Raw genomic sequence first — 144179 nt, 5'->3', positions numbered from 1 at the left:
TAAGACTAGTCCTGAGTATAGTCACTAGTCTGTCAAGTAAGACTAGTCCTGAGTATAGTCACTAGTCTGTCAAGTAAGACTAGTCCTGAGTATAGTCACTAGTCTGTCAAGTAAGACTAGTTCTGAGTATAGTCACTAGTCTGTCAAGTAGGATTAGTTCTGAGTATAGTCACTAGTCTGTCAAGTAAGACTAGTCCTGAGTATAGTCACTCGTCTGTCAAGTAAGACTAGTTCTGAGTATAGTCACTAGTCTGTCAAGTAAGACTAGTCCTGAGTATAGTCACTAGTCTGTCAAGTAAGACTAGTCCTGAGTATAGTCACTAGTCTGTCAAGTGAGACTAGTTCTGAGTATAGTCACTAGTCTGTCAAGTAAGACTAGTTCTGAGTATAGTCACTAGTCTGTCAAGTAAGACTAGTTCTGAGTATAGTCACTAGTCTGTCAAGTAAGACTAGTCCTGAGTATAGTCACTAGTCTGTCAAGTGAGATGAAAAAGTCAATTTGACTTGTTGTACACTTTGCTTCTTCTAATAGTGGTAATCTTTGAACATAGTATACATATAGATGTGTACAGTACAATTGATGGTTTCGTCATGTCATTTATTAGCTCCGCTGTCAGCGAAAGCTGAAAGCGTAGCTTTAGGTATAGGTGGGTATTGAGGTATAGAGAGTAGAGTGAATCATAGGTGTCCGTCAAACTTTTATATTTTCACTATTTTCTCTGAAAGTAACAGCCAGAATACTTCGATATTTGGTGTGCATGTTCCCTGGGGGGAGGCTATTCAGATTTGTTCATGCCAAGTTGATCTGTGCCATTTTCAATTTTTTATGATTTTTTTTCCAAAAATGACATTTTCATCAACTCCTCATAAAGTTCAAGTCAGATTGCTTTGATATCTGGTGTGTTGATGCACAGGGGGTAGCTTACTTAGATTTGTTAATTTCAAGTCAGCATGTCTTCTCTTCTATTTTTTATGATTTTTTTTTTTGAAATTTGAAAAAAAAATGAATATGTTAATGAGCATAATGACCGACGCCATATTGGAAATCAGTCCGCGAGACTTTAGGTAAAGTGCAACTTTTCAAAAGACACTATTGACGTCAAACAAGCAATGTAATATGTGCTATAGTCTTAATTCTACGCATTGTGCGCCCAAATGACAAATATTTGTTCGAAAAAGGTTTGTAAACTTCAAATCCAATTCACACACCACCCCTCCTACAGAATGGTTCATTCCAGTATATAATCATTGTGAGAAGTCTTCCATGCCTGAACTGAAGTGTTTTTGACAGAGTCAGTCGTCAATAAAAACGATAATACTCTTTCTAAAATTACCACATTTTGAAAGGGAAAGTACTTTGTAGTTCATTTATGGAGTTTTGTTTTTGTACGATCAATATTGGTGGCAAAATTACAGCGTCAAAATTGCCGATGTGGTAATAATGCACGACAATCCCAAGTACCCGGATGCACGAGGGACTAACCCAGAAGCAAGTCGTTGTCAGCCATACGTTACAGTGCAGTGGTAACATCGTCCGAGAAATCGCTGCGTTCAGTGTCATTATTCACAGAATTGTTGTTTTCGAGTGAAACCCCGTCTTGAATTGTATAACTCTAACAAATGAAGACATGTCAAGTTATATTTTGAAAGTTGTATCGCTAGTTTGAGACGATTTTCTCACGTACTATCGGGGCTTACTTGGACTTGGACCTTACTCCAGTTCATCGGGAAGTTTAGCCAGCCCGATAATTCTTTCTGGTTTAGTTTACAACACTTTTGATTGCGCAGATTTTGTTGTTGTGATGAAAAGAAATTAAAAAAAAGATCACTTCAACCATTTCGTTGTGTTTTCTTTATGAAAGGTAATCGAACATGAACGAGTGTTACCACTGTAACCAGGAGGGTCTATGCTGTAACGTATGGCAAGGGTTCGACATACACGCTGGTCCGCTATCCCGCGAGTCTAGTAACTTTCTGTAAGGACCATGTACCAGTAAAGGTTACTAAATAAAATGCCCATTGCAGGTAGTCCGACGGGATAGTGACTTTTCGATAGGTATATCAGGGAGCTCAGAATTCAAACCACCGGCTATATGATGAATTCACGGTCATAGTAAAATTCATTTGATTTTTAATTTGCTATTTTGACCAACTCCGGTTGTCTATTCGCGATAAAATTACGATTAGTTTGGAAACGGGGTAGATTTTCTATGATTCCGTGTCATAAAAGCATGTCTTGTGTTGTTTTCGAAAAGCACACCCGGTGGGAAAGTCGCCCAACAGACGATCTCGCGCCATTGCTGTACTCAGGCACTTTATTCTGGCGGAATGTCTCTTGAAAACGGGAATAGCGAACGATGAGCCAATCAAGTGAGACCTTTCAAATGTAGCTAATATTATAGCCAATAAAATTAGTTGTACGATGATATGTGTATAATAAGTCCTCTACACTGTAACAAGTAAATAGTAAAGTTGAAATCTTTGTCGCATGAATTCGTATTTATGTTCGGATGCGTAGTCTTTCTGAACAGTAATTCTTAGATCAGTTAGTATTTAAACTACGTTTTTGAGTTAATTATTCGGTAGGTTATTGACGAGCTCCCTTTGTAAAAACGCTGTACAAATTGGATGTCGGCGTTCGCCCGGCCACGTTCAACGGAACTAGTGAAGCTCAATCATAACAATGGTGGCTGTCAAAATCGAAGACGCAATTTGACCGTGTTGTTATTTCAGTGAGTTTATTCAGCAAGAAAACAACGTGTTCTATGTTTTTGTACTTCCTACATGATATGATGATCGTTTTTTTTTACCGGTACAACTTACAGCCTACAATGAAACTGCTAACTTACTTAGTAACACGATTCCGTGTTCCGTGTTCCGTGTTCATGTTTTGGTATTCAGTTTGAAAAATTAAAATCCTGAACTTTATTTTGCGAACGGTTTTGTCATTTCTTAGTAATTATAGGGCCGACTGTATCACGTTTAACGTTTATGTCAACCCGGAAGTACATAGACACGAAAATAGACGAAGTGACTTGTACATGTAATTAGTAACAAAATTTTGCTGTAACTGCTGGTAACCTTCAAATTTATTTATTTTTATGTTGTAAATACATTCTAATATGCACTAAGGACAACACTATAAAGACTTGCTCTATGGGAAGGTAATTTTTTGTCTTTTAAAAATGCAATAGTTAGATCAATGTGTACCAGAAATGTTATGTAGTATTTAAGCTAGAAATAAGACCACATAACATCTTATTACTCTCCCCCCCCCCCAATTAAGACAAACTACTCACAGAAAGCAACAAAAAAAAGAGAAGAAGCTCCAAAACATAAAAAAGAGAATAAAATTACAGTAAGGAGTTGATGATGCACAAACAACTACAACGAAATAGACAGTTCAATTACAACAGTGTTTGAAATAAATATGGGGTTTGGAAAAGTGAATTAGAAGTAGAGCAAAAACGAAGAGAGATGAAGAGCCTAAGTGAACAAGCGAAAGCACTTAAAGATAGGACCACCAAATTTTTTGCAGGACTACTACGTTATCAATTTTACTAGTCCTGTGGGATAGTGACTTTTACTCCAGTGTCGAACCCTGTTGGCTGAGAATGACTCTCTTTCGGGTACTTGGGGATTGTCGCCATACGGAAACTAAGATGGCGATTAATACATTTCTTCCCTATATATATCTACTACAACTAGTACAAGTTGAATGTTGTTGACTTGGTAAATTTGTTAGAAAATTGAAATTCAAATTGCCTCAAAATTATTTTAGATCCCTAGTTTATTTCATTCATCATTAAAATTTTCCAGGGTTAAAGCTGTAAGACACTGGAATTATTTATAGCCAACCTCAAAATCCTCTTTTTTTCTTTTTTTCTTGTGTGCATTTCCCAGTCATTTTTTCCCTGAGATTTTGTGCAATTTTTCATAACAGTAGATTTTTGTTATAAAATGGTGACTATGGTATAAAAGTACAATACATTACCAACTTCTGTGTAAAATGTGTTTTATAGTGAGACATCATATGAAACCACTAACCACTTTATTGCATCGCTAAAACAAAACTGCATAGTAAAGAGCTGAAGAACTGAACCACTTCTACATGTCACCAAAATAAAAAAAATAAAAAAAAAAAACAGCGGAGCTATTCTGACCGATAGGTCGCTTGTTATTGTAGGACCAGGAATTTGAAAACAGGAAAGAACAAAGTTTTGGTTCAGTGAATAAAGTGAAAGATTCCTATAAACCAAGACGACATTATCGCAGATCACATGGTTTAAAGACTGCAGATGAAGTACTGAGAATTCATTCTACTCTACTGGAATATGGAAGGTAGGAGTATTTTCATTTAGTATGATAGCTAATATGGAAGGTAGGAGTATTTTCATCTAGTATGATAGCTAATATGGAAGGTAGGAGTATTTTCATCTAGTATGATAGCAAATATGGAAGGTAGGAGTATTTTCATTCAGTATGATAGCTAATATGGAAGGTAGGAGTATTTCCATTCAGTATGATAGCAAATATGGAAGGTAGGAGTATTTTCATTTAGTATGATAGCTAATATGGAAGGTAGGAGTATTTCCATTCAGTATGATAGCTAATATGGAAGGTAGGAGTATTTTCATCTAGTATGATAGCTAATATGGAAGGTAGGAGTATTTCCATTCAGTATGATAGCAAATATGGAAGGTAGGAGTATTTTCATTCAGTATGATAGCTAATATGGAAGGTAGGAGTATTTTCATCTAGTATGATAGCAAATATGGAAGGTAGGAGTATTTTCATCTAGTATGATAGCAAATATGGAAGGTAGGAGTATTTTCATTTAGTATGATAGCTAATATGGAAGGTAGGAGTATTTTCATCTAGTATTATAGCAAATATGGAAGGTAGGAGTATTTTCATTTAGTATGATAGCTAATATGGAAGGTAGGAGTATTTTCATTTAGTATGATAGCTAATATGGAAGGTAGGAGTATTTTCATTCAGTATGATAGCTAATATAGAAGGTAGGAGTATTTTCATTTAGTATGATAGCTAATATGGAAGGTAGGAGTATTTCCATTCACTATGATAGCTAATATGGAAGGTAGGAGTATTTTCATTTAGTATGATAGCAAATATAGAAGGTAGGAGTATTTTCATCTAGTATGATAGCAAATATGGAAGGTAGGAGTATTTTCATTCAGTATGATAGCTAATATGGAAGGTAGGAGTATTTTCATTTAGTATGATAGCAAATATGGAAGGTAGGAGTATTTTCATTTAGTATGATAGCTAATATGGAAGGTAGGAGTATTTTCATCTAGTATGATAGCAAATATGGAAGGTAGGAGTATTTTCATTCAGTATGATAGCTAATATGGAAGGTAGGAGTATTTTCATTTAGTATGATAGCAAATATGGAAGGTAGAAGTATTTTCATTCAGTATGATAGCTAATATGGAAGGTAGGAGTATTTTCATTCAGTATGATAGCTAATATGGAAGGTAGGAGTATTTTCATTTAGTATGATAGCTAATATGGAAGGTAGGAGTATTTTCATTCAGTATGATAGCTAATATAGAAGGTAGGAGTATTTTCATTTAGTATGATAGCTAATATGGAAGGTAGGAGTATTTTCATTTAGTATGATAGCTAATATGGAAGGTAGGAGTATTTTCATTTAGTATGATAGCTAATATGGAAGGTAGGAGTATTTTCATTTAGTATGATAGCTAATATGGAAGGTAGGAGTATTTTCATTTAGTATGATAGCTAATATGGAAGGTAGGAGTATTTTCATTTAGTATGATAGCTAATATGGAAGGTAGGAGTATTTTCATTTAGTATGATAGCTAATATGGAAGGTAGGAGTATTTTCATTTAGTATGATAGCTAATATGGAAGGTAGGAGTATTTTCATTTAGTATGATAGCTAATATGGAAGGTGGGAGTATTTTCATTTAGTATTGCTGATAATATGTCTGAATACTTGATTTGAATTTTGCCAACACAGCTTATATAAAACAACTTATGTTATGTTAGAATTTATGGAAAGTTTTTCACAATTGATGTTAAGTAATGTTGCTTCAATAAGCTCAATACTACAGGTATGCATCAAAAGTAACTCCCTCCCCCTCCCCCAAATAATAAAATGACAAGAAAAGTTAAACATTTATAAACTTGGCCTAAGCATGCTATGTAATATACATTAATTTGCAGGAAATTTGGTGTTTCACAGCCTACTAAAGGGAAAGATGATGACAGTAAGAAGAGAGTTGTAGCTAGTGTGATTGGGGGAGGGGGACAAGAAGACGAACCTGGAAACTTTGTTGAAGAAAAGAAAATCAAGGACTTGATGAAAGGATTATCAATTACAGAGGAGGTTAGTACATTTATATTGTTTTGTTTTAAATGTTTGCAGCATGTGGCCATGTCTACCTTGTATTTAACACTGTTACCAGAAGTAAATAACACTGTTACCAGAAGTAAATAACACTGTTACCAGAAGTAAATAACACTGTTACCAGAAGTAAATAACACTGTTACCAGAAGTAAATAACATTGACATTGCTACAATAGGACAGCTTATTTTAGATTTATAGCAGACTTCTTAACAACCATGACCAAGTCCTTGTGCCCACTTTGTATCATGTTGTGACCCAATCAGATCCCTCCTTGTGTAGTATGCCATGACCCAGTCAGATTCTCTTCTTATGTAATGTCACGTGACCCAATCAGATTCTCTCCTTGTGTAGTGTGGCATGACCCAGTCAGATTCTCTCCTTGTGTAGTGTCACATGACCAAGTCAGATTCTGTGTTTTTTGCATTAAATGAAAACAGTGTTTTGCTTTGGTTTGATAAATACATTGTACTTTGTGTATAATGATATCAATTGTTTTCATTTTCCTTTAGAGTCAGATTACTGCCTCTACTGTGGGTTCTATTGTTGGTTTGCAGTCTGAAGAAATTCAGCAAATAGCATCACATTATGCTGACAAGGTAATGATAGTAAATAGCATCACATTATGCTGACAAGGTAATGATAGTAAATAGCATCACATTATGCTGACAAGGTAATGATAGTAAATAGCATCACATTATGCTGACAAGGTAATGATAGTAAATAGCATCACATTATGCTGACAAGGTAATGATAGCAAATAGCATCACATTATGCTGACATGGTAATGATAGTAAATAGCATCACATTATGCTGACAAGGTAATGATAGCAAATAGCATCACATTATGCTGACAAGGTAATGATAGTAAATAGCATCACATTATGCTGACAAGGTAATGATAGTAAATAGCATCACATTATGCTGACATGGTAATGATAGTAAATAGCATCACATTATGCTGACAAGGTAATGATAGCAAATAGCATCACATTATGCTGACAAGGTAATGATAGTAAATAGCATCACATTATGCTGACATGGTAATGATAGTAAATAGCATCACATTATGCTGACAAGGTAATGATAGTAAATAGCATCACATTATGCTGACAAGGTAATGATAGTAAATAGCATCACATTATGCTGACAAGGTAATGATAGTAAATAGCATCACATTATGCTGACATGGTAATGATAGTAAATAGCATCACATTATGCTGACAAGGTAATGATAGTAAATAGCATCACATTATGCTGACAAGGTAATGATAGTAAATAGCATCACATTATGCTGACAAGGTAATGATAGTAAATAGCATCACATTATGCTGACAAGGTAATGATAGTAAATAGCATCACATTATGCTGACAAGGTAATGATAGTAAATAGCATCACATTATGCTGACAAGGTAATGATAGTAAATAGCATCACATTATGCTGACAAGGTAATGATAGTAAATAGCATCACATTATGCTGACAAGGTAATGATAGTAAATAGCATCACATTATGCTGACATGGTAATGATAGTAAATAGCATCACATTATGCTGACAAGGTAATGATAGTAAATAGCATCACATTATGCTGACAAGGTAATGATAGTAAATAGCATCACATTATGCTGACAAGGTAATGATAGCAAATAGCATCACATTATGCTGACATGGTAATGATAGTAAATAGCATCACATTATGCTGACATGGTAATGATAGCAAATAGCATCACATTATGCTGACATGGTAGTGATAGCAAATAGCATCACATTATGCTGACATGGTAGTGATAGTAAATAGCATCACATTATGCTGACATGGTAGTGATAGTAAATAGCATCACATTATGCTGACATGGTAATATAAGAGATGATAGTACTTGCATTGCAACCATTCTTAGTTTCTGTAATGTGATGTTAGTTTTGGACTGAAGAAAGTCTTATGAGTCAGAGGAGGCTGGAAGGGTCTAACTTGACACCCTTGTGACCGTTGCACAATAGAGGTTAATGAACTTTAGGTGAGTACCTCATGTCTTATCCGTTTTCTTAACATTTGCGTCATTTACATGCGTAGTCTTTCATTCAGATGATCAATATTTTTAACATGACTATTATAAGTGTAATGCAACAAGGTGTTTTCAGTTTTTATAGTGTGTCTAAAACGAACACAAACTTTGGTACTCCACAAGTCGATGTTATCGATATCTACATTTCCAGGTTTTTAGTCCCTGCTGGATGAAGTCCGGGACGGGTACTTATGGATTGGGTTCCTTCTGTCCGTGTGTCCGTCTGTCCGTCCATCCATCCTTCCAGAGCCGTTTCTTGGAGATGCCTGGACCGATGTTTTTTCAAACTTGGTACAGGGGTAACATAAAATGGCATACATATGCACGTCAATTTGTTTTTATGCTACGATCCAATATGGCCGCCCAGCAGCCATTTTGTTTGCAAATTTTCCATGTCCAAAGCCATAACTCAGACATGCTTGAACAGGTCGCCCCCCCCCCCCCCCATACCCGACCCATCCTTTATTGTTGAATGGTATATTCCATCACATCATCTTGGAGAGTAGGCATGTCACATGTCCAACGAGCAGACACAACATATCTAAGTCTGTTTGATTTAGGTTCACAAGTGTTGTTGCGTGATCAGAGTAGTGATATCAAGAAAATGACAACATAAACTGCCAATCTTTGAAACCCAATCATAGCGGGGAATATGTCATTCCCAATGACTTGTTCATGTCAGTCGTTTTAACACAAAATAATGTTTCTGTGTATGCTTTTCTTACTGTTCTATTAACTATTGTTATGAATTTCATGGTTCTGCATTGATCTCCCGAATACCCCGCTTTATAATGTGGATAAATTGTCACTACTTTTTGTAGAATTTTGATGTTTTCAAGATGGCAACCCATTGTGCATGCATATATTACACACAAAGTCGCTTGACTGTTGACGGCTGCTGTCCTACTCATGCTAGCCAAATGTATTTATTGACACTCTTGTGTCATGCAGTAATCGTTAACACCAACTATCAGTATTTCCTCTTGTATACTTCAAATTTTGGCCTTTTCACTGGTTATGGAGACATTTTTCTGTTTATTTTCAGATTCGTTGCAAGACTACAAAGATCTGTGAAGTACGCTAGTCAATTTGCTGTGCCAAATCTGGAATTTCTTCAAGTTACATTTTGTCTCGAATAAAATCACCTCTGTGTTGACTTCTATAAATTTGTCTTGTGTGAGAAAAAGATGTGAATGTAATTTAAAGTAAACCCCTTCTGTTCTGTCTGAGGATAGCTATATGACTGATGTTGCCACATGGAAAAGACATTAACGAAATAATAGCTTACATCTTACAAACTTGTTGAAAAAATTACGTTGTGTATTACAAATTTGTAAGATATAAAATTACGTTGTGTATTACAAATTTGTATGATATAAAATTACGTTGTGTATTACAAATTTGTATGATAGAAAATTACGTTGTGTATTACAAATTTGTATGATAGAAAATTACGTTGTGTATTACAAATTTGTATGATAGAAAATTACGTTGTGTATTACAAATTTGTATGATAGAAAATTACGTTGTGTATTACAAATTTGTATGATAGAAAATTACGTTGTGTATTACAAATTTGTATGATATAAAATTGAAACCTACGAGGCCTATTTTATGTCTAAGAAAACATTCAATACTAGCTTATATTTTGGGATTGTCATATTACGGATTGATGTAGTGAATATTTTCCCCTTCACATGCCATTCATGCCAGTCACTCAAAATATCAAAAATGATATATGATGGCATCTACAAATATTTACATATATTATATTATATTATATTAGTAGCAGATGACATTGGCCCTGTTTGTAAAAGATTTTTCTTTCGTACATCGTAATATTTCACAATACATACATTATATTAACCAAACATTCCTCAACATATGTTACCTTAATATACGTATCCTGAACACATTTTGTTATGTCGCCAGACAAGAGCAAAACCCCGTCGGATTAAAATATGCAAAACGAAGGGACTCACACAATTTGTTGCAAAAGATAACTTAAAGGCTGAAGTCTAGTTGTAGTTGTATTTAATTTTTATTGAGCAAATGTTTGTATTTTGGAAGGTAGACGTCTTTAAACATCTACCATTTTAGTCAGCTAGACTAAGTGAGACTAAGTTGAGGCGGTTTGACCATATTCGCTGAACTCATGATGCTGCACTGAAAAATACGACCTGATTATGTTAGTTGCCTTCATTCTGTTGTCACTAGTACTATTACACACAATTGCAGAGTAATATCGAATTTACAAGTTACTTGAAAATATCTCAAACGTGTGAAATTGGATATGAACAGTGATTTAATAATTGAGAAAGTTGTGAGAAGCTCACTTGTTTACCTTGTCACATCACTTGTCAAACGAGATCACCTTCCACTTGGGTCAAATCACCCCCTTTTGCCAAAAATCTGAAATGGCCCTTGTGTTTTTCTCACTATAACCATTTAAAGCACACAAGAATCCATGTATTTTGCACAGTTTGTAAATTTTGGGTGAAACAACAAATGGATGATAAATCGCACCAAAATTTATGACCTCAGGGTCAAGTATTCTTCATGATATCGTCAAAAATTCAGTATTCCTATCAATAATTCCGAAATTGATTCTTGTGGCACGGAGGGAGAAATACAGTCAAGATTTTTGCTTTTATAGTATCTAAAATGATGAATTGTTGTGAAAAATATGGCGAGTTGAAAATGCCCCAAAATATGGCTGGTGAGCACTGAGCCAGCCACCATTGTAAACGTACCACACGATTGATGTGTACACAATGGAGGCTCACAGAGTATAATGAGCTATCACAGTTGTTTACCCATCATGCTCTGCATCCCTTCCAGCCTCCTCTGATTGAAGTGTACACAAAGGAGGCTCACAGGGTATGAAATGAGCTAATATCATAACCAGGCAAAGCCCATAAGCTCGTGCAAGGTAGAAATTTATTTTATTGAATGACATCTAATTCTCTGACATGGACGAGAAGTAAAGAAAGTCAACACTCTATGCAGTTGTTGGTTTCAAAAACCATCATAGCCATCAGATTAATATTGTTCCTTTTCAATCAGCCAACTTATCATAGACCCTCCACCAACGTATATTGGTCTTTGGATAAATGTTTTGTTGACATGTTGCTGAACATCACAATTTCTCAATTCAACTCGATGATTTAGGAATGTTACTGTACCAACAAACATAGGAAAGTAGTTATTCTTTTTAGAACATGTAAAAAAAATCAGTTATTGACAATATCAATGTCAAAACCACACTTCCACAAACTAGAAATTAAACTGCATTATAATATACCTAGTGATAATGCTGTGCCATGATTCGCTAGAATCAGTCACGTGATAGGAAAATAGAATGACTATTTCCCTAGGGAAATAATTCCATCAACTTTTACATGGTCACGTGCCCACCGCACATTCACAGCAGGTCAAAATGGCAGCTTCTGACGATGTCGTCTGCCACCGCGAGTTCACAGCATGAGGTATATTATAAAACACATATTGCCTGGCCATGCATGAGGGCTATAGCACCCGTTTATTACACCCGAGGGACTGTGAGTTACCAGAATCACATGCTATTTCCTCGGCCTTTGGGCTCGGGAAATAGCATGTGATTCTGGTAACTCACAGTCCCTCGGGTGTAATAAACGGGTGCTATAGCCCTCATGCATGGCCAGGCAATATGTGTTCACTATGTCATCAGTGGTCCGTGTCACGTACTGCCATGTGTCAAACTTCCAAATAGTGTAACAATTTCTCTTTGAGGTACAGTGATGCCTCGATACTCGCTACAATGTTACGATAATCATGCCAACAGGCCTACTGTTACAATATTTTAATGCATGGTGATGTTATGTCGCCTATACTTTATGACAATACAGTAGCGTGTGGAGAGTGCACGTAGTATATGGAAGGCGCATGCGTAGTCACTGCGTGCCGCAATGCATCCCTGGGAGAACCACCAATTTTTTTCGCATAGTATATACGACGCGCATGTGTACTAGTCATTGAGCCACTACGCAGCGCGAGCTATCACAGTTGTTGTTTACCAATCAGCCTCCTCTGATTGAAGTGTACATGTACACAAAGGAGACTGACAGGGTAATGAGATATCACGGTTGTTTTTGCCCATCATGCTCTCTGCCCCTTCCTGCCTCCTCTCTTATGAGCAAATGACATAGTGAAAATTTTGTAGAGTTCACTAACTTTTCTCAATTTTTCAATTTTTCAATTTTATAGATGTAATTAATATTTGTTGATTTTTCAATTTTATTGATGTAATTAACACTTCAATTTTATAGATGAACTTAACATTTGTCAATTTTTCGGGAGGTTTAGCATGACAGTTAACTTGATTAAAAATACCCTTTATGTTCCCACATGACTTAAATGAAGTTGTTGTAAAACTGATTGTAAGTGTTTTTATGTCACATAATGTGCACCATGTTTATTGTTACTAATAGCAACAAGAATTGAATAGTGAAGAGAGAAGTGAAAGATTGACCGGTGCTCAGCAACAGAAAAGATTGGTGACATCTTTAAACAAACAGATAACAGTTCAGGAGAAGAAGTTTGAAGAAGTAAGAATATATTATGTATGATATCTTTTGATGGCCAGAATAACAGAAATTGTCAGGGTTTATATCATGTTTGTTTGTTTGTTTATTTATTTATTTATTTTATTTATTTATCTGTCTTTCATATACAGAGAATCAGTTCTTCCAATGATCCCCATTATGCAAGATGTACAAACAAACAAACAATAAAAGAAAAAATGTTAAAAGTTGAGAAAATCTACAACAACAAATAACATGCAATCAAGTGTAATATCTAAATAGATGACAAATTCTTTCTAAAATTCTTTATTAAAAACAGAAAGTAGTTGAAGACCTGATTTGAAAGATGTTTGAAAGCAATATTATTGACTATGTATAATTATTCAATTCATGTTTTGGGGTCAAATTGAATCAGATATGTATAAATATTTACTTCATGTTTTGGGGCCAAATTCACAGATATGTAAAACGTATGCCGAAATACAATGTGTACATCATTGCTTTACACAAACATATCAGTACTGTTAATATGCTTATAATACACAAACCACCACACTGCTGTCATCTGATCCAATACAGTCCTGTAGTTACCACCACACTGCTGTCATCTGACCCAATACAGTCCTGTAGTTACCACCACACTGCTGTCATCTGATCCAATACAGTCCTGTAGTTACCACCACACTGCTGTCATCTGATCCAATACAGACCTGTAGTTACCACCACACTACTGTCATCTGACCCAATACAGTCCTGTAGTTACCACCACACTACTGTCATCTGATCCAATACAGTCCTGTAGTTACCACCACACTGCTGTCATCTGATCCAATACAGTCCTGTAGTTACCACCACACTGCTGTCATCTGACCCAATACAGTCCTGTAGTTACCACCACACTGCTGTCATATGATCCAATACTGTCCTGTAGTTACCACCACACTGCTGTCATATGATCCAATACAGACCTGTAGTTACCACCACACTGCTGTCATCTGACCCAATACAGTCCTGTAGTTACCACCACACTGCTGTCATCTGATCCAATACCGTCCTGTAGTTACCACCACACTGCTGTCATCTGATCCAATACAGTCCTGTAGTTACCACCACACTGCTGTCATCTGATCCAATACAGTCCTGTAGTTACCACCACACTGCTGTCATCTGATCCAATACAGACCTGTAGTTACCACTACACTGCTGTCATCTGACCCAATACAGTCCTGTAGTTACCACCACACTGCTGTCATCTGATCCAATACAGACCTGTAGTTACCACCACACTGCTGTCATCTGACCCAATACAGTCCTGTAGTTACCACCACACTGCTGTCATCTGATCAAACACCGTCCTGTAGTTACCACCACACTGCTGTCATCTGATCCAATACAGTCCTGTAGTTACCACCACACTGCTGTCATTTGATCCAATACAGTCCTGTAGTTACCACCACACTGCTGTCATTTGATCCAATAGTCCTGTAGTTACCACCACACTGTTGAAATATGATCCAATACAGACCTGTAGTTACCACCACACTGCTGTCATCTGATCCAATACAGTCCTGTAGTTACCACCACACTGCTGTCATCTGATCCAATACAGACCTGTAGTTACCACCACACTGCTGTCATCTGATTCAATACAGACCTGTAGTTACCACCACACTGCTGTCATCTGATCCAATACAGACCTGTAGTTACCACCACACTACTGTCATCTGATCCAATACAGTCCTGTGTGTACCACCACACTGCTGTCATCTGAATCAATACAGTCATGTAGTTACCACCACACTGCTGTCATCTGATCCAATACCGTCCTGTAGTTACCACCACACTGCTGTCATCTGATCCAATACAGACCAGTAGTTACCACCACATTGCTGTCATCTGAATCAATACAGTCCTGTAGTTACCACCACACTGCTGTCATCTGATCCAATACAGACCTGTAGTTACCACCACACTGCTGTCATATGATCCAATACAGTCCTGTAGTTACCACCACACTGCTGTCATCTGATCCAATACAGACCTGTAGTTACCACCACACTGCTGTCATCTGAATCAATACTGTCCTGTAGTTACCACCACACTACTGTCATCTGATCCAATACAGTCCTGTAGTTACCACCACACTGCTGTCATCTGATCCAATACAGTCCTGTAGTACCACCACACTGCTGTCATCTGATCCAATACAGACCTGTAGTTACCACCACACTGCTGTCATCTGATCCAATACAGTCCTGAAGTTGCCACCACACTGCTGTCATCTGATCCAATACAGTCCTGTAGTTACCACCACACTGCTGTCATCTGAATCAATACTGTCCTGTAGTTACCACCACACTACTGTCATCTGATCCAATACAGTCCTGTAGTTACCACCACACTGCTGTCATCTGATCCAATACAGACCTGTAGTTACCACCACACTGCTGTCATCTGATCCAATACAGTCCTGTAGTTACCACCACACTGCTGTCATCTGAATCAATACAGTCATGTAGTTACCACCACACTGCTGTCATCTGATCCAATACAGACCTGTAGTTACCACTACACTGCTGTCATCTGAATCAATACAGTCCTGTAGTTACCACCACACTGCTGTTATCTGATCCAATACCGTCCTCTAGTTACCACCACACTACTGTCATCTGATCCAATACAGACCTGTAGTTACCACCACACTGCTGTCATCTGATCCAATACCGTCCTGTAGTTACCACCACACTGCTGTCATCTGATCCAATACAGACCTGTAGTTACCACTACACTGCTGTTATCTGAATCAATACAGACCTGTAGTTACCACCACTCTGCTGTCATCTGATCCAATACAGACCTGTAGTTACCACCACACTGCTGTCATCTGATCCAATACAGTCCTGTAGTTACCACCACACTGCTGTCATATGATCCAATACAGACCTGTAGTTACCACCACACTGCTGTCATCTGATCCAATACAGACCTGTAGTTACCACCACACTGCTGTCATCTGATCCAATGGAGACCTGTAGTTACCACTACACTGCTGTCATCTGACCCAATACAGACCTGTAGTTACCACCAAACTGCTGTCATCTGAATCAATACAGTCATGTAGTTACCACCACACTGCTGTCATCTGATCCAATACAGACCTGTAGTTACCACTACACTGCTGTTATCTGAATCAATACCGTCCTGTAGTTACCACCACACTGCTGTCATCTGATCCAATACAGACCTGTAGTTACCACCACACTACTGTCATATGATCCAATACAGACCTGTAGTTACCACCACACTACTGTCATATGATCCAATACCGTCCTGTAGTTACCACCACACTACTGTCATCTGATCCAATACAGACCTGTAGTTACCACCACACTGCTGTCATATGATCCAATACAGACCTGTAGTTACCACCAAACTGCTGTCATATGATCTAATACACGGGGACTTATGGATTGGGTTCCGTCTGTCCGTCCGTCCAAAGCCATAACTCAGACATGCTTGAACAGATCTCATTCCAAGTTGGTATTGGGACAGTGTTCTATGACATACATGTGCATATCCATTTTCATTGTGATACAATCCCCCATACCCGACCCATCCTTTATTGTTGTAGGCATGTTCCATGTCCAACAAGCAGACACAACATATCTAAGTCTGTTTGATTTAGGTTCACAAGTGTTGTTGCGTGATCAGAGTAGTGATAATTCCTTAAAACCCAATCATAGCGGGGACTATGTCATTCTCAATGACTTATTACTATTATGTTAGTCATAGTGAGCCCTGAATATTACTTGTTTCATTTCACAGATGACACAAAGACATGGCAAACTTCAAGAAGAGTATGTAGAGACAAAAAATAAAATGAATAAGGTATGATTGATGATTTAGTTTATAGCTTTCAGAGGTTCATATACAAAAGAAGTGTTATTTGGTTACATTTACAGACATTCCATGTCAAGATCTCATTTGCCATGATCAATGATCAACACAGCGTAATGTTTGCTTTAGCTTTCAATTGCTCAATCATAAGGATGTGTTCTTGCATAACCAACTTTAGAGTCAAATTAGTAGAAAATGATCCAATAGTTTTCTATGCAGCAATTGATATTTTGAATTTGACCAATTTAATATGATTTGCATGTTTGCTAGATCAACGAGACCTGTTCCAAAATTGATAAAGAAATGACAAAGTTAGAAGAGTTGGAGACTGGAGCAAACAAAGAGTAAGTATGGGTAGTGTGGAGTTAATATAGAAACTAGTATAACATACACAATATCATTGAAGGTATCAAATTACATGATTATCAAACAGGGATAGTTCAATGGTGAATAGACAAAATATTGTAGTACTGCTAAAAGTCAATGGGGGTATTTCTAGAAGCAAACATAGTCCTGTTGTTGAAACTAAGACTGGTCTTTGTAACAAATCCAATTATAAATGGTTAAAGGGCTTTAAAAACTCAAAAACTGTCAATGCCTTGATATGTGGAAGTAAAACCCTGTTCACAGCCAGATGTGTAAATAAAATACATGAATCTTACTATGAATTCAATTGCTTACCGAGCCCCTTCCCCTCATAGTTAGATCTTTACAGTACTGACCTAGGCCCCTTCCCCTCATAGTTAGATCTTTACAGTATGACCTAGGCCCCTTCCCCTCATAGTTAGATCTTTACAGTATGACCTAGGCCCCTTCCCCTCATAGTTAGATCTTTACAGTACTGACCTAGGCCCCTTTCCCTCAATGTTAGATCTTTACAGTACTGACCTAGCCCCTTCCCCTCATAGTTAGATCTTTACAGTACTGACCTAGCCCCTTCCCCTCATAGTTAGATCTTTACAGTACTGACCTAGCCCCTTCCCCTCATAGTTAGATCTTTACAGTACTGACCTAGCCCCTTCCCCTCATAGTTAGATCTTTACAGTACTGACCTAGCCCCCTTCCCCTCATAGTTAGATCTTTACAGTACTGACTGAGCCCCTTTCCCTCAATGTTAGATCTTTACAGTACTGACCTAGCCCCTTCCCCTCATAGTTAGATCTTTACAGTACTGACCTAGCCCCTTCCCCTCATAGTTAGATCTTTACAGTACTGACCTAGCCCCTTCCCCTCATAGTTAGATCTTTACAGTACTGACCTAGGCCCTTCCCCTCATAGTTAGATCTTTACAGTACTGACCTAGGCCCCTTCCCCTCATAGTTAGATCTTTACAGTACTGACTGAGCCCCTTTCCCTCATAGTTAGATATTTACAGTACTGACTGAGCCCCTTCCCCTCATAGTTAGATCTTTACAGTACTGACCTAGGCCCCTTTCCCTCATAGTTAGATCTTTACAGTACTGACCTAGCCCCTTTCCCTCATAGTTAGATATTTACAGTACTGACCTAGCCCCTTTCCCTCATAGTTAGATCTTTACAGTACTGACCTAGGCCCCTTCCCCTCATAGTTAGATCTTTACAGTACTGACCTAGCCCCTTCCCCTCATAGTTAGATCTTTACAGTACTGACCTAGCCCCTTCCCCTCATAGTTAGATCTTTACAGTACTGACCTAGGCCCCTTTCCCTCAATGTTAGATCTTTACAATACTGACTGAGCCCCTTCCCCTCATAGTTAGATCTTTACAATACTGACCTAGGCCCCTTCCCCTCATAGTTAGATCTTTACAATACTGACCTAGGCCCTTCCCCTCATAGTTAGATCTTTACAGTACTAACCCCCCACCCCCTCATAAGTTAGATCTTTACAGTACTGACCTAGTCCCCCTCCCTCCTTCGTGAAGTTAGAGCTTTATTTCATACTCATATTTCATATTTCATACTCTAATTGGATGATTTTTATGTTTCTAGAATTTTACAGACTCTAAGATCTTTGGTTGCAATGAATGAGAAATTGAAGAAGCAAGAGCAGGAATTCCGTGCAGAGTGTAAGGTTGGTACATTTTGTACACTGTCATGCAGAGTGTAAGGTTGGTACATTTTGTACACTGTCACGTAGAGTGTAAGGTTGGTACATTTTGTACACTGTCATGCAGAGTGTAAGGTTGGTACATTTTGTACACACTCACATAGAGTATAAGGTGTGTACATTTTGTACACTGTCATGCAGAATGTAAGGTTGGTACATTTTGTACACTGTCATGCAGAGTGTAAGGTTGGTACATTTTGTACACTGTCAAACAGAGTGTAAGGTTGGTACATTTTGTACACTATCATACAGAGTATAAGGTTGGTACATTTTGTACACTCATGCAGAGTGTAAGGTTGGTACATTTTGTACACTGTCATGTAGAGTGTAAGGTTGGTACATTTTGTACACTGTCATACAGAGTGTAAGGTTGGTACATTTTGTACACTATCATAGAGAGTGTAAGGTTGGTACATTTTGTACACTCATGCAGAGTGTAAGGTTGGTACATTTTGTACACTGTCATGCAGAGTATAAGGTTGGTACATTGTGTACACTGTCATGCAGAGTGTAAGGTTGGTACATTTTGTACACTGTCATGCAGAGTATAAGGTTGGTACATTTTGTACACTGTCATGCAGAGTGTAAGGTTGGTACATTTTGTACACTGTCATACAGAGTGTAAGGTTGGTACATTTTGTACACTGTCATACAGAGTGTAAGGTTGGTACATTTTGTACACTGCCATGTAGAGTGTAAGATTGGTACATTTTGTACACTGTCATGTAGAGTGTAAGATTGGTACATTTTGTACACTGTCATGCAGAGTATAAGGTTGGTACATTTTGTACACTGTCATGCAGAGTGTAAGGTTGGTACATTTTGTACACTGTCATGTAGAGTGTAAGGTTGGTACATTTTGTACACTGTCATGTAGAGTGTAAGGTTGGTACATTTTGTACACTGTCATGCAGAGTGTAAGGTTGGTACATTTTGTACACTGTCATACAGAGTGTAAGGTTGGTACATTTTGTACACTGTCATGCAGAGTGTAAGGTTGGTACATTTGGTACACTGTCATGCAGAGTGTAAGGTTGGTACATTTTGTACACTGTCATGTAGAGTGTAAGGTTGGTACATTTTGTACACTGTCATGCAGAGTGTAAGGTTGGTACATTTTGTACACTGTCATACAGAGTGTAAGGTTGGTACATTTTGTACACTGTCATGCAGAGTGTAAGGTTGGTACATTTTGTACACTGTCATGCAGAGTGTAAGGTTGGTACATTTTGTACACTGTCATGCAGAGTGTAAGGTTGGTACATTTTGTACACTGTCATGCAGAGTGTAAGGTTGGTACATTTTGTACACTGTCATGCAGAGTGTAAGATTGGTACATTTTGTACACTCATGCAGAGTGTAAGATTGGTACATTTTGTACACTCATGCAGAGTGTAAGGTTGGTACATTTTGTACACTGTCATGCAGAGTGTAAGGTTGGTACATTTTGTACACTCATGCAGAGTGTACAAATTGTATTTAACATCATCTCAAAATCAGAAATGACTATTATATTGGAGGTCAAACAATTACTGCTGAATTTAAAAACATTGTACTTTGTTTTTAATACAGGAAAAACTTGCCAAACTTCAGGAACAAATCACTGAACTTAAAGAAGGTGTTGGAGAAGATGAGGAGGAAGATGAACGGAGTCAGTTGATAGCTAAACAATATCAGGCTGATAAAGAAAAATTACAGAAAATCAAACTACTTCTTGTACGTAGTCATTGCCTTTGAATTGATATTACAGAATATACTAGTAGATATATGTCTATAAATCTATATGTGATATATTGGGTAAATTGCTCTATTACAGAATATACTAGTAGATATATGTCTATAAATCTATATGTGATATATTGGGTAAATTGCTCTATTACAGAATATACTAGTAGATATATGTCTATAAATCTATATGTGATATATTGGGTAAATTGCTCTATTACAGAATATACTAGTAGATATATGTCTATAAATCTATATGTGATATATTGGGTAAATTGCTCTATCATAGAATATACTAGTAGACATATGTCTATAAATCTATATGTGATATATTGGGTAAATTGCTCTATTACAGAATATACTAGTAGATATATGTCTATAAATCTATGTGTGATATATTGGGTAAATTGCTCTATTACAGAATATACTAGTAGACATGTCTATAAATCTATATGTGATATATTGGGTAAATTGCTCTATTATAGAATATACTAGTAGACATGTCTATAAATCTATATGTGATATATTGGGTAAATTGCTCTATTATAGAATATACTAGTAGATATATGTCTATAAATCTATATGTGATATATTGGGTAAATTGCTCTATTATAGAATATACTTGTCTAGTAGACATGTCTATAAATCTTTATGTGATATATTGGGTAAATTGCTCTATTATAGAATATACTAGTAGACATGTCTATAAATCTATATGTGATATATTGGGTAAATTGCTCTATTATAGAATATACTAGTAGACATGTCTATAAATCTATATGTGATATATTGGGTAAATTGCTCTATTACAGAATATACTAGTAGACATGTCTATAAATCTATATGTGATATATTGGGTAAATTGCTCTATTATAGAATATACTAGTAGACATGTCTATAAATCTATATGTGATATATTGGGTAAATTGCTCTATTATAGAATATACTAGTAGACATGTCTATAAATCTATATGTTATATATTAGGTAAATTTCTCTGTCACATTATAAACTAGTCTGTCTACAAATCAGTATGTGATATTTATATAAAATCCCACAAAATCAATGTTAGTTTTACGTCTTAGCCGCCAGGCGAGAATTTGTAGCCCGTGAAATCATACGAGGAGCATTATGACGTAAAACTAACATTGATTTCATGGGATTATATATTTATCACATAAATTATCAGATTTTCCACATATTTTGCTACAATTTTGAATCAAATTTATGAATACTGCATCGTTTCATTGCACATTATTTTTCATCACGCATCAAAAAATGCTGTCCAACAGCTATACAGATTACGTAATTGCATGACCTGTTGCAAGGTCAAGCTTACCTACACGGTATAGTCATACTGTGCAGTGGTTTCCCAACCAAAATTATTGGTTATAACCTTGCAATGTACATGTAATATCAATTTTAGTTTTAAAACGTAAGTAAAATTTGTCTGAATGCGACTTTTGTTCTGTCATTTCAATCATATTTGCTCGAGATGTTCGGAGCTCTGAGCTTGACAGAAAATCGAAAGTAACTTCACTTGCCACCTGCTGTACATTGATATCAATGATAATCTACATGATATTTATAGATAGAATAAAATTTATTAAATAAAAATAAAAGTACCTGTATGTATCGGACTCGTGCCCCCCAAGGATATATGTAATGTAATGTGTGCATTAAATTTTACATTTTGAAAGCACATAATTATTATGATAACTTGATTGTAGCATAGGATTGGCATGAACACTCTAACAGTTGAGGGAAAAAATAGTTCGGTAGAACAGGGGAGATATGGGTTTTTGATTTGCCCTGTTTGACGTCACACAGGTGAAGATTTGCATGTATTTATGTGATAAATTGGGTAAATTGCTCTGTTACAGAATATCAATCTCTCTTCTAATGTACTGAAGTAACATTGTGTATTGATAACAGTTAATTATATTGATACTAACTTTAGTGTTGTATAACATTGTTAATGTAGGCACGTAAGAACCGTGAGATCTCAGCTTTGCAGAGAAAAATAGATGAAGTGCCATCAAGAGCTGAACTCAGTCAATATCAGAGGAGATTTGTGGAGTTATACAATCAAGGTAAAAACAAAGGTTGATCTTAATTCTATGTGTCCATATTAAAATCCAAACTACAGTATGTTACTAACTATATGTGTCCACAAGTGCTTGCAGTGTTGTATGCGGCCATACTATCATCAGCACAGCAGTGTTGTATGTGGCCGTACTATCATCAGCATGGCAGTGTTGTATGTGGCCATACTATCATCGGCATGGTAGTGTTGTATGCAGCCGTACTATCATCAGCATGGTAGTGTTGTATGCGGCTGTACTATCATCAGCATGGCAGTGTTGTATGCGGCCGTACTATCATCAGCACGGCAGTGTTGTATGCGGCTGTACTATCATCAGCATGGCAGTGTTGTATGCAGCCGTACTATCATCAGCATGGCAGTGTTGTATGTGGCCGTACTATCATCAGCATGGCAGCGTTGTATGCAGCCGTACTATCATCAGCATGGCAGTGTTGTATGCGGCTGTACTATCATCAGCATGGCAGTGTTGCATGCGGCCATACTATCATCAGCACGGCAGTGTTGTATGCGGTTGTACTATCATCAGCATGGCAGTGTTGTATGCAGCCGTACTATCATCAGCATGGCAGTGTTGTATGCGGCCGTACTATCATCAGCATGGCAGTGTTGTATGCGGCCGTACTATCATCAGCATGGTAGTGTTGTATGCGGCCGTACTATCATCAGCATGGCAGTGTTGTATGCGGTTGTACTATCATCAGCATGGCAGTGTTGTATGCGGCCGTACTATCATCAGCATGGCAGTGTTGTATGCGGCCGTACTATCTCAGCATGGTAGTGTTGTATGCGGTTGTACTATCATCAGCATGGCAGTGTTGTATGCGGCCGTACTATCATCAGCATGGTAGTGTTGTATGCGGCCGTACTATCATCGGCATGGCAGTGTTGTATGCAGCCGTACTATCATCGGCATGGCAAATTAAAATGCAGCAGAAACACAGCAAGCATGAGTGCAAATACCCATGAGTACCCACACTGGAACTCTCACGGAATGGGGTTCTCTTATTATTTCACATATTTATTAAAAACAGCAAATTTCCATAAACAATGACACTGTGTGAGCATGCACTTTCATCGTTAATGAACGACTGTGCTTCATTTGCATATCATTTGCATGCAGGTATGCAATAATGTTTTTGATATTGCATTGCAGTGCAAATACCACTAGTAGTAGTATGCATGTGTAATCACTGGTAACACAACATTTTACACACACTCAGACAACTTCTAATGCAAAAGAAACAATACATACGTGCCAAACACAGTGGGGATGTAGAAGTAATCAAGACCAGTTGATATGTTGATTACCAGTTAGAAAATAAACAATTGAAGCTATTAAAATCATCAAGTTCATGTGTAATGTTTACAACAGGAGTCTCTACTGAGCTATAAAAGAATAGCAGTGCTTAGCACTGTTCAGTGTGATTGGGCCAAGGATCCTGCAGCAGCTGTGTTTGTTGTGTTTCTGCTATTGTTTATATAATAGTCAAGAGTTGAAATATGTCTATGCTTGTGTCAAAAATTGTAATGTCCCATGAGTGAAACATGAAACCAGCATCATTTTAGCTGCAAGTCACAATGCTATATTAGTTATAATATATCAACCATGTCACAAGGAAGATGTGATGAATGTTTATTGGTTTTGTGTGCTCTTATTCCTTACAGTGGCTTCCACTCATACAGAAACAAAACAGTTTTACACTTTATACAACACTTTAGATGATACCAAATTATATTTAGGAAAAGAAGTCAACCTCCTCAACTCTATACATGATAATTTTACACAGTAAGTGCCATTAAGTTTATATAGATTTTATATAAAGGACTATGTACACCTTGTCATGTATGTCATACTACAGCTCATTTTGTGGTGATGACTTGAATTGCATTCCCATTGATGTTGTCAGGGGCAACAGGATATTGTCTAGTGAGGACAGTTCATTGTAGCCGTAGGTGCAGTGTAAATGAAGTCAGGTTTTGTGAGGATAGTGCATATGATCTGCAGTTCTATCTTGTGTTATGCCATCTCTTTACTACATGATCAATAACTGTATAGTTACTGTGGGTATATCAATATATCCAGGCAACAGTTACTGTGAGTATATCAATATATCCAGGCAACAGTTACTGTGGGTATATCAATATATCCAGGCAACAGTTACTGTGGGTATATCAATATATCCAGGCAACAGTTACTGTGGGTATATCAATATATCCAGGCAACAGTTACTGTGGGTATATCAATATATCCAGGCAACAGTTACTGTGGGTATATCAATATATCCAGGCAACAGTTACTGTGGGTATATCAATATATCCAGGCAACAGTAAACATTATTGAGGATACTTCCCTTTTCCACTTTGCTTCATACTTATGCCATGTTTATTTATTGTACATTTTCAGAGCAATGTCATCATCTGCAACTAAAGAACAGTTCTTGAAGCAGTTTGAGCAAATAGTGGAAGGAATAATGGCCAATAAGGCTAAGGTAGGGGAACTTTGTGTAATGTCAAAAAATATCACATTTAATGTCTACCAGAGAGACTGTTCACTTTTTGTAAAGGTGACTAGAGTCAAGTGAAGTATTTGTCTTTCAATTGTAACTTTAAATTCATTAAAATGTTTGAGGCTGTGTAAATAGTTAGTTAGCTGTGTAGTGATAGGTTTACTGTGTGTAAATAGTTAGATCAGCCTGGGTATAGGTTTACCCTGTGTAAATAGTTAGTTAACTGTGTAGTGATAGGTTTACCCTGTGTAAATAGTTAGTTAACTGTGTAGTGATAGATTGACCCTGTGTAAATAGTTAGCTGTGTAGTGATAGGTTTACCCTGTGTAAATAGTTAGTTAACTGTGTAGTGATAGGTTTACCCTGTGTAAATAGTTAGTTAACTGTGTAGTGATAGATTGACCCTGTGTAAATAGTTAGCTGTGTAGTGATAGATTTACCCTGTGTAAATAGCTAGTTACCTGTGTAGTGATAGGTTTACCCTGTGTAAATAGTTAGTTACCTGTGTAGTGATAGATTACCCTGTGTAAATAGTTAGTTAGCTGTGTAGTGATAGGTTTACCCTGTGTAAATAGTTAGTTAGCTGTGTAGTGATAGGTTTACCCTGTGTAAATAGTTAGTTAGCTGTGTAGTGATAGATTTACCCTGTGTAAATAGTTAGTTAGCTGTGTAGTGATAGATTACCCTGTGTAAATAGTTAGTTAACTGTGTAGTGATAGGTTTACCCTGTGTAAATAGTTAGCTGTGTAGTGATAGATTTACCCTGTGTAAATAGTTAGTTACCTGTGTAGTGATAGATTTACCCTGTGTAAATAGTTAGCTGTGTAGTGATAGATTGACCCTGTGTAAATAGTTAGCTGTGTAGTGATAGGTTTACCCTGTGTAAATAGTTAGTTAGCTGTGTAGTGATAGATTGACACTGTGTAAATAGTTAGTTAACTGTGTAGTGATAGGTTTACCCTGTGTAAATAGTTAACTGTGTTGTGATAGGTTTACTGTGTGTAAATATATAGTTAGTAGTTAGCTGTGTAGTGATAGGTTTACCATGTGTAAATAGTTAGTTAGCTGTGTAGTGATAGGTTTACCATGTGTAAATAGTTAGTTAGCTGTGTAGTGATAGGTTTACCATGTGTAAATAGTTAGTTAGCTGTGTAGTGATAGGTTTACCCTGTGTAAATAGTTAGTTAGCTGTGTAGTGATAGGTTTACCATGTGTAAATAGTTAGTTAGCTGTGTAGTGATAGGTTTACCCTGTGTAAATAGTTAGTTAGCTGTGTAGTGATAGGTTTACCCTGTGTAAATAGTTAGTTAGCTGTGTAGTGATAGGTTTACCCTGTGTAAATAGTTAACTGTGTAGTGATAGGTTTACCCTGTGTAAATAGTTAGTTAGCTTGGTAGTGATAGGTTTACCCTGTGTAAATAGTTAGTTAGCTGTGTAGTGATAGGTTTACCCTGTGTAGATAGTTAGTTAGCTGTGTAGTGATAGGTTTACCCTGTGTAAATAGTTAGTTACCTGTGTAGTGATAGATTACCCTGTGTAAATAGTTAGTTAGCTGTGTAGTGATAGGTTTACCCTGTGTAAGTAGTTAGTTAGCTGTGTAGTGATAGATTGACCCTGTGTAAATAGTTAGTTAACTGTGTAGTGATAGGTTTACCCTGTGTAAATAGTTAACTGTGTTGTGATAGGTTTACTGTGTGTAAATATATAGTTAGTAGTTAGCTGTGTAGTGATAGGTTTACCATGTGTAAATAGTTAGCTAATCTAGTTACAAATGAAATTTGTTGATAGTGTAATATACAAACATTGATGTTGACACATTTATTAGGTTGAAAAGAAGAAACAAGAGGAGAAAATGAGAAGAGACCATTTAAATGATACTTACCTAGATCTGATAGATAAACAAAGACTGTATTTCAAAACTGTCAAAGATTTCAAAGAGGTAAGTGACTGTGTTACCTAATACCCCTAGCACAGACCTATAGTGGTACAACTAATACTTGTACCCCTAGTACAGACCTATAGTGGTACAACTAATACTTGTACCCCCTAGCACAGACCTATAGTGCTACAACTAATACTTGTATCCCTAGTACAGACCTATAGTGCTACAACTAATACTTGTACCCCTGCCACAGACCTATAGTGACACAACTAATACTTGTACCGCTAGCACAGACCTATAGTGCTACGACTAATACGTGTATCCCTAGCACAGACCTATAGTGCTACAACTAATACTTGTACCCCTAGCACAGACCTATAGTGGTACAACTAATACTTGTATCCCTAGCACAGACCTATAGTGGTACAACTAATACTTGTACCCCCTAGAACAGACCTATAGTGGTACAACTAATACTTGTACCCCCTAGAACAGACCTATAGTGCTACAGTATGGTTACAAGTACCAAGTTCTAAAAAAACTACCATATTTTGATTCTACTTCATCAACTAAACAGCATTCAAACATATATTACAAAAGTCAGGATAGCTGTTGACAGTCTATGTGTGTATATATATCTATTGACAACACTAATCAAGTTTGACCATATCAATATATATGTTTACAAAGCTATTTATTTGGTTTTTCTCTTTCAGGAATGCAGGAAAAATGAAATTCTTCTCAGCAAACTTCAAAAATCGTAATATGCTTGCAAACCATTGAAAATTGCTATTAATCAGTTACTATAGAAACTGAAACAAATATAGGTATTATAATTAAGTCTTAGTTGATAATTTGACTACTATTGTAAGCAATGATGTGTTATTGACCTGTACAAGCTACCAACACACAGCTAGTTTTTATCTCACATCCAAATTGGATGTTCCTCTATCCCTTAGGACCAACAACAAAACTACATGTATTTGTCTGTCATTTGAGAACACACTGCTAAGTAATCAGTTTGAAATGAAAGACACATTAGTCAATGGTTGATATGTGTCACTATAAAAACAGAATGCCTGATAAGATAGTACAAGATAGTTGGAATGAATGTACACTTTGATGGCATACATTATATCGGAGGGTGTACAATTTATTTGTCAAGTCATAATTATGTATAGTTTTGTTGAGATTCACTATGTATGCCTGGTTATTTCATGAGAATTGAATCAACTTAGATAACCAGATTCAAACTGAATGCCTTCCTTAAGGACAAAATCTTTAGATTTTCGTTCTACACACAATTATTATTGGAATGTAACAGAACATATGTGATTAGGTAAGTTTGAAGTATGTACCAAATTGAATTGAATTTGAAGAGTGCGTTTTTAGCACAACTGATCTTCTTAGGTTCGGTAAAGCTATAGTCATGACAAAGTGTCTATCTGTCTGTCTGTCTGTCTATGTGGATGTGTGGGTATGTGTATGTAAACAACGTAAAGTCAAAAACCAATTGCCATGATATTTGGTAGGTATATTACCTTGGGACATTGTTCAAATCAAAATGTTCTTACACCGGTGTTTGATTTGGGTAAAAAAATGTGATTTTTGCTGCTTTGCAGATTGGTCTTAAATTTGATGGCAATGGACTTAGAGGTGTTTAGATTAAGAATTGTTCATGACATGTGATCCAGTCAGCGATATGCAAATTAGGTATAAAAATGTGTATTTTTGGTTTTAAAAACCTTTAATTCCAAAACTACTGCGCAAATTCAGCTGGAAATTTGGTTGGAAAGTTCTTCAGGGTGTTTATATTAAGAATTGTTGATGAAGATCCCATCTGTGATATTAAAATTAGGTCTAAAAATGTGTCTTTTTTGTCACAAATTAATAATTCCAAAACTACCAAGCCGATTGTGCTGGGGTTGCATCTGGGCATGTGTAGATGAAGCTGTATTCACAATTAATCACAATGTGATGATACCATCAGCAATATGCAAATTAGGTCTTAAAATATCAATTTTGGACAAATACTTATATCTTGAAACTGCATGGTGAATAGGGTTGAAACTTGGTGGGGTTGTTTCGGGAGGTGTTATTCTGCAGTTATTGTTGAAAACATTATGACACAATTGGCCCTAGCAACCATGCCCACAACCTTAGCAATAATGAAATGATGATGGATATTACAAAGATAACAACAGGGATGGGTAGGTGAATACAGATTCAAAATATGTTTGCAAATATGCCTAGCAACAGGACCATGCCCATAGGAACAGCTAAGTGATGGTTTGTATTGCAAAGATGAAAAGTGGGAAGGGCAGGTAAATTAATAAAGATTCAAAAAAAATGTTTGCAAATATGCCTAGCAACAAGACCATGTCCATACCAACAGCTAAACACAGTTGTGCTACAATGCCATTGGCACTATTTTTAAGATTGCCTAATCACTGAAGATCGTTAATTGTGCAAATGAATCATTAAAACTGAAAGCTACATCAATAAGTTTTTCATAACATGTGCTTTCTTTGAGTATGTCCCAGATTATATTTAATTTGAAGCATACATATTTAAGATATAGCCTAATTACTGAAAATCATTAAATATGCAAATGAGTCATTAAAAGTACAACAAGCTATATCATCAAAATTTATATGACACATGCATGTTTTTATCATCAATGTATGTACCACATTATACTGAATTTAAAGTGTGCATTCTTAAGATATAACCTAATTACCAAAAACTAATTATCAAATTGATCATAAAGATTCATGGAATATCAAAACCAGTTCTAGCGATTACCCTAAAGAATATGTGCACCGAATTTTCTTTGAATTGAGCCAGCCGTTTTTTGAGAAACCGATGCCACAGACATGCACACACAGACTTTTCATCCCTAATATATAATATTCCTTACGGAAGGTAAAAATGAATGAAGCAATCAGGTACACTGGACATGACATTGACAATTAAGTTGCTTTGTTCTTAGCATTGTTTAGTACTAGTACAACTGAATAAAGCATTCAATAGTGAAATATCAGATTATGAATTATGCCATGGTATGGTTGTGTGTGTGTGTGTGTGTGTGTATGTATGTATGTATGTATGTATGTATGTATGTATGTATGTATGTATGTATGTATGTATGTATGTATGTATGTATGTATGTATGTATGTATGTGTCTGTGTATGTATGTATGTATGTATGTATGTATGTATGTATGCATGTATGTATGTGTCTGTGTGTGTATGTATGTATGTATGTATGTATGTATGTATGTATGTATGTATGTATGTATGTGATAAAAAGATAGTCTTAGATAAAAATCAAGAAAAAAGACAACATTGAGATAAAAATGGAGACTCAGACCACTATAGTGTTCAGAGGTTGATATCACTTCTACTTGTAGACTCAGACCACTATAGTGTTCAGAGGTTGATATCACTTCTACTCGTAGACTCAGACCACTATAGTGTTCAGAGGTTGATATCACTTCTACTCGTAGACTCAGACCACTATAGTGTTCAGAGGTTGATATCACTTCTACTCGTAGACTCAGACCACTATAGTGTTCAGAGGTTGATATCACTTCTACTCGTAGACTCAGACCACTATAGTGTTCAGAGGTTGATATCACTTCTACTCGTAGACTCAGACCACTATAGTGTTCAGAGGTTGATATCACTTCTACTTGTAGACTCAGACCACTATAGTGTTCAGAGGTTGATATCACTTCTACTCGTAGACTCAGACCACTATAGTGTTCAGAGGTTGATATCACTTCTACTCGTAGACTCAGACCACTATAGTGTTCAGAGGTTGATATCACTTCTACTCGTAGACTCAGACCACTATAGTGTTCAGAGGTTGATATCACTTCTACTCGTAGACTCAGACCACTATAGTGTTCAGAGGTTGATATCACTTCTACTCGTAGACTCAGACCACTATAGTGTTCAGAGGTTGATATCACTTCTACTTGTAGACTCAGACCACTATAGTGTTCAGAGGTTGATATCACTTCTACTCGTAGACTCAGACCACTATAGTGTTCAGAGGTTGATATCACTTCTACTCATAGACTCAGACCACTATAGTGTTCAGAGGTTGATATCACTTCTACTTGTAGACTCAGACCACTATAGTGTTCAGAGGTTGATATCACTTCTACTCGTAGGATATAACCATGTCTACAACTCAGACCACTATAGGGAATTCTTTTAGTGGTCTGAGTATCAACACTGCAAGACAGCTGTTATGACAAGGTTATAATCCTACAAGTAGAAGTGATATCAACACAGTAAGATAGCTAGCTATACAGTGTTGACATCACTTCTATTTGTAATTGTTCAGTATTCATTTACCACAAAGTACAGCTATACATACACAATGATGTCCTCTATCATATTGATTTTAATGAAGACTACTTCTCTTCTTGACACATACTTTGTATGGCTGAGGATGGTTGGCAAATATACTGAAGAATCCATCTAATCGATGTGATGCTTTCCCAGGTGTTGCCACAATTGTGAAGTGTTGAAACAAAGAAACAAATAGTAGAAATAGTTGTGCCTTGGCCATACACTCTCCTAAACAGACACGGCGACCTGCTCCAAATGGCATGTAACTAACTGGCTTGGCTTTTAATCGCCTTGTCTCACTGTCAAAGAACCTGTCTGTATAAAAAAGATACAACTTACACACTTTTATATATTAACACAGATATTATTTTTAACTACAGTGTTAATTTTACTTGTTGGTCCCAGCTAAGTACCCTGATGACAGCCCATGAAATATCATTAATATTAATCAGTTAATATTTGCTTGATTCATTCATTAATTTAAGAATAATATGTCCATGCAATAAACACCATATTGTCCTGTCAATGACAGTAATATTTACCTAGTAAATATTACAATAGCGTAACTGATGTGAAAATAACCAAAAAGCACAAAGTTGACAAAACTATTTGACCCTTTGTTACCTGGTCTGAATTCCCTTGGTTCACTCCACTGGCGTTCATCATTATGCAATGCCCACAGGTTAATAATAACACTTGTACCCTGGGGCACTTTGTATCCACCTACAAGTACATTATCAAAATGAAACATAGTGAGTAAAATTGTTTATTTTATGGAGTATTAGAGAGTAAGGAAGGGGGAGGGGTCGTGTCAGGAGAAATCAAACATTGTTAGTCTGACCCATCATACATTAGGGGGAACCTTCCCATCATACATTAGAGGGAACCTTCCCGTCATACATTAGGGGGAACCTTCCCATCATACATTAGGGGGAACCTTCCCATCATACATTAGGGGGAACCTTCCCATCATACATTAGGGAGAACTTTCCCATCATACATTAGGGGGAACCTTCCCATCATACATTAGGGGGAACTTTCCCATCATACATTAGGGGGAACCTTCCCATCATACATTAGGGGGAACCTTCCAATCATACATTAGGGGGAACCTTCCCATCATACATTAGGGGGAACCTTCCCATCATACATTAGGGGGAACCTTCCCATCATACATTAGGGGGAACCTTCCCACCATACATTAGGGTGAACCTTCCCATCATACATTAGGGGGAACCTTCCCATCATACATTAGGGGGAACCTTCCCATCATACATTAGGGGGAACCTTCCCATCATACATTAGGGGGAACTTTCCCACCATACATTAGGGGGAACCTTCCCACCATACATTAGGGGGAACCTTCCCATCATACATTAGGGGGAACCTTCCCACCATACATTAGGGGGAACCTTCCCATCATACATTAGGGTGAACCTTCCCATCATACATTAGGGGGAACCTTCGAATCATACATTAGGGGGAACCTTCCCATCATACATTAGGGGGAACCTTCCCATCATACATTAGGGGGAACTTTCCCATCATACATTAGGGGAACCTTCCCATCATACATTAAGGGGAACCTTCCCATCATACATTAGGGGGAACCTTCCCATCATACATTAGGGGGAACCTTCCCATCATACATTAGGGGGAACCTTCCCATCATACATTAGGGGAACCATCATACGTTAGGGGGAACTTTCCCATCATACGTTAGGGGGAACCTTCCCATCATACGTTAGGGGGAACCTTCCCATCATACATTAGGGGGAACCTTCCCATCATACATTAGGGGAAACCTTCCCATCATACGTTAGGGGGAACCTTCCCATCATACATTAGGGGGAACCTTCCCATCATACATTAGGGTGAACCTTCCCATCATACATTAGGGGGAACTTTCCCATCATACATTAGGGGGAACCTTCCCATCATACATTAGGGGGAACCTTCGAATCATTATTATTATTATTATTATTATTATTTAATTCTTAAAGAACGCACTACACATACGTCTCAGTGCATTGTATGTACACAACAAAGTAAAACATCATACATTAGGTGGAACCTTCCCATCATACATTAGGGTGAACCTTCCCATCATACATTAGGGGGAACCTTCCCATCATACATTAGGGTGAACCTTCCCATCATACATTAGGGGGAACCTTCCCATCATACATTAGGGGGAACCTTCCCATCATACATTAGGGGGAACTTTCCCATCATACATTAGGGGGAACCTTCCCATCATACATTAGGGGGAACCTTCCCATCATACATTAGGGGAAACCTTCGAATCATACATTAGGGGGGACCTTCCCATCATACATTAGGGGGAACCTTCCCATCATACATTAGGGGGAACTTTCCCATCATACATTAGGGGGAACCTTCCCATCATACATTAGGGGGAACCTTCCCATCATACATTAGGGGGAACCTTCCCATCATACATTAGGGGGAACCTTCCCATCATACATTAGGGGGAACCTTCCCATCATACGTTAGGGGGAACTTTCCCATCTTACGTTAGGGGGAACCTTCCCATCATACGTTAGGGGGAACCTTCCCATCATACATTAGGAGGAACCTTCCCATCATACATTAGGGGGAACCTTCCCATCATATATTAGGGGGAACTTTCCCATATTCCATTCTCTAAACAGTGCATTGCCTTCCCTCAATTTCTGTTCTCTTCAACATAATCCTCCCCATGGCCAACTATTTCAATAACTAATTCATTACTGTAACACCTTTAGACATTGTAACCGCATTATAATGTCTTCATTATGATCAGATTTGGTTGTAACATTGATGTCTGACATGTCAGAAAACAATGTCAACTGTGTATGTATGTATGTATGTATGTATGTATGTATGTATGTATGTATGTATGTAACGCATGCACTGTGTGGAATGGAGGTTACGTATGTACCAATAGTAGAAGTAATGCATGCACTGTGTGGAATAGAAGTTACGTTTGCACCAATAGTAGAAGTAATGCATGCACTATGTGGAATGTAGGTTACATAAGTAGCAATAGTAGAAGTAAGGCATGCACTGTGTGGAATGGAGGTTACATACGTACCAATAGTAGAAGTACTGCATGCACTGTGTGGAATGGAAGTTACGTATGTAGCCAATAGTAGAAGTAACGCATGCACTGTGTGGAATGGAAGTTACGTATGTACCAATAGTAGAAGTAATGCATGCACTGTGTGGAATGGAAGTTACGTATGTACCAATAGTAGAAGTAATGCATGCACTGTGTGGAATGGAAGTTACGTATGTAACCAATAGTAGAAGTAATGCATGCACTGTGTGGAATGGAAGTTATGTATGTAACCAATAGTAGAAGTAACGCATGCACTGTGTGGAATGGAAGTTACGTATGTACCAATAGTAGAAGTAATGCATGTACTGTGTGGAATGGAAGTTACGTATGTAACCAATAGTAGAAGTAACGCATGCACTGTGTGGAATGGAAGTTACGTATGTACCAATAGTAGAAGTACTGCATGCACTGTGTGGAATGGAAGTTATGTATGTAACCAATAGTAGAAGTAACGCATGCACTGTGTGGAATGGAAGTTACGTATGTACCAATAGTAGAAGTAATGCATGCACTGTGTGGAATGGAAGTTACGTATGTACCAATAGTAGAAGTAATGCATGCACTGTGTGGAATGGAAGTTACGTATGTAACCAATAGTAGAAGTAATGCATGCACTGTGTGGAATGGAGGTTACGTATATACCAATAGTAGAAGTAATGCATGCACTGTGTGGAATGGAGGTCATGTACGTACCAATAGTAGAAGTAACACGTGCACTGTGTGGAATGGCTAATGGTGCTACCGTCTGTATTCTCATAACTTCATGGATCACTGCTTCACAATAGGGCAGGCTCCCCCGATCACTTAGTTTAGGAGGACGGTCTTGACTGATTACAGCATCAATTTCATTAGCCACATTATCCTGAATATGTGGGTATTCAGCCATATATATTACACACCAATTTAGTGCAATTAGTGATGTATCAATGCCGCCTGTATATAAATAATGAGACGTGAAATGATTAAATACTTTGGAGTTTTGATTTGTTAAAAGAGGTAAAGTAGTTGAAATAATTGCCAATCAAATGTGTCAATAAAGATGCAATATAGCGTAAAACGACCCCTGAGCTGACTATAGAAAGTGTTTTATATTGTAAAAGTGTTTTATATTGTCAAAATGTTAGTAGAGTAAAATAATAGTTACTTTGGAATTTACTGAAATCATATCAATGCCATGTTTCGGTCCGTCTATTTGACCTTGATCACGTAAATTGATAGGTTGTATCTCAGTGGTCTGAGAAAGGATAGGTTGGTTTCCAATTTATTATTCCAAAGTAATTCTATTTTACTGCCCCTTAATTCTACATCATCATTATAGTTCATACCACTGAGATGAATACGATGAAGATAGTACCCAGTATACCTCATACAAACTAGATTTGTTATTTTAGTGACAAGAGGATGGCATTCATGTGATTGCGACCAATGAAGCACAATGATGGCTGATGAATAACTTACATGTAAAAACTATCATTTTCTTTGACAACTGCATCACTGAGTGTCAATTTATTTTATATTTCTTGGTGGTAATTATCCTTCATCATATATCTGTGACTTATACTCTTACAAATTAAATTGTAACACTCTACTATGGCAAGAATCTAAGCATCGTTTGACACTGACAAACTTAAGTCACTACCGACTGAATATTGTAATATCAACCTCCAACTGACACAGTGGACAAGATAAGACTTCTAAAGCCTAGAGTATCAAAAACATCACCACATATAACAATATATCTTGCAGGTAAATACAATATATATATTTTCATTGCAATTAACATGTTTACTGTTTTTCAATCAATGTGTAATCCCGTTCACAATAACGTTATCATACCTCCAAACATATCTGCCAGTGTTTGAACGATATGGGTGTCTGTCACGGAGTCCAATTTACCACCTCTTTTATCTTCAACATCCATTTGGGCATAGAGTAAATGATCCGTTAAATCTTTCAGATTGTCTAGTCAACATAGCAATGAGAAAGAAAAAGAAGACAAATAAAATTATACACACAACTCTCTTGTCCTACAGACATAGTGGAGTTGATAGATTTGCTAAAAAGACTTTGAAACCATGGTGTTGCAACATGTGTTCCTAATTTATTGGTAATCCAAAACTTATTACAGGGGACAAGTAAGTTTGTTTGGCCTGAGTTAGGTCATTACATTTTTTCATCAGTGCCACAAAATGTCTCTGACACGTCCTGTAAAAAAAAAACTATCCCCACCCCACACCCACCACTGATTTTTAGCACTACTGAACCTTCAGTTCAGTCGTGCTATAGGCATGGCAAACCGTCTGTCTGTGTGTGCGTGTGTGTAAACAACTTAAAGTCAAAAACTGCTGGAACGATTGCTTTGATATTTGGTGGTCATGTTACTTCTGGTGTCTAGTTGGGAAATTGTTCAAACGAAAATGATTGCACCATAGATGGTTTTGGGTAAAAAAAAAGGCATTTTTGGTCAAAAACCTTAAACTCCAAAACTACAGGGCAGATTGGCATGAAATTTAGTTTGAACATTCTTAGATGTGAGTAGATTAAGATTTGTTCATGATATGATGATTCCCTTAGTAATATGCAAATTAGGGCTAAAAATGTGACTTTTTGGTCAAAAACCTATAATTCCAAAACTACTGAGCAGATTGGGCTGAAATTTAAGTGGGATGCATCTGTGAGTGTATAGATAAAGAAATATTAAGCATATAATGATCTCATCAGTGATATGCAAATTAGGTGTACAAATGTGAATTTTGGTCAAACATTTATTTCAAAAAGTACTTGGTCAATGAGACTGAAACTTGGTGAGATGTTTCTAGAAGTGTTATTCTGCAGATTTTCTTCAAAATATTTTGACACAATTGGCCCTAGCAACCATGACCACGCCCTTAGCAACAACCGAAGGCAGTATATTTTACTCAAATAACAACATCATCTGGTAGGCAAGTGAGTAAACATTCAAAAATATATGCAAATATCCCTAGCAACCATGACCACGCCCATAGCAACAGCCAAACGATCGGGTATTTCACAAAGATAACAGGGATTAATAGACAATTGAACAAACATTCAAAAAAAGTATTCAAATGTGCCTAGCAACAAGACCGCACCCATAGCAACAGCCCAAATGATCACATATATTGCGAAGATAACAACAGGCATTAATAGACAATTGAATAAACATTACAAAAATGTATGTAAATTTGCCTAGCATCAAGACCACGCCCATAGCAACAGTCAAATAATAACGTATATTGTAAAGATAACAGGAATTTAAATACAAATGAATAAACATTCAATAAATGTATGCAAATGTGGCTAGCAACAAGACCACGCCCATAGCAACAGCCAAATGATCGCGTATATCACAAAGATAGCAACATGGTTGGATAGGCAACTGGATAGTCATTCAGCAAATGAACATCTATTGTTAGCATGGACTAGCATACGGATAAACATTTTTTAAAACTGTACAGTTGTGCTACAACGCTATTGGCAGTATTTTTTCACATGCGGGGTAAATTATCCTGATTCAGATGGTAGATCAAAATCTCGCATGTATAAGATACCTTAAGCCTTAACCATTAGGGATCTTTCAGTAATTAGGAGGTGGGTCACTTTCTTTCAGTAATTAGGTGTGTGTGTGTGTGTGTGTGTGTGTGTGTGTGTGTGTGTGTGTGTGTGTGTGTGTGTGTGTGTGTGTGTGTGTGTGTGTGTGTGTGTGTGTGTGTGTGTGTGTGTGTGTGGATGACTTCACTGCCAGACCGATTGACTTGGTATTTGGTGTGGACATTACTTTTGGTGCTTAGTTGGGAACTTGTTCAAAGCAAAATGTATGTGTCAAAAATGTCATTTTTGGTCAAAACTTAAACTCAGAAACTGCTGGGCAGATTGGTCTGAAATTTGGTGGGAACATTCTTAAGGGTGTGTAAAGTACGATCTCTTCATGACGTAATGATTCCATCAGTAATATGTAAATTAGGGCTAAAAATGTGTCTTTTTGGTCAAAAATCTTTAACTCCAAACTACTGAGCAGATTGGGCTGAAATTTAAGCAGGATACATCCGTGGGTGTATAGATACAGAAATATTAAGCTTATAATGATCTCATCCGTGAAATGCAAATTAGGTGTAAAAATTTGAATTTAGGTCAAAAACTTATATCTCAAAAAGTGCTAGGTCAGTGAAACTGAAATTTGGTGAGATGTTTCTAGAAGTGATATTCTGCAGATTTTGAAAACGTTTGACACAATAACCCTAGGAACCATGACCACGCCAAAATAACAACATCATCTAGTAGGTATACCGGTAAGTGAGTAAACATTAACAAATGTATGTAAATATCCCTAACAACCATGACCACGCCCATAGCAACAACCAAACAATTGTGTATAACACAAAGATAACAACAGGGATTCCTAGCAAGTTAACAAACATTCAAAAAGTGTATGCAAATGTGCCTAGCAACAAGACCACGCCCATTGCAACAGCCAATTTATCGCATATATTGCAAAGATAACAGGCATTAAGAGACAATCAAATAAACATTACAAAAGTATGCAAATGTGGCCAGCAACACGATCACGCCCATAGCAACAGCCATATGATGATGTATATCACAAAATTAACATCAGGTATTCGTATACAAATGAATGACCATTCAAAAAATGTATGCAAATATGTCAAGCAACATGACCACGCCCATAGCAACAGCCAAATGATTGCATATATTGCAAAGATAACAACAGGATAATCATTCAGCAAATGAACACCTATACCTAGTATGGATCAGCAGGTGGATAAATAATTTTAAAAACTGTACAGTTGGGCTACAACACCATTGGCACTATTTTTACAAATCGGTTCTCAGGGAAAGCTATTTTTAAAAATGGGGTAATGGGAGAGTCAACTTTTACTTTGACTCATTGCATTGTGTAACTTTATTTTAGCATCCCACCGCAGCCACCAGTTCTACGTATACATCCCTCTGCTGGCACATTCATTAGGTTATGTACCGTAATAGCAGACTATGTTAATCAAATCGCCGTTGACAACCATGTTGTGAAGCATCAATTGTAATGTGAGGAAAGAAGTGGGTTTCACAGAAGTATTAAAAAGGAAACAGTTTGGTAAGATAGTAGGAATAATGTCGTGGACATGTTGACCATGGTCCCAACCATGTTGGGAATATACTCATCTATAGTCTGGTATTTCTGGCCTTCAACTCAGCCAATGAGATCCATACAATTGATTTCTGTAGTGCCTTCACACAAATTCACTCAGTGGTGGGATGGAAATAACCAATGCCCTCTTAAAAGTTTTAATATTGGTGGCAGCGGTAGGATTCTGGAGCACGCATCCATTTTCATGTCGACAGCATTTCAACCCATGTTTTGAAATATTTCAATGGGGGGGGGGGGTCATCGCAGGGTTGAATCGGGAGAGGATTACTTTTATCCAACAGTCGGACCTGAATTTTCCCAACCATCATCCCATTGTAATTACCAAAAGCTTCCTTAGGTTAATCTCTATATACTAACAACATATAAGATAGGGTTGAAACAGTATCGTAAAGGTATCATGTATCGTGACAGTATAAACAACATCATTACAGCATAAACAGTATCAATAATAATGATAATAATAATAATAATAATAATAATAATAATAATAATAATAATAATAATAATAATAATAATAATAATAATATATGTATTGCCATTGTGCATCATTTAAAAAGAATACACTAGGAAAATGTTGCGATGTCGCTCAGAACAAACAATCTACAATCCATACAAGACAACACCAAAACTACCGACATGAGACAAGAGTAAAACTGTTAAAACTGTTAAAACTGTTAAAACTATGCAGGTTAATTAAAAGATTATCATGACAGTGACTGAACTGCGCGTGGGAAGAAACTGTTGCTAAAACGTACCGACCTGACTTTTAAGGATCGATAGCGGCGGCCAGAAGGGAGCAACTGAAAAAGGTCATTTGCGGGATGCGAACTGTCAGTAGCAATAAGAGAGGCTCTGCGGACAATTCGTTGGTGTTAGAGATTTTCAAGACATGGCAAAACTGTGCCAATTATTTTCGATGCAGTGACCATGATCTTGTTCAGCTTCAATTTATCACTTTTGGATGCGGCTCCAAACCAAACTGTTATCGAAAAAGTTAGTAAACTTTCAATAACTACTCTATAGAATTGAACCATTATACTTTTGTTGATTCCGAACTTTTTTAATTTTTATATCAACACAGTGTAAACATTACCATGACAGTATAAACATTACCATGACAGTATAAACAATACATCATGATAGTATAATGACAGTATAAAAAGTATCATGACAGTATAAACATTACCATGACAGTATAAACATTACCATGACAGTATAAACAGTATCATGATAGTATACCGGTAAACAGTACCGTGACAGTATAATGACAGTATAAACAATATATCATGATAGTATAATGACAGTATAAAAAGTATCATGACAGTATAAACAATATCATGACAGTATAAACAATATATCATGATAGTATAATGACAGTATAAACAATATCATGACAGTGTAAACATTACCATGACAGTATAAACAATATATCGTGACAATGTATAAACATCTAGGCTATGTTTCAATAGTGGCTCATCACATTAGTGTCATCTTAAGAAGTATTACATGAGATTGTTCTTTCTTTTGGTCCATATTTTTATCTCCTATAGCTGTATTTAGTATCTGTCAAACAATCGGTTTTCACACCTAGAAGTTAAGCACCTATGAAAAGTAATTTATAAGTACAGGAGTGCTAACATTTAATGCATAATATGAGCCTCCCGCAAGAACAGGTTTGTAGAATGTGACCAACTCCGATCCCCGATTCCTCCGGCCCTACCCCTGTAAATACTGAAGCCTCCCTTCAAGCATGCAATGGCCAATGTAATCGATAAAGTGGTAACCCCCTCCTTCCCCCAATCTGGGGGGGGGGGGGGTTTATGGGCCCTTTCAATAGCTTTGAACATGTGTACTAGTTTAAAATTTGCCATAATACAGTACATATTTACAAACTGTTTATTTGTTTGTCTGTTTGTTTGTCTGTCTGTCTGTTTGTTTGTCTGTCTGTCTGTCTGTCTGTCTGTCTGTCTGTCTGTCTGTCTGTCTGTCTGTCTGTCTGTCTGTCTGTCTGTCTGTTTGTTTGTTTGTTTGTTTGTTTGTTTGTTTGTTTGTTTGTTTGATTATAAGTCTGTGCCGTACGTCAATCAACTTTTGATTGTTTTTCATTGTTTGTGTTTTTAATTATAAAAGTGAAATATCACCTGGGTCAAAGTTCTCTCTGTGATGATCAAGTTGTCGACGAAGAAATCCAGTGAATTGGTCTGTTAGTTGTTGAATGGTAGCTGGTCCAGGCGTAGGCAGATATTTAGCCCAATGAATGAAATCAGCTAAAAGTCCATTACCCACACCATGCACCATGGCATTTGTTAATTTGATCATGTCTAAGAAATCTTGATCATCCATGGAATATCTGAAGTAACAGTTAAACAGTTAGAATGGCATTACACAAAATAGCATTCAGTGAAACAGTATAGTGTGGAGCATGGGATAAAATCATTAAAAAGGTATATCACTGTGAATCTGCTCAAGAAGGGAGTGCACACTTTTAACTTCCGGGTGGGGTGGGGGAAGGGGGGGGGAGGAGGAAGGATTTTCGAGTGAAAAATAGGGGACATCCAAAATATTCAAGTATTCAAGTTTCATAGCATGCATAGGGGATGCATTAAAGTAATTGATAAAATAATCAGCTCTTTTATGATTAGATTTTTCATCGAAATCAGATGAGTCGCAATTGTGACGGGGTGGGGGGGGGGGAAACAAGAAGTCTTAGTGTGTGGCTAAGTCATAAATACATTTTTAGCACAACTGAACTGATAAGGTTCAGTAGTGCTGTGGATGTGTGTGTGTGTGTGCGTGTGTGTGTGTGTGTGGATGTGTGTGTGTGGATGCGTGTGTGTGTGTGGATGTGTGTGTGTGTGTGGATGTGTGTGTGGATGTGTGTGTGTGTGTGTGTGGATGTGTGTGTGTGGATGCGTGTGTGTGTGTGTGTGTGTGTGTGTGTGACTGATTGCTTTGATATTTGGAAGTCATGTTACTTTGGGTGCCTAGTTTCGAAATTGTTCAAAATGAAAATGATCGCATGAGAGATGTGCCTTTTGGGTCAAAAAATGTGATTTTTGGTCAAAAAACTTAAACTCAAAAACTACTGGGCAGATTTGGCTGAAATTTGGGTGTTTTTACTATGAATTGTTCATGATATGGTGGTCCCATCAGTGATATGCAAATTAGGGCTAAAAATGTGTCTTTTTGGTCAAAAGTCTATAATTCCAAAACCACTGAGCAGATTGGGCTGAAATTTAATGGGGATGCATCTAGGGATGTATGGGGATGCATCTACGAAGAAATATTAAGCATACAATGATTCCATGAGTGATATGCAAATTAGATGTAAAAATGTTCATTTTTGGTCAAAAACTTATATCTCATGAAGTACTTGGTCAATGAGTCTGAAACTTGGTGAAATGTTTCTGAAAGTGTTATTTTGCAGATTTTCTTCAAACATTTTGACAAAATTGGCCCTGGCAACCATGACCACGCCCTTAGCAACAACCAAATGGCAGTATATTTTGGTTAAATAACATCTTCTGGTAGGCAAGTGAGTAAACATTTTTAAAATGTATGCAAATATCTCTAACAACCCTGACAACACCCATAGTAACAGCCAAACTGACGTGTATTTCACAAAGATAACAACAGGGATGAATAGACAATTGAATAAACATTCAAAAAATGTATGTAAATCTGCCTAGACCACGCCCACAGCAACAGCCAAATGATCACGAGAAGGTAAGAACAGGAATTGAAAGACAAATGAATAAACATTCAAAAAATGTATGCAAATGTGCCTAGCAACATGACCACGACCATAGCAACAGCCAAATGATTGCATATATCGCAAAGATAGCAACATGGTTGGATAGGTAACTGGATTCAGCAAATGAACACCTATTGTTAGCATGAACTAGCATATGGATAAACATTTTTAAAAACTGTAAAGTTGTGCTATAACGCCATTGGTGGTATTTTTTTAGAAAGGGGTTACCAAAAAATATGTGCCTTTGGTGAAAATCATCCTCATCTTCAGAAGTTAAAGATGTGCACTCCCTTAAATGAATGTAGTGTAATGTAATGTAGTGTAATGTAATATAATGTAATGTGATGTAATGTAATGTAATGTAATGCAAAGTAATGTAATGTAATGTAATGTGATGCAATGTAATGCAATGTAATGTAATGTAATGCAAAATAATGTAATGTAATGTAATGAATTGTGATGTAAACCATGTAATGTAATGTGATGTAATGTAATATAATGTAATGTAATGTAATGCAAAGTAATGTAATGCAAAGTAATGTAGTGAAATGTAATGTTATGTAATGTAATGTAATGTAATGCAATGTTATGTAATGCAATGTAGTGTAATGTAATGTAATGTAATGTAATGTAATGTAATGTAATGTAATGTAATGTAATGTAATGTGATATAATGTAATGTAATGTAGTGAAATGTAATGTAATGTAATGTACTGAAATATAAGCATACAATAACTAATTTTGATATCCATAGGTAGAGTATCTATTCGGACAGGATCCAATGATACACCTTTACATGCTTCAAGTTTAGTTCTCACTTTTAAGATACATGCTACATTGACAACTTGTTGTCAAATTTGTAGATTTACACAAACTGAACTCACCTGCAATTAAAACACACAGTTGCCATAATGTTACAGATAACCAACATTAACATTGGCTGAATGTCAAAGGCATCGTCACCTTTCATCTCAACGAGTTGTTGAAATTTTGGAAACACGTCTTCTGTGATAAGATTTTCCAATGTCTCACCACTTGCATATGACCTAATTATAAAGAACATGTAATACTATATGTAAAGATTGTTTAAATCAACTAAAAACAGGCTGATTATATATTTTATTGAATATTAATTAAATCTAATAACTGGTAAATAATGGTTGAAACCGATAACAAACCGTCGTTGTAGTAGTAGTAGTAGTAGTAGTAGTAGTAGTAGCAGTAGTAGTGGTGGTGGTAGTAGTAGTAGTAGCAGTAGTAGTAGTAGTAGTAGTAGTAGTAGCAGTAGTAGTAGTAGTAGTAGCAGTAGTAGTGGTGGTAGTAGTAGTAGTAGTAGCAGCAGTAGTAGTAGTAGTAGTAGTAGTAGTAGTAGTAGTAGCAGTAGTAGTGGTGGTGGTAGTAGTAGTAGTAGCAGTAGTAGTAGTAGTAGTAGTAGTAGTAGTAGTAGTAGTAGCAGTAGTAGCAGTAGTAGTGGTGGTAGTAGTAGTAGTAGTAGTAGTAGTAGTAGTAGTAGTAGTAGTAGTAGTAGTAGTAGTAGTTGATGTTGTTGTTGTTGTTGTTGTTGTTGTTGTTGTTGTTGTTGTTGTTGTTGTTGTTGTTGTTGCCCTTTGTGGGAAATTGCTTCGACCCAAAGATGAGAATCTCGTCGATCACGATACTTCTATGATAGTTTCATGAAGTGTAAAGGAATTAAATGAACACAATATGCTGGCTGTACTCTTACAGTCTGAAAGTTAAGATTTTGCTGGAATGTGATTTTGTTAATTTTTGACCAAACTTACTTTGGAAAGAAAACTGACGTGGAAATAGGTACTGACAGAATATGTAATATCTTTCCGTAAACACATCTGAAGAGACTCGCCCCTTTACACAAGCAATATTATAGCAAACTGTTGAACAATTTCATAAAGAAATCGAAAATACCATTTTTAAATCAAAAGTACAAAGAATGATGGAAACAAAACGACACATTACAATTCTCTCCGATGCTAAAGTATGACCAATTGAGAACTTCCCAACCTCGAAAATCCGAGGTTAGTTAATATGCTAAGCTGGTAGAAATGTGTTAATTGGCCTCATCATCTATATCAACAGAAATAAAGAAGTGTCGGGTATTTGCATAATCTTCTTTTCCATCTTTTCATTGTATGCATGGTGCGCTCAGACCACTATAGAAAGTTGTCTTGCTGCTAGACGTTCGGGCTTTCTCCCGACGAAGTTCGCTGTGATGGCGAACGCCCATCCTTGTCGTATTGTAAATTCGGAATACAGTGTTAACACCTGAGGTCTAGCAGCTAGACTAGGACATGAGTAGCTGTGGCCAGATTCATAGCAAGTATTTATAGTAGGAGCACATAAACTTCAAAGGCTTATTTATTCTTTATTGTTTAGTATAATGTCGTAGCGTTATTTTACAAATTGTGACGCGAACTTGGCCGCTTTATAATGAACACGCAGGACAATAGTCACCTTAGCTCTGAAATATGATTTGAGAACTATCTGTCAGCAGTTGTGTCGCAGTTCTCTGAGTACACATTTCCAAACTTTGACCCGTCTTTTTTACACCTGACCCCATGAAGACGCGACATTACACAAATATCCATTATCGGATAAAATCTAATTTTAGACTCTAGGTTAGATGCTTGCTCTGATTCACTTTTTATGATATTATCCTATAAAAAGAAGTCTGTACGTGCGAAGAGTAATATTAGAGTCAAAAGTTCGATTTTGTTGGCGTCTGTCAAATCGCTACCTAGTCTTGCTGCTAGATGTTCGTGCTTTCTTTCGATACTATAGCGAACGAAGTTCGCAGTGAGGGCTTGCCTTGAATGTTCCATCCTCGATAGCGATGTTCGGTCGTGTGTCGTATTGTATCGGAAGAACGCCATGAAAAGAGGCCAATGGTTTGCGTGATGTTGAAAATAAAACGTCCATATGATTATTATATTGAAACGGCTTAGTGAATACACATAACTAGCACTATAAACGGAGATGTGTTCCAACTCAGACTCAGACCACTAATGAATATTTTCAGTGATCTGAGGTTACACAGACAAGGAACACAAAATTGCAGTCCCGTGCTTTTATAATGTTTTGCACTCGCAAATCCGTGATCAAAGAATGTACACTTGCTATTGAATCCAGGATGAATAAAGTTTAAACGTTGTAAACCTTTCTCGAATATATTCTGACAGTGATGTTGAATTTGAGGGAAAATTCTGTTTGACAATAGAATAGACTAGCCAAGATTACTGACTACATAGCTCTTCAATGTAAGTGTGAGCAGTGAAATGAAAACAGCTAGTGTACTTCCCGTTTCTCGGACAAGGCAACATTATATTGCCCTTCACATGCTATTGTTTGTAATCGATAAAACAAAAGGCGTTCTATAGAATATCATATCCCTTCGTCGCTAAAATTAACAGACACGAGAAAATGACGGAAATACAAGTTATCGAACATTCAGGACAAACACCTTTTTCAGTTAGAAAAACTTCCCTTTTTGAAATGGAGATTAGTCCCCAGCATCATTTTCACAAACCTGCGAAGAGGCCTTGATTGACACAACATTGTACAGTCATGGACACAGTCTATCTGAGAGACATTCCTTGCTGTTCACAAATACAGACATTTCTACTAGGCTACATCCATTTCGTAGGGTCTATGATCCATCTCAGACCGGTTGACCACTAGTGGTCTGAGGGTCCATGTCGCCCTTCTTGCATACGGAGTAAGTCGCCTACAAAGAGACAGTTGTGAAACCTGGGCTTACCTGAAATGCTAGTAACTAAAGATTTAACGCATCTGTGTTCAAATATCAGCAATAAATCGACTATTTAGTAATTTTACCTCGCCTTGGCTACAAAAGTACTAGTCCCAGTCCGGAGGACCAGAAATCCCGAAATCACAAGTTCAATCGTAAAATTTATGCCCAAGTGGACGCCCGATCAAATGTGGCGGAGTTTGTAAGGCGGGACTTTGAAATCAGTCGGAACTGGAAAAGTTCCGATTTCGACACTTTTTGTGATCGTACCAGCGACTACTATCGTCAAAAAGATTTAAAATGAGTTCATATTCGACCGATTGCTAATATTTGATAGCTTTATTTAAAAAAAATTATATGTAATTATTTTGTTATTGGTGCGAAAGTATTTTGTTTTCGCACTCGCTATAGGACGGTTACTTTTCGTAGGACGGTGTTGAGCGAAACGCGTGCACCGTCTGCAAGCAGGACTGTGAGCCATGGTACAACATCTGAGCACAGACAAGGAACACAGTTTCTTGTCTGTGATCTGAGGTACAACTACTGACCATTATCGGATTGAGAGGTGTCAACGAGTTCCAGCAAGATGCTTAGTTTAGACAAACAGGTTTTATTTACACATAGCCCCAAAGCATAGGCTGGTGGCGTTATTCACCATATGGGTACAGGTGTAAGAAGGTGCTAAAAGGTGTTACTTTTAGCATCAGCAGAATTGTAATGGATATCGCCTTCCCGTAATATAAAACTGAATATTCTCGGCCTTAGGAAAAACACAGTACCTGTGAAAAGTGACTGATGTGAAGCAGGTTCAGTTAACAGGCAGATTTGTGGTTTTCATGTTATTTCAGACCAAAACGATGTTTTAATAGAATGTCCCCCCAAAAAATTGTGGGGAGGGTGTTCAGCTGCAGTGTGTTATTATGTGCCCCCCCCCACTGGTGGTGAAGGATTTCTGCCCTCCCTCCCACTGAGTTTCAACTTGCCCGCCAGCCCACTAATCACCCAGCATTGTGAATGATTTACCCATGTACGCCCACCAGGAAAACTTTAGTGCTTTCTACTATAGCAACAATTCAGTTACGTAACGGTACACAATGTGCACCCCTCCCCAACATTTCCATAATCCTCTCATGACTTTCAAGCTGCAATTCTTCCTCGTATGCTCCCCTCCCGCTGCCGATCGAAAAATTTGCCCACCCACTAAAGAAATTGCGTAAGAACAGCTTGGTTGATTGTACCTGATGATGTGTGATATCATTAAACAAAGACCAAAATGTGGAAATCACATACTAGTATGTGTATCAACTTACTTGTACAAATCTTACACTATACTAGTTCAAAGTTATTTAAATTGGTACTTATAGCTACGTACGTGCACTACTCCAATTTCATTTTAGATGACCACGAAGATTGCCAATACAGATTGACACGTGATGGATATGACTATACCTTTGATGTAATTTATGTAACTTTCCCCATCATCTCACTTGTAGATATCAATCTCCATACAGCACAACAGTATTGGATCGAGCCTTGATCTTTACCATTTTTGTATATATCTTAGTATTTTGTGTACATAGGACAAATACGCATTAAAGTTCCTTTCAAAGATGATGATGATGATGATGATGATGATGATGATGATGATGGTGGTGGTGGTGGTGGTGGTGGTGGTGGTGGTGGTGGTGGTGGTGGTGGTGATGGTGGTGGTGGTGGTGGTGGTGGTGGTGATGATGATGATGATGATGATGATGATGATGATGATGATGATGATGATGATGATGATGATGATGATGATTTAGTTTTGAATGTAACAGAGAACACGGACAGTGGTACAAGTAGTGAGTCAGATTAGAGTGACACTGATAATGGCAATACTGAAGGTGATGATGATGATGATGATGATGATGATGATGATGACAATGATATCAGGGAATTTTTTTAAGTAACCACATCAGACAGAGTATACACAACATGGAAAGCACGTTTTAGATACTAACTAGATTGTGTATGATTATAAGAGATAGGTCACTAGCCAGTCTTTTACTGTTTGTCACTTTATATGTAGACATATTGCTTTCTAATACAGAGTCAAAATCATTTAATTTGTATGTATACATATAATGGGAATATTGATTAACGTTCAGTATATGCAATTATCATGGGGAGGGTCATGTTTTACAAAATGGGACAAAGGGGAGGGTTACTTTTTACAAATGGAGAATGGGGGAGGGTCACGTTTTACTTAACAGACCATGTGTGATTTCCTCCGCCCCTCCCCCTTCCATAAATATCGAAGGCTCCCTAAGGTCGGTTGGGTTACCAGAAAAAAACCACACCTTTTCCTTAAATCTGGCCTTACCTCATTGCAGAATGACTTATTTTTCTGTGTAATTTCCAGGTTGGTCCAAAGTCGCCAAAAATAATATCTTTGCCACCTTGAGTAAATATATCAACTGAAAAAGTTGAAGACCTCAGAATTAAAATGTAGAAATTGGATGAAGAATGGGTAGAACGTTGTTCACAAAAAAGCACGATGGCGTCAAACATATGTATACTTCTTTGGCATTTTGTTTGTTTGTTTCATTATTTGGGTTGTGTTTATTATCTAATTTATTTATTTATTTGTATATTTATTTGCGTATCATCTTCACTGTGTTCCTAAACACTATAATGCCAGTGAGATTTTAACACATAATGCAAATTGAAGTAATCATCAACTCCTTTCGTCAGAGTATTCTTGTAACAACTTACTGGAATACATATATGGCCTTCCCATAAAGTCATTTTCTTTCTTCAGAAGTGCTTCTTTTACCAATTCTATACTGTTAAGCACTACAATATTATGACTCCCTAGCTTAATGGAGAAAATGTCGCCGTATTTCTTCGCTAGATTCACAAAACTTTTATGTGGATTTCTACCTACACCTGTAAGAAACAAATAAGTACACATATTGGTTAAAGTGGCCATATGGCTCAAAATTAGATGTTTATTTTAATTGATACTTGGAAATACATTGTGAAAGATCGTATATCAAGTTCTTATATGTCCTTGGAAATACAATGTGTGACACGACATATACCAAGTCCATGTTTGTAACTCAATAAACTGCTAAAAACTAAAAAAGTGTGTAAAAAGGCCAAGTAGAACAATATAGTAAAGTTGTTTTATAAATTCAAATTCCCAAACTAAATACCCATTTGTCATCCATATGGCTATTTTAACAACACGCCCCAATAAGCTCATAATTTCAATTGTCACGAAATTGACGTCATTCAAATGACGTCAAATATATAAGTACTATACTTATAAAAATCGTTTTCTCATTATACGAATCATTAACGATTGACCCAGTGTCATAATTTGCTATCCTGATAAATGAGACGTGGGCGTATAGTGCAGTGTGTTAATTTACAAAGCAAAGTACAGGTGAACCTTTAAGTTGGAAAGAACAGTTGCACTCTATGTTTTCCAGTCGAATCTTCTCTAATATTTACTGTGCGGTAACTCTTGATTGTACATCGGGTGATACCTGTAACGTTATGAAAATCCACCCATGGCTAGAAGTCAGAAATTTTCACGAAATCAATTTTTTTTTACATTTTACCCTTACATGTTTTGCATGTTTTTGAAATGATTTTTAAGCACAACTGAACTGATAAGGTTAAGTATGTTAGTAGTGCTAAAGGCATGGTGCGGTGTCAGTCCGTGTGTGTGTGTGTGTGTGTGTGTGTGTGTGTGTGTGTGTGTGTGTGTGTACGCGCGTGCGCGTGTGCGTGTGCGCGCGTGCGCGTGCGCTTGTGCGTGTGCGTGTGCGTGTGCGTGTGCGTGTGCGTGTGTGTGTGTGTGTGTGTAAACATAAACTCAAAAACCGCCAGACCGATTGCCTTGGTATTTTGTGGGGACATTACTTTTGGTGTCTAGTTGGGAAATTGTTCAAAGCAACATGATCACATATGAGATCCATGGTGTCACAAAATGCTTTTACTCCGCCTAGAAATGAAAGGTTATTATTTTATTGAGGCAAAAAAAAATCATCAACTCTTTTATGGGCTATTTCACATCTCAATGTCAATGGCATCAAGATACACTCTGTTTGAGATGATAAAGAGTCTTGTCCATTTATACATGTCTGTCTGTCTGTGGTTGACTTAAACTTAAAGAAACTTTAAAGTCTCCAGTTAGCACAACTGAATTAATGAAGTTCAAGTGTTATAGGCATGGTGTGGTGTCTGTCTGTCTGTCTGTCTGTCTGTCTGTCTGTCTGTCTGTATGTATGTATGTATGTATGTATGTATGTATGTATGTATGTAAGTACGTACGTGTGTGTGTGTGTGTGTGTGTGTGTGTGTGTGTGTGTGTGTGTGTGTGTGTGTGTGTGTGTGTGTGTGTGTGTGTGTGTGTGGATGACTTAAGCTCAAAAAAGCTGCCCAATCGACTGCCTTGGTATTTGCTGGGGACATTACTTTGGAGTTTAGTTGGGAAAAATTATTCATATGAAAATGATCGTGTCAGAGATGTGTGTTTTTGGTCAAACAACTTACACTGAAAAATTACTGGGATCGGTCTGAAATTTGCATTTGCATTACATATTATCTGGAAGTGTATATTGTTGTGGCAAAGCTGAAAGATGTTGTGCGGATGTGCACATGGTAGACTCAAATGTTTATTGTTACATGTACTATTCAGAAAATATAAAGAAATGTCCTTAATTTTGAAAAAATGCGAAGCTCGCATATATTGCCCATCACCAGAAAAATATTGGGTAGGTTGAACAGCTTTTTCATTTTTTCTGGCCTAATGTCGTATCTTTCAAAGCAGTTGCCGAAAAGATATCACATTCAAAGTTTAAAAAAATGGATAGTACTTTCTCAAATAAGTAACACAACAAAATAATCATTTCTTTACCCAACTTCCAAAACTGTTATGGCCTCGTTTATGTCGGAAGCCAAGGTGAACTCAGTGGATTCTCCTTGTCATTATCATTATAATGGAAATTGAAGTTTGGATTTTGATGTCGAAGGTACAGCTCTGTTTACAAATTCAGGGCCATTCTTTCCATAGCAAGTTGTCGCTTCAAAATTAATTGCGGAATAACGCTAGTGTCAGTGTGCAATGAGATAATTATATCAAACAACATTTTAACCAAAGACAACGTCGAACACAATTATTGAAAGAAATATCTTCAAATAGTGGATCTTAAACTGCGTACCTAGTTTAATAGTTTTTCAGGGCCCCCAAATATTCCAAAAAGAGATCTGCCATTTTTATCAGTATGAAATGTTTTAATATAAGGACCAAGATGTAAATGAGATCGAGCGCATCTTCGGAGTCACTGCATGCAGCATAGCAGGCGACCTCACATTGAAGGGGTTTTTTTTGAGTTTCACTCGCTGACATTATAATTGCGACTTGCTATCTTCAAATGAAGGAGACTTTCAAGACTACTGTTACTCGCGGAAAATGCACAGTGCATGTGCGCACTTCATTTGTACTTTCCCACACAAATAATTTTTAATTTGCTGCAAAAAGTTACAATTTTTAACTGGACACATTTTTATTCAAAGTTAAGCCAGCGTACAATAGCGATATAAGATACATATTAGCCAGGAGTCAGTGTACAGTCACTTTAGTGAACTATCCATTTAAATCGCGCATGCTAGGAATCGTCACGTAAATAACGATTTTAATAGAATCGCTATGTATTAAAAAGGTAACATTTTTTACTTTCTTTTTTCCCCAAAATCTCGGGGCGGGGGGCAGCTGCCCCCCTTGCCCCCCCCCCCCAACAGGCTACGGTACTGCAGACAGGTGAACAGAGTTGAGTTTCATGTAAGTAACATTGGTCATAGATTGTACAGATCGGATGAAAGACCCCATGATGGTAGAATGGGTATACGTTGTTGTAGAACTTAATATGATGTTGTATAAGGTTGTCGTGTATACTACGTCTCGTAAATCCATCTATTGCAATTTTTCGATTTCTTCACTTTGTCGAACTAATATTCTTGGCAAACTTTATTGGAGCATGATGTAGTATCAAATTAATAGATGACTTGTGGATAAGGTAAACAACAACAATTCATTGAAAACGGAGCCAAACGATGACTTCTGAATTGAAGATGGTAAAACTACAACCTGATTAAAATACGATTTAGTGGACGCTTATTTATTCTCTAGTAGCATTACCCTTCTTTGACTTGAATTTTCCTTTCGTACATGTTCACGTTTAGGTCTTGTTTTCAGTCGCCTCTCCTAACAAAGGTAATGCCAATGATGAGTATTCGTCCACTACACCGGATTTTTATCAGATTGCTATAACTACTACTTACTGAATACACATCCTAGTAGAGGCAATCCACATGGCCCTGGAGGCATGCCATGGTGACTTGGAGGGAAAGAAATGAAAATGACGACGACAGCGACGAACGTTAGAATTAGTATCCAATATAACACCTGTATCTCATCAAGCCAATGCATTTTCCTGACCACGGAACACACATAAAGACGTTCTGTCACTGTACATGTACATGTGTATGTACTGCAACATAAACTATACTTTCAAGTTATAACCTATAACGCTAATGGTTCATATTAGCTGTTCTACTTAATGTAAGCACACCCCACCATACAATAAGTTGAATATTTGGAAATATGCTAGCACCAACGCTGGACTTTATCTTCAATTAAATGTGAATATAGCATCTTTTGTGTTGAGTTTTATTACAATATCGAATCAAAATTTAATAAGTTAGAAAATCGTATTAATTGCTCTGAAAAATATGCTAGATTTCTTTTATTTAGGCTCCATTTTTCTTTATTATACTTTATTGTATTGTATTGTATTGTATTGTATTGTATTGTATTGTATTGTATTGCATTGCATTGCATTGCATTGCATTGCATTGCATTGCATTGCATTGCATTGCATTGTATTGTATTGTATTGTATTGTAGTGTAGTGTAGTGTATTGTATTGTATTGTATTGTACTGATATCTGGTAACATAGATAAGGTTGCAGTAAAGTTACTATTATTATTTCAAAAATCAATCATCAAACACACGTGACTGGGGAAACGCACGCACACACACATACACACATACACATACACATACACACACAAACAAACAAACACACACACACGTACGTACGTACGTACATACATACATACATAATACATACATACATACATACATACATACATACATACATACGTACGTACGTACGTACGTACGTACGTACATACATACATACATACATACATACATACATACATACATACACACACACATTCATACATACATACATACATACATACATACATACATACATACATACATATATACATACATACATACGCACTTTGGAGACTTCCGTTCTTTTCCATATATCGATGCCATCCACTTATTTATACGGCATGGTTGCCACTTAACAAACGTAAAGCCCTTTTTGTCATGTGATAATGACGCAACTGCTTGGAATATGAATTACTTTGCATTTCATTTAGAAGCGGTTGATTTGGCGTTATTAGAACGTGGAAGATGTGACATTTCACGTTCGCCATTTCTTGTCTATTATACCACAATCAATGATGAAATGGTGAATTACCTTCAAAGCTATAACATTATATCGACATGGACTATTGTAGAAAACCATAAGATTAAATTAGCCATAACACTGTAATTCACCGAGTAAGATGCAATTAGTGGTCTGTGAAGATTAAATAATTACGTTGTATCACAAGTGTTAGACCTCTATATGTGTTATAGTGTTCTGAGATTATACACAGAATGGTGAAAGTACACTAGTCTAATTCTTTCATACAACGCCAACCCAGCTCCCGTCCATAGTACATGATCTGTACCGCCAGAAAGAACAAAGACAATATTTTTGTGGTCATTAATTGAAATGTGACACAAACGTAAATTCAAAAGGCGTCCATTCAGCAAGACTAAGTGCCTTCTCTTTCCGCCGATCATTTACAGGTTACATGTATGTCGTCATTCGACGTATTGATACAGATACAGATACAGGTACAGATAGCAGATAGCAGATACAGATACAGATACAGATACAGATACAGATACAGATACAGATACAGATAGCAGATAGCAGATAGCAGATAGCAGATAGCAAAATAGTTTCTGATAAGTCAGGGCGCCAAGGCTGAAATTTTGAAACGTCTAGCAGCAAGACCGTACGTATTGTAATTTGAAGTACTGTATACCCTACCCTACAACGCAAGTTGATCCGTCACCAAATACTATAACGAAACTAACGAAATTATAAGAAAGGATGAATTCAAAATACGTTCTTGGTCTTCTAATTGCGAAGAAATCTGTGAATTTGCCGACAGAGACGAAATACAGAATGCAAACGTGAATATTCTAGGATTAGACTTAAACGGATTTGGACAAACTTTCATATGCTAAGAAAGTTGATTCACCTATTGTAAGTTGGACAACCACGTTACTAAACGCGAAATAGTGAGAGCCTACTGCAAGTGTTTTTGACCCACTCGGATATCTGTCACCGTAGCTCTGGGTGTATATAAGTATGAGGTTCGACACGTCTCGGCAGGTCGAACCTCGTAGCATATACATCCAGAGCTACTGTCACCGGTACACATAAGGGACCGGTCAGCTTCTCCAGCCTGGGGGGGGGGGCGACAAAAGTCACTACCCCCCCCCATCTGTAAAACCAAAATCAGGCTGACCCCCTATCACTTAATTCTAAAACATGATGACCCCCCCCCCCCATATATAATATTCACATGACAGGTATTTTTTTATCGTGACTCAGTGTGGACTGCTTGACTGTCTTGCATATAAGATCCCGGGTTAGCACTATCATAATTATAATTATTGACTACACAGGGTAAATATATTCCAAAAGGAGTTTAATAGCATCTTGACAGTGAAAGGTAGGGGGAAAGCTTGAGAAGGGAATATGTACATCTGTTATGGGGGTCCTAGGGGTCTCCCCCTAGAAGCCCAGGAGGTTTTTAACTCTGAAAAGTTATTTTTTTGTGACTATTCAGAAATTTCAGAAAACAATTTCCAAGCTTTACAAGACAGCACCAACATGTAAAAAGCAACTACATAAGGTTGAAATATTTGTGAAATATAGTTTGATAGGATTTTGACAGTAAGAGGTAGGGGGAAGATCTTGAGACTGGGATGTGTACACCTCATGGTAGGGGGTGTCCTAGGGGTCTCCCCCTAGAAGCCCAGGAGGTTTTTTTACTCTGAAAAGTCAATTTTGAGACTATTCAGACCCTTTCAGACAATAATTTCCAAGCTTTACAAGACAACATCAACATGTAAAAAACAACTACATAGGGTTCAAATACTTTTGAAATATACTTTGATAGCATCTTGACAGTAAGAGGGGAAGAGCTTGAGACTGGGATATGTCCACCTCATGTGGGGGGTCTGAGGGAGTCTCCTTTTAGAAGCCCTGGAGGATTTTTACTCTTAAAGCCAATATTTAGGCTATTCAGACCCTTTCACGCAATAACTTAATCCATGCTTTACAAGACAGCACCGTCAAGTATCAGAAACTATTCTTTATAACTTACACTAAGGGTTGGAATATGTTCTTAAAAAGTTAAATGGCATCATTATATACATGTAGTAAAGGTCAGCACATCTAATGGTAGTATCATTGGTAGGGGAGATTTGGGGTTTAAGGCAATTTAGACTATCTTGGCAAACATTTCACATCTTGAAAAGACAATATCATCTCAAATTAGAATAGGGTGAAAATATTTAAGAAAAGTTTAATACCATTATGACAGTAAAAAGGTTGTTGGTGCATCTGATTGTTGGTTGAATGCATGAGTGACCTCTGGGGGTGCAGGGAGTCCTTGGGGTTTTCCTCTGGCAGATCTGGAGTTTTTTACTTGAGATACTAAGGCAATGTTTAGGTTATTCATAACCTTTGAGGTAATATTTCCAAGCTTCAAAAAGCTAACGTAAATGTACGTTTTAAATGAGTTTCCCATATCACATAAAATGGACATGTAACATTAGTATAGGGGCATTAATATATGTATAATAAAGTCACCTGTATGTTAGAGAACTATAGGTGGTCATACCTAGTGTATAATAGAAACTGGAATCTGATGAGATGTGGTGATTTGTAGTGTCAATAACATGATGAGTAGAACAATCTAGATTAACTTCATTTATAAACTATCTATGAAAATTGCCATTACGAAACCTTCAAGTCACAAGTTCACTTTTGCCCCAAACTGCAATATAAGTGAAGCATTGATTGTGAAACAGCCAAGCATTTACATGACATGTTCTGTAACTAGTGTGGTAGCTAGGTAATACATGTATATGTATATGTATATGTATAGTTATGTTTGAACTAATAAGTAATATTAAAGAATTCATGTAAGAAACAGGGACAAGAACAAATATTGACATGTACCACATTTCAGACAAGGCTATATGCCATTGTAGAAAGGATTTTTTTTCTTCCATCACAATTTAAAACACAATGACCCCCCCCCCCATCCACAATTTTCAAAACAGCATGACCCCCCCTACTGCCAATTTCAAAAACAGGGTGACCCCCCCCCCCCCCCCTACCAATCCACCGGACCCCCCAGGCCGAAGAAACTGACCGATCACTTACAATATAATTTACCGGTGCATATATGAAATCGAACCTAGTAGTACTCAGTTTGGCAGGTCTGTGGTATCTCGTATTCCACTAATAAATGAAGTAACACTTGCGCTGTAAACACATACTGCAATACTTAGTGGGAGAGGAGACACGTCTCCAAAACCAGTACGCGCGGAAGTCGTAAGCGTGTCGGTCACTATGCCGAAAATTCCTGCCAATGAAAGATTTCGCAAGTATTGCTCCTCAATGGTTGAAGATGAATTTCATTTTATTATTCATTGCCCACAACATGAAAATGAGAGTGAGGTTTTATTTTCTTCGATATCTTTGAAATGTGCTTATTTTAACACTTTAAACAGTCAAGAGAAATTTTTGTATATTCTAAGTTCAGATGATAAACTTCCTTTTGCCAAATTTCTTTTAGATACATCTCGAAAGATCCCCCCAGCAGACAAGTAATGTGTATTGTATTTTTGTATTGTATTGTATTGTATTGTATTGTATTGTATTGTATTGTATTGTATTGTATTGTATTGTATTGTATTGTATTGTGTTGTGTTGTGTTGTGTTGTGTTGTGTTGTGTTGTGTTGTATTGTATTGTGTTGTGTTGTATTGTATTGTATTGTATTGTATTGTATTGTATTGTTTTGTATTGTATTGTATTGTATTGTATTGTATTGTATTGTATTGTATTGTATTGTATTGTATTGTATTGTGTTTACTATACCATGGTTTCCACAGCATGTTGTTAAGTAATAAAGTTATTATTATTATCATCACTAATACTATCCCTGGTTATATTATCATTATTATTTCTTATTTGGGTTGTAAACATTAAGTTCTAATGTGAAAAGTGATATTCCATGACTGAGCAAAGTTGTTGTGCTAATATAAGTTCTAGATCTAGCAAACACTTAGCCAAAACCCACACCACTTTCTGCTGCGAAATGTTACATTTGCTACACTTCAACTGGCCACATAGGTAAAACCATGTGAATGTTTCGGTCCCTGTACTTCGAGTCCATGTATCGTTTAGATTTATAAACGTTTACTAGTGTTGTTGGGGCGAGTTGAAAATGGGACGAGTTGAAAATGGGGTGAGTTGAAAATGGGGCGAAGTAAATCGACGAAAACACCCTCCGAAATTATAATTTATAGTGAGATGCATGTCCGAATGCCTGAAGCATGGAACTGGGGTTCTACTTCCATGCCTGAAGACAGAAAAGGTGAATATTTTATTAACAATGTACGCCACTCTGATGTCTGTTGTATTATGCTCGACAAGTTTACAGGATAGCAGGATTAGTCCATCTCACCCTTTCTAGACAAGTTTAAGATAAGTACACACAGTCTCACCCCCATACTACCACCGCTTTGACGACTGCCCTCTAGTGGCGTTGCTGTGTCTGACGTCACTCAAGCTCAACATAACATAGAAACAAAATGTATCCCGTGTCTTGACGTTACCGACAGACAGGTGCTACAATTACCTTTCCAGAGAGCTGTAAAACGCGAGTTAAAATTGTCTTTCTCGGTAAGTTGTGAATCGAAAGATGAGTTATTTATCATGTTCACGATAACGTGTCAGATGTTTGACGTAGTCAACAACTGCGTAAATGTGTTTACGTTTACTGTGTTGCTGGCTGTATTTGCATATTGACCATAGATAAACCCTCCACCGTCAATGTGCACTCATCGTTATAGTACATACTACATATGCCGTTCACAAGAACTCCCACAACTTGTGATCAACATCGCAAATCTTACCATATTTTGGCAAGAATATAGAATAATGGATCAGCTGTACAATAAATACATAATTGCATTCAAGTTAATTTCTAGTGATGTGTGTAGTCTGTGACTTGGTTTACACTTGACCATGGATGTACTACTGGGGTGTATTATTATAATGTAGTTGACCTTGGATGTTGTTAGCCCCCACAGATGCACCGTGGAGGTAAATGTTACACACTTTTAAGATGTGATGGCTTAGTTACTCCATTATGCATGCATCAAAAGACATTTGTTTCATTTGTTGTGATATTACTATCATTTATGTATTGTGCTATTAACAACTCCCCAGGGTTTTGTTAGGGTGTACTCAAATAAAGAGTAGAGTAGAGTAGAGTAGAGTATATTTTATTTGACACTAAATTACGTCATACAAGAACATAAGTTATGGTCAATGATATACAGATACAATGTAACTACACAGAAATAAAATAACACTAAACTACAGTAACTATGATTTGAAAAAGTTAAACCTTTTTATAAATTTAATGAACCTACCCAGACTGTTGGCAATAAACCCATCCTTAGTTCTCATTAGTTAATGGATGCATCAATATTTGTTTGTTTTGATATAGTTTCATGGTAAACCGATAACTCATTAAAAATTTGATTCTGGCTTAAATAAATAAAAAATAAATAAATCAATCAATCAATCAATCATACTATTACTAGTTCATTTTTCAATTCTACAGGATTGTCAGGATTTGTGATGCAAGTCAGTAGAGTGAGTTTCAACATCTTAATATCTCTCCACAATTGACACACTTGAGTATTCATATTCATAGGAAATATGTCTTTTGTACAGTGTTACATTGATTTTATTTGGCAAATTAACGTATATTTATATGTACAGATATCTTTGCCAAGGATGACAATGTAAGTTTAAAATTAATTTCCCCTAAAAAAAGTTTTGGAATATATATCAGTCCAGCTGTCATTCTTAAACATTATTTGCACATGGCATAATACAAATTCACTAATAGTATACATATCAAAACAATACAAAATATGTCTCCTGTATAAACTCCTCACTGAAGTCTTATTTCTTCAACTTTCAGAAGTTTGAACTCGTTGAGAATTGGACAAAATGGATGCTGTGGTCTCTGTTCCAAGCATCCAAGAGGAGATGAAAACACCCAGGGAAACTTTCCTCTCAGGAAACATCAACAAATATACAAAGAAAGGGAATGAAGAACTAACACATGGAAAAATGAAAGCAGCAGTTGAAGCATTTGACAAAGCTTATAGTCAGGCTATTGAACTGAATGATGACTACACTCTGAGAGGCTGTGCCTTCAATCTTGGTGCTATATACATAGCTACAGGACAACCACAAAGAGGTATTGAACTTTTAGAGAAAGCCATCCCACCTGAAAATACCAAAGATGGCACTTCTACAGCAGATCTTTATTACAACTTTGGACTTGCACATGATGCATTGCACCATCACAATCAAGCAATACAAAGTTATGAGAGGGCTGCATTAGAGTACAAGGATTCCAAGAATATTGCAATGGAAGCTGAAACACACAGCAAGCTTGCTTCAGTTTATAAATACTTGCACAAATATCGACAAGCAGGAAATGAGTTTGGATTAGCATCAGAACTGTATGAAAGTGGCAGTGATATGTACAAGCAGACCGTTGCTTTGTGTGAACAAGGTAGCTGTCTTCTACAGATGAAGGACATCATCTCATCTACCAAGGTACTTGATGATTGTTTACAACTATGTGGACAACAGGAACAAAGCTACAAACTAGGTAAATCACACATTCACTCATTTCAATACAAAACCACTAAGTAGATGTACAGGTAGGTAGTCCATTTTTCAAATCCATTTTCTTAGCTTCTTACAAACTGAAAATATAATGAGAAAAAGATAGTAAAATGCTTTGTCAGCTTTGATTGTAAGAAAGTAATGAGTAGGTTATTTAATAATTATAGACATGTATAACAAAATAGTCATTACAGACATAAATAACAATTTATACTAATACCATTGTATATATCTCTTCTTATTTTACACATTCCTGAGATTGAAGTGATATAAAGGAATAAAATGTGGTCAAGATTAAATAATTACATACATGTACCCAATTATGTATCAAATAATGTAAATAAATGTTATGCCTCTGATAAGATAGAGGCTAAAAGTGTTTGTATTCATCTTGGCTGAAATGTCCATGTCCACAACAGAAAGGAATAATCTACATGTACTTATATGTCACCTGTCACCAATCTTAAAGTCTGATTGGTCGAGAGCCCTGCAGAATATGCAGGTATATTTTTCACCAACAGCCATATTTTTGCATGTTGTATCACATGATCACTGCACGACCCTTTGTAAACAAACCTAGCAGACAACTAGAAATCTAGCTACAACCATACAAAATGTCATTGTTGTATACATTGTAACAAGTCTTTGAACTGTGTCAAGGTAAATCATCAAAAATTACACACAGAAAGTCCAGTGATGGCATACGTGTGATTGTAGACTTGAATTCCTAAATTTACGAATGAAATCAAAATTACCACCATGGCATATCTTGAACATTATTGTACATTTAATGGAATACAGTTCACAAAGCAAGGACACACTCATTTTTCAGGTGAAGGTTATTAGTTTTATGAGTGATATGCAAATAGTAAACATTGTGTCATACTACTGAGCAAACATGCACTTAGTCTGTAAGGTACGCCGTGACGGTGCGCCCTCGGAGGCCGGTGAGGGCGAAACGTCACGACGTATCTTACAGTCTAACATGCACTCTGACTGGATGATAAAGTTAAGGCTGAGATGTAAACAATCGCATTGCAGTGATCAGAGAATTATGTGATACTACGCTTGACAGTATAATATTATGGAAGTGATTTTATTTTGAAATGAAACAGCATTTTTAGACATTCAAAAATGAATTCGTAGTCGCAGCTGACGTATAAGTATGTTATTTGCCAAATACCATTCCATATCTTCCTGTGAGAGGTCATTTTTCTGATATGTTGGCAAAATTACCTGAAGCATATGGTATTTTATACACTAACAGTTTTACTTGTACTGTACAGGTCCACAGGTTTTGTCAAACTGTCCATTTGTTGGCTTTACTGCAAGGCAGTGGTACCAGTAGTAGTCTAGAATTCTAAATTGACTACAGTATGACGTTTTAAAAACTTCAGTACTACTAGCTAGTCATGACAGTTACAAAAGGTGTTAAATTGTGGTGCTCCCCTGTGGTGAACAAAGGGCAAAGGGCACATGTCCATGTAATCCCTCACAAACTGACAGACTGTTGTCATTGCTCATTAATACTCATTTGATACAGCTGTTTTGACTGTCGCTTTCTCAGACTGCACTGATATGCAAATGTACAACCAGGACTCCACCTCCAGTCTGGTAAAAACTAAACCTACGCGGAGACGCAAAGTCAACCCTGTTTATATGAACACAGTTGGGGAGCACAGATTTCTGTGTTCGAACAACCGTCATGAATAGACTGTGTATGAGCAATTAAGTTTTTAAAACATAATACTGTACCAGTTTAGAATTCTAGACTATACCAGCAGCGACCAGCTCTGGTAGGGGTGTATGGCTGCAGTGCTGGAAACCCCAAGGCCCCATTTTAGACCCACTTTAACCAAAAATCAATACCCCATTTTAGACCATTATAGGTTTTTAAAAGCTGAAAGTTTAGACAATATACAACATTTGGGGCAACATTTTGGGGCAATTAATGGCAGTTATGATTTGGTGAAGGACAATGGACCACATTTTAGACCAAGCAAAATAAAAAAATAATGCAAAGTGAACCCCGTTTTAGATTCTTCAGCTCGAAAAAACAGACCCCATATTAGACCAAACATACACTTATACTCAAATATGGGGAGTAGCTCCCCACCTGGGGCAGCTTAGGTACTGCCCTCAGTAAGTCTACAGGTGAATCATTACTTTAAGTGGTGATACTAATTATTGCTATGTTTTACCAACCTGATGACTTGTCATACACTGTATATTGTAGATTTACCTGTATATATATACAGGTTTCTGTATTTGTTGTAAGCTTGCCTTTGTCTATAGTACATGCAGTTATGATATACTAGATAGCACAGTGTACATTGAATACTTACAACACAGTTAGAAACAAAACTTGTACATGTAAATAAATGTAAAGAGTAATCAATAAAGTGTGTGTGCTGAGTGTCAGACTCTTCTTCACTACAGAGGAATTTTTATCAGATTCTATATATCATACCATGTAATCTCAAGGTCAGTACTTTGTATGAACCATTGTCATGGTTACAGGGATACAGTCAACAAATCCATAGATCATTGACAGGTATAAATATCATTCACACTATAAACACTGTAAAATACCATTGTTTTAGGGGGCTCCACATATTCTACTTACCCAAGGTAATCATCTAACCAGTAAACAACTGCCAAATAATAGCCCAATCTAGTAAAATTTACAAGTCATGTAGAGTGCTGGCAAATAACTGTCCAATCTCAAACATATACAGTCTGTAGAGGACTGCCAAATAACTGTCCAATCTCAAACATATACAGTCTGTAGAGGACTGCCAAATAACTGTCCAATCTCAAACATATACAGTCTGTAGAGGACTGCCAAATAACTGTCCAATCTCAAACATATACAGTCTGTAGAGGACTGCCAAATAACTGTCCAATCTCAAACATATACAGTCTGTAGAGGACAGCCAAATAACTGTCCAATCTCAAACATATACAGTCTGTAGAGGACTGCCAAATAACTGTCCAATCTCAAACATATACAGTCTGTAGAGGACTGCCAAATAACTGTCCAATCTCAAACATATACAGTCTGTAGAGGACTGCTAAATAACTGTCCAATCTCAGACATATACAGTCTGTAGAGGACAGCCAAATAACTGTCCAATCTCAAACATATACAGTCTGTAGAGTGTTGCCAAATAACTGTCCAATCTCAAACATATACAGTCTGTAGAGGACTGCCAAATAACTGTCCAATCTCAAACATATACAGTCTGTAGAGGACAGCCAAATAACTGTCCAATCTCAAACATATACATTGTACAGTCTGTAGAGGACTGTCAAATGATCACACATATTGCAAAGAAAACAACAAGGATTAATCTAGACAAATGAATATACAGAATAAATATTTAAAAAATGTCTGTAAATGTGATAATAGACCGTGTATACATACTGTGTAGATGGATGTGATAATAGACCATGTATACTGTATAGATGGATGTGATAATAGACCATGTATACTGTGTAGATGGATGTGATAATAGACCATCTATACTGTGTAGATGCAAAGATAACAACAGGGATCAATAGACAAATGAATAAACATTCGAAAAATGCATGCAAATGTGCCAAACAACAAGACCATGCCCATAGCAACAGCCAAATGATCACGTATATTGCAAAGATAACAACAGGGTTGGATAGGCAACTGGATACTTATTCAGCAAATGAAGCTATACCTAGCATGGATCACCATGTGAATAAACATTTGAAAACTGTACAGTTGTGCTACATTGGCGCTATTTTTAATTTTTGATTCTGTATATTTTGTAGATATGAAATTGTAAGGTTATACCAAGGTTAGTTATAAGAACATTTCCATCCAAGCAGAATGCAGAACTCCACCCCACAAAGAAGTTTAAACCTGTGTTTTGTGTGTGTTTTGTAGGTAAAGTGTACCATGAGTTAGGACTTGGATATGTTCAGTTGGCTACCTTCTCAAAGGCTGTACAGTGCTTTGAATTGGCTCTACCATTATTCCGGGATCCCCATCATTCCAATCGGAAGAGAGAAGCTGTTAGTTTGATGAATTTAGGTGCAGTGTATAACTCACTTGCTGATTTTCAACGAGCAATACGATTCCATGAAGATGCTGCTGCCCTACATAGTAAGTTACATGTAAATGTATACTGTGTAGGAAGATGTGATAATAGACCATGTATACTGTGGAGAAGGATGTGATAATAGACCATGTATACTGTGTAGATGGATGTGATAATAAACCATGTATACTGTATAGATGGATGTGATAATAGACCATGTATACTGTGTAGGAAGATGTGATAATAGACCATGTATACTGTGGAGAAGGATGTGATAATAGACCATGTATACTGTGTAGATGGATGTGATAATAGACCGTGTATACTGTGTAGATGGATGTGATAATAGACCGTGTATACTGTGTAGAAGGATGTGATAATAGACCATGTATACTGTGGAGAAGGATGTGATAATAGACCATGTATACTGTATAGATGGATGTGATAATAGACCATGTTTACTGTGTAGATGGATGTGATAATAAACCATGTATACTGTATAGATGGATGTGATAATAGACCATGTATACTGTGGAGAAGGATGTGATAATAGACCATGTATACTGTATAGATGGATGTGATAATAAACCATGTATACTGTATAGATGGATGTGATAATAGACCATGTATACTGTATAGATGAATGTGATAATAGACCATGTATATTGTGTAGATGGATGTGATAATAGACCGTGTATACTGTATAGATGGATGTGATAATAGACCATGTATACTGTGGAGAAGGATGTGATAATAGACCATGTATACTGTATAGATGGATGTGATAATAGACCATGTTTACTGTGTAGATGGATGTGATAATAAACCATGTATACTGTATAGATGGATGTGATAATAGACCATGTATACTGTGTAGGAAGATGTGATAATAGACCATGTATACTGTGGAGAAGGATGTGATAATAGACCATGTATACTGTGTAGATGGATGTGATAATAAACCATGTATACTGTATAGATGGATGTGATAATAGACCATGTATACTGTGGAGAAGGATGTGATAATAGACCATGTATACTGTATAGATGGATGTGATAATAGACCATGTATACTGTATAGATGGATGTGATAATAGACCATGTATACTGTATAGATGAATGTGATAATAGACCATGTATACTGTATAGATGAATGTGATAATAGACCATGTATACTGTGTAGAAGGATGTGATAATAGACCATGTATACTGTGTAGATGGATGTGATAATAGGCCATGTATACTGTGTAGATGGATGTGATAATAAACCATGTATACTGTATAGATGGATGTGATAATAGACCATGTATACTGTGTAGGAAGATGTGATAATAGACCATGTATACTGTGGAGAAGGATGTGATAATAGACCATGTATACTGTGTAGATGGATGTGATAATAAACCATGTATACTGTATAGATGGATGTGATAATAGACCATGTATACTGTGGAGAAGGATGTGATAATAGACCATGTATACTGTATAGATGGATGTGATAATAGACCATGTATACTGTATAGATGGATGTGATAATAGACCATGTATACTGTATAGATGAATGTGATAATAGACCATGTATACTGTGTAGAAGGATGTGATAATAGACCATGTATACTGTGTAGATGGATGTGATAATAGACCATGTATACTGTGTAGATGGATGTGATAATAGACCGTGTATACTGTTTAGATGGATGTGATAATAGACCGTGTATACTGTATAGATGGATGTGATAATAGACTGTGTATACTGTGTAGAAGGATGTGATAATAGACCATGTATACTGTATAGATGGATGTGATAATAAACCATGTATACTGTATAGATGGATGTGATAATAGACCATGTATACTGTGTAGATGGATGTGATAATAGACCATGTATACTGTATAGATGGATGTGATAATAGACCGTGTATACTGTATAGATGGATGTGATAATAGACCATATATACTGTGTAGATGGATGTGATAATAAACCATGTATACTGTATAGATGGATGTGATAATAGACCATGTATACTGTATAGATGGATGTGATAATAGACCGTGTATACTGTATAGATGGATGTGATAATAGACTATATATACTGTGTAGATGGATGTGATAATAAACCATGTATACTGTATAGATGGATGTGATAATAGACCGTGTATACTGTATAGATGGATGTGATAATAGACCATGTATACTGTATAGATGGATGTGATAATAGACCGTGTATACTGTATAGATGGATGTGATAATAGACCATCTATACTGTGTAGATGGATGTGATAATAGACCATATATACTGTATAGATGGATGTGATAATAAACCATGTATACTGTATAGATGGATGTGATAATAGACCATGTATACTGTGTAGATGGATGTGATAATAGACCATGTATACTGTATAGATGGATGTGATAATAGACCATGTATACTGTATAGATGGATGTGATAATAGACCATGTATACTGTGTAGAAGGATGTGATAATAGACCATGTATACTGTATAGATGGATGTGATAATAGACCATGTATACTGTATAGATGGATGTGATAATAGACCGTGTATACTGTATAGATGGATGTGATAATAGACCATATATACTGTGTAGATGGATGTGATAATAAACCATGTATACTGTATAGATGGATGTGATAATAGACCATGTATACTGTATAGATGGATGTGATAATAGACCGTGTATACTGTATAGATGGATGTGATAATAGACCATATATACTGTGTAGATGGATGTGATAATAAACCATGTATACTGTATAGATGGATGTGATAATAGACCGTGTATACTGTATAGATGGATGTGATAATAGACCATCTATACTGTGTAGATGGATGTGATAATAGACCATATATACTGTATAGATGGATGTGATAATAAACCATGTAAATGTGATAATAGACCGTGTATACTGTATAGATGGATGTGATAATAGACCATCTATACTGTGTAGATGGATGTGATAACAGACCATGTATACTGTATAGATGGATGTGATAATAGACCATCTATACTGTGTAGATGGATGTGATAATAGACCATGTAAATGTGATGATTAATGATGTGTACATGTATGTATTGTATATTACAAGTATTTTTAATTTGTTTTTGTTTTGATGTTATATACTATAATTATGTTTATGTCTCTGACTCTGAAGTAAATTTTCTGATCTGTAATGTACATGTATCAATGATGATGAAATGGAGGCATATTGTAAAATGACAGTCTGTCAGACAGTCATCATCTCTTTCTTAATATTCATCTTTGTAGATGAACTTGGTGATCGTAGTGGACAAGGACAGTGTTTCAGCAACTTGGCCTTTGCATTTAGTCAACTAGCTGATTATGAGTCAGCTGGAGAGGCCTACCTGCATGCCTTGCAAGCAGCAAAGGACACAGGTAAATAAAGATATATATATGTGTGTGTGTGTGTGTGTGTGTGTGTGTGTGTGTGTGTGTGTGTGTGTGTGTGTGTGTGTGTGTGTGTGTGCATGCACGTTCATGTGCATGCATTCATGCATGTGGGTGAGTGGGTGGGTATTGGGACTGCATGGGTGTTGGGGACAGCTAGTGTGTGTGTGTGTGTGTATGGGTGTGGGAGTGTGTGTGTGTGTGTGTGTGTGTGTGTGTGTGTGTGTGTGTGTGTGTGTTTTGTAGGTTAAAACATTGTTACCAATATGTTAATTACCATGCAAATTTTTCACCCCTTGCTTTCACAGAGATGTACATAGGCAAGGCACAGTATAAGCAAGACACAGTACAAGTCAAGGAATCAGTTAATTACTTGCAATAATGTTATTTTCTCCTTCAGGTAACAAACGGGCTCAGTGGCAAGCAAGTGAAGGTTTAGCTGCTGTTTATTATCATCAGGGAGATATAGAGAAGGCCATAACACAGTACAAACAAGCATTGTCATTGGTAGCACAGTGTGCTGACACTGATGGTTCAACTCAAGATAGACTGGTAGCTAAACTTACAGATGCCATACAATATCACTTACAACTGGGATCTAATAGGTTATACAAACAAAGAAGAGTTATCAGTGTGAAGAAATCACCAATAACAGTAAGTCTCAAAATTAATAGCTTTCCTGATGTCTCCTAGGTTATAGTTTAGTACGTCAGACAATATTATAAGATTATGACTTGAAATTGAGATAGTTAATGTTGAATAGTATTTGTAACTTTATGTAATGTGTTGTGATGGTCATTGAGTCCTTAGTAAATATACAGCAAATTAAATTGTGACTGTCACAGTGTTAAGGTAGCAAGCAGTAAAGGCTATTTTTTCCCCATTTCTTTGTTGTATTAAAAAAAATCATAAAAAATGTCAGAATAAAGATTTTGCGACCAAACTTGCAGAAAACATCCTTCTTGATATGATTGTTTTAGGAGTATTATTATTTTGTGTTTTTCTTTATGATTAATGAAATATGACACCAATAAATATGAAAATTAACTATTTTTTATATTTTCATTTCTATCTGGGAAACTACATGATGTTTTACTCTTTTATTGGCATTTATATATTCCTTATAAAATTGTCCAACTTCTGTCTGTAGTTTTTGTCGATATCCATCTTCATTTTTTTTAAATGAATTTTTAAAACTGTAAATTTCGGTAAAAAAATGAGTGCTACTCTGCGATTCCTTGTTATCGAACTATACATGCTACTTTGAAAAAACTACTGTCAGAATTGTTTAATAATCATGTTTTATCGACCAAAAAAGTGCTATTAATGATTGCATTGCCATGAGTAACGTTACTGTCGTATATCAACCAAAAAAGTGCCATTGCAATTCCATGAGTAACAACATTACTGTCGTTTGTGACAGTTTCATTTGCAAATTGTTTTAAAGTGGTGTTTCGAAATGCCATCAAATAATTATTACACCATCTTTAGGTCTTTAGACTTTACATATAGAATTAGGCATGGATGAATTTCTCATTTCCCTCGTATTAAACCCCTAGCTACACAGAAAATTCTCCAATGTTGGAATATTTAATCCGTGTAGTGCCTCTAATTATGAATGGATTTTTTTTTTGCGTGTGGAAAATAGTTTCTAGTGACTGCTTCAAGGTTTTTATGAAGTTTTTATATACAAATTCAACTGACGCCCTAGCCTTTACCGTACCTAAAGATATCATATAATACATAGAGTTAGAAAAGTGGTAAATGGTTAAAAAGACAGACTCAAAACTCACTTATTGCTTGTTTCAGCATAATCCTGTCCATTCCATAATCCTGTCCATTCCATAATCCTGTCCATTTCATAATCCTGTCCATTTCATAATCCTGTCCATTTCATCATCCTGTCCATTTCATAATCCTGTCCATTTCATAATCCTGTCCATTTCATCATCCTGTCCATTTCATAATCCTGTCCATTTCATCATCCTGTCCATTTCATCATTCTGTCCATTTCATAATCCTGTCCATTTCATTTCATAGTATTGCAGTTATGCCTGCTGAATACAGTAGGACTTGGTCAGATAGAGATTGCTATGTGAAGGAGTCAATCCTAATGTACTTATATACTCACCAGGGAGTTAAAGAATAATAATAAACTGTTGTCAGTGTGTTGTTATAGGTCTGTACCAGGGGTATAATAATAGGCTGTTGTCAATGTGTTGTTATAGGTCTGTACCAGGGGTATAATAATAGGCTGTTGTCAATGTGTTGTTATAGGTCTGTACCAGGGGTATAATAATAGGCTGTTGTCAATGTGTTGTTATAGGTCTGTACCAGAGGTATAATAATAGGCTGTTGTCAGTGTGTTGTTATAGGTCTGTACCAGGGGTATAATAATAGGCTGTTGTCAATGTGTTGTTATAGGTCTGTACCAGGGGTATAATAATAGGCTGTTGTCAATGTGTTGTTATAGGTCTGTACCAGGGGTATAATAATAGGCTGTTGTCAATGTGTTGTTATAGGTCTGTACCAGGGGTATAATAATAGGCTGTTGTCAATGTGTTGTTATAGGTCTGTACCAGAGGTATAATAATAGGCTGTTGTCAGTGTGTTGTTATAGGTCTGTACCAGGGGTATAATAATAGGCTGTTGTCAATGTGTTGTTATAGGTCTGTACCAGGGGTATAATAATAGGCTGTTGTCAGTGTGTTGTTATAGGTCTGTACCAGGGGTATAATAATAGGCTGTTGTCAATGTGTTGTTATAGGTCTGTACCAGGGGTATAATAATAGGCTGTTGTCAGTGTGTTGTTATAGGTCTGTACCAGGGGTATAATAATAGGCTGTTGTCAGTGTGTTGTTATAGGTCTGTACCAGGGGTATAATAATAGGCTGTTGTCAGTGTGTTGTTATAGGTCTGTATCAGGGGTATAATAATAGGCTGTTGTCAGTGTGTTGTTATAGGTCTGTACCAGGGGTATAATAATAGGCTGTTGTTAGTGTGTTGTTATAGGTCTGTACCAGGGGTATGATAATAGGTTGTTGTCAGTGTGTTGTTATAGGTCTGTACCAGGGGTATAATAATAGGCTGTTGTCAGTGTGTTGTTATAGGTCCGTACCAGGGGTATAATAATAGGCTGTTGTCAATGTGTTGTTATAGGTCTGTACCAGGGGTATAATAATAGGCTGTTGTCAGTGTGTTGTTATAGGTCCGTACCAGGGGTATAATAATAGGCTGTTGTCAGTGTGTTGTTATAGGTCTGTACCAGGGGTATAATAATAGGCTGTTGTCAGTGTGTTGTTATAGGTCTGTACCAGGGGTATAATAACAGGCTGTTGTCAGTGTGTTGTTATAGATCTGTACCAGGGGTATAATAACAGGCTGTTGTCAGTGTGTTGTTATAGGTCTGTACCAGGGGTATAATAATAGGCTGTTGTCAGTGTGTTGTTATAGGTCTGTACCAGGGGTATAATAATAGGCTGTTGTCAGTGTGTTGTTATAGGTCTGTACCAGGGGTATAATAATAGGCTGTTGTCAGTGTGTTGTTATAGGTCTGTATCAGGGGTATAATAATAGGCTGTTGTCAGTGTGTTGTTATAGGTCTGTATCAGGGGTATAATAATAGGCTGTTGTCAGTGTGTTGTTATAGGTCCGTACCAGGGGTATAATAATAGGCTGTTGTGAGTGTGTTGATATAGGTCCGTACCAGGGGTATAATAATAGGCTGTTGTCAGTGTGTTGTTATAGGTCTGTACCAGGGGTATAATAATAGGCTGTTGTCAGTGTGTTGTTATAGGTCTGTACCAGGGGTATAATAATAGGCTGTTGTCAGTGTGTTGTTATAGGTCTGTATCAGGGGTATAATAATAGGCTGTTGTCAGTGTGTTGTTATAGGTCTGTATCAGGGGTATAATAATAGGCTGTTGTCAGTGTGTTGTTATAGGTCCGTACCAGGGGTATAATAATAGGCTGTTGTGAGTGTGTTGATATAGGTCCGTACCAGGGGTATAATAATAGGCTGTTGTCAGTGTGTTGTTATAGGTCTGTACCAGGGGTATAATAATAGGCTGTTGTCAGTGTGTTGTTATAGGTCTGTACCAGGGGTATAATAATAGGCTGTTGTCAGTGTGTTGTTATAGGTCTGTACCAGGGGTATAATAATAGGCTGTTGTCAGTGTGTTGTTATAGGTCTGTACCAGGGGTATAATAATAGGCTGTTGTCAGTGTGTTGTTATAGGTCCGTACCAGGGGTATAATAATAGGCTGTTGTCAGTGTGTTGTTATAGGTCTGTACCAGGGGTATAATAATAGGCTGTTGTCAGTGTGTTGTTATAGGTCTGTACCAGGGGTATAATAATAGGCTGTTGTCAGTGTGTTGTTATAGGTCTGTACCAGGGGTATAATAATAGGCTGTTGTCAGTGTGTTGTTATAGGTCTGTACCAGGGGTATAATAATAGGCTGTTGTCAGTGTGTTGTTATAGGTCTGTACCAGTGGTATGATAATAGGCTGTTGTCAATGTGTTGTTATAGGTCTGTACCAGGGGTATAATAATAGGCTGTTGTCAGTGTGTTGTTATAGGTTTGTACCAGGGGTATAATAATAGGCTGTTGTCAATGTGTTGTTATAGGTCTGTACCAGGGGTATAATAATAGGCTGTTGTCAGTGCATTATTATTAAATACAAATGTACACAATGTAAGAGAGATTTCCATTAAAACTGAATGACTAACATATTGAATTGTTTGTGTTTTCACCTAGACTGACTACCTTACAAATCAAAATACTCGAGGCACCATGACAAGTCCACAGATGCGTGTGCCAAGGATTGTAGAAACACAGCCCTCTGTTATTGAGATCTCCAGACCTGTATCAAGGGGACGGTCTAAAAGGTAAAACAAGACTATTTAAACCAATGTCAGAGTGACAAAAGGTTATATCAGTTAACCAGATTTAAACTGAATGCCTCCCGTAAGGGAATCACTAATTATGCAAATAACTCATTAAACTAAAAAACTATGGTAACAGGCTTTTTTTGGACAAGCGTGCATTCTTAGATTAACTTAATGTATGTACCAAATTATACGGAATTTGAAGAGTGCATGACTGCTTAATTACTGAATAATGTCATTATTCAAAATGCTCAGTAAAGGTAAATGTTGTAGGAACAAACTTCATACGACAGGTGTGTATTATTTTGGTTGATATATGTACCATATTATACGAAATTTGACGTTTGCATTTTTAAGATACAGCCTAGTTACCTAAATTCATTAATTATGCAAATATTTCATGTGAGCTATATCAACAAATTTTATAAGACATATCCGCTTTGTTATGGTTAACAGATGTACCAAATGATATTGAAATTCAAGTATGCATTCTTATGATATGTCTTAATTACCAAAAATCATTAATCATGCAAATTAGTTATTAACACTGTAATGGTACATCAACAACTTTATAGGGCATATAAAGTTTGTTATGTTTAATGTTTAACCATTACTTACATTCATTACAGTCAATCACTTCAAAACAAAATTCAAACAGAACAGTCTGATCTGAATATATAGGCTACTCCACCTATGTTCAGAAATCACCAAAAGTAAGCCATAATCAGGCCATTTATACTGTTGCTTCAGTACAGGTCTTCTACACAATGAAGTTTTAGAGTCATCTCATCAATCAACATTACATCAATTGACTGTCCTGAAATACAATTGCATAACACAATTCAATTATTTGGGCCATTCACAGTGGGCAAAAACAAATTCATGAAATAAGTGTAACAGCAGATTTAATTACTAGTGTAATAAAATAGATGAATTGTGATAAAAATTGTTTGTAGATAAACCTAGGAACAAAAGTCAAAGACATAAAATTGAAGTACAACACTAACATTCTGCAGTTGTGGTTACGTGTTGGTCAAGTACATATTCTGGTTACGTGTTGGTCAAGTACATATTCTAGCACTGCACCGACCGACTGACAACCCGCTAGCCCACTGACTATTATGCAGTTGTGGTTACGTGTTGGTCAAGTACATATTCTAGCACTGCATCGACCGACTGACAACCCGCTAGCCCACTGACTATTATTTTGTTTATTTACCATAGAAAGAATGAACATATTCGATCTCCGGGTCTGCCAAAGTTATCAACGATACCAAAAAGAATTTCACACTTACCTTTAAGTAGAAAGTCATCAATTTTCTGACATTTTGGTGGGGTTTCATTTCTCTTCCCAGGACATGCTCTTTTGAACGACGCCATTTCCATGTGCTGACCTGTCGACCTTACCGTCATGTATGACGTTTAAACCACGTGTGTATCATGTTCAACATTGATATATGACCTAGACTACACATGTGTAGACAATTGGTTTGCAACAGTTGGGCTTGACGAGTCACGCGGAACTTAGAGATTGTGATATTTTGACTACGTCGTTCGTGTAGTCACATAGATCATGTTCAATAGTCAACTACTTTGACGATTGGAAACTTGATTATTTGAAGGGAAAAGTATTTTTCTGACTGATTAACAAAATGAGGCTTTGAACGGGCAAGTTCTTTGTTCCTTTATTTTAATCAGATGTTAATACCTCCCATACCCTTACTCGAGGTAAAAATGTACAAAGACAAGACAAAAACAGAAACAAAAGTGTAACAGACACCAAAAAATTGTATGGAATACATATAATGAGTAACTTTTTTAAAAACTGTTCATTGAAATCTTTACAAGATTTGCTATTTAATCTCACCATTTCTGAAAGTTTCTGCAGTAATTCAAGTCTATGGTAAAATTTAGAATAAATTGCATTACTTACTTTGTAAAGCTCTATATTGTGGTATTTTAAATCTTGTAGGAGGAGAAAACGTTATGGATCAAGACATCATTCTAGTGATGATGAGAATTTTAAAACCATAGCACTTGGTATGGAGGATTATAGCACAGACTCTGATCTGTCATTAGTACGGTCAAGATCAGGTTCCAGTGTACAAATGGAGCATAAACCACCCCGGAAACGAAGAGAAGATAGGAAACGACAAAAACAAAGTGAACAAAAGGAGGATGCAGTAAGAAAAGAAAGTGAGATGATAGATGATGAAATGACATCTACCTCAGTGCAAGTATCCCATAAACCACTAGTTGCTGATTACAAGCATACAAGTAGTAGTGATAGTTCATTGACTTCAGTCAGTAGTGAGGATGATGATGATGACGATGATGATGATGATGAGAGTACTGGCAGTAGAAAGCAAACAAGTACAGTGGGGTGAGTAGACAAACTATATGTACATCATAGTATAGGTATCACTTCAATCTTTTCTAATCCACAATTGTTGTTATTCTTTATCAGTTGATGGTTCACATATAATATCATGATAATACTAGCTTTTTCTCACAAGTAATCAATTTCCAAATGATGGTTTATGCCTCAGGTAGCTTGCAGTGAAAGTCATGCAAACAAATAACTATACTGCATTCAGTTTGCAAAGTACACAACATATACATTTACAAGGGCTTAGCCTTTATGCACATAGGGGTCGTGTCATTTTAAAACTGATGCATGACAAACGTAACTCCTTCATTTAGGGGAGGGGGGGGGGGGGGTAAGAATTCATTTGTTTTATGTGTGTCAAAATTGCAATAGAATTTTTAATTTTTACTGAAGTGGAATCAGAAGAGCCAATGCTATTTTTCTTGTCTTGAAAAAATGACAGTAAAAACAGTTCTGACATACACGGAGAGAGATGTAATTGTTGTTCTAGGAGCTAGGGAGTGATGTACAATAAATGAATTTCAAAAACAACCACTTGAATAGTATGAAAACAGGGTTTTAAAATTTATGAACACCTTAACAGAAGTTTCTGAAATCAAGAGACTTTTTTCTGTTTGTTGGGTCATCACAACTATAAATGAAGTGGTATTTTATGAACCCACATGTCAACCAATTTCTTGTGACGTGGATGATAAGCCCACAGTCCAAGCAAGGCGCTAGGCGTTACATTCATTGTAGACATTACCTCATTTACTTGTATCTGCAACTCTCGGTGTTAAAACATGCAACATAGCTTTGAGCATTACCTAATGCCAAATACTAGGTATGATTAGATTCATAATACACAAATATAAACAACACTGCACTCTACTACGTACAACACTGCACTCTACTACGTACAACACTGCACTCTACTACGTACGTAATGGCATGTGATCTTGTCAACAAAAGTTAATGAAGTGGGTGTGTGATGAGATAATCATTTAATGACTTCTCGATAATTGACTTGAATAGACTATGTGGAGAGGATGTTGCCAAAATCCCCCTATGCGAAGGTTCTAAGTTTTGCCATGTTGGGGTATAACTAGTCTAGCTGCTAGACCTTGGATATTCTTCCGATACAATATGACACATGATAAAACATTGCTATCGAGGATGGAACATCCGAGGTTGAGCAAAAGTCATCTCCACAGTTCAGGGATATAAATAACTGCCAATCAGAGAACCGCATTAGCGACAAGCACAAACAAATCGAAAGCAAATGAAACCATGATTTTCCTATAGGGATCGACTGTAGTGATCTGTAACACGCATTGATAAACTGAGAAATATATTGAAACATTTTGCTCATATTGTCATGGACAATCAGACTAACAGTCAATTTCACTAACAATCATTTGCACATACTGTTTGCACATGTGAGCTTATACTATAGGCAAAATAGCTCTGTCTTCTTGGGCTAATGGAGTGTGTATGCAGACACTGATTTTTCTACGTAAATTTATTTGAAAATGTGTAAAATACACAAGATTTGTCATAGTCCTGCTTGCAGACAGAGTAATATGGGACTCAAGTCTGACAATTGTCCTTCTCCAGGGTCATATCCATAATCTAGACTAGCACCACAGTTGTGAGCTAATATTCTATTCCAGGATGGTAATATTCTATTCCAGGATGGTAATATTCTAGTCTAGGATGGTAATATTCTAGTCTAGGATGGTAATATTCTAGTCTAGGATGGTAATATTCTAGTCTAGGATGGTAATATTCTATTCCAGGATGGTAATATTCTATTCCAGGATGGTAATATTCTAGTCTAGGATGGTAATATTCTATTCCAGGATGGTAATATTCTAGTCTAGGATGGTAATATTCTAGTCTAGGATGGTAATATTCTAGTCTAGGATGGTAATATTCTAGTCCAGGATGGTAATATTCTATTCCAGGATGGGGATATTCTAGTCTAGGATGATCGTAATACAAAATAATGACGTTATTATAGGTATTTACGATATTCAAAAAATACCATTGCCGCTGGAATAGTATATTCCAGATCAATAACAAATAAGGTGGTCATTGCTTAAGTTTATTAAAAGCAGTCATTATTACATTGATAGTTATCTTATTTCTAATTTACAGACAATATTCCACAAAGACTGTTACGTATGAAACTAACACAAAGGAACAGATAGCCCAAGATAAAGATGCCAAAGAACATCCACCGTATGCTAGAGTTAACAAGAAGAAAAAAGAAAAACAGGAACATGTTCAACTTGCATCTAGCAGTAGTGATGAGAATTGTTATACTTCAAGTGAATCAGAATCAGACTCAGAATTCAGTAACAGTAAGTATAATTGTAATAGTATAAGTCATTCAATGACCTACAGTAAGTATAATTGTAATAGTATAAGTCATTCAGTGACCTACAGTAAGTATAATTGTAATAGTATAAGTCATTCAGTGACCTACAGTAAGTATAATTGTAATAGTATAAGTCATTCAATGACCTACAGTAAGTATAATTGTAATAGTGTAAGTCATTCAGTGACCTACAGTAAGTATAATTGTAATAGTATAAGTCATTCAATGACCTACAGTAAGTATAATTATAATAGTATAAGTCATTCAATGACCTACAGTAAGTATAATTGTAATAGTATAAGTCATTCAGTGACCTACAGTAAGTATAATTGTAATAGTATAAGTCATTCAATGACCTACAGTAAGTATAATTATAATAGTATAAGTCATTCAATGACCTACAGTAAGTATAATTGTAATAGTATAAGTCATTCAGTGACCTACAGTAAGTATAATTGTAATAGTGTAAGTCATTCAGTGACCTACAGTAAGTATAATTGTAATAGTATAAGTCATTCAATGACCTACAGTAAGTATAATTATAATAGTATAAGTCATTCAATGACCTACAGTAAGTATAATTGTAATAGTGTAAGTCATTCAGTGACCTACAGTAAGTATAATTGTAATAGTATAAGTCATTCAATGACCTACAGTAAGTATAATTGTAATAGTGTAAGTCATTCAATGACCTACAGTAAGTATAATTGTAATAGTATAAGTCATTCAGTGACCTACAGTAAGTATAATTGTAATAGTATAAGTCATTCAATGACCTACAGTAAGTATAATTGTAATAGTGTAAGTCATTCAGTGACCTACAGTAAGTATAATTGTAATAGTGTAAGTCATTCAATGACCTACAGTAAGTATAATTGTAATAGTATAAGTCATTCAGTGACCTACAGTAAGTATAATTGTAATAGTATAAGTCATTCAATGACCTACAGTAAGTATAATTGTAATAGTGTAAGTCATTCAGTGACCTACAGTAAGTATAATTGTAATAGTGTAAGTCATTCAATGACCTACAGTAAGTATAATTGTAATAGTATAAGTCATTCAGTGACCTACAGTAAGTATAATTGTAATAGTATAAGTCATTCAATGACCTACAGTAAGTATAATTGTAATAGTGTAAGTCATTCAGTGACCTACAGTAAGTATAATTGTAATAGTGTAAGTCATTCAGTGACCTACAGTAAGTATAATTGTAATAGTATAAGTCATTCAATGACCTACAGTAAGTATAATTGTAATAGTGTAAGTCATTCAGTGACCTACAGTAAGTATAATTGTAATAGTGTAAGTCATTCAGTGACCTACAGTAAGTATAATTGTAATAGTATAAGTCATTCAATGACCTACAGTAAGTATGATTATAATAGTATAAGTCATTCAGTGACCTACAGTAAGTATAATTGTAATAGTATAAGTCATTCAATGACCTACAGTAAGTATAATTGTAATAGTGTAAGTCATTCAGTGACCTACAGTAAGTATAATTGTAATAGTATAAGTCATTCAATGACCTACAGTAAGTATGATTATAATAGTATAAGTCATTCAGTGACCTACAGTAAGTATAATTGTAATAGTGTAAGTCATTCAGTGACCTACAGTAAGTATAATTGTAATAGTGTAAGTCATTCAGTGACCTACAGTAAGTATAATTGTAATAGTATAAGTCATTCAATGACCTACAGTAAGTATGATTATAATAGTATAAGTCATTCAGTGACCTACAGTAAGTATAATTGTAATAGTATAAGTCATTCAGTGACCTACAGTAAGTATAATTGTAATAGTGTAAGTCATTCAGTGACCTACAGTAAGTATAATTGTAATAGTGTAAGTCATTCAGTGACCTACAGTAAGTATAATTGTAATAGTATAAGTCATTCAGTGACCTACAATAAGTATAATTGTAATAGTGTAAGTCATTCAATGACCTACAGTAAGTATAATTGTAATAGTGTAAGTCATTCAGTGACCTACAGTAAGTATAATTGTAATAGTATAAGTCATTCAGTGACCTACAGTAAGTATAATTGTAATAGTGTAAGTCATTCAATGACCTACAGTAAGTATAATTGTAATAGTGTAAGTCATTCAGTGACCTACAGTAAGTATAATTGTAATAGTATAAGTCATTCAGTGACCTACAGTAAGTATAATTGTAATAGTGTAAGTCATTCAGTGACCTACAGTTAGTATAATTGTAATAGTATAAGTCATTCAGTGACCTACAGTAAGTATAATTGTAATAGTATAAGTCATTCAGTGACCTACAGTAAGTATAATTGTAATAGTATAAGTCATTCAGTGACCTACAGTAAGTATAATTGTAATAGTATAAGTCATTCAGTGACCTACAGTAAGTATAATTGTAATAGACTAGTGTAAGTCATTCAGTGACCTACAGTAAGTATAATTGTAATAGTATAAGTCATCCAGTGACCTACAGTAAGTATAATTGTAATAGTGTAAGTCATTCAATGACCTACAGTAAGTATAATTGTAATAGTATAAGTCATTCAATGACCTACAGTATAATATTTAACGACATTCAGTTATGTGATGACTTGCAACAACATGATGGAAACTCACATGTTAGTTATGTGATAATATGATGACAGAATCAATGATTTATTTCCATTAAATATACCAAACATTTTTGGAATCATTGCTTTGATTATATCATATGTTTTGATGGCTGTTAAAATACATAGAATGAGACACTTTGTGTACTGTATGGTTTTGTACTGTACACAGTTTTAAAGATATTTATTAGGAAATGTTAAATGTATGCAGATGTCACAACTTGGATTTGGTATGTATTATATTAGGTGACGATAGACAAGAAACAACATTGTATGAAACACTAGGTGGTCACCAACAACGAATTATGGAATCATCCATACCAATGAGAGACCCACCACCACCACCTCCACCGACATCTACAAGTACAACACAACAGCCCCCTCTACCAAGTAGATCAACTAGTAGTCCAACACAGTCATTTGAACTTCCAGAAACATCTTTCAGTCAAATGACAAGAGCAGATAGGTATGAAACTAACATCAATTAAGTAAAATGTATGACATATCATATCGGTATAATTGATGTAACTACTTGTAAAAACACCATACACTGACAACCCATGACCACTACACTGATATAATACATTGATGTAAAAACACCATACATTGACAACCCATGACCACTACACTGATATAATACATTGATGTAAAAACACCATACACTGACAACCCATGACCACTACACTGATATAATATATTGATGTAAAAACACCATACACTGACAACCCATGACCACTACACTGATATAATACATTGATGTAAAAACACCATACACTGACAACCCATGACCACTACACTGATATAATACATTGATGTAAAAACACCATACACTGACAACCTGTGACCACTACACTGATATACTACATTGATGTAAAAACACCATACACTGACAACCCATGACCACTACACTGATATAATACATTGATGTAAAAACACCATACACTGACAACCCATGACCACTACACTGATATAATACATTGATGTAAAAACACCATACATTGACAACCCATGACCACTACACTGATATAATATATTGATGTAAAAACACCATACACTGACAACCTGTGACCACTACACTGATATACTACATTGATGTAAAAACACCATACACTGACAACCCATGACCACTACACTGATATAATACATTGATGTAAAAACACCATACACTGACAACCTGTGACCACTACACTGATATACTACATTGATGTAAAAACACCATACACTGACAACCCATGACCACTACACTGATATAATACATTGATGTAAAAACACCATACACTGACAACCTGTGACCACTACACTGATATACTACATTGATGTAAAAACACCATACACTGACAACCCATGACCACTACACTGATATAATACATTGATGTAAAAACACCATACACTGACAACCCATGACCACTACACTGATATAATATATTGATGTAAAAACACCATACACTGACAACCCATGACCACTACACTGATATAATACATTGATGTAAAAACACCATACACTGACAACCCATGACCACTACACTGATATAATACATTGATGTAAAAACACCATACACTGACAACCTGTGACCACTACACTGATATACTACATTGATGTAAAAACACCATACACTGACAACCCATGACCACTACACTGATATAATATATTGATGTAAAAACACCATACACTGACAACCTGTGACCACTACACTGATATAATACATTGATGTAAAAACACCATACACTGACAACCCATGACCACTACACTGATATAATACATTGATGTAAAAACACCATACACTGACAACCCATGACCACTACACTGATATAATACATTGATGTAAAAACACCATACACTGACAACCTGTGACCACTACACTGATATACTACATTGATGTAAAAACACCATACACTGACAACCTATGACCACTACACTGATATAATATATTGATGTAAAAACACCATACACTGACAACCTGTGACCACTACACTGATATAATATACTAGTATTGATGTAAAAACACCATACACTGACAACCTGTGACCACTACACTGATATAATACATTGATGTAAAAACACCATACACTGACAACCCATGACCACTACACTGATATAATATATTGATGTAAAAACACCATACACTGACAACCCATGACCACTACACTGATATAATATACTAGTATTGATGTAAAAACACCATACACTGACAACCTGTGACCACTACACTGATATACTACATTGATGTAAAAACACCATACACTGACAACCCATGACCACTACACTGATATAATATATTGATGTAAAAACACCATACACTGACAACCTGTGACCACTACACTGATATAATACATTGATGTAAAAACACCATACACTGACAACCCATGACCACTACACTGATATAATACATTGATGTAAAAACACCATACACTGACAACCCATGACCACTACACTGATATAATACATTGATGTAAAAACACCATACACTGACAACCTGTGACCACTACACTGATATACTACATTGATGTAAAAACACCATACACTGACAACCTATGACCACTACACTGATATAATATATTGATGTAAAAACACCATACACTGACAACCTGTGACCACTACACTGATATAATATACTAGTATTGATGTAAAAACACCATACACTGACAACCTGTGACCACTACACTGATATAATACATTGATGTAAAAACACCATACACTGACAACCCATGACCACTACACTGATATAATATATTGATGTAAAAACACCATACACTGACAACCCATGACCACTACACTGATATAATATACTAGTATTGATGTAAAAACACCATACACTGACAACCTGTGACCACTACACTGATATAATACATTGATGTAAAAACACCATACACTGACAACCCATGACCACTACACTGATATAATATATTGATGTAAAAACACCATACACTGACAACCTGTGACCACTACACTGATATACTACATTGATGTAAAAACACCATACACTGACAACCTGTGACCACTACACTGATATACTACATTGATGTAAAAACACCATACACTGACAACCTGTGACCACTACACTGATATAATATATTGATGTAAAAACACCATACACTGACAACCTGTGACCACTACACTGATATACTACATTGATGTAAAAACACCATACACTGACAACCCATGACCACTACACTGATATAATACATTGATGTAAAAACACCATACACTGACAACCTGTGACCACTACACTGATATACTACATTGATGTAATAACACCATACACTTACAACCCATGACCACTACACTGATATAATACATTGATGTAAAAACACCATACACTTACAACCCATGACCACTACACTGATATACTACATTGATGTAATAACACCATACACTGACAACCTGTGACCACTACACTGATATAATACATTGATGTAATAACACCATACACTTACAACCCATGACCACTACACTGATATAATACATTGATGTAATAACACCATACACTTACAACCCATGACCACTACACTGATATAATACATACTGATTGACTGTATTATTATTCTATTTCTTACTTAGAGAGAAGGCACTCTATGAACTGCATGGCAAACAGAGTGAAAGCCAAACATCAACAGATACTACGAAGAAAGGAAAGACAAAATCTAAAATGTGTGTTATAATGTAGTCTTATCAACACTCTATATCACATCAAGCATTCCTATATTTTGAAATACCTTTTTAAAGAATTTTTTTTATCTTGAATATGTATACAGAAAATGATAATTGTATATCTTGATAAGAATTTACAGAAATATAATTTTTAGCGCAGCTGAACTGATAAGGTTCAGTAGTGCTATACGCATGGTGCGATGTTTGTCCGTCTGTGTGTGTGTGTGTGTGTGTGTGTGTGTGTGTGTGTGTGTGTGTGTGTGTGTGTGTGTGTGGATGACTTCACCACCAGACCGATTGACTTGGTATTTGGTGCAGACATTACTTTTGGTGTTTAGTTGGGAAATTGTTCAAAGCAAAATGATCACATTACAGGTATGCGATTTAGGTCAAGAAATGGCATTTTTGATGAAAAGATTTGTTCATGACAGGATGCAATATGCAAATTAGGGCTAAAATGTGTCTTTTGGTCAAAAATCTTTAATTCCAAAACTACTGAGCAGATTGGGCTGAAATTTAATGGGGATGCAGCTGGGGTGTATAGATGAAGCAATATTAAGCATATAATGATCTCATCAGCGATATGCAAATTAGGGACGGTCAGTTTCTCCAGCCTGGGGGAATGGATTCTTAAATCAGGCCAGTAAATAGTCACTGACCCCCACCCCATCTGTAATCTCCCCCTAGAAGCCCTGGAGGTTTTTAACTCTGAAAAGTCAATTTTGAGACTATTCAGACATTTTCAGACAATAATTTCCAAGCTTTACAAGACAGCACCAACATGTAAAAAGCAACTACATACGGTTAATATACGGTTAAGATAATAACAGGGCTGGATAGGCAACTGGATAATCATTCAGAAAATGAACACCTATACCTAGCATGGATCAGCATGTGGATAAACATTTTTAAAACTGTACAGTTGTTTTACTGAATCACATGATCTACGAAGTCTGAAACATTTTCCATTTTTATTAATTAAGAGACAGACATACAGTAGTCATTATAACTAATGACTCATTATTTAAATATCACATATAGATCTATAGATTGTTAAATATCACATATAGATCTATAGATTGTTAAATATCACATATAGATCTATAGATTGTTAAATATCACATATAGATCTATAGATTGTTAAATATCACATATAGATCTATAGATTGTTAAATATCACATATAGATCTATAGATTGTTAAATATCACATATAGATCTATAGATTGTTAAATATCACATATAGATCTATAGATTGTTAAATATCACATATAGATCTATAGATTGTTAAATATCACATATAGATCTATAGATTGTTAAATATCACATATAGATCTATAGATTGTTAAATATCACATATAGATCTATAGATTGTTAAATATCACATATAGATCTATAGATTGTTAAATATCACATATAGATCTATAGATTGTTAAATATCACATATAGATCTATAGATTGTTAAATATCACATATAGATCTATAGATTGTTAAATATCACATATAGATCTATAGATTGTTAAATATCACATATAGATCTATAGATTGTTAAATATCACATATAGATCTATAGATTGTTAGGGAAATAAGCAAATGATGTACAGTATCAATTCATGATGTAATCACAAAAATTGATGATGTATCAATTCATGATGTAATCACAAAAATTGATGATGTATCAATTCATGATGTAATCACAAAAATTGATGATGTATCAATTCATGATGTAATCACAAAAATTGATGATGTATCAATTCATGATGTAATCACAAAAATTGATGATGTATCAATTTATGATGTAATCACAAAAATTGATGATGTATCAATTCATGATGTAATCACAAAAATTGATGATGTATCAATTCATGATGTAATCACAAAAATTGATGATTTATCAATTCATGATGTAATCACAAAAATTGATGATGTATCAATTCATGATGTAATCACAAAAATTGATGATGTATCAATTCATGATGTAATCACAAAAATTGATGATGTATCAATTCATGATGTAATCACAAAAATTGGTGATGTATCAATTCATGATGTAATCACAAAAATTGATGATGTATCAATTCATGATGTAATCACAAAAATTGATGATGTATCAATTCATGATGTAATCACAAAAATTGATGATGTATCAATTCATGATGTAATCACAAAAATTGATGATGTTTCAATTCACGATGTATCAATTATTTGATTAGTCACTCAGAAAGTGATGACAATTCATTATTTATTGTTAGCCAGTTAATTAAAAGTTTGAACAAATCCCTGTATTTTGTAAACAGTGAATTTATAAGTATTAATTTACAGTATTATCTCCATCAGGTTTTAAACCATGTAAATGTGTAGGTGGATGGGATTGGTGGGGTCAAACCATGTAAATGTGTAGGTGGGTGGGATTGGTGGTGTCAAACCATGTAAATGTGTAGGTGGGTGGGATTGGTGGGGTCAAACCATGTAAATGTGTAGGTGGGTGGGATTGGTGGTGTCAAACCATGTAAATGTATAGATGGATGGGATTGGTGGTGTCAAACCATGTAAATGTATAGATGGATGGGATTGATGGGGTCAAACCATGTAAATGTGTAGGTGGATGGGATGGGTGGGGTCAAACCATGTAAATGTGTAGGTGGGTGGGATGGGTGGTGTCAAACCATGTAAATGTGTCTACTAGGTGGATGGGATGGGTGGTGTCAAACCATGTAAATGTGTAGGTGGGTGGGATGGGTGGGGTCAAACCATGTAAATGTGTAGGTGGGTGGGATGGGTGGTGTCAAACCATGTAAATGTGTAGGTGGGTGGGATGGGTGGTGTCAAACCATGTAAATGTGTAGGTGGATGGGATGGGTGGGGTCAAACCATGTAAATGTGTAGATGAATGGGATGGGTGGTGTCAAACCATGTAAATGTATAGATGGATGGGATTGGTGGGGTCAAACCATGTAAATGTGTAGGTGGGTGGGATGGGTGGGGTGAAACCATGTAAATGTGTAGGTGGGTGGGATGGGTGGGGTCAAACCATGTAAATGTGTAGGTGGGTGGGATTGGCGGATCAAACCATGTAAATGTATAGATGGATGGGATTGGCGGATCAAACCATGTAAATGTGAAGGTGGGTGGGATTGGCGGATCAAACCATGTAAATGTGAAGGTGGGTCTATTATGAGAGGGGTCAATGGGATGGGTGGGGTCAAACCATGTAAATGTGTAGATGGGTCTATTATGAGAGGGGTCAATGGGATGGGTGGGGTCAAACCATGTAAATGTGTAGGTGGGTCTATTATGAGAGGGGTCAATGGGATGGGTGGGGTCAAACCATGTAGTGTGTAGATGAATGGGAGGGGTGGGGTCAAAACATGTAAATGTGTAGGTGGGTGGGATGGGTGGGGTCAAACCATGTAAATGTGTAGGTGGGTCTATTATGAGAGGGGTCAATGGGATGGGTGGGGTCAAACCATGTAGTGTGTAGATGAATGGGAGGGGTGGGGTCAAAACATGTAAATGTGTAGATGGATGGGATTGATGGGGTCAAAACAAACTTGTGGTGTCAACTCTTACCATCAGATACATTATAATTTTGTCTTATCTAGACTTTGAGGGAACATTCAATTTTGTATTATTTTGTTGAATCAAAGCAATATAGTCAGTCAGGTGATGAGAAACATGAAAGTAAATATGGTTGTCAGTTGTTGATTTGGTATTTGACTTCATTTCTATATTCAAGTATGAGTTGAGATCTCAAGCTGTATCTCATTAGTTACATAGCAGTGTTTATAGTACAGAAACACTCACAACTATATCATTCAAATCTATCAAAGTAGTCAGAAATTCTTAAGAAATAGACCAATAATTTTCACATCAAATGACGTTGATTGACAATAAATATTTCAGCATAATGCACATAATGTATAATTATGTATATATATAATTTTTATATCAGTGTTATTTCTTTTTCTATTCATATTTTATAATTGAATATTTTAACATTATTTTAAGATTTAAAGTTTTTGCGAGATGAGATGTACCAGATTACTGATATTTTCCTTTACATTGATGTCTAGATTTCCTGTGGTGTTTTTTTTTTGATAGTTTTAAGCACATGAAGGTAAAACCACAAAGAACAAAAGCTGATCTAAAAAGCGTCAGAATATTTATACTCATTTTAAATGACAATCATTGTATTTTTTTTTATATCTGATATAAAATGAAATTAAGAAATGAATTAGAACCGATAGAGAAGACAGTGTAATTGCAGTATAATTGTTATGTTGTGCAGAAATGGCATAACTATGTCAGTAAGTGACTACTACTCATCTAGTTTACTTACTGTATATGAAGTCATTTTCTATGATCACACACTCTCTCTCTCTCTCTCTCTCTCTCCACGTAGAGTCAAATGGAGATAATTCTACTGAAAATCTAGCTACTAGATCTCATGCTTGGGAAGGGATGAAAAGTGCATGTTGTAATACATCACACATTGACAGATGGTTGTATTATTAGTTACTTCATTCAGTTTAGTACAAATACAACCAGCAGTTAGAGGATACAATAACATCATTACATTTATATCTGATTCAACACTCCAATGACATTAAACTGCTGCTGTCAGTGGGAAGAGCAAAAAACTGTGCTAGAGAACTCTATTTGACTATATGGTGGAGATAATCATAGTGTGTATAGTAAGTAGACACAAATGTATGCCAGTAGTTTGTATTGAATTGTATATGAAAAGGAATGTGAGATGAATCATTTCAGAATGAAGTGATACTATACAATATACCTTATATTTGATATAGGAATAATGAGTTGCTTACAGTACTTGAGTTGTTTTTCTTATAGTCCCCATCTTCTCCTAGGTTCTGATTACCATTCACAATAGAAACTGTATCACTTCTAAAGATATGTGCCAAATACACATCATCTGTTGTTGATGGTGTAGAAGACCTATATTATATGACACTCAAATTTGAATAAAATTGAAATGCAATCAAAGATGACATCAACTGTTTTGTCTACAATTCATTCCTTCAATGATTGCCAGAGAACCAGGGACACTTGAAAACTTATTTTATTGCTGTGACAAATGTAAATGACGTGCAAAGATCACTTTTTAACATATTCTCAAATGCAACTTAATGTCCATTGTCTTAAACCACAACTTAATGTCCATTGTCTTAAACCACAACTTAATGTCCATTGTCTTAAACCACAACTTAATGTCCATTGTCTTAAACCACAGTCTCTTTTACCGCACCATCCAAGATACACAGTCAAGAAATTTCAGTGTTGTGGAAGAAATATTCTCTCTGGTTTGCTTTTCATAAAGTACAATCCTATACAGAAAATATGTAGTGTTACAGTCATAGAAGAATTTAATCTGATAGCATATGAAAAGTAATGACTGAAATCTTTTGTGTATCAGTGCATTTATAATCTGTGTGTGTGACATAAAGTGTCCCAGGTTTGCCAGCAATCAAGCAAATGATCTATTACATGACTTTTCTGATAAAGCTAAGTTATCATGGCAAAATTGACCTGCTTTATGTTTGTTAGGCTTTTTAAATTTATTTGAGTTATTTCAATAAATTAACTAAAAGAATTCTCAATATTCCTGTACCAGCTGTGCATGGTCTAAACTAGAAAGGAGAATACATACAATCGTTGAGGGCGTATGGCACTAAGGTACACCACAGGCAGACCATGTGTCTGACAGGATGCAAGCTACACCACATACACCACACTGTACATAGCCCAATAGCTCTGTACATCCTTGAAGTACGTCCCCCATGGATGTACAGTGGGTGGTACTTCCATGGTACATCATAGTAGTTCCATGTATTGTCCAATGGTCGGTACAAGACACAGGTACAGGGCCAGTATTTTACTTCACATTCAGATCAAAAGATGTGAATCCATCATCTAGCAAGTGACACTGTTTTACGACTGGAAATTTGTCACCCAACTCAGGGTAAACCTTAATTTGGCAGTTTGCAAAAATTGATAAAAACGTGAAAATTAATGCCCTCTGTATGTCCTAATTTTTTTTCCTAATTTTTTGTTGAGATGTCACATGTTCAGATGAAAAGGTCAAAGGTTATTCGGTGGGCAATATAATGTGCAGTATTAGTCATTAGAATTTAACAGTTGAAACATTGTGTGTAATAATAAGAATATTTCAAAGTTAGCCTTATATTCAATCTGTTTTATATGAATGTTCAAAATTACACTTTAATATATATATTGATACATATATACATAGTCTCAGTTACCCAGCCTCTTGCTATTGAGGGCGCCATCCCAGCTGTTATGTGAGTATCGATCCCTCAAGAGTCTGGGTAAGTGAGACTAATCTCTACGTTGCATCAAAGGTCAATGAAAGTTGGTGCAAAAAATCAGGTCAGGTGATGAGTACATTCTATGCTTTGTAATTGTGGATTTCCATTATTGGGTGTGCATCTACCAGTTATACTCACTTATTTGTATGCAATGTAACAAATAGGCTTTGATTTCTACTTTGGATCTGAATGTGAATGTGATTTTTAAAAATACTGCCAATGGCATTGTAGCACAACTGTACAGTTTTTAAAAATATTTATCCATATGCTAGTTCATGCTAACAAATAGGTGTTCATTTGCTGAATAACTACCCAGTTGCCTATCCAACCATGTTGCTATCTTTACGATAAATGCTATCATTTGGCTGTTGCTATGGGCGTGGTCATGTTGTAAGATATATTTGCATACATTTGTGTATGTTTTTGTTCCCTTGTGTATGAATTCCTTATATTGTCTTTGCAATATACGTGATCATTTGGTTGTTGCTATGGGCGTGGTCTTGTTGCTAGGCAAATTTACATACATTTTTTGAATGTTTATTCATTTTGTCTATTAAACCCCATTGTTATCTTTGTGAAATACACCACCGTTTGGCTGTTGCTATGGGCGTGGTCATGGTAACTAGGGTATTTGAATACATTTTTTGAATGTTTATTCATTTGTCTTTCTATTCCTGTTGTTATCTTTGCAATATACATGATTATTTGGCTGTTGGGCGTGGTCCTGTTGCTAGGCAAATTTACATACATTTTTTGAATGTTTATTCAATTGTCTACTAAACCCTGTTGTTATCTTTGTGAAAAACACCACCGTTTGGCTGTTGCTATGGGCGTGGTTGCTAGGGTATTTGCATACATTTTTTGAATGTTTACTCACTTGCCTACCAGATGATGTTATTTGACCAAAATATACTGCCATTTGGTTGTTGCTATAGGGCGTGGTCATGGTTGCTAGGGCCAATTTTGTCAAAATGTTTTGAAGAAAATCTGCAGAATAACAGTTTCAAAAACATCTCGCCAAGTTTCAGACTCATTGACCAAGTACTTTTTGAGATATAAGTTTTTGACCAAAAATGAACACTCTTGTACCTAATTTGCATATCACTCATGGAATCATTGTATGCTTAATATATCTTCGTCCATACATCCCTAGATGCATTCCCATTAAATTTCAGCCCAATCTGCTCAGTAGTTTTGGAATTATAGATTTTTAACCAAAAAGACACATTTTTAGCCCTAATTTGCATATTACTGATGGAATCATCATGTCATGAACAAATCTTACTTTACACCCCCTTAAGAATGTTTCACCCAAATTTCATACCAGTCTGCCCAGTAGTTTCTGAGTTTAAGTTTTTTGACCAAAAATCACATTTTTTGACCCAAATCCCAAACCGGTGTAAGATCTTTTTGATTTGAACAATTTTCCAACTAGACACCCAAGGTAATGGACCCACCAAATATCATGGCAATTGGTTCAGCGGTTTTTGACTAAGTTGTTTACACACACACACATAGACAGACAGACAGACAGACAGATACTGGGCGATCCTTATAGCACTACTGAACCTCAGTTCAGTTGTGCTAAAAATAGTGCGAATGGCATTGTAACACAACTGTACAGTTTTAAAAAATGCTTACCCACATGCTGATCCATGCTAGGTATAGGTTTTCGTTTGCTGAATTGCAATCCAGTTGCCTATCCAACCCTGTTGTTATCTTTGCAATATACATGATTTTTGACCGTTGCTATGAGTGTGATCATGTTGCTAGACATATTTGCATACATTTTTCGAATGTTTGTTCACTCGTCTATGAATACCAGTTATCTTTGCAGTATACATGATCATTTGGCTGTTACTATGGGCATGGTCTTGTTGCTAGGCATATGTAGGCATATTTGCATACACCTTTTGAAAGTTTGTTCATTTGTTTAAGAATCCATTATCTTTGTGAAATACACCACCGTTTCGCTGTTGCTATGGGCGTGAACATGGTTGCTAGGGGTATTTGCATAAATATTTTGAATGTTTACTCACTTGCCTACCAGATTATATTATTTGTTGCAAAGGGTGTGGTCATGGTTGCTAGGGCCAATTGTACTAAAGTGTTTTGAAGAAAATCAGTCCAGCAGTTTTAAGTTGTTTACACACACACACATAGACACAGACACACACAGACACACAGACACACAGACACTTTGCTATGCCAATTACACAACTGAACCTTAGGGACTGGTCAGTTTCTCCAGTGTGGATTCTTAAATCAGGGCAAATAAAAAGTCACTGGCCCCCGGCTGACCCCCCTATCATTTTTACTCTTAAAGCCAGTATTTAGGCTATTCAGACCCTTTCAAGCAATAACTTAATCCATGACAGCATGTGTCTTTGAAAAATGGTAATATTTCACAGCTTCAAAGTTAATGTAAATTATAAATGAGTTTCCCATGTCACATAAAAGTAACACTTGGTATAGGGGCATTAGTATTGCATGTAGTCAAGTCACCGGTATGTTACGGAACTTCAGGTGGTCATACCTAGTGTATAATAGAAACTGGAATCTGATGAGATGTGGTGATTTGTAGTGTCAATAACATGTAGTGTCCAAAATAGAAAGTGTATTAATCCCTTCTGACAAGTTCATACTGATGAGTAGAACAATTTAGATTAAGTATAGTTATGCTTGAACTAAAGAATTTATGTAAGAAACCGGAACAAGAACAAGTATTTACATGTACCACATTTCAGACAACTTGCTATATGCCATTGTAGAAAAGGATTTTTTTCTTCCATCACAATCCAAAACACAATGACCCCCCCCCCCCTGCCAATTTCAAAAACAGAGTGACCCCTACAAATCCCCCCCCCCCCGCCGAAGAAATTGACCAGTCCCTTATAAGTTCAGTTGTGCTGCAAAAATCATTGAAATGATAGTGTCTTATTTATAGCAGTATTCAACATTACCATGACAACAATGCATTCAGAGACAACCCATACTCACTGATAACCATATACAGATACTTGGTAGGTTTTATTGTTTTATTCATAAAGTAAGATACAAGATGTACAGCATGGAAATCTATACTGTCTAAATCAAAATATCTCTACTTTTCTGACACACATGCAAATATATTAACATGAGACTGAGGAACTAAGATTTGGCAGTTATACCAACCACTCTTCTAACTGCAGCCTAGGAACTTGTCAGTAATTACTGGCATTTGCAGTGATAAATGGTTCAATGCAGGTGAATTTTTGTAAATACCTGTATCCAGCAGGAAACATTTTAAATTTTCTTGCATTTAAGTTGAAAATTCAACTTTACCTGCATTTCACAGACAAATTTTCATGTCTACTTGCATATTAACTATTTCATCATATGTGGAATATTTTTATTAGCATTACGTGTAATATGAATATTGTCATTCAACTAAATTGATAATTATTTTCATTCAACAGATACACAAAGCATTTGTCACATTGAATGGTGATAAGAATTACAGTTTGATATATATTATTTTATTTTACTCCTAAATTTTAAATTTCAGGACCATTTTGCTCCCAAAATTTGAGATTCAGGAGCAAATTGATACTAAAAAGTCTTGCTAACAGAGTTAAAACTTTCTTAGCTGAACTGTGCTTTGGTAGTAGACCCTTTCACACAATTCACTGAACATGAAAGAAAGTGCTAAAGAGTCTGCAATCTTAAATTATTGATAGCAAATTATGCATCTCAACAGCACAGTAAACAGGCTATAGGGCTAGGAGGTATGACCAGCTAACGATGCATCTCCACAGTGCAGTAAACAGGCTATAGAGCTAGGAGCTAGTAAAATGATGTCAATGTAGGCAAGACATAATTGAAAAGAAAAATCAAAACTTGTCCACTTCACAAAATGACATAGTACAACTTAACAAAATCTATCTTTCTGAGTACCTAAGACTTTTCCCCTGACATAGTACATAATAGAATTCATTGATTCTGGATTACATACACATCATATATCTATCAGATAACCTTGTATATACATTCATCCATTCTGAGTAATAGACTTTCACACTCAAGGTATTACCCTTCCATGCTTCATGACTAGACAAGTACAAATACAACAGTTGGTTGTTGTAGAGAGTTTGGTATTTCTTTTACTGCAATACACCTCTCCTTGATAATGTTGATAAATGATAATTGTAATGACCAGGAAGCTGCAAAAGAAACAGGTAACACACAGAGTTATGATGCACATTGGGAAATTTTACAAGAAATATGGCTGCCATTTGGCCATACTTGATTCAGTTGCAAAACAAAGATGTTTTCACAAAGCATGTTACCTTTAGGCTTTGTGCCAGTTTGGTTGAGACAAGTGGGCATGCTTGGACAGATGGATGGAACCCAATGTACAAGCCACCTCTGGGCTAAGTTTGGGCTATAGTGTTGAACTCTTCTAGACACGTCATCCTAGCTAAGTTTGGGCTATAGTGTTGAACTCTTCTAGACACGTCATACTAGCTAAATTTGGGCTATAGTGTTGAACTCTTCTAGACACGTCATCTTAGCTAAGTTTGGGCTATATTGTTGAACTCTTCTAGACACGTCATACTAGCTAAGTTTGGGCTATAGTGTTGAACTCTTCTAGACACGTCATCCTAGCTAAGTTTGGGCTATAGAGTTGAACTCTTCTAGACACGTCATACTAGCTAAGTTTGGGCTATATTGTTGAACTCTTCTAGACACGTCATACTAGCTAAGTTTGGGCTATAGTGTTGAACTCTTCTAGACACGTCATCCTAGCTAAGTTTGGGCTATAGTGTTGAACTCTTCTAGACACGTCATCCTAGCTAAGTTTGGGCTATAGTGTTGAACTCTTCTAGACACGTCATACTAGCTAAGTTTGGGCTATAGTGTTGAACTCTTCCTGACAAGTCATACTAGCTAAGTTTGGGCTATAGTGTTGAACTCTTCTAGACACGTCATACTAGCTAAATTTGGGCTATAGTGTTGAACTCTTCCTGACACGTCATCCTAGCTAAATTTGGGCTATAGTGTTGAACTCTTCTAGACACGTCATCCTAGCTAAGTTTGGGCTATAGTGTTGAACTCTTCTAGACACGTCATACTAGCTAAATTTGGGCTATAGTGTTGAACTCTTCTAGACACGTCATCCTAGCTAAGTTTGGGCTATAGTGTTGAACTCTTCTAGACACGTCATCCTAGCTAAGTTTGGGCTATAGTGTTGAACTCTTCTAGACACGTCATCCTAGCTAAGTTTGGGCTATAGTGTTGAACTCTTCTAGACACGTCATCCTAGCTAAATTTGGGCTATAGTGTTGAACTCTTCTAGACACGTCATACTAGCTAAGTTTGGGCTATAGTGTTGAACTCTTCTAGACACGTCATCCTAGCTAAGTTTGGGCTATAGTGTTGAACTCTTCTAGACAAGTCATCCTAGCTAAGTTTGGGCTATAGTGTTGAACTCTTCTAGACACGTCATCCTAGCTAAGTTTGGGCTATAGTGTTGAACTCTTCTAGACACGTCATCCTAGCTAAGTTTGGGCTATAGTGTTGAACTCTTCTAGACACGTCATCCTAGCTAAGTTTGGGCTATAGTGTTGAACTCTTCTAGACACGTCATCCTAGCTAAGTTTGGGCTATAGTGTTGAACTCTTCTAGACACGTCATCCTAGCTAAGTTTGGGCTATAGAGTTGAACTCTTCTAGACACGTCATCCTAGCTAAGTTTGGGCTATAGTGTTGAACTCTTCTAGACACGTCATCCTAGCTAAGTTTGGGCTATAGTGTTGAACTCTTCTAGACACGTCATCCTAGCTAAGTTTGGACTATAGTGTTGAACTCTTCTAGACACGTCATCCTAGCTAAGTTTGGGCTATAGTGTTGAACTCTTCTAGACACGTCATCCTAGCTAAGTTTGGGCTATAGTGTTGAACTCTTCTAGACACGTCATCCTAGCTAAATTTGGGCTATAGTGTTGAACTCTTCTAGACACGTCATCCTAGCTAAGTTTGGGCTATAGTGTTGAACTCTTCTAGACACGTCATCCTAGCTAAGTTTGGGCTATAGTGTTGAACTCTTCTAGACACGTCATCCTAGCTAAGTTTGGGCTATAGTGTTGAACTCTTCTAGACACGTCATCCTAGCTAAGTTTGGGCTATAGTGTTGAACTCTTCTAGACACGTCATCCTAGCTAAATTTGGGCTATAGTGTTGAACTCTTCTAGACACGTCATCCTAGCTAAATTTGGGCTATAGTGTTGAACTCTTCTAGACAAGTCATCCTAGCTAAGTTTGGGCTATAGTGTTGAACTCTTCCTGAAGTTTGTAACCTAGACTTACCTTAGCTCCAATTCTTGAAAGGTATCTGTTTCTGAGTTGGAAATCTGATCTTGGTCTAATTGGACTGGCATTTTCATCTCTTCTCTCTTTGTCTAAAGGTCTAAAAATATAGGCATTGTTATGCTAATATGTGTATTGTTATGTTAATTGCTGTTATTTACAATTTGTGGGATAAACAAGTCTTACCCTCAAATACATTACTTCTACATTGTAGATGACTGAATGGTGTCATGTGACTGAATGGTGAATTGTGACTGAATGGTGTCATGTGACAATGGTGTCATGTGACTGAATGGTGTCATGTGACAATGGTGTCATGTGACTGAATGGTGATTTTAAAACATATCGATACTACAAAGGTTATAACCATGAAAGCATAAAGTTACAAACATAGGAGAAAAGAGTAGATTCAAGACTTATATACACTTGTAGTGTTCTGTGATCACAAGACTAGACAATTAGAAACATCCACAATACAGGCGAAATCTTGGCTATCTGTATGGTGAATACCTTGACATAAAACATTCACAATACAGGCGAAATCTTGGCTATCTGTATGGTGAATACCTTGACATAAAACATTCACAATACAGGCGAAATCTTGGCTATCTGTATGGTGAATACCTTGACATAAAATATTCACAATACAGGCGAAATCTTGGCTATCTGTATGGTGAATACCTTGACATAAAACATTCACAATACAGGCGAAATCTTGGCTATCTGTATGGTGAATACCTTGACATAAAACATCCACAATACAGGCGAAATCTTGGCTATCTGTATGGTGAATACCTTGACATAAAATATTCACAATACAGGCGAAATCTTGGCTATCTGTATGGTGAATACCTTGACATAAAATATTCACAATACAGGCGAAATCTTGGCTATCTGTATGGTGAATACCTTGACATAAAACATTCATAATACAGGCGAAATCTTGGCTATCTGTATGGTGAATACCTTGACATAAAACATTGTATGTAGTCAGTCTCATTGAACTGGATATCTTGTTTAATTGCCATTGCATAGTTAACAGAAATGTGTTGTAATTTAAGCAGTTGCTAAAGGTGTGGGCAGTATCATAAGCAGTTGCTAGGGGTGTGGTCTGTACATAAAGCAGTTGCTAGGGGTGAGGTCTGTATTGTAAGTTGTTGCTAGGGATGTGGTCTGTACATAAAGCAGTTGCTATGGGTGTGGTCTGTACATAAAGCAGTTGCTAGGGGCGTGGTCTGTATTGTAAGTAGTTGCTAGGGATGTGGTCTGTACATAAAGCAGTTGCTATGGGTGTGGTCTGTATTGTAAGTTGTTGCTAGGGATGTGGTCTGTACATAAAGCAGTTGCTAGGGGTGAGGTCTGTATTGTAAGTTGTTGCTAGGGATGTGGTCTGTACATAAAGCAGTTGCTATGGGTGTGGTCTGTACATAAGCAGTCGCTAGGGGTGTGGTCTGTATTGTAAGTAGTTGCTAGGGGTGTGGTCTGTACATAAAGCAGTTGCTAGGGGTGTGGTCTGTATATAAAGCAGTTGCTAGGGGTGTGGTCTGTACATAAAGCAGTTGCTAGGGGTGTACTCTTGATTATTATGGTTTTAAGTATAGCACCATTGTATCTTTCTTCAACTTAATACACAATATGAGTGAAATTAATACTTACTCTTTGACCAGGCCAACTTGTTTCCTTCTTTCTGATGATGACATATTGAGAGTACCACCTCTAGACGCATCCACCAAGTACAGGAATGCTACTCCAATCAATGCCACTACATGTAAATCAATAAATGAATTCAAAACAATGCTAGTTCAGCAAATAGAAAGTACATTTCATTTGGTAGAATTCAAAGTACTTTTTAATATACAGCAAGTATTTCTACAAGACACAGTCCCTGCCTATCATGTAATTCCATGCGACTGAATGGAGACATGATTTAAAAAAAAAATGGTGGCAACAAATAAATACTACAATGTGTCTCTGATAAACAAAAAATGGATGGATTTTGATAATTGAGTGAGGTGAGGGTAAAAGTTAAGGTCAAAGGTCAAGATCTCAAAAGAAAGTTTACATGTGATAATATGGGGTAGACACTTGAATGGAGTCTCTGTATTAAAGCTTTTGAGTTAAGCGATAAATATTGATTATTCACTATAAATATGGCCACCATTCAGTAAAGAGTTATATGAACACCAAAAGTAATGCACTGTGTAAAATTCTTTTGTTCTGTATTACTGTGAGACGTGATTTAAAGGATTTTCTCTGTGTTAAAGTTTTTGAGTTAAGCAGTAATATATTGAATTGTTACCACAAATATGGCCGCCATTTAGTAACAAGCTGTCAGTCAAAGAGACACTCCCAACTGGAGTGTTATATGGCAAAGTTATTGTGCAAATTATACAAATACAAAATGAATTTGCTATTTGACCTTGAAAATGGAGATCAAAGTCAAAGGTCAAGATATAACCAGAGATGAACTGCAAATGCTCCCATATATCTTTGTATGATCCGTAGATGTAGCAAGTTTAAGTGAATTTGGTGCAGCCATTCTGCATGTATAGCCCCATTTATACAATCATTAATTATGCAAATTAGCATTAATTATGCAAGCCACTCCCACCAAAAACTATCAATATGCAACTGAGCAATTAATTGACACAAGACCTTGAAATGTCTTTCTGTACTGTCGTACCTTTGTGTAATCAATATCTGTAGCAAGTTCACTTGAATTCAGTACAGTCCTGGCTATATATCTCTTATTGCAAAAGTTCATCAAATATGTAAATGAACAAATGAGCAAGTAATTGATTCGATCTTTGCTCGGTCAATATCTTTAGCAAGTTTCATCAAATTTGGTGGTCCTTCTTGGTACAGGCCCTAATTGCCAAAGTTTGTTAATTATGCAAATGAGCAATTAATTGACAGCACTAAATTTCATTAAGAACTATCATATCTCTGTATGATCAATATCTGTGGTAAGTTTCATCAAATTTGATAAAGCCATTCTGGATGCATAACCAGAGTTACAAACATTCATTAATTATGCAAATTAGCCCTTATTTAACTTGACCAAAGTTAACGACTTTTAGTGCTTTTATATCTTTGTATGATCCGTAGATGTATCAAGTTTTGTTGAATTTGGTGCAGCCGTTCTGCACGTATGCCCCATTTATAAAATCACTAATTATGCAAAGTATCATTCATTATGCAAGCCACTCCCACAAAAAACTTATCAGCGCTAAGTTACAACCTGACAATGCCACATAGTAAATTGTAGAACATTTGCTTCAGTACTTTTTGAGATATCAGTACACAGACAGAGACATCGCCATGACATCACAGCTCCTATACAGGAGCTAAAAAGAAACTCGGGGGTTTAGAATGAAGTCTTGTTTATTCAACTTCTTGAGTTAATGTAGAAAGAAAATGTTTGTTAAGGTCAAAGTTTAATATCGCATTGGAAAGCTCATTATTGATATGATAATTAATGAGGGCAGGCACTTGAATGGTGTCCATATGTATCAAACTAGACACCCAAGGTAATACACCCATCAAATATCATGGCAATCGGTACATGCAGCAAATTTAACCTGCCAAACACAGTATGATCATGGAGGTCTTGATATGACTCTATTTTTCTTTCCCCATAAAATGTGTGACTTCTTATTCTTTGTACAAACTGTTTTTATGAACCTGTTTTACTCATAGTGTCTAAGATCTAATTCAGCTGTGCTAAAAACAGGCCTAGGTTCCCAATTAAACATATGTTAATCTTTATGCCACTGACATTGATATGTTAAGTAGCCCATAAACGATTTAATGATTTCATTGCATCAATAAAACAAGAATCTTTCATTTCCAGGCTGAAGTCAAAGCATTTTGTAATACAACAAATCACATTTCCAAATGTAAAATGCACATTTCTGATGCAATCATTTTGATTTGAACAATTTCCAAACAAGTCATTGAGAATGACATAGTCCCCGCTATGATTGGTTTTTAAGGAATTATCACTACTCTGATCACGCAATAACACTTGTAAACCTAAATCAAACAGACTTAGATATGCTGTGTCTGCTTGTTGGCCATGGAACATGCCTACAACAATAAAGGATTGGTCGGGTATGGGGGATTGTATCACAACGAAAATGGATATACACATGTACGTCACAGAACACTGTTCTAATACCAACTTTGAATGAGATCTGTTCAAGCATGTCTGACTATGGCTTTGGACATAGAAAAATCGCAAACAAAATGGCTGCCAGGCGGCCATATTGGATCGTATCACAACAACAATGAATATGCACATGTATGTCATAGAAGTTTTAGAACACTGTCCTAATACCAACTTTGAATGAGATCTGTTCAAGCATGTCTGAGTTATGGCTTTGGACATGGAAAATTTACAAACAAAATGGCTGCTAGGCGGCCATTTTGGATCGTATCATGACAACAAATGGATATGCACATGTATGTCATAGAACACTGTCCTAATACCAACTTTGAATGAGATCTGTTCAAGTATGTCTGAGTTATGGCTTTGGACATAGAAAAATCGCAAACAAAATGGCTGCCAGGTGGCCATATTGGATTGCATCACAACAATAATGAATATGCACATGTATGTCATAGAACACTGTCCTAATACCAACTTTGAATGAGATCTGTTCAAGCATGTCTGAGTTATGGCTTTGGACATGGAAAATTCGCAAACAAAATGGCTGCCAGGCAGCCATATTGGATCGTATCATGACAACAATGAATATGCACATGTATGTCATAGAACACTGTCCTAATACCAACTTTGAATGAGATCTGTTCAAGCATGTCTGAGTTATGGCTTTGGACATGGAAAATTCGCAAACAAAATGGCTGCCAGGCAGCCATATTGGATCGTATCATGACAACAATGAATATGCACATGTATGTCATAGAACACTGTCCTAATACCAACTTTGAATGAGATCTGTTCAAGCATGTCTGAGTTATGGCTTTAGACAGGGAAAATTTGCAAACAAAATGGCTGCTAGGCGGCCATATTGGATCGTATCATGAAACAAATAGACGTGCATATGTATGACATTGTATGTTGCCCCTGTACCAAGTTTGAAAAAAATCGGTCCAGTCATCTCCAAGAAACAGCTGCGGATGGATGGATGGACGGACGGACAGACGGAACCCAATCCATAAGTCCCCGTCTCGGACTTCGTCCGGCGGGGACTAACTAGACACCCAAGGTAATGGACCCACCAAATATCATGGCAAATTGGTTCAGCGGTTTCTGACTTTAAGTTGTTTACACACACACACACACACACACACACACACACACAGACAGACAGACAGACGCCGGGCGATCCCTATAGCATTACTGAACCCTCAGTTCAGTTGTGCTAAAAACTCCCTCAAACCAATAATTTCAAGTATATACTCAGCTTTAATTTCCTTTAATTCATTGTATGAAGTGATAACACACAATTCAAAATGGTGGATTTATGATAACTTACGACAAAGCCAGGCCAAGAAGAATACTTCCAGTAACAAATATCCCTTAACATCTACCAATTTACCAGCTACAATGGCAATAACTGCTAAGCCAAGATTTTGGATGGACTGCATACTGTGAAGGCAACAAAAAAAAGCATTGGATGTTTTATGCACTACACATGTAGGATTATATGACAGAACCCCATGGCCTCACAATGGACAGAACCCCACAACCTTAATCAGACACCATGGCCACACAAAAGAAAGTTCTTTTTTCTGGTCAGCAAACATTGCCTGAAGTGGTGTGATGATGCAAATTTTTTTGTTAATTGTTCATGATATTAGTTCTGCAGTTGTCTTCCCTGAAGTAGCAATTAATGTAGGGAAAGTTAGCTTGCGTTTCCCTTGGATCTGCAGTCTGCATTGGCTGGACAAACACAAAGAAAAAAGATCACGGCAGAGTATTTAAGTGATGCAAACTCACCAGAAAACAATTCTTTTTTTTTTCTTGGCCTGAAAATAGGTTTACAATGGGCGCAGAGTTCACAAACAGGTGAAATGTTTATCATCGTTCAATTTCGTCAAATATGGACATATCATTTTGAAATTTCACACACTAATGCGCAGATGGATAAAGAGAAATCATGTCTTCTTAGATTTTCGATTAGAAGTTTAGGAAGTATTATATTGACCTCAAACTGTCTCCTTTTTATCGTGTTCTTTTCCGATTTCTCCCGATAACAAACTACCGCTGTTTGTTACAAGGCTTGTAATCATTTATCCAGCTTGTTATATCAGGAAATAAATAAATACACTCTCACATATTCATCAAGTGTAATAATCTATCATTTATACCAAAATGTATGTGATCAATTCAAAATATGGAAAATAGAGCAAGCCTACAAAGAAAATTGCCTTCAAGACTGTCGTTCACTGCCTATGTAAAATTGATATTTCTATTCAGCAGTCATTGATTATGCATGGGTTTGCAACAGTGTATCTATACTGGTGACCTATACACTGACCTCTATATAATTAGTGTACAGTGAGGGCGCGCCACTGAGCAAAATCTTGACAGAAACAATATGTACCAAAGTTGATGAAAGTTGGCAACAGAAACTTATAGGATTTGGAGCAGATGGTACGTCTGTCAGTCAAAACAGGAATGTATACACTTTACCCAGTGATGAAGTAGGGCAGTAATACCGTATCACTTCAATGTATTAAAGTTGTTAAACTGTTACGATGATTACCATGAAGTATGTAAACTTCCTGATGCATAATTATAGCAATGTTATGTGGGTTTGAATTTCGTTTATTATTTGCCATTGAAATGGGTGTGCATATCGCGGGTATGTAGGGGATCACGAAAGCTGAGTGCAGTCGAGGACAGCAAGCTTTCCTGTGCTGAGAATAGGAGGCGGGCATTTGAACAACATTTTTGACAACTTACATTGGGACTTGAAAAATCACAGATATAGAGCTAAATTTCTTGCATAAATCATGAAATTGCAAGACTATACCCTTACGGAAGGCATTCAGTTTAAATCTGGTTAAGAATCGACTTGGGCTAACAAAGCTACTTACCATAGATTTGGGCTAACAAAACTACTTGCCATAGATTCCAGCCAACACAACCTCTTGCCATATATATTGCAGATTTTAGCCAACACAACTACTTGCCATAGATTTTAGCCAACACAACTACTTGCCATACATTATAGATTTTAGCCAACACAACTACTTACCATACATTATAGATTTTAGCCAACACAACTTCTTACCATAGATTCTAGCCAACAAAAATACTTGCCATACATTATAGATTCTAGCCAACACAACTTCTTACCATAGATTTTAGCCAACACAACTACTTGCCATACATTATAGATTCTAGCCAACACAACTACTTGCCATAGATTTTAGCCAACACAACTACTTACCATAGATTTTAGCCAACACAACTACTTGCCATACATTATAGATTCTAGCCAACACAACTACTTGCCATAGATTTTAGCCAACACAACTACTTGCCATACATTATAGATTTTAGCCAACACAACTACTTACCATACATTATAGATTTTAGCCAACACAACTACTTGCCATAGATTTTAGCCAACACAACTACTTGCCATACATTATAGATTCTAGCCAACACAACTACTTACCATATACATTGTAGATTCTAGCCAACACAACTACTTACCATAGATTTTAGCCAACACAACTACTTGCCATACATTATAGATTCTAGCCAACACAACTACTTGCCATACATTGTAGATTTTAGCCAACACAACTACTTACCATACATTGTAGATTTTAGCCAACACAACTACTTACCATACATTGTAGATTCTAGCCAACACAACTACTTACCATACATTATAGATTTTAGCCAACACAACTACTTACCATACATTGTAGATTCTAGCCAACACAACTACTTGCCATACATTATAGATTTTAGCCAACACAACTACTTGCCATACATTGTAGATTTTAGCCAACACAACTACTTACCATACATTATAGATTTTAGCCAACACAACTACTTGCCATACATTATAGATTCTAGCCAACACAACTACTTGCCATACATTGTAGATTTTAGCCAACACAACTACTTACCATATATTGTAGATTCTAGCCAACACAACTTCTTACCATAGATTCTAGCCAACAAAAATACTTGCCATACATTGTAGATTCTAGCCAACACAACTACTTACCATACATTGTAGATTTTAGCCAACACAACTACTTACCATACATTGTAGATTCTAGCCAACACAACTACTTACCATACATTATAGATTTTAGCCAACACAACTACTTGCCATACATTATAGATTTTAGCCAACACAACTACTTGCCATACATTATAGATTCTAGCCAACACAACTACTTACCATAGATTTTAGATTTTAGCCAACACAACTACTTACCATAGATTTTAGCCAACACAACTACTTACCATACATTATAGATTCTAGCCAACACAACTACTTACCATACATTATAGATTTTAGCCAACACAACTACTTACCATACATTGTAGATTCTAGCCAACACAACTTCTTACCATAGATTTTAGCCAACACAACTACTTGCCATACATTGTAGATTCTAGCCAACACAACTACTTGCCATACATTGTAGATTCTAGCCAACACAACTACTTACCATAGATTTTAGCCAACACAACTACTTACCATACATTATAGATTCTAGCCAACACAACTACTTACCATACATTATAGATTTTAGCCAACACAACTACTTGCCATACATTGTAGATTCTAGCCAACACAACTACTTGCCATACATTGTAGATTCTAGCCAACACAACTACTTGCCATACATTATAGATTTTAGCCAACACAACTACTTACCATACATTGTAGATTTTAGCCAACACAACTACTTACCATACATTGTAGATTCTAGCCAACACAACTACTTACCATACATTGTAGATTTTAGCCAACACCACTTCTTACCATAGATTATAGATTCTAGCCAACACAACTACTTACCATACATTGTAGATTTTAGCCAACACAACTACTTACCATACATTATAGATTCTAGCCAACACAACTTCTTACCATACATTGTAGATTTTAGCCAACACAACTTCTTACCATAGATTTTAGCCAACAAAAATACTTGCCATACATTGTAGATTCTAGCCAACACAACTACTTGCCATACATTATAGATTTTAGCCAACACAACTACTTGCCATACATTGTAGATTCTAGCCAACACAACTACTTGCCATAGATTCTAGCCAACAAAAATACTTGCCATACATTGTAGATTCTAGCTGGCTGGGTTTCAGTACTTACCATATTACACTGTTTTAGTACCGATTTGTTAAAAATCACTTTACCACACATGATGTTGTACAACAACCTTACCATCCATACACTTTTCCTACTTACATGTACTTACCATCCATACACTTTTCCTACCTACATGTACTTACCATCCATACACTTTTCCCACCTACATGTACTTACCATCCATACACTTTTCCCACCTACAGGTACTTACCATCCATACACTTTTCCCACCTACATGTACTTACCATCCATACACTTTTCCCACCTACAGGTACTTACCATCCATATGCAGTTCCAAGCTGACACTCTGGCACTACAAATGCAACCAATGGCCACAATGCACAAGCTAGCAATGAATAGGACACTCCCATGATGACCTGATAAATAGATTGGCCCAAATGTAAGTGATAAGGATATGAAAGTTGAAATACATAGAAGAAAATGAATGAACAAGTCTTCATTGAAGACATTGTTCCCCAAACTGAATTTTGTAGGAACTTGTAAGTGTCCTCTAGTTTTCAGAAGAGCAATTTGAAATTTGACAAATTTGGAAATGATCATACATGATATACATGAAGAAGATATTTTTATAAGATTTTCATAGACTGGCTGAATTTTCAGTTTTCCTTTACCAGCTGAAAATACTGTCCCAGCCAAATACCAAGGCAATTGGTCCAGCAGTTCTTGAGTTTAAGTTTACACACACACACACACACACACACACACACACACACACACACACACACACACACACACACACACACACAGACAGACAGACAGACAGACAGACAGACAGACACACACACACACACACACACACACACACACACACACACACACACAGACACCAGCCAATGCCTATAGCACTACTGAACCTAAGTTCAGTTGTGCTAAAAACCAACATTTTGAAGAAAAAACTCCCTGACTTTAAAAAGTATCAAATGTGAACGAAAACTTACAAAGAATATAGTCAAACAAGTCATTGAGAATGACATAGTCCCTGCTATGATTGGGTTTTAAGGAATTATCACTACTCTGATCACACAACAACACTTGTGAACCTAAATCAAACAGACTTAGATATGTTGTGTCTGCTTGTTGGACATGGAACATGCCTACACCAATAAAGGATTGGTCGGGTATGGGGAAATGATGAAAATGGATATGCACATGTATGTCATAGAACACTGTCCTAATACCAACTTTGAATGTGATCTGTTCAAGCCTGTCTGAGTTATGGCTTTGGACATAGAAAAATCGCAAACAAAATGGCTGCCAGGTGGCCATATTGGATCGTATCACAACAACAATGAATATGCACATGTATGTCATAGAACACTGTCCTAATACCAACTTTGAATGAGATCTGTTCAAGCATTTCTGAGTTATGGCTTTGGACATGGAAAATTCACAAACAAAATAGCTGCTAGGCGGCCATATTGGATCGTATCATGAAACAAATTGACGTGCATATGTATGTCATAGAACACTGTCCTAATACCAACTTTGAATGAGATCTTTTCAAGCATGTCTGGGTTATGGCTTTGGACATGGAAAATTCACAAACAAAATGGCTGCCAGGCGGCCATGTTGGATCGTATCACAACAACAATGAATATGCACATGTATGTCATAGAACACTGTCCTAATGCCAACTTTGAATGAGATCTGTTCAAGCATGTCTGAGTTATGGCTTTGGACATAGAAAAATCGCAAACAAAATGGCTGCCAGGCGGCCATATTGGATCGTATCACAATAACAATGAATATGCACATGTATGTCATAGAACACTGTCCTAATACCAACTTTGAATGAGATCTGTTCAAGCATGTCTGAGTTATGGCTTTAGACAGGGAAAATTTGCAAACAAAATGGCTGCTACGCAGCCATAGTTCAGTTCAGTTTGTAGGTCCAGCCGTTATATGGCGGCTCAGGAGGTTCAATAAAATTGAACTTCGACCTGTAAACAGGTTAAAAAAGAAAAAGCAAAATAGAAAAGAGTCTTGACCTGTGGATAGAATTCACTGTCAGTTATGGTTCGACAGATGCTAAAAGTCTATTCCTAGTGGTGTGAAGGTCAAAACAGTATTGTCTGCAGATCCGTTCTAATTGTAATAGGACATCAGATGGTACGTTGTTTGTCTCCTCCAGTAAGGTAAGATCGAGCACAAGTTGAGTGATATTTTCTGTCATCCTGGTTGTCATAATATCTGAGGTGTATTCACCAGCCGCTGCTTTCATGTTCCTGATAAATTTATTTCTGAGTTTACTGAATAGCTGACAGCTGTTAATGAAGTGTTCACGAGTTTCTGGTTGTGTTGATGCATCAGATTGAATATCATCAATGATTATGTGCATGTAAAATACTGGTCTAGGGGAAATTACCCCTTCAAAACCTTGGACCACAGTTAATTTAAGCCCTGTGTCCTGACAACACTTTGTCTAGCCCTCCAGTGGTTGTTACTAGTAATTCATAATAGATTTCCAAAGCTATAATCAGTGGTCCGATGGACTAGTATGATTTCAAAACTACATGTCAACAGGAAAGTACACATATACACCCACACATCCAATCCCCACCCACCCATACCCCCTACCCACACCTAATCTAAATCCCCCCCCCCCCCACACACACACACACACAACTTACCATTGCAATATATGGATTCCAAAATGTAAATGCTAACATCATATGAGCTCCTAAGGTACATATAACACCAACAAAAATCCAGAAGACATTTTTGCCAGTTCTGTCAACTAGAAACCCTAGGACTGGAGAACACACTGCTGACAATATGTAAACAAGACTGTATGAGAAAGAAAAACAATGAACAGAAAAGTCAAATATCTATATCAATTGTATTATGAAAATTAATAACAGTGCTACATGAATCATAGTGTCTATATCAATACCACACGAGTCATAGTCTATATCATTACCACACGAGTCATAAAGTCTATGTCAATGCCACATGAGTAATAAAGTCTATATCAATACCACACGAGTCATACAGTCTATATCAATACCACATGAGTCATAAAGTCCATATCAATACCACGAGTCATACAGTCTACATCAATACCACACGAGTCATAAAGTCTATATCATTACCACATGAGTCATAAAGTCTATATCATTACCACATGAGTCATAAAGTCTATGTCAATACCACATGAGTCATAAAGTCCATGTCAATACCACATGAGTCATAAAGTCCATAGCAATACCACATGAGTCATAAAGTCCATATCAATACCACCCGAGTCATACAGTCTACATCAATACCACCCGAGTCATACAGTCTACATCAATACCACATGAGTCATAAAGTCTATGTCAATACCACTTGAGTCATAAAGTCCATAGCATTACCACCCGAGTCATACAGTCTACATCAATACCACTTGAGTCATAAAGTCCATAGCATTACCACCCAAGTCATACAGTCTACATCAATACCACATGAGTCATAAAGTCTATGTCAATACCACATGAGTCATAAAGTCCATATCAATACCACAGGAGTCATAAAGTCCATATCAATACCACCCGAGTCATACAGTCTACATCAATACCACATGAGTCATAAAGTTTATATCAATACCACATGAGTCATGAAGTCTATATCAATACCACAAGTCATAAAGTTTATGTCAATACCACATGAGTCATGAAGTCTATATCAATACCACATGAGTCATAAATCTATGTCAATACCACATGAGTCATAAAGTCCATATCAATACCACATGAGTCATGAAGTCTATATCAATACCACATGAGTCATAAAGTCTATATCATTACCACATGAGTCATAAATCTATGTCAATACCACATGAGTCATAAAGTCCATATCAATACCACATGAGTCATGAAGTCTATATCAATACCACATGAGTCATAAAGTCTATGTCAATACCACATGAGTCATAAAGTCTATATCAATACCACATGAGTCATAAAGTCCATATCAATACCACGAGTCATACAGTCTATATCATTACCACATGAGTCGTAAAGTATATATCATTACCACACGAGTCATACAGTCTATATCATTATCACATGAGTCATAAAGTCCATATCATTACCACAGGAGTCATAAAGTCTATATCAATACCACATGAGTCATAAAGTCTATATCAATACCACACGAGTCATACAGCCTATATCAATACCACATGAGTCATACAGTCTATATCAATACCACATGAGTCATAAAGTCTATATCAATACCACGAGTCATAAAGTCTATATCAATACCACATGAGTCATAAATCTATAGCAATACCACGAGTCATAAAGTCTATATCAATACCACATGAGTCATAAATCTATATCAATACCACATGAGTCATAAAGTCCATATCAATACCACACGAGTCATAGTCTATATCATTACCACACGAGTCATAAAGTCCATATTAATACCACATGAGTCATAAAGTCTATATCAATACCACACGAGTCATAGTCTATATCATTACCACACGAGTCATAAAGTCTATATCATTACCACATGAGTCATAAAGTCTATGTCAATGCCACATGAGTCATAAAGTCTATATCAATACCACGAGTCATAAAGTCTATATCATTACCACATGAGTCATAGTCTATATCAATACCACATGAGTCATAAAGTCCATGTCAATACCACATGAGTCATAAATCTATATCAATACCACATGAGTCATAGTCTATATCAATACCACATGAGTCATAAAGTGCATATCAATACCACATGAGTCATAAATCTATATCAATACCACATGAGTCATAGTCTATATCAATACCACAGGAGTCATAAATCTATATCAATACCACATGAGTCATAAAGTCTATATCATTACCACATGAGTCATAAAGTCTATATCAATACCACATGAGTCATAAAGTCTATATCAATACCACATGAGTCATAAAGTCTGTCATTACCACATGAGTCATAAAGTCTATATCATTACCACATGAGTCATAAAGTCTATATCAATACCACATGAGTCATAAAGTCTATATCAATATCACGAGTCATAAAGTCTGTATCATTACCACATGAGTCATAAAGTCTATATCAATACCACATGAGTCATAAAGTCTGTCATTACCACATGAGTCATAAAGTCTATATCAATACCACATGAGTTAGTGTCTGTCAATGCCACATGAGTCATAAAGTCTATATCAATACCATGAGTCATAAAGTTTATGTCAATACCACATGAGTCATAAAGTCTATATCAATACCACATGAGTCATAAATCTATGTCAATACCACATGAGTCATAAAGTCCATATCAATACCACAGGAGTCATAAATCTATATCAATACCACATGAGTCATAAAGTTTATGTCAATACCACATGAGTCATAAAGTCTATATCAATACCACATGAGTCATAAAGTCCATATCAATACCACATGAGTCATAAAGTCTATATCATTATCACACAAGTCATAAATCTATATCAATACCATGAGTCATACAGTCTATATCAATACCACATGAGTCATAAAGTCTATGTCAATACCACATGAGTCATAAAGTCCATATCAATACCACGCGAGTCATAGTCTATGTCAATGCCACATGAGTCATAAAGTCCATATCAATACCACATGAGTCATACAGTCTATATCAATACCACATGAGTCATAAAGTCTATGTCAATGCCACATGAGTCATAAAGTGCATATCAATACCACATGAGTCATAAATCTATATCAATACCACATGAGTCATAAAGTCCATATCAATACCACATGAGTCATAGTCTATATCAATACCACATGAGTCATAAAGTCTATGTCAATGCCACATGAGTCATAAAGTCCATATCAATACCACATGAGTTAGTGTCTATGTCAATGCCACATGAGTCACAAAGTCTATGTTAATGTCATATGAGTCAATGGAACATAAATTCATACATTACCTATTAATAGCACTGGCTTCACTTGGATTCATACCGTACTTTTCTTCGAAGAACACACTAGAATGACAGACAACATTTCAATTACTAAAATTTTGACCAAAATTGAGATTTTCAGACCCAATTTGCATATTGCTGATGAGATGATCATATTGTGAGTACATCTTTATGTACCCATCCCTATAGGCATCCCCATTAAATCTCATCCCAATTTGCTCAGTAGTTTTGAATTACAGATTTTTGACCAAAAAGAAACATTTTAGCCCTAATAGTCGGATCAGTAGATGTTTACACTCACGGCATAATGCGTTAATTTGGGAAAAGAGTGAGTTTGTTCTAGCAAGCTACTAATTAATGCAAAGCTGATAAACTCAGCTAAGACATTGATATCAGGTACGAAATAGAAAAAAACAGTGAGAGGACAGTATTTAAAACTTTATTTGAAATATACAGAAAATAATATTAGAAATCCGGAAAATCGCGAGTACAAAATTGATCATTTGTCCTTTACTCTGTGGTGATAGGAAGGCATTGGCTTGACTTTGATAATTGAACATCAGGTCGTTATACTGTATATGGTAAATGTTATACCCCATATGGTAAATGTCATACCATATATGGTAAATGTTATACTATATATGGTAAATGTCATATCATATATGGTAAATGTTATACTATATATGGTAAAAGTCATACTGTATATGGTTACTGTCATACCATACATGGTAAATGCCATACTACATGTATATATGGTTAATATGATACTATGTATGGTTAATGTCACACTTTATATGGTTAATATCATACTCTCCATGGTATTAATATCACACTATATATGGTATATAATTATTACATGCCATACTTACACTCCGAGATCAATGAATGGAAAGATGGTCACATAGTAGGCCACACAGATGAGGAATATGAACCATAATTCTGCTGGGAAATCTTTAATGTCTGTTAACTTGATTACCTCACCTACAATAAAAAATAGTATATCAATGGTGTGAAGGTAGTACATGTACTACCTTTTAACTGTTCAGGCATTAGACATCTATGGGAGATCTCCTGACACTGTCCTTGCTTTAGACATCTATGGGAGATCTCCTGACACTGTCCTGGTTTTAGACATCTATGGGAGATCTCCTGACACTGTCCTTGCTTTAGACATCTATGGGAGATCTCCTGACACTGTCCTGGTTTTAGACATCTATGGGAGATCTCCTGACACTGTCCTGGTTTTAGACATCTATGGGAGATCTCCTGACACTGTCCTGGTTTTAGACATCTATGGGAGATCTCCTGACACTGTCCTGGTTTTAGACATCTATGGGAGATCTCCTGACACTGTCCTGGTTTTAGACATCTATGGGAGATCTCCTGGCACTATCCTGGTTTTAGACATCTATGGGAGATCTCCTGACACTGTCCTGGTTTTAGACATCTATGGGAGATCTCCTGACACTGTCCTTGCTTTAGACATCTATGGGAGATCTCCAGACACTGTCCTGGTTTTAGACATCTATGGGAGATCTCCTGACACTGTCCTGGTTTTAGACATCAATGGGAGATCTCCTGACACTGTCCTGGTTTTAGACATCTATGGGAGATCTCCTGACACTGTCCTTGTTTTAGACATCTATGGGAGATCTCCTGACACTGTCCTTGTTTTAGACATCTATGGGAGATCTCCTGACACTGTCCTGGTTTTAGACATCTATGGGAGATCTCCTGACACTGTCCTTGTTTTAGACATCTATGGGAGATCTCCTGACACTGTCCTGGTTTTAGACATCTATGGGAGATCTCCTGACACTGTCCTGGTATTAGACATCTATGGGAGATCTCCTGACACTATCCTGGCTTTAGACATCTATGGGAGATCTCCTGACACTGTCCTGGTTTTAGACATCTATGGGAGATCTCCTGACACTGTCCTGGTTTTAGACATCTATGGGAGATCTCCTGACACTGTCCTGGTTTTAGACATCTATGGGAGATCTCCTGACACTGTCCTTGTTTTAGACATCTATGGGAGATCTCCTGACACTGTCCTGGTTTTAGACATCTATGGGAGATCTCCTGACACTATCCTGGCTTTAGACATCTATGGGAGATCTCCTGACACTGTCCTGGTTTTAGACATCTATGGGAGATCTCCTGACACTGTCCTGGTTTTAGACATCTATGGGAGATCTCCTGACACTGTCCTGGTTTTAGACATCTATGGGAGATCTCCTGACACTGTCCTTGTTTTAGACATCTATGGGAGATCTCCTGACACTGTCCTGGTTTTAGACATCTATGGGAGATCTCCTGACACTATCCTGGCTTTAGACATCTATGGGAGATCTCCTGACACTATCCTGGCTTTAGACATCTATGGGAGATCTCCTGACACTATCCTGGCTTTAGACATCTATGGGAGATCTCCTGACACTGTCCTGGCTTTAGACATCTATGGGAGATCTCCTGACACTGTCCTGGTTTTAGACATCTATGGGAGATCTCCTGACACTGTCCTGGTTTTAGACATCTATGGGAGATCTCCTGACACTGTCCTGGTTTTAGACATCTATGGGAGATCTCCTGACACTGTCCTTGCATTATGTAATCAGCTGGAGTTATTTATTATCCTGTATATCAACAGGAAAATGGCATTGTAGTACAACTGTACAGTTGTTAAAAATGTTAACCCACATGCTGATCCATGCTAGGTATACATGTAGGTGTTCATTTGCTGAATGATTATCCAGTTTCCATCCAGCCTATTGTTATCTTTGCGCTATACATGATAATTTGGCTGTTGCTATGGGTGTGGCTTTGTTGCTAGGCACATGTGTGCATACATTTTTTGAATGTTTACTCACTTGCCTATCAGATGATGTTATTTTAGCAAAATATACTGGCGCATTTGGTTGTTGTGATGGGCGTGGTCATGGTTGCTAGGGCTAATTGTGTCAAAAAGTTTTGAACAACACGTGCAGAATAACACTTCTAGAAACATCTCAGCAAGTTTCAGTCTCACTGACCAAGTACTTTTTGAGATATAAGTTTTTGACCAAAATTCAAATTATTACACCTAATTTGCATATCGCTGCCGAGATCATTATACGCTTAATATTTCTTCACCTATACACCCTAGACTCATCCCATTAAATTTCAGTCAAATCTACTCTGTAGTTTTGGAAATAAAGATTTTTTACCAAAAAGACACATTTTAGCCCTACTTTGCATATTACTGATGGAATCATCATGTCATGAAGAGATCTTAATTTACAAACTCCTAAGAATGTTCCCACCAAATTTCAGACCAATTTACCCTATAGTTTTTGCGTTTAAGTATTTTGACCCAAAATGACATTTTTTGGACCCAAATCACATACCTATGATGCTATCATCTTGTTCTGCACAATTTCCCTACTAGACACCAAAAGTAATGTCTCCAACAAATACCATACCTTATCAGTTCAGTTGTGCTAAAAACTGTCTTACCTAAGGGAGGAGAAATGAGCATGTGAATTAGAAAATTTCTGTAATAGATACAGTATAGTACCTGTTTGACCATCCTCTTTCTTCAAAATTCTTGCAGCCCTCTTGTCAAAGTAAGCCAGAACAATGGCACAGGTTAAAGATATCAAACACATTCCAGCACCTACAATAATGAAGGACAACACATCTGCTTACTTCCTTATATTATATTGTTTCTTTTATTTTACCAAATAAACTGTTTCATATGAAGGTATACATTCAATCAACAAATTACATGGTTCCAGTAATTGTATTTGAGAGTATACTTACCAACCCATAGTACCACTTCTAGTTAGACTCAGTGAGAATCTACTTACCAACCCATAGTACCACTTCTAGTTAGACTCAGTGAGAGTATACTTACCAACCCATAGTACCACTTCTAGTTAGACTCAGTGAGAATCTACTTTAATACCAACCCATAGTGACACTTCTAGTTAGACTCAGTGAGAGTATACTTACCAACCCATAGTACCACTTCCAGTTAGACTCAGTGAGAATCTACTTACCAACCCATAGTACCACTTCTAGTTAGACTCAGTGAGAATCTACTTACCAACCCATAGTACCACTTCTAGTTAGACTCAGTGAGAATCTACTTACCAACCAACAGTACCACTTCTAGTTAGACTCAGTGAGAATCTACTTACCAACCCATAGTACCACTTCTAGTTAGACTCAGTGAGAATCTACTTACCAACCCATAGTACCACTTCTAGTTAGACTTGGTGAGAGTATACTTACCAACCCATAGTACCACTTCTAGTTAGACTCAGTGAGAATCTACTTACCAACCCATAGTACCACTTCTAGTTAGACTCAGTGAGAATCTACTTACCAACCCATAGTACCACTTCTAGTTAGACTCAGTGAGAGTATACTTACCAACCCATAGTGCCACTTCTAGTTAGACTCAGTGAGAGTATACTTACCAACCCATAGTGCCACTTCTAGTTAGACTCAGTGAGAGTATACTTACCAACCCATAGTGCCACTTCTAGTTAGACTCAGTGAGAATCTACTTACCAACCCATAGTACCACTTCTAGTTAGACTCAGTGAGAGTATACTTACCAACCCATAGTACCACTTCTAGTTAGACTCAGTGAGAGTATACTTACCAACCCATAGTGCCACTTCTAGTTAGACTCAGTGAGAGTATACTTACCAACCCATAGTGCCACTCCTAATACTGTATGACCTTCCCAATCTGGTTGTTGTTGATTTATAAATGAATACAGTGGACCCATAATGTTCATATTCACTGTACTCCCCTGTTAACAAAATTCAAACATTGTGAATATAGCTTTCATTATTACACCTTTTTTCTGTTAAAAATAAAAAATACCATCAATGGCACTGTTGCTATGGGTGTGGTCCTGTTGCTAGGCATATTTGTATACATTTTAGGGAATATTTAGGCACTTACCAACCCACTCCTGTTGTTATCTTTACTAATATGCATCATCATTTCACTGTTGCTACGGGTGTGGTCATGGTTGGTCAGACCAATTGTGTCAAAATGCTTTCAACAATAACTGCAGAATAACTGAACAATTATCCCCATCAAGTTACAACCCCATTCACCATGCAGTTTCAAGATAAAAAAATTTCATCAAATTGAGATTTTTTAGATCTAATTTGCATATCGCTGATAGGATTATCAGGTTGTGAATGCATCTTCATCTACATATCCCCAGAACCATTCCCATTAAATTTAAGCACAATCTGCTCAATAGTTTTGGAATTATAGATTTTTGACCAAAAAGACACATTTTTAGACTTAATTTGCATGCCACTGATGAGATCATCATGTTATGAATACTTCTTAATATAAACACCACTAAGAAGTTCCCATCAAATTTCAAGCCAATCTGCTCAACAATTTCAGAATTATAGAATTTTTGACAAACAAGCAACCTATCGGTCAGAATAGCTCCGCTGTTTTGTTTTGTTTTTAATTTTTTATTTTAGTAACATATAGAAGTGATTTAGTTGTTCAGCTCTTCACTATGCAGTTTTGTTTTAGTGATATAATAAAGTGGTAAAATAGAAAGTCTTTTTTTTTTCTTTTCATCACAACAACAAAATCTGCGTGATCAAAAGTGTTGTAAACTAAACCAGAAAGAATTATCGGACTGGCTAAACTTCCCGATGAACTGGAGTAAGGTCCAAGTCCAAGTAAGCCTCGATAGTACTATTAGTACTTGAGAAAATCGTCTCAAACTAGCGATACAACTTTCAAAATATAACTTGACATGTCTTCATTTGTTAGAGTTATACAATTCAAGATGGGTTTTCACTCGAAAACAACAATTCTGTGAATAATGACACTCTGAACGCAGTGATTTCTCGGAAGATGTTACCACTGTAATGTATGGCTGACAATGACTTGCTTCCGGGTTAGTCCCCCATGTATCCGGGTACTTGGGATTGTCGCCGTACAGAAACTAAGATGGCGATTAATACATACATTGTCTGATATTTTAATTTACGGAGTTTCTTGTGACCGGCGCCTGTCAGCAGACTTGGCCAATTTTTTTTTCATCATTCCATTGTATATAAACCTTGTACTTGACATTTCGCAATATTTATAATTCTCAACAAAATACCTCAACATGCCTCACTTCGCTCGTACTCAAAGCAGCCCCGGTATGATCACTGACATGACTAGAGAGAACCTTTTCGGATTTACATGTAAAACGGGGAAAGATACGCAAAACATAATGCAAAGTCTGAAGCCAAATTAAAGTTGTAATTATTTTAATTATTTTTACTTGCCAAATATTTGCATTTTGGAAATGGCAAGACACGTTCATGTCGTTTAACTTTACATGTAAACTGTCGGCCAATAAACAAAGTTTGGTCGATTCACAGTCGGCAGTGAGACTGCTCTTGCATAACTTCAACCGCATGCCTTCCTTACGCAAGTTGTTTTAATTCTGGTTCACTGTCATTCCAAATTGCACGACAATATAGAATTAATCACAAGTTACATGTCATCTGAAAACATCACACTTTTATAGTGGGTCTGAAGTGTGATTTTAGTGAGTACCAAGAACATCCTGTGTTGTTACTTGCTGTGGAAAATCGCCCGGTCAAATGAGGTCAGCTTCAGCTTCTGGTGAAATCAGTCGTTTTCTACCGAAAATTCTTGAACGGAGCGTTACACAACGATCCTACTAAATTTACTTGCCATAGTTATTTAAAACACATAAAAATCCACCTTTTTGTGAAATTTGTAAAACATTCCGGTCCGTATTAAGTAAACTACTAGGGTAGTAGTATGAGCGAAAAACCGGGTCGAGGTTTCAGGGCCTAGGGCCTCAAGGTATTCCTAAATGTAATTCCAAAATTTATGTTGCAGGTACGAAAGAGGAGATGTCAGTTGAGGTTTAGGTGTTTTCAGTATCTACAAGTCATTGAGAATGACATAGTCCCCGCTATGATTGGGTTCTAAGGAATTATCACTACTCTGATCACGCAACAACACTTGTGAACCTAAATCAAACAGACTTAGATATGTTGTATCTGCTTGTTGGACATGGAACATGCCTACAACAATAAAGGATGGGTCGGGTATGGGGGATTGTATCACGACGAAAATGGATATGCACATGTATGTCATAGAACACTGTCCTAATACCAACTTTGAATGAGATCTGTTCAAGCATGTCTGAGTTATGGCTTTGGACATAGAAAAATCGCAAACAAAATGGCTGCCAGGTGGCCATATCGGATCGTATCACAACAACAATGAATATGCACATGTATGTCATAGAACACTGTCCTAATACCAACTTTGAATGAGATCTGTTCAAGCATGTCTGAGTTATGGCTTTAGACAGTGAAAATTTGCAAACAAAATGGCTGCTAGGCGGCCATATTGGAGCGTATCATAAAACAAATTGACGTGCATATGTATGCCATTATTTTGCCCCTGTACAAAGTTGTAAAAAATCGCTCCAGGCATCTCCAAGAAATGGCTCTGGACGGATGGACAGATGGAGGGACGGAACCCAATCCATAAGTCCCTGTCCCGGACTTCGTCCGGTGGGGACTAAAAAAGTCTCACTGGGTTTCTTGTTGTTTTGATTTAGAACTACAACTGGATCATGAAAAAAGTCAACTCACATCAATTTGTTTGTCATTCAAGTCAACTCACATCAATTTGTTTGCCATTCAAGTCAACTCACATCAATTTGTTTGTCATTCAAGTCAACTCACATCAATTTGTTTGTCATTCAAGTCCACTCACATCAATTTGTTTGTCATTCAAGTCAACTCACATCAATTTGTTTGTCATTCAAGTCAACTCACATCAATTTGTTTGTCATTCAAGTCAACTCACATCAATTTGTTTGTCATTCAAGTCAACTCACATCAATTTGTTTGTCATTCAAGTCAACTCACATCAATTTGTTTGTCATTCAAGTCAACTCACATCAATTTGTTTGTCAATAAAGACCATTCACATCAATTTGTTTGTCAATAAAGACCATTCACATCAATTTGTTTGTCAATAAAGACCATTCACATCAATTTGTTTGTCAATAAAGACCATTCACATCAATTTGTTTGTCAATAAAGAACATTCACATCAATTTGTTTGTCATTCAAGTCAACTCACATTAATTTGTTTGTCATTCAAGTCAACTCACATCAATTTGTTTGTCAATAAAGACCATTCACATCAATTTGTTTGTCAATAAAGAACATTCACATCAATTTGTTTGTCATTCAAGTCAACTCACATTAATTTGTTTGTCAATAAAGACCATTCACATCAATTTGTTTGTCAATAAAGACCATTCACATCAATTTGTTTGTCAATAAAGAACATTCACATCAATTTGTTTGTCATTCAAGTCAACTCACATTAATTTGTTTGTCATTCAAGTCAACTCACATTAATTTGTTTGTCATTCAAGTCAACTCACATCAATTTGTTTGTCAATAAAGACCATTCACATCAATTTGTTTGTCAATAAAGACCATTCACATCAATTTGTTTGTCAATAAAGAACATTCACATCAATTTGTTTGTCATTCAAGTCAACTCACATTAATTTGTTTGTCATTCAAGTCAACTCACATTAATTTGTTTGTCGATTAAGTCCATTCATATATGTAAGTTATAAGTAATGTTCAATCACATCAATTAATCAAATAAAACAAATGATTTCTTACCACTCTAGAAAAACTCAACTGCAAACCAAACACCATGTTAAGTTCTCTGTCTTTAAACCAACTGACAGCATACGTATTCTGTGCCACAGCAAGGCTTTCCCCTCCAAGTCTATAAAGTATTGAAATTTAAATTACTAGTCTCTCCCAGATTAATTTACAAAATTCCAATGGCTGTCAGAAAACATTTGATTTTTTTCACATTTCAAAGCAAAGCAAGCCTTAAACACTGAATGTGTATGTCTCAATATTACTTAATCTTTATATTCATCTTTATTCTGTTGAAATTTATCAAATTTTTTAAATTCAAATTTGGCCAAAATAATGGCCATTATTACGATCAATATTTCCAATTCAGCCAACTGTTCATTGTAGGAGACAATGACACATACACACACACACACACACACACACACACACACACACACACACACACACAGACACACACACACAGACACACACACACACACAGACAGACACACACAGACACAGACACACACACACAGACACATACACACACACAGACACACACACACACACACACACACACACACACACACACACACACACACACACACACATCCCACCCCATATTTGCCTGAACTTGTCCTTCCCATCAACAATTGCATGAATTCTTTCTTAATTAGAAGTTATAGCACACATAATTATATTATAATCAAGTTCATTCTTCAACTCAAATGACAGAAGCAAAGTTAGTTAAACTCACCCAAAAACAAATCTCCCGGCACACATAACAATATAACCAACATCGCCACCAAGTGTAGCACCAATGGCAAAAATACACTGCAAACACCACATAATATAAAATGTCTGTCATTAGTCAATGATTACAGAAATAAATGATTTTGACTTATCCAAAATAAAAAATCATACCCCAAAACTTTTATCACCAGACTTTCAATTCTACAAATATACAAATACAGACATTATCATGAGATATCAGCCAAGTTTAAGATGAACATATCTTTGATAATTCTTTGCTGAAGTCCATCCCAGGGAAAATGAGATGAAGTCCATCCCAAACAAAATGAGGTGAAAAATCTAAAATGAACATATAGAATTACAAAGAAGTTATTTTTATAACAGAAATGGCTCGTCATTTGCAAATTGCTAGTGTTCGTGACCGTTATTTAAAGTGATTCAATGTTGACCCTGAAGTTAGCACCAATCCTATTATTCCACTGTCTTCCACTGTGGTTGAATTATGTAGTATGGTCGTATAAAGAGTTTAGGTATGCAGTAATATATTGATTTGTTACACCAAATATGGCCACCATTCAGTAACAAGTGATATGAACACTAAAAGTAAACCTTGTGTACATTTTTCTTCTCCTATATTACCTGTGGACATGATTTAAAAGAATTTGGTTACCAAAATATCTGAGTGCCTGTGATAGGCAAGAAATGGTTGCACTTCAATCATTAACCCTGAAGATCAAGGCCAATCTCTTCAAATAAGTTTGTACCTGATGATAGGGAGAGAGACACTATAATGTTTTGTTTTTTTTAGTTATGCCCTACATATTGATTATTAACTACAAATACTGCCGCCATTCAGCCAAATTTGTATATGTTACGAAACAAAGTGACATGCATACATGTTTGTTCTATGTGTAATTCATCTTTGTGCCAGGTTTGAAAGAAATTAGATATTGCATGTCAGATATTATGGATACAAAGACGGACGGGCGGACAGCTCATTGTAATGTTCCCCCTTTGGGTTATTAAAAATAGTGCCAACGGCATTGTAACACAACTGTATCAACTCAAAGGGATTCCAAAAGATTATACATCATCATTTGGCTGTTGCTAAGGGAGTTGTCTTATCACAAAGTAAGAAATCAACATACCTGACCAACGACAACAATACAACTAAATAAAATTGTTCCAAGCCTGTTGTAACATAGAAAATAAAAACATGATGGTGAATACCCAGCAATGGTCTTGTTAGAATAAATCTTGTGAAGACAATTCTTTGGTGATGACATCCACAAGCTGGTTTTTTGGACTGTGTTAAGATGGACACATTCATATTATAGTTTTCACAAAACTTGATTTTTGCTATGTAAGGAGTGACATTATTTGGAACATGGTCTGATTAGTTAATTGTACTATTCTTAAACCTGCACACGCTGCAACTGGGACATGTTTTTTTCATTAGATAACCAAAGATATATTTTCACAGAAATTTGGTCAATTACTTATAAAAAGATGCTGTATTTGTTAATTAGTTGTCAATGTTATCTGTAGGTAGTGTAGTGGTGGGTGTAAATCTTGAGTGAAAACTTGGTTTTAAATTTGCAACCATGTTCAATGCCCCCCCCCCCCCCCCAAAAAAAAAAAAAAAAAAAAAAAAAATTGTTTCTGGTGAGGACATTTTGTCTAAAGTGATGTGACGATGTGATTTTTTTTTGAATTTTTTTTTATTCTTAAGAATCCTGTCACTCAATCTACTATTTATGGCAGTTACTGTTCTTTTTATTTAGTACCTTAGAGCAAGTATGTATGAGGAGAGATGTCATTTGCTTGTTCATGATTAGCTCTGCAGTTGGGAGGGTTATTTTTTGTTTCTACCCGGATCTGAAGACTGTATGGGCTGGACAAACATGGAAAAATCAGACTGACTGCGTACGCTGACCAGAAAAATACAATTCTTTTATTTTGCCTAAACTTTACTAGTTATAACTGGCGTATCAATTTTAAAGCAGATAATCACAATATATTTACTCAGCATAGTTAAAATACCAATAACAAGCCTTCAATTCAAGACATAGCCTCTAACTTGTGTTTTATAACAATGTTATTGTGCAAATTTGAATGATAGATACAAGACTTTATTATTCATTGATAAATTTCCTATATGACCTTGAATATGCAGGTCAAAGTCAAAGGTCGAGATAGGAAAGAAAGCTGACTGGGGTACAGACATTTAAAAAAGAAAAATTTTGGTCATTTCAACTTGAACATGTGTCAAGGTCAAGGTCTCATCATCACTGATAATGTGAGGATAGACACTTGAATAACGTCTGTCTGTATGTATCAAACCTTTTGGAGATAACAAGCAAAATGTGCTTTTCTATCATAAATTTGGCCACCTTTTTGCTGTACAGGTCAAGGTCATATCCTAGGGATATTTGCATACACTTTTGGAATCTTTATTAACATGCCTACCCTTCCCACTTTTCATCTTTGCAGTATAAACCATCATTTAGCTGTTGCTATGGGCGTGGTCCTGTTGCTAGGCATATTTGCATACATTTTTTGAATCTTTAGTCACCTACCCTGTTATCTTTGTAAAATGCATCATCATTTCACCATTGCTAAGGGCCCAGTCATGGTTGCTAGAGCTAATTGTGACAAAAAATTATCCTGCAGAATGATACCTTCAGAAACATCCCAACCAAATTTCAACCCATTCATCATGCCGTTTCAAGATATAAGTTTTTGACCAAAACTGAGATTTTTAGATATACTTTGCATATCGCTGATGGGATCAGAACGTTATGAATACAGCTTCATCTAAACATCCCCAGATGCATCCCCTTTAAATTTCAGCCCAGTCCGCTCAGCAGTTTGGAAACGATATATTTTTGACAAAAAAGAACCATTTTAGACCTAATTTGTATATCATTGATGGATTATCATTTCATGAACAGTTCTTAATCTGAAAATCCATAAGAATGCTTCCACCAAATTTCAGCCAATTCTGCTCAGTAGTTTTGGAATTATAGATTTTTGACCAAGACACATTTTAGCCCTTATTTGCACATCACTGATGGAATCATCACGTCATGAACAATTCTTAATGTAAAGTTTTTAAACACCTTGAAGAATGTTCTAACAAAATTTTATCATACACCATTGTTAAGATCGTTTTTATTTGAACAATTTCCCAACTAGACACCTAAGGTAATTTACCCAACAAATATGGAGATTGGTCCAACTGTTTTTGACTTTAAGTTGTTTACACACACACATCCACACAGACAGATAGACAGACAGACATTTTGCCATGCCTAAGAAGTTCAGTTGTGCTAAGAATGACTGCCAATCTGCCATATTTGATTTGGTCAATACAAAGTCAGTGAGGGTCATATCTCTCACATATTATGTTACCTTTGTGCCACGTTTGATCATGGGCATCTGGCAACAATTCTGTTGAAACCCGAAAATAAAGGTTTGAAGTTAGGAATAAATTTGGAATTTTGGAAAATGCAACCTGAAAATATAAAATTGTGTCATATAAATGTTTGTATTGAGAGATAAGTTATATAAATTTTATAAAATTTTTGACACATAATATTTGGATAGGTGAAATTTGTTCAGAATAGTATATAAACATGATATAACGTATTAAAATGCCAGCAAAACAGATATATATATCAATGTCATTGAATAGAAAATTATTTGAATAAATTTATTCTGTTTGTGACATTTGTATATTACTATTGTAATGGAATATAAGGCCTGCTAAAATATGGATTTCTCATACACGTTAATGTTACTCAAATGTGAAAGCTAGGTGCTTGCGCGAGGCATCCATAACAGTTGTACTGTCTTCACGTCTCAATATGTATACCGTAATTCCTCGGGTAAGCGCCCTGGGCGGTTTCAAGCCCCCCAAACCCCAAAGTTGGGGTTGGGCGGTTTCCCGCGTACCCTATTTTCGCTGTGACCAAAACAATGCCTCATACATACTATGAGTGTTGCAAATGTGCAGTCTAAATACACTGATCAAAAGCTCCGACAATTCTGACTCGCCCATATGTTTACAGTTACACATCGTTGTATGTACTACAAAATATACCAATGCATTTTCTAAATCCTCCAAAATAATATAACATGACAATTTTTACGACATCGAGTCGTTATGTGATTGTAATATACTTCTTTGTACTTTTGTTCAAATCAATAGAATAGACGATGTCATTCGTGTCGTTCGAAGCCAAGAGTTTGAAGTAGTCTGGAGCTGAGACTGCCATGTGTTTGCTGTATTGTAATACTATGTATGGTTACCTAAAAGTGTTGCCAACTTGTGTTTTAATTAAATTACAATCATTATCATGCACACACAGATTAAAAAATGAAATTATTCTGTTGTCCCCCCTATTTTGAACTAAATCCCCCAAAATGTTATGCAAGGGGGGGGGGGGGACGACAATCAGTATACGGTACTTTAACTTTCTTGGTTTGTCCTAATGTAATATTTTAAATGCCAGCGACATTCAGTTTATATGGGTAGGTGATGAAACAGCTGTCTTACAACATATTACATAATCCAGTCATAAACCAAACTGGCCATACTACAAACTTTATCACCAGAGGAAATAGTAAAGTATAGCTAATTAACAATGTACTGTTCTCACTGTGTCAGCTATTAATGAGGACAAATCTACACATTCTCAACAAAGTTAAGCTCAATCTACTAGGTAATTTCAGAGTTGAAGACTTTTGAGGAAAAGCAATGATAGAATAACACTTCTAGAAACATCTCACCAAGTTTCAGACTCATTCACTTAGTACTTTTTGAGATATAAGTTTTTGACTAAAATTCATGTTTTTACACCTAAATTCCACATCACTGATGAGATCATTATGTGCTTAATATTTCTTCATCTATACACCCCTAGATGCATCCCCATCAAATTTCAGTCCAATCTGCTTAGTAGTTTTAGAATTAGACTTTTGACCAAAAAGACACATTTTTAACCCTAATTTGCATACCACTGATGGGCTCATCATGTTATGAACAATTCTTAGTACAAACACCCTGAAGAATGTTTCAATCAATTTTCAGCCCAATCTGCTCAGTAGTTTTTAAGTTCTGGCTGTTGCTAAGGGTACAGTCATGGTTACTAGGGCCACTTGGGTCCCAATGTTTTGAACAAAATCTGCAGAATAACACTTCTAGAAACATCTCACCAAGATTACGATGTCGCTAGGTGCATCGCAAGGAAACCTACATGTTGGTTTTTCTGCGACTCGACTCAAGCTGCTTCTTGAGTTGCTTCACTAGTTGCACCGTGTAACCACCTCGTCGAATCACAAGTAATAACCTTTGACATATACCTACGTGTCAAATGACGTTCAATGTTATTGCCACCATGTTTTTAGTATAAATATTCTATTCCGTATAAGTATTTTTGATATAATTTCGATTTATCACCATGATTACCACTTATCAATGGTATAAAATGTCTACAAAAGCTTGATCTCTGCTGAATATCATTTTATTTCTGACTTTAATGCAAGTGGCGACGTCAGAAAGATCAACATCACCCTAAACGAACTTCGAATTGAATATAATTTTACTATTGATACCTCAACAAATTTTCAGTCATTTTATTGGTAAATATTAGCAATTTTGACTTGACCTCTATGACCTGTAACTTTTATATATCTACGCATGTGCAACAGTTGGCACTTATGACTCACCATGCAACTAGTTGCTTCGTGTACGTGCTCCGTCGCAGTTGCTAGCCTTGTCACATGCGACAAATTGCTTCATGAGTTGCATCATGTAACTGTGCCATTAGCAGCACTGTATAATCTGCTTTTGTTATACACGTACCCACACACTTGACATAGTGATGTAACCTAAGATAGCTAGGGCATCATATTTCTTTGTAGTATAGTGTCAGAAAACTGAAAGCATATTGCATTTCTTCTTGCCCATGACCCAAAAGCCAGCCTGAGCCGTGATATAGTAACTAAGAACACCTGTCCATTTATGCATGTATCACAATTTTTACATTGACAATTATTGTCTTTATTGATGTTATTCCACTGTTGACATACACCAGAATTGCTGCCTCATGCCCTCAGTTTGATTGGAATCAGTTGGTGCATGCCAGAGATATGAAAGAACACATGCATGGACGAATGAACAGACAGATGGACAGACAGTACCCATTGTTTTAATCCCCTCTGGGTGGTGCCTGTTGGGGGCTAATTAGACATTGTACATGTTAATGAGTGGTTCAGGTTGATATTAACCAGAAGTAGTACAAAAACAGGTTGAAATCATAATTGCCGTGGAAGGTACTGATTTTGGGTCCGCACTCAAAAATCAACTTGATTTGATTAATTGTGCAAAAAAAATTCAAAACATGTTCATGGTGTTCAACATTAGTATTAAAGTTATTGTACATAGAAAAACAAATTCAAAACATGTTCCAGTTGCAGCTCCTGCAGCTTAACAGAAAGATATAATATATTTAGATGCTAATCATCATGTCCAGTATTAAATATAGATATGTACATACCTAATACCAAAGACTCTATCAAGGAGAAATCCCCCAAAAAAGCATAGTATGACATTTGGCCAAGAATACAAGGAGTAAAACATCATAAACTGACTGGTATCCAGTGCTAGATCCTGAAAAGAACAGTGACAACATATTTATTTGTGAAAGCATTTAAGGACAATATTGTACATGTAGTTCTTTCATATTCCTTACTCTATATATCAAATATATTGGTCAATTCAACATTAAGCATAAAACTGACAATGTCAGATATCCCTTCATAAACTGGCATCAACTCAAAGCTTATATCTGTTCCACCCTAACAGTCACTATTTTCCAATTTTCCAAATCTAGTCTGGATGATGAAGCAAGTTTCAGTGAATTTGGTGCAGCTGTTCTGCATGTATAGCCCAATTAATAAAAAACGTTAATTATGCAAATTAGCATTAATAATGCAAGCCACTCCCACCAAAAACTATCAGTACAGTGACTGCAATGCACTCATGTCTCTCATTATAAAGTGCAGCCCTTCTACATTACAAAACTTAGCTAAATGTAGATGACTTTGGGTAGGCTGACCTACATGTATATTCTTACCTCTTTCATATGTGTTTGCAGAGCTGCTGGGTTATCATAAACAAAATAACTTCCTACAATAAAAAAAGGAAAAGTGATACCATAAACATGTGAAGTTGAGAGGTTCATATACATTTGATTTCTTCATATCACATCTTTCCCATTTCTTTGTACTTTTGATTTCAACACTTCCGGTATCAACTTGCTTTGAGCGACGTGATCTATGAAATGACACATTCTGTGCATGTGATCTATGAAATGACACATTCTGTGCATGTGATCTATGAAATGACACATTCTGTGCATGTGATCTATGAAATGACACATTCTGTGCATGTGATCTATGAATGACACATTCTGTGCATGTGATCTATGAATGACACATTCTGTGCATGTGATCTATGAAATGACACATTCTGTGCATGTGCAATGACTTTTCTATTGAACTGACAATGTACACTCACTGTCGCATTTTGCAGACAGGGTCATGTTATTCGACGATTACTATTGAATAAAGTAACACCCTTCATGGCTGCTTAGACATTTTCCTTCAGGTCTTTTTCAACAGCCGGGTTTATAGTGAGAAGTAACTTTGTGGATGACATAGTCCACGAATTTATAACCCTACATCGATGACTTAGTAATTGGACGACAGCATTGGTAATCTGACACAAACTTCCATTCCAATTTACGTATTTATCATGTAAGTTATGAATTTCGCCACTCCTTTTGATTTAAATATTGGGAAAACACATTGGTATTGTGGTATTTTAATCACCATTACACTAAAGTTGATTGTTTTTGCAAAGGAATTACCATGAACACTATACTACTACTGAATTCGACCCAGGATTTGACCAAAGTTCATGGCACCGCTTGGCAATTTATGTCTTGGGCGCACAAACGTGAACACTGCCCAATATCTGTGACACTTCTTTGCTCAAGAGACCATATTTTCATTTTAAAAAACACCCAGATTTCATGGAAAATGTCATCTAGTTTGAACTGAGCACTGGGAGAAAACTATTAATGAGAAATTTGTAGATTTAAATAAGAGCGAAATGATATTGAAGTGACATTTCCTTTTACTTTGCTGTAGCGAAAACACTAGCAACTATAGCAGTGTTGTTACATACGGTAACTTTGTGATCGCCGATATTAGTACTCTGAAAACACTAGCAACTATAGCAGTGTTGTTACATACGGTAACTTTGTGATCGCCGATATTAGCACTCTGAAAACACTAGCAACTATAGCAGTGTTGTTACATACGGTAACTTTGTGATCGCCGATATTAGTGCTCTGAAAACACTAGCAACTATAGCAGTGTTGTTACATACGGTAACTTTGTGATCGCCGATATTAGCACTCTGAAAACACTAGCAACTATAGCAGTGTTGTTACATACGGTAACTTTGTGATCGCCGATATTAGTACTCTGAAAACACTAGCAACTATAGCAGTGTTGTTACATACGGTAACTTTGTGATCGCCGATATTAGTACTCTGAAAACACTAGCAACTATAGCAGTGTTGTTACATACGGTAACTTTGTGATCGCCGATATTAGTGCTCTGAAAACCGATACCATAAAATTAGTGCTGAATCAAGCTTTAGTATCGTTTGATCTTTGAATGTATGAATTATTTAGCATGACAATATGACAGTTTTGAAGAAAACAGTGAGGATTGCAGGACGAGTTGATATCTGTCCAAAAACAGAGTCTGTCCGAAAACTGTGACAGTGAATGTATAGCAATGACTAGTCTTGTTGCCAAGACCTTTGGGCTTTCTTCTGATATGAGAAGTGACTGAAGGCCCGAACGTCTAGCTAAAGTCATTATTAAACATGACTTGTCAGACTGTCGACAGTCGCTCGCTCCTTTTTTTCCTACGTTTTATCTAACTTATGTCGTCGTCGCGCTCTGATCTGGCGCAATACTACTATAATCGCATACTGACATCAAGGGTCGAAGGCCCGATTGACTGTTCTCGCTCCTGCCATCTTCCTTTCTATTACTTATTCATGATGTGGCGTCATTTAAGGGGGCGTTACTCTAATGATGATTTGCATACAGTTCAATGTAAGGTCACTCAACATTCAACACACGTAAACTGCAGTGCAAATTTAACCTCGTAGATGCATTTTGATGGTCATAAACAAGTACTTTTTCCTTTCCTATCGTTCTTTGTTAAAGCTTGAAACCATGCGTTTTTTTAACATTCGTGACGTCATTGACGACCTCGATGCCCGATACATTGTCATGGTCACTAGTCTATGGTGCCATGTACAGTCTACTAGTACGAGAAGTAGAAGTACTAGCTAGCTGCAAGTCGAAGGAGCTCAAATGGTTCCGACTCATGGACTGTTATCATGCATGTAATTTTTGTGTATTATAAATTTTATTGTTTATTTAGTGTGTAAATAAATATTTATAACGCCTTCACTTGTTCGACACTCGCTTATTTGAAGTTTCATGATTTTGCCGATGTAGTAAGTTACCTATTACCTCCTATCCTTGCTTTTTTTTACATGTAAAAACTACCGGCGGCATATGAACATATGATGGGCTCTCAGAATACGATTCACGTGGCCGACTTGTTCTTTCATAAAGGCCCAGCTTCCACTCTCAGATTCTCGCATTAGTGGCTACTCCGCCCTACAAACATCGCCTTATCTACTATCAGTAAATCGAATGCCTAACGTATACATATCAATTTCAAGTTTTACTGTCAAAATATACCAAAGACAAGGTGAAGCAGTATCATTATTTTCAATTTTCCACTGCACAAGATCAGGAGTGTTCGCGGCCATAGCTAGGTTACTGGTTGTGGAGGCAACTAGATTAGCGTCAGTGGCCTGAAAGGGACGCTGTGGACGGCATGCAACGTCTAGTTTTAGTGACACTTTCAATGGAATGGTTTTGACTCTCACCATGGAAGTATAAATGCGTTATACTTCCATGCTCTCACCAACACCATGAAAATGTAATGCAAATGGGTTATATTCCGAAGTCCGTAACTAAGATTACGGTCCGAAGAGGAAAATGACGTTCTATCGAAGAATTGCAATGTTATACTATTGTCTTGTTTAGCAGCTGTTACAGCGGTAGCGAGAGATTGCTACGGAAGTCGACTTATTGTACCAACTCCGACCGACATGCCACTCAAGCAATAGATGTTTTGGACACCCTTTTTTACCTTCCCTCCACTGCAGCTAGCATATTATATAGTATCAAAATTCATGTATGAAATGTGTGATAGTGTAGATACTATTCAAATGTCCAAATGGTAGACGTTCTACCTGATGAAACGAAAACAGAAATGTTTAAACCTCACGAAAGGTGCCTCCATATTTACCACGGCACGGAGATCGTGCTCTGATCTGACACGTCTTCATCTAGTGCCTCCTCAGAGTACAGAGTCTATATACCTAAAGCTATTGCACCCCATTATTTCAGATTCCGATTAAGGAGTCAATTTACGTAATCTTTATCACGATGCTATATGATATGACAGTTTGTTGTGTCTTTTCCTCCTTGATGTTTTCTTTTTTATGTGATTTTTGTTGTTGATGTCGGGGGTTGAAACTTTGGGTCGGCCGGATAATGAAAAACAGAAAAAAATAGGGTGACCCTAATAAATTGAAGTACGTCAGACAACAATTTAGCATTTCATGATTTGTTAAATTTTACAGTTGAAAAAAAGATCAATACAGGCAATCACGAGTAAAAATACCCAATACCATACCGAACTTCAGGCTCCTTTACTTACATGTAGTTGACGTTTTTGCTACACTGTGAACATTTTATTGTTACATATTCAAACAATGCGATTGTTGTATTCAGAATTGAAAGCATTTTAAAAAGGAATGCGATACTAACAATTACTGTATGATACAAAATCAAGACAATATAAACTCGTGGTTTATATACTTCCAGGTAGTTTGAATTTTACAAATACTGTGTTGTAAATTAGAACAATGCTCATAAATGGATAATCGTAGGGCAACTGTTCTTCTTTCGACACATGGCACACTTTCTACTTTATTGGCCATGGAAACTATCATTGAAATTTTATGATAGTCAATGCCAAGATCATACGAACAGAGGCTACAGACGTGACACTGACAGAAGTTTTATCTATCAACACTTCTTAGCAATGGATCGCATACACCAAGGGTGCAAGGGTGGTTGTGTATAGAAATGGATGTGAAATGATGGTACAATGTTGTAACATGTTATAAACTGAGCAGTCAAAGTTTAGAACAGTCAGTCTAAACTTGCAGTCAGGATGAGTAAGATGTCAATTATCGTCACTGAAGATCAGAGACAGGCGGTGAAGGTGTTTTTCGCCCATTCTGATTGGGATTGGTTGTTGTGCAAGACACAGAGAATATCTGTACTCGATGTGCTCATAACATGGTTTCAGGCAAAGAAGACGGCTAGAATTGACAACAATGACAAATTTACTTTTTGTAATCGTGTACATGTATATCGTGTTTATTTTGAAGATAAATGTAACCATCATTAGGATTAGTTCGTCTGTGTGTACTACATGTTGATTGACAGCTGCGTAAAGTTATCAACGGCAAAGTTGGCATAACTTTTCTGACGTCTGACCGAAAGTAATTTCGAGAAATGTACCTCAGATTTCCATTCTTATTGAAAACGAATGCGGTAATTACATACGTCATATATTCATAATGACTTGGTCACAGTACGGTAGATGTCAATGGTCAGAAAACGTGCAAAACTGCAGTTTAGCAGGAGCTATCGCTAGGTTGTTACCACTTGCCTATTGTTTAGCAAAATGACCACAAAGGGCCTTCGCCATTTATATACGGGATTATATAAGCGCTATCAACGGGGATACTACTATACTAGGACAATGGTGTTGCAGACGTTGTTAGCTGTATCGAGAACAATCGGAGCAACTTCATAGGCTATGGACTTGCCACTTTCTGTCGGCACACTAACGAAAACATCTTTCCCAGAGACATAGGCATCTATAATTCTTCTCTGAAAGTCTTTCAAGTGTGAGTATTAAAGTTTCTCCAATGCGTCTCGATATGTTGACTCGCTTTGTGACTCCGGCGACGCCATGTTCATTTTGATTGACAAGCTTTGTGAACTATGACCTAAATATCAAATAGTCTACAATAAAAATGTCCTTACTGTTATCGTGTGAGTGCGTGGCAAGGAACAACAGTCGCTCGGGCCTTCGGCCCTCGATATCAGTATGCAATTATAGTAGTGTTGCGCCAGTCAGAGCATGGCGACGACTTAAGTTTAGATAAAATGTAGGAAAAAAAGGCACGAGCGACTGTCAACAGTCTAATGAGTTGTGTCTCAAAAAGCACAGCAGCCTCAGTATATAGTCTGAATCCCAGAACAACACAATCAACGCAATAAACAATGACTGGTGAATTTATCCTGAGATTTGGCGTTGGAGTTCTATATGATATTGGATATATCACATCGGATCGTTAGATTAGAACACCAATGTTAAGTCTCTGGTCCAAATTAGCCTTACATCTAGTAAGTCGGGACTCGATTCTGACAATGTTCCTTTCATCATCAGAATCAAGTCCCAGATCTCATACACCATCTGTAAGCAGGACTAAATATTATCATTATTACTAGGTGACAAAATGTATTGTATCTACTATGTATTTAGATTGTTTACATTACTGTTGATAGCATACACATGTACGCGGTTCCATATAGCACGCCATATTTATTGTTGTTGTATAGTCCAGACATAATTAGCTTATTGGAGTATAGGACGAAGGAGCAAGCAGACGTGGTTTCTCTAGTCCAATTTGACCCTTTTTATCGACCCACTTCACATTCCTATGTATTCCTATAGCAATTTCATATTCAAGTCTTTAGAGTAGTAAAGTTTCTTGACTTAGAGCAACATCTGTAAATTTACGTAATTTGATTGGATAACAATCCTTGAACTTGGCCAGCATCCAAGTCAGGCCCGGCGCATGTGATACTTTACAGGTCTGACGACCTTTAATTATGATTGACAGGTCATTTCGAACGCAAATTGAAATGTTGTAAATTTCAGTAGTCAGAGAGTTATTTTTAGTCTAAGGGAGTAAGGCCATTCATATGTAATTAGCAGTTTTCTATATAATTGGTAAAGTTCAGCACCTCAAGGAACAGATTTTGTCAGGTGTAGCTCATTGGATACTAGACTGGACTTTGCGTGGTCCATCCCGTAGGTAGTTCGTTGGATGGCAGAAAGATAGAGAGATAATTTCCCCCTTCAACCAGTTTGGCTATTGATAAGTGCAGCAACCCTGATCTGTTCAACTTTACTCGAAGAAAATAAAGTCAAGTGTTCCATTTGAGATGTTCTTCTCCAGCGTATTTTCTGGCAATGTTTGGGTCATTAACCCCATACCACAGATTCCCCTCCCCAATTCCTATATCACCGAACCAGTGAGACATCGAAAGAAGAAGAAGGCTCTGCGACAGTCGAAGACAACAACTTTACTGGTTGCAGTGTGCTGGCCGAAGTTCGACAACGGAAGTCAGTTACAACCTGGTGGGAGCTACTACTATATTTTACGTCGACTCCCCTCCCTTACCCTTTAACCTTATTATCCTTTTGTAGAATTTGACCTTAGCGTCAAATAATCAAAATAAACACAGAACAACACCCAACCGATACGATTGTTACACTAGTACTCATACAGTAGTAATACTACTAGTACTATAGTACTAGCCAAGGCTACAATAAATGGTCAGAATGATAGATAGAATGTAAGATTTTACCGAAACTCAGAAAGCACATCAAAATCAGGACTAAGTATCTGTGTAGTGATCTACGGGGATCACATGCCGCTGAAGTACCACATCCTGTGGGTTCTGCAACGTCTGTTTCTCGCAATGTTTTGTCTCGTAGAAGCGGCGATCTTTCGTCTTCCGCCATGTTGAGTTCTCTCGTAGTCACGAGTACGAGTAAGTACTCGTAGTCAACTATAAAGTTGGTCTCAGATTCAGAATCATATTCACATTGGAGGACAATATGAGGCCAGTCTCCTCAGATCAGGTTCAGTATAGTTCAGTCTCATATTCGAAAAAAATCACGATAATACTAGAAGAAACTCAGTCAAAAAAGAAATTATACAATAGGGACTACAGGAAATGTCCTATTTCTCACCCATCATTAAAAAAGTAATTCTACAGACTTTCAAATAAGACCAAAATCTTTTTGAAGTTGAACAGCAAACACAGCAGTTGAACTTTGACCTCTCACTAATGTCTACATTTCTCTCTGATTTTCAGGTAATTTCCCCATGCAGACTGAGACATCCCCTATCCCATCAAGTGAGTGTGAAGGGGGAACATTTTCTGTAGCCTGGACATTATTATTTCTAGTTCGACTGCTTTTCTCTAGTGTTACATGTGTTATCGTGATTTTTTCGAATATGAGACTGAACCTGCGGCTCAATATGAGACTGGTCCTCCTCCAATGTGAATCTGATTCTGAATCTGAGACCAATTTATACTTACTTTTACAAGTCACGAGGGTATTCCTCACTTACAAACAATATTACAAACATTGACCTTGTCATTTGAGGTCACGACGCGATGACGCGTATCGAAGTCCCCCAAACCGCAACTCGCGTAGGTACGCGTAGTACCTCTATCAAAACGTATTCGAAAATGTAATCTTATTCGGGTTCGGGTAACCAACGGCAACTGACATTTCCAGTTGAAATATCGTAAAAAGAGTGCAATAATGGTTGAGTTTTGACCACGGACATGATAAGTGATAGAGCACACAGGCATTTGTTTCACGGGTTATGGCTCAGAATAATTCTATCAGAATACAATAAAATGACGACAATATCGTTAATATTGACGTATTAAACCAACACTATATGAAAGGGGTAAAATTACAAATGTTTCTGTGATCGCGCAGTTTCACTAAATGCGAAGGAAGTGTCTGAAACTGCGCGATCTCTCTCTCTCTCTCTCTCTCTCTCTCTCTCTCTCTCTCTCTCTCTCTCTCTCTCTCTCTCTCTCTCTCTCTCTCTCTCTCTCTCTCTCTCCCTCTCTCTCCCTCCCTCCCCCCTCTGTGTGTGTGTGTATGTATGTGTGTGTGTGTGTGTGTGTGTGTGTGTGTTGGGGAAGGTCTGGTAGAACATGCACAGATTTTCACATGTATCACAGTGTTGGTGTGGTACCCTGGTAACATACATCATTAAAAGATAATTACAAATTTATTATATACTGTAAAAATAATAATAATTTTATTGAAATCTTTAATTACAAATCAATTTAACACATCGCTAAAGAAATAGGTTTGACACAATGACTAATAAACTGACTAAAAGTCAGAAAGTACAGAAAAATGTAGTATCTACATAGATTTCTACACCTTGCACCAGAAATAGGGTGGGATATACCCTGTGAAAGTACAATGAAACCTCAAGTACAACATGACATGTACCACCACTGGAGTGAGCGTTGTATATAAGGCCTAAACAAATTGTGTGGTTCCAATTAGGGACCGGTCAGTTTCTTCGGCCTGGGGGTGGATTTGTAGGAGGGGGGGGGGGGGTCACCCTGTTTTTGAAATTGGCAGTAGGGGGGAGAGGTCATGCTGTTTTCAAAATTGTGGATGGGGGGGGGGGGGTCATTGTGTTTTGGATTGGTCTTTGATAAATTGTAAAACGAGCTATAATCTGTAAATTCTATCTAAAATGTCCCAAACAACCCATAAACGAGCCAAAACTAACCAAAACCAAGAAGACACAAGTGTGTCTTCTTTCGCAGTGAGTGAACCTGCGCGATCACAGAAACAAGTGTAATTTTACCCCTTTCATATATAGTTGGCTGACTACGTCAATATTACTGATATTATCGACATTTCATTGTATTCTGATATAAATATTCTGAGACATAACTCGGGAAACAAATGCCTGTGGTTCAGCCATATTTGAGACATATTTGGGCCGACTGAGGGCGCACTGTATAGAAGTACACACATGCACTTGTACATAAAGCCCTTGCCCTGTCACTATTAATTACTACCTTGTCCGGTCGATATTATTTATTTATAATAATAATGATAATAATTTGTAATTTCTTACTATTTAATGTAATAAATCTTTATATATATCAATCAATCAATCAATCAATCAATCAATCAATCAATCAATCAATCAATCAATCAATCAATCAATCAATCAATCAATCAATCAATCAATCAATCAATTAATCAATCCATCAACCTTTACTGCACAACAACATGCCATAGCAAGCATGGTAAAGTGAATACAATACAGTCATTAAGCCAACTGCTAGACGAAAGTGACCAATAATTATTTATTTATCAAGCGAATATGATTTTTTTTTTTTTGTAAATGTTATATTATAAATATTGTTAGCCATATTTAGCCAACTGACGTTGAGAGCGCTGTCCGGCCTAACGTAGACGGTCTGAAACAAGGCCATAAAAACTTTATTTTATTTTATTTTATTTTATTTTATTTTATTTTATTTTATTTTATTTTATTTTATTTTATTTTATTTTATCTAACCTTTTTAACTGTTTTTTTTTTTTTTTTTGAAAAATATTGTCGCGACCAAAAACCAAACGAAATGTCGGTCAGAATACTCATTCTGTGATACATGTACTTTGATGAAATGATGTACAGGTATCACTGGGGAAAGAAAGCAAACATGCATGCAGGTCAAGAAGACAAAGAATTTCTTTTTCTTTTTTGTTTATAAAAAATGTTTAGGGTTGGCGGCTTAAACTAGGGTTGGTCGGGTTATCAGAAACACACAATTTGTTTTATATAAACGACAAGACTGGTGAAGTGCGGTCATTTGTTTATGTCACGATTATCTATCATTATGGGTTTTGTTCAAGATTGAAAAGTTTACTGACCATTAATTTCGGATGTATTTTGAAGGGCATCACCACCAGCTATCAACTTGACTGTTTTCAACTGTCTTACTTATAGAGTTGTGATAGATGATACTACATTGGTAAGTTGTTCAAGGGACTGTTCTGGGGTTATAAACTCTCTCTTTTATTTCTTATTTTGTGTTGAATCAAATTAATATTAGGTATTGTTGAAAGCATTGGTTATTGTTTTGTTTTGTTTTGTTTTCCTTTGTTGGTGTCTTGCTTTTGTTTTATATTGTCTTTATCTTTTCTCGTGTGTTTCTCTCATCTCATCTCCTGTCTTGTCCTGTCCTGTCCTGTCCTGTCCTGTCAGAGTCTGAGTACCGAATGCATTGTCCTGCCGATTCTTTGTTTTATGTTTTTTTCCTGCTAAACTTGTAAAGTATATTCCTTGCGGAGTCGAAAGCACTCGGCCTGGCTAATAAATTTAACAAATTATTTTAGCGTATTAACATTTTCTTTACACGTATCAAACGATTTTTTGAAGAAGACTAACCCTGAATGAGGTTGATAAGACTAGAGTTGTCTCTGCTACAAATAGTTGGGCTGAAGTTTAGTCACGTGTTCCTAGTTCCACGTCAATCATATAACTTTAATTGAATTAACTGGTCCGAATCGAATCATCCAATGACACTTCTACTCCATCATAGTGAATTCCACTAAAGTTTGACAGATTTATTAGACTCCCACCCCGTATGATCTGAATGCCCCCCCCCCCCTGTGTGTCGCTAGAGCTTTGGACCTCCAATTGGTCTCCAAATGACAAGGTGACCAGTTAAAAAAGTACTCTGGGCTATCAAATTCCAAAACAAGTAAACAATAATATTGTGATTTTTTTAAAATTCCATTGAATATGCATTTTTAAGAGGGAAGGGAATTGAGAAAAATTAAAGGGAGTTAGAAGTATAAAGATTAAATCGACAGCTAGCTAATTTTCAGCATTATTTGATATTTTTGTACAGATAGTGATCAATGTTTGAAATGGATTGTTTATTTCAATTATTTTTCAAGTTTGGGATTTTTAAGACAGTCAAATTTTGAAGCCTGGTCTCCTCTCAATTCATGGTAATGGGGGGGGGGGATTGAGCTAGTACAAAATAATTGTAATAGCGTTGATTATTCCCATCGAAGTAAATTGATCACATTATTGACATTACGTTGTATTGGTGAATACATTGCTTGGAAAACAACCCAAGTCAAATATACTATACATTTACTAGTTTTGTTGTCATGTATAATTCAATAAATAAATATTTGGTCTTACTGATAAATCAAGACCAGACAGACACACTGATCACCACCATTAAAAGGTGAACGTCCTTTGATCGAATGTCGTCCATAAGTTACATATTTGTTCTTGCACATCGTAAATTGCTAGAATGCAAAATTCTGAGCTGAAGCTACCATACATGATATGTACCCCGTCATTAACAAATCAATCGGACCATTTTATATGAAAGCTTGCATACTTAAGATATTGCCTAATTATCATTAATCTAGAGGAGGCGATCAGGCTAAAAACGTAAACATGTACTACGAAGGTCAATTCAAGCAAAATAACGAAGGTAAAATAGCAATGAATGATGAACCGACATCTACATCGGATTTTAATCAGATTGGTTTATTAACTGATGTAATCGAAGTGCAACTACTAAACAGAGGCTTTTATAGTAAATCATAACTAATGTTAATATTACATTACCACACACTGTGTGGTCATAATGTTTTACCCCTGGCGAGGACCTATAGTGGCACAACGCTTATACTTCATCAACTCCCTGGGGAGCATACAGTCCCGACCTGTATCCTACAAATACCTCAGTTATACAGCTGGGTTAACTGTGGTACAATCATGATTCAAATCCATGAAATCTTGCCCCAAAACTTTAGCCAGTCGGAAGCAAACAGCAGCGGCGAGGTTCACCATAGGCTAGCCGGTAATTTGCAGATCATAAACCGACCACTCTCCAAAGTCCGGACGTTGGAGAGTGGTCGGTTTACCGACCATCAGAACATAACATAATCATTAGCAAAAACATTTAACAGAGCCATCAATAAGATTTCAAATGGAAGATTTGTGAAGTGGAGGAAGAGGGGCGAGAGGGTAGAAGAGGGAAACAGAGAGATGCTGAAAGTACATTTAAGAATGAAAATGAAGAACGGCATAGCGATAAGGTAATACCAACAGAATTCTTAATAGACGTCGAAAGTCGTCGGGGGGACTGGAGTTGTTGGGGAGGGGAGGATGGAGGGTTGGGGTGGGGTGACATAAATCGCTGGAGAACCATAAATCGCTGTGTGTGACATTCCGAATCCGAAATCAACACTGAGCTTGTAATCCAGATCAAAAATTTAGTAAGCAAGTCTTCAATTACCCCCAATATGTTAATAGTTGGTTGACGTCTAATTACCAGAACCGGATGTGTCCAAAAAAAACGTGTACTATACTAGAAATGTTGTACACCATAAGCTACGCCATCTCACATTCTGAGTATTGGAAATTATTAATATTTAGATAACATAACATAAGTGTCTGTGTCCACTTTTTTACAGTCACCAAGCCACTGCCGTTACGTCTCCTAAATCGGAAAAACCAACAGCTTACATAAATTTTTATATCATAACGCTTCGCTGCCGCTGCGAGAGCTGTAACAGGTAGGACATGCCTTTCACTATTTTTGTACGCAATGTTATCAATTTTTGGCCTAAATTTGTATGTACACCATATTGTGGTGATTCCATCATGTTTTTTGTGCTTTTTTCGTTTCGACGTTACAATCTGTGAACGAAGTTGACAGATTGTAAAGGACAGTCACGTGACTATTGAAATTCCACTTGATTGTAACATATATGTAGTCTAGTCGTCTGCGTACCTTCTATCTTACCTATTGCAATAAAGTGTAATACTATAGGGCAGCATTTTCTGACTTTATGGGTTGGGTGACTGATCCATGTAAAGTTGTATGGTCAACGACTACGACATGTTTTAGAAACTAACAGAAACTCGCAACAAGTAATGAGTGACGTAATTTTTTGGTTACCAAAATATTCGAAAATGCCATTTTTGACTACCAAGCCTCTTGTACACTTAGACATATGTTCTTTCCTTGGAGGTACGGAGATATATTCTAGTCCAAACGTTGTTATATTTAGCCCGTAGACAAGGAACACAACAAACTAAGAAATTATTAAATATATATATATAAATTTATATAAATATATATTGATAAGTTTCTGTCCAGATCTGAATTTTATATTTTGAACGAACTTGAGAGCCATGGAAATTCACCTCATTGTGGCGTGTATCGCGAAATTCTTTGTACCGAGTGTTACATAAAGGGTATTGCCGGCGTAAACGAGTTGTATAGAATCAAAGTATAGACCGGTATCATGCTTACCATAAAGTATGTAAACTTTCTGATACATCTATCTATCTATCTATCTATCTATCTATCTATCTATCTATCTATCTAATAAATTTATATAGCGCCAAATATCCAAAGAAAACAATGTTCAGTGGCGCTTAGAGTTAGAAAGGAGATGAAAAAGCTCTCTGAAATATGTGGGTTTTCAAGCGTCTTTTGAAAATATTAACATTGGGAGAGGTTTTAATGTCCAGGGGTAGAGAGTTCCAAAGTCAGGAGCTGCTGAAGAGAAGGAGCGGCGACCATAGGAAACCAGATTCCATTTGGGTGTATGCAGAAGGCATTTATCCGATGAACGAAGTGTGCGTAATGAAGAACAAGGTGTAATTAGGTTCTTGAGATATTGTGGAGAGATTCCATTTAGGGCTTTATAAGTGAAGAGCAGAAGTTTGAAAACAATCCGATGAGATACTGGAAGCCAATGAAGTTGTTTTAGAATAGGGGTTATGTGTTCGAATTTCCTGGTGCGCGTAATAATCCTAGCTGCCGTATTTTGGGCACATTGTAAGCGCTGTAAGTGAACGTCAGGCAGACCATATAGTAAGGAATTACAATAGTCCAGCTTCGATGATATGACAGCATGGACGAGGGTGGCACAAGAATCCTGAGAGAGGTATTTCCTGATGTGTCCAATTTTACGAAGGAGGAAGTGAATGGTGCGGCAGGTGGTAATTATGTGTTGTTGAAATGTATAATTGTCATCAAATATGACACCAATGTTTCTCGCAGATGAAGTAGTTTCAATAACACTTGAACATATGTTGATGGAACATACTAGCAATGTTACGATGGTTTGAATTGTGTTTATTATTTGCTGTGGAAACTAGTGTACATATCGTGGGTGTGTAGGGGTTCGCGAAGGTGGAGTGAAGTCGAGTCAAGCTTTCCTGTACTGAGAATAGGTAGCGGACATTTGAACAACTTTTTCGACAACTAACTTTAAATTACTGGAACTTCAAAATTCACAGATATAGAGCTAAAATTCATTATGTTCAAATGATACCAATAAGCAATCCATACATTTGTTCTGTATGCAAGGGTAAATGTATGTATGTCTGTATGTATGCATATCCCTGTAAATTTGAATAATTTCATTTCAAAAGCCATTACATATGTACATATCTTCCACTACGTAAATAGATTGATATCACAAAGTCACTTCAGATATCTTAGTTTGGCACACCTTTTTGCCAATTCAGGGGTATATCATGTAGTAATAGCCTACTATAACAAGGTTGTTGTATTCCAGTAATTATTAT

The 144179-nt window shown here is 36.5% G+C and overlaps 4 protein-coding genes across 7 annotated transcripts in view; 2 read left to right on the top strand and 2 right to left on the bottom strand.

Moving 5' to 3' along the window:
* LOC144443374 (coiled-coil domain-containing protein 93-like) overlaps nt 1-30203 on the top strand; it is a 57493-nt gene extending 27290 nt beyond the window's left edge. The window contains exons 6-18 of the mRNA XM_078132841.1: nt 4187-4341; nt 6217-6379; nt 6911-6997; nt 12933-13049; nt 16851-16913; nt 17193-17266; nt 18892-18973; nt 20582-20725; nt 22717-22825; nt 24505-24625; nt 25244-25328; nt 27172-27285; nt 27945-30203. Of these exons, the coding sequence (XP_077988967.1) occupies nt 4187-4341; nt 6217-6379; nt 6911-6997; nt 12933-13049; nt 16851-16913; nt 17193-17266; nt 18892-18973; nt 20582-20725; nt 22717-22825; nt 24505-24625; nt 25244-25328; nt 27172-27285; nt 27945-27992 (1362 nt within the window). The 3' untranslated portion in view covers nt 27993-30203. The remainder of the gene's footprint in view (nt 1-4186; nt 4342-6216; nt 6380-6910; nt 6998-12932; nt 13050-16850; nt 16914-17192; nt 17267-18891; nt 18974-20581; nt 20726-22716; nt 22826-24504; nt 24626-25243; nt 25329-27171; nt 27286-27944) is intronic.
* A 1442-nt stretch (nt 30204-31645) lies between these two features.
* On the bottom strand, nt 31646-53897 carry LOC144443585 (steroid 17-alpha-hydroxylase/17,20 lyase-like). Its single transcript, XM_078133124.1, has 9 exons — nt 53750-53897; nt 50171-50344; nt 49779-49872; nt 44538-44699; nt 42041-42249; nt 36554-36679; nt 35411-35650; nt 32218-32316; nt 31646-31908 (listed from the first exon to the last, which is right to left on the bottom strand). The coding sequence occupies exons 1-9, from the start codon at nt 53895-53897 to the stop codon at nt 31646-31648; spliced, it is 1515 nt and encodes a 504-aa protein (XP_077989250.1).
* Nucleotides 53898-59501: 5604 nt separating this feature from the next.
* LOC144443458 (uncharacterized) lies at nt 59502-90031 on the top strand. Of its 4 annotated transcripts, none has more exons than XM_078132941.1 (11): nt 59502-59591; nt 60907-61608; nt 65548-65766; nt 68992-69120; nt 69533-69786; nt 73892-74022; nt 75995-76405; nt 78551-78756; nt 81623-81842; nt 84936-85025; nt 89426-90031. In XM_078132941.1, exons 2-11 carry the CDS (start codon nt 60936-60938, stop codon nt 89439-89441), a joined length of 2349 nt encoding a protein of 782 aa, XP_077989067.1. In that variant the 5' UTR covers nt 59502-59591; nt 60907-60935; the 3' UTR covers nt 89442-90031. The 4 variants fall into 4 exon arrangements, with proteins under 4 accessions (XP_077989067.1, XP_077989066.1, XP_077989063.1 ...); XM_078132938.1 differs by lacking the exon at nt 89426-90031 and adding an exon at nt 60541-60572 and having other exon boundaries at nt 59519-59591; nt 84936-85254; XM_078132940.1 differs by lacking the exon at nt 89426-90031 and having other exon boundaries at nt 60910-61608; nt 84936-85254.
* A 4375-nt stretch (nt 90032-94406) lies between these two features.
* Nucleotides 94407-136525, bottom strand: LOC144443177 (lysosomal dipeptide transporter MFSD1-like). Its single transcript, XM_078132555.1, has 16 exons — nt 136345-136525; nt 129576-129628; nt 128997-129109; nt 123582-123624; nt 122438-122514; nt 121714-121822; nt 117692-117797; nt 116550-116648; nt 113860-113971; nt 112997-113053; nt 109709-109865; nt 107337-107434; nt 103221-103333; nt 99376-99481; nt 97720-97819; nt 94407-95575 (listed from the first exon to the last, which is right to left on the bottom strand). The coding sequence occupies exons 1-16, from the start codon at nt 136499-136501 to the stop codon at nt 95516-95518; spliced, it is 1560 nt and encodes a 519-aa protein (XP_077988681.1). The 5' UTR covers nt 136502-136525; the 3' UTR covers nt 94407-95515.
* Nucleotides 136526-144179: the final 7654 nt, after the last annotated feature.

This window comes from Glandiceps talaboti, chromosome 12, assembly GCF_964340395.1.
Source record: "Glandiceps talaboti chromosome 12, keGlaTala1.1, whole genome shotgun sequence".
Classification (NCBI taxonomy): Eukaryota; Metazoa; Hemichordata; class Enteropneusta; family Spengelidae; genus Glandiceps; species Glandiceps talaboti.
The sequence above is the reverse complement of the archived record's forward strand: the minus strand, read 5'-3'. Positions and strand labels throughout refer to the sequence as shown.

What these genes read in the sequence shown, in the direction of transcription:
- LOC144443177 (XM_078132555.1), bottom strand. Translation starts at nt 136,501, where the DNA reads ATGGCGGAAGACGAAAGATCGCCGCTTCTACGAGACAAAACATTGCGA. An exon ending in CTTGGAACTGCATATGGATG is followed by an intron (nt 103,334 to 107,336) that starts GTAAGTACCTGT and finishes TTGCCTTCACAG; the next exon opens with TATGCAGTCCATCCAAAATC. An exon ending in CAAGTTGGCCTGGTCAAAGA is followed by an intron (nt 97,820 to 99,375) that starts GTAAGTATTAAT and finishes CTATATTTTTAG; the next exon opens with ACCTTTAGACAAAGAGAGAA.
- LOC144443458 (XM_078132941.1), top strand. Translation starts at nt 60,936, where the DNA reads ATGGATGCTGTGGTCTCTGTTCCAAGCATCCAAGAGGAGATGAAAACA. An exon ending in TGAAGAAATCACCAATAACA is followed by an intron (nt 69,787 to 73,891) that starts GTAAGTCTCAAA and finishes GTTTTCACCTAG; the next exon opens with ACTGACTACCTTACAAATCA. An exon ending in TCAAGGGGACGGTCTAAAAG is followed by an intron (nt 74,023 to 75,994) that starts GTAAAACAAGAC and finishes TAAATCTTGTAG; the next exon opens with GAGGAGAAAACGTTATGGAT.
- LOC144443585 (XM_078133124.1), bottom strand. Translation starts at nt 53,897, where the DNA reads ATGCATTGGCTTGATGAGATACAGGTGTTATATTGGATACTAATTCTA. An exon ending in CAGAGAGAACTTTGACCCAG is followed by an intron (nt 36,680 to 42,040) that starts GTGATATTTCAC and finishes TATGTTGACTAG; the next exon opens with ACAATCTGAAAGATTTAACG. An exon ending in ACTGGCAGATATGTTTGGAG is followed by an intron (nt 35,651 to 36,553) that starts GTATGATAACGT and finishes ATTTATATACAG; the next exon opens with GCGGCATTGATACATCACTA.